The sequence below is a fragment of the Protopterus annectens genome, chromosome 10.part0 (assembly GCF_019279795.1).
Source record: "Protopterus annectens isolate FY-2018-M chromosome 10.part0, PAN1.0, whole genome shotgun sequence".
NCBI lineage: Eukaryota > Metazoa > Chordata > Ceratodontiformes > Protopteridae > Protopterus > Protopterus annectens.
Genome location: NC_056744.1, coordinates 1,456,903,496 through 1,457,047,674, shown reverse-complemented (window position 1 = coordinate 1,457,047,674; position 144,179 = coordinate 1,456,903,496). Strand labels below are relative to the sequence as shown.

At 41.9% G+C, this 144,179-nt stretch overlaps 1 protein-coding gene across 1 annotated transcript in view; it reads left to right on the top strand.

Moving 5' to 3' along the window:
• The window catches only part of TTC39A (tetratricopeptide repeat domain 39A), a 2,407,335-nt gene extending 2,405,990 nt beyond the window's left edge, over positions 1 to 1,345 (top strand). Inside the window, exon 18 of the mRNA XM_044086086.1 lies at positions 1 to 1,345. This exon is cut by the window's left edge and continues 1,797 nt beyond it. The gene's annotated coding sequence lies outside the window, so the exon portion shown is untranslated.
• The last annotated feature ends 142,834 nt before the right edge of the window (positions 1,346 to 144,179 follow it).

The following is a 144,179-nucleotide window of genomic DNA, read 5'->3' as shown; positions in this document are numbered from 1 at the left end:
TAATTAAACTGCTCTTTTACCTTTAAAATAATTAAAAGAAAAAGTGCTTAAGCTTCCTGTTTGGTGATAGCAGTCACTTTCCTGATTAGATGCCATTTAGAAGTCATGAACAGGTATCAAATGGTTGAGTAGAGATAGTTTGGATACCATAATATACCCCTGCATAAAAAAAATGCAATAATAACAATAATTTACATTTTTAAATAAAGGGGGCCATTGTTACCCAAAGACTTGAGATTTTAAAGCCTAAATTTTAAAGGTGTGTGTGTGTGTGTGTGTGTGTGTGTGTGTGTGTGTATGTATGTATGTGTGTGCGTGTACATGTATGATTATATCACCAGTCATCGTTCACCACTTTCATTTGTACATAGCATATCTTAGAACAGAACCTCACTGTGAGCAGCAATTAAGCTAACTAAAATATCTAAAACAGTTAAACAAAAAATGATCAAACAGGTTTGCCAAATGGTTTACATTTTTGATCACAGAACAAAGAAAAATGAACCCACCTGTTAAAAAAGTATTTAAAAAACACACTATAGCTACCCAACATACCTAAAACTGTTTACATACATGACTACAGCACAGTGTTTTACATGGGGGACTTCAGTTTCCAAATCCTTTGCTGTAGGGGCTGTGCCCCCAACCTCCTAACTTATATATGCTTACTCCTGGGTCGCAGAACTGCAACCAAAAGGAAATTACTATATATTATGATGTAGCCAACAATCTGTCACTTGACAGTAGCATAATACAATGAATTTCACCACCAGCACTTTGTGTAAAACACCCCGCATGCAATGAAACAAGTTAGTAACCGCATACATATATATTTTTATGATTATATATTCCAAATTACCAAAACCCATCAAAACTCAACAAACCAAAAAATTGACTATCTTCTGAAATTCCCTATTACCTTTTGCAACAAGCAAAACACAGTAAGACAGCTATTACAGCACACTATACATGCACACAAGCACTCCACATCAAATCAGACAATACCATTAAAATAATTTACAATCTCTGCACACATTTATGCAAACACTTAAAAACCTAAAACAAAAACTCAGTGTTTTTTTTTTTTATGAGGAGCTTTGCCTTTCACATCCCTGATACAGGCAATCTACCCTACTTTTCCTTATTTATTTATTTATTGTAATTCCATGGTTGTATAACAAGAATCCAAACGCAAAATGTCAAGAAAATGCTATAGCCAATCACTCAGGAGTCAGTTGTATCTCCCACCCATTGACAAAATGTGAAGTTGACAGAAGCACTTGCAATCATATGTGAATATCTATCTATCTATTTATATATATCTATATATATATATATATATGTGTGTGTGTGTGTGTGTGTGTGTGTGTGTGTGTACACACACACACACACACACACACAAGATACACACATATTAGACACACAAACACACACACACACACACACACACACACACACATATATAGACATACTCATATACATATAATTTATATAAGATATATGTCTTATCAAACATCAAACACTTCCAAGAATGAGAGCAAATTAATTGGATCTAACAAGTTTTGAAAACAAAACACAATTTTTGTAGGGGGAAAGTCCCAACACACTGTTTCATAATTATCTATACCAACTGCTAGATCAAGCAAAAATGGGGGAAAGGCAAATTCCCAAACACAGGGAACCAAAACAACACCAAGTAAATGCAACCAAATACGTCACAACTGTTCAGCTCTCTCTCAGTCAAATAAGCTATCAGGTTGCAAACAAGGTAAAAAGGGCATTCTATCGTTTGAGTGTTCACAGAATACATATATATGTATATATATATATATATATATATATATATATATATATATATATATATATATTTACACACACATTTACATATATCGTTCAACTCATACACTCTTAAATTAAATTGCATGACATTCAGAAAAATAAAATAATTTTCATTCATTTCAGTATGTATATTTCTGCTGTAGGAATACCAGTAACCAGCAGACATATTTATTATAACACTGACTAGACCTTGGATTTAATTGTGTTGCTATAGTTTATGAAGTAGCATGCTGAAGTTCAGATTGGTATGTCCAGAGCCTTCATAGCTACCTTTAGGGTGATGGTTAGAGACAAGCGAAGTATGTAATACCAAAAAAAAAATGACAGTTTGTGCAAAATCAGTAATTTCAAGTCATTTTGATTAAATAAAGTTTGGTCAAATGTTACAGTGAATGAAGTACCACTCAGCCTGAAGTCATTGGTATATTTAGTATATGTGCAAGTTAGTAATAATATTCTTATAGTTCAGGTTGGGTTTAATGTTCACGTTTAGACTGGAGTTATGCTTAAGTCTAGGGTTAGGATTAAGTTTATAGTTAGGGCTAAGTTTAATTGTAAGGTTCATGATAGGGCTGTATGGTGTTTTGGCCTATATTCACACACAAACACACGCACACATATATATATATATATATATATATATATATATATATATATATATATATATATATATATATATATATATATGGGTGTGGTAGACTTTGCCTCCAACAAAAAATAATGTAAGAAATTATATGCATTACTGTATTCCGTACATTTTCAATTAGTCTGTGTTTTAAGAAGGTGTTTTCTTGATTTTGCAGATTTTTGCCACTCTAGATTTGATAATGTTGTTTTCAGTGGAGCTGACATTGAAGTAATGTCCTAGATCCTTGAAAAATGATAAATTTAACAATTTGGTTTAGATGAAGGAATAGATGTGAAGAAACATTCATGTGTTAGATAGCTATAAAAAGTTGTACAAATATTATATACAGTTTTACTACAAATAAAATATTTGCATCCACATTTAAATAAGTGTAACAAGTTCTATAAATTACATAGCCAGCTATCACGAGTTGTCAGACCACAAATAATTAGATGCAGTTAAGCACTATGAAAAATCTGTTTATGTTCTCAGACTGCAGAGCAACCTATTACAGAACTGCCTTCCAGCTAGCAGAGGGCACTGTGGTGAAGATTCAGAACATTCCCTGTGCAGATTTGCTTCTCTTTTCATCAGTCAGTACTGTCATGCATATCACTGGATGACTCCCAGTAAAAGGGAGACAGATGTTCCACCCCTCATTTCTTTCCCATCGTTGTTAGATAGCCTGGCTTAATATTGAAGTCATAAAAACTGTATAAAGTTTTCTTTTTTCAGCAGTTTCACTCAGTACTTAAACAGATGTGGCCTTTTCTCAGTGTTCTATTTTTTTTCCGTTTTAGAAATTTCATTCTGTTATTAAATTCTGACATTTTACTGTGGTGTCAGGCTTCACGGTGTCAGAAGGGTTGTTACAAAGATGTTGAGAGAAGTAAATGGAAACCATGACATGCATGATTCATGCATGTATTGTTTAGGCATGGTCTATAACTCAAAAGACCGCATGCGCCTCAGATTTTATAATTCTGCAGCTCATTATTGCAGGGCATAGACACCTCATGGAAATCTCTTAGCATTGAAGTGTTCGGTGAAATCCTCCATGGAGCACTCTTGGCATCTATAAAGAGTTGGCATTGTTTTCATCTTCAGTAAAGAAAAAAATAAGAGATTCAGGTACAGTTTGTCGGTGGAGACCTATCACAGATGAAAGGCAAAAATTGTTCATTATTTAAGGTATTGTTGTGGGTCACCTTCTGCAACTTGGTGACTCACTATAGGAGACTTTTCACCTAGATAGGTATCAAGAGGTCTTTTATAGATGATTTTGTTAACAAAGAGGAGTAGAGAGCCATCAGCAGTTTCATTATCTATGGAATGATGAACTTCTGTTTTTAAAGATGAATGGTCTTCCAAGCTTGTTTGAGCAGTTGGTGCCCATCACGTCACTCTAAAGTGTTATTCCTCAAATGCATCAATTACTCCTCAAGAAAATGTGTCAGGGGGTCACCTAGTAAGGGACTGGCTAAAAGGCTGTAGATCTCTCCACTGGCAGGTCCTCCAGGAAGTTCTTGAAAGCCCAATAGGCGTAGTTTCCTACTTGCAGTAGGAAGCTTAGAGGTTCCCCTAAAGTGGTTCTTCTTTGGTGGTTTCTTGTAAAGAATGTTACCTGTCACACACATTATTCTTGGAGATACAGGTGCTGGCCAATGTGACCAAACATTTAGTCTCCAAGTTACGACCATATATTCCACTGATATAAGGAATTGCTTTGACACATTGTCTAGATCTCCTCAGTGAACTGTTTTTGGACTTCATGGGCTCTATGGCAGGCTCTGGAGATTTGGAGAATCTTGAGTTTTTGAAGAAAGATACCTGACCGCCATCATTCCCCCCTTGTCTTCTGGTTCTTCTTCTATGTAGGATATAACATTCCTTCCTTTGTCCCACCTTTGAAGAAAGTTTTCATTAGGTGGGTGAGTAGCTTTGCTTCTACAGTTCCATGCTGAATGAGAGGTTAAGGGAAATGGTACAGCTTGCTAATTTACCAGACGGTGGTTCCGCACCCTATTTCAGTCATCGAGTCTACCACAAAATCTGCATAGAAGACCCCTGATTAGTTGTTACTTATAGCACAGACAAGAAGTGTTCCTTCAATGTGGGATATTTTTTCCTGCCCATATCTCTGCTGTCACCTTTGGAGTGTTGATGGCAACACAGACCTGTCACATACATTAGCAAATTTGCCCTGACAAAGGAAGGAAGAAGAGAGGTATATAGGGCTTCAATGTTTTGCTACACTTTAAGCCATTAACAATCACCTGACTAGAGCAAGAACTCAGAGTCTGTTCCTTATTATGATTTTAAATTTTGTCTTCTTTGTAACCAGAGGACTTTATGCAAACATATCAACAGTCCCCAAGGTTGGCATTTTATATCATGATCTCTGAGGGCAGCCAGAATGTGGTGTTGTTGAGGTGACACAGAGAACTAGTTTCCTAGTGATTCCTTTGCCGGCAATAATTTAATTGACAAGCAGGCTTAAGAAGTCTTAAGGATCTCAGATACAAGGATCAGGAGGTCTTCTTTCTCATTCAGATGTTAAAAATCACAAAGCTTTCACCTGAGGAGTGCAAGAAATAATTCAATAGTAAAACAAAACAGCCATTCCAGACCAATTCATATGCCAGTCCTGCATGCTTTTCCCAGGTAGCTGCAATAAGAGGAAATATCACATTCTTGTCAGTCAAAAAAAAAGAAAACTGATTAAGTTGTTTAAGACTTTCACTAGCTATTGATATTGCATGTTTAGGTTTTTCATTTTCTAGAGCAAGGAATGGTCCCTTCAAACGTTTACATCTCTGCTTCACAGATAATTGGAGCTTTCCTCAAAGTATCCAGAGATGGTCCTTCAGTGTGCTTGCTATACCTCTCAACTGTTCAGACTTTTGCAGAATGTCCAGGCTTTTGCCTCATATTTTTGGCTTATTCCTCATAAAATGTGTGGTTTTCTGACAAATCACTGAGGATTTAAGTCAATAAGTAATAACATACATTTATGTTTCAGACTTCATATCCTTCAGAAAATGTATACTAGCACACATACTGTTATTCTAGCAACTTTCCAATTTATTGCCACCATCCAACCTAATCTTCCTTAGTCCATTCCCCTGGGGTTTTCCCCTCAGGTTCCTAAGACCTCAATAACTCTCCTTCTGCTATGCTCCCATGTAGCATTTTCTAAGCTCTCCCTTCTCCATTAGCTATCAATAACTATCAATTTAATAACAATAGCTATCGATAACCTCAATAACTCTCATTCAGCTATGCTCCCACGAGCATTTTCTTTGCTCTCCTTTCTCTATTAGCTGCTTATTTCTTATGGTTCAGCATTGTAAATATTGTATATAGCTTTCCATTACTAATTTCCTTTCTGAAATTGTGCATGTATAGTGCATCCTCATTTTACTTAAAAGTATGTACATAAAACATCTTCTCGCCTAATATCTGAGTGTGCACACTAAAGAAAATGTATAAACAATAAGTCCACACTCAGTGCTTTTCTGCTTATTATGCATATTTTCAAGGTACTTACTTGTAACTGTTTCCATATTATGCAAGACTGACATCCATGTATTTCTGTAGCTTATCTGTATTATGTATCTTGGAGCTTTTCTTCCCGGGCCTCCACTGAAAATGAGTCACTTTGACCCAGTGGACTTCCCCGGTAATCAAACTGGAAATAAATAAAATAAATAATAATAAGTCAAAATAAACTTTATTGTCACTTTGATTCACACAAGTGCGAACCGAGCAAAATTACGTTTCTTCGGACTCAGTGTGCATACAATACATAGACTACATTTAACGTGACGATAATACACAAACTTCTATAAACACAGACGACAAACACAACAATAATAAATATTTGCTTTATTGCACTGATTTAACAGATTGTCCCTCATTACTAGGTTATTAGCCTATTTTCACTGGAACAATTGCACTTATGCAATTGATTTAAGGCCTACATTTATATTGCACAGTAAGACAGGTCAGTTTGATTACTGCTGACTTTGCTGTCTGGGTGCAGATAAGACCTTGCTACATATTGCACTATAGAGACTTTTCAGTATTGTTGGATTACTGCCTTAATGTCCAGTGTGAAGGGTACTGTACCTAGAGTTCAGTAACCTGATGGCTAGTGGAAAGAACCTGTTTCTGAATCTCATGGTTTTGCAGAGTATGCATCAAAAGTGGCTTCCTTATGTTAAATTTGAGAACAGGTTGTAAGCAGGATGAGTGCTATTCTTGGCTATTTTCCTTGCCCTGCTGAGACATCTGGACATGTGCAGGTCTTGTATGGATGGGAGGGAGTTCCTGATAATCCTCTCAGCCGCTTGCACTACCCTGTGGAGGGACTGGTGCTCAGAAGCAGCTTCCATACCATATTGTAAAGCTGTTTGTCAGTATATTTTCGATGGTGCCACTGTAGAAGGTTGTCAGAGCTGTTGATGGTAGGTTTGCTCTCCTCAACCTTTTCAAGAAGTGAAGCTGTTGTTGCACCTTCATAATGATTGCGTTTGTGTTGGCTGACCACGTCAAGTCTTCCACAATGTCCACCCCCAGAAATGTTGTGCTTTTTACTCTCTCAACTGTTTCATTGATTACAAGTAGAGGGTGATCTCTGTTGTTCTTCCTGTAGTCCACAATTACTTCTTTGGTCTTGTTTACATTTAGTGCAAGATTATTGCTATAACTCCAACCTATGAACTGATTCACCTCCTCTCTGTAGGCTGTCTCGTCATCATTCCTGATGAGGCCCAAAACTGTCATATCATCTGCAGATTTGATGATATGGTTTGAGCTGTGTTCAGCAGTACAGTCATGGGTTAGTATGATGAAAAGCAGGGGGGTTCATAGGTCAGTACTAGGCTAATTGCTCTTGTGAGCCATTTTAAGCCTAGCCGATTATCCCTTGTGAGACTCAAACCCTGTACCTTGTGTTTGTAAGGCAAACAGCTTAACCATTAGGCCACCCTCCCAACACTTAAAACACATCCTTGTGAGATCCCAGTGTTCAAGGTGATGCTCTCCAATGTATTCTTCCCTACACACACTTTCTGGGGTCTATCTAAAATAAAGTCCAGAATCCAGTTGTATAGTGGAGTGCTGATGCCCAGTTGAACCAGCTTTCTGATCATATTTTTCAGAATGACTGTATTTGTAAGCTGAACTGAAGTCAATGAAAAGTAGCCTCACATAGCTATTCTTGTTCTCCAGGTGGTCCCGTGATAAGTGGAGTGCCAAAGAAATAGCATTTCCTGTGGAGTGATTGTGGCTGTATGCAAACTCGAGTGGATATAAGAGCAATATTTAAATTTTGTCTCTATTTTTGGGCCTTTGTTTCCACATTATTTTAGATTTTGTCCCGATTTTTTGCACTAAGAGGTTGAGAGGTATGGTACTTGCCTCAAAGCAGTTTACCCTTTCTTGACCTTCTGTGACAAGAGCTTATTTCCTTGATAGCTAAGATTGCTGTAGAGAGTTTCCCTTTCAAAGAAGGTTTAATTTCATTTTTTAATATGTTTCCTGAAATAACAGGAGCATTCAGGTCATGAGTGGACTTTTGAGGGTCTTGAGCAGATTGTAGTGTTACAAAAAATTCAAAATGTTATGTATTCCTGCCCTCCTGTCTCTTCTGAACAGAGTACACTAGAAATGTGCAATATGTTCCAGTCCATCTGATGCATACAGTGTTTCACATGTTTCTTGTCAGTCTGTAAAACTTTCAGTTCAAAACCTTTCACCTGGTTTCACATCTGCTCCACTTCTCTTAAGCAAATATTTTGCAGCTGACACATATTGCTAGCAGTCTCAGTTAATATGTGCTGTCTTTTAGTATGACAACAGGTTGTTGGCAGCTCCATTAATAGAATATTCAGTCACCATGAGATATGTGCTGCTTGTATTGTTTTTGTATTTTGGGTGGCATGATAAAAACTAACAGAAGTCCCAGTTAAATCCTATCTTGTTTCAGCTTCCAGGGTCTGTTTACAGATGTCATGTAATAGAAGAAGACGCATCCTTCTAGATCTAATTGCAGGCTGAAATGCCGTGTGGGTATTTTCCCACACCTGATGGTCATGTCCAAACACAGGAAGACAACACTACATAGAAATATTACATCATCAGAAGTGGATGTATAATTCCAAGCTTTAGTGTTTGAGACTGCCACCATCTGAAACCAACTGATTGACCAGGGCCTCTCTCCCTTGGTGCAGGGCTTCTCTCCCTTGGTCCAATGCATTCAAGGGTACTGTAGTAATACAACAGGCATGCTTAGAAACTGAGGCAATAGAATGCAACTGGAGCTGTTATGGCCTTTCACTGGGTCTCTTTCAGGAGTGGAGCATTCAAAATGTAGATTTGCTAACACCAAGCATAAATTCAAAATATCAAGTTTAATGCTGTCTAAGACCACATTCTGCCACTCTGTACTTAAGACACATTGCTTTCTTTTGAAGAGATAGGCTCATTTCTGCTTTTCCATGCCTTCTTCTGACCCACAGGATCCTCTTCAAAGCTCAAGAAGATAAGCCATGGGTGGTATTGATAGCTTTATTCTGGTTGGCCTAGGTATAGCCTAACTGCTATACATGGAGGAGACATTCATTCTTTCTCAGATTTTGCCAGAATGCTACCATGACTCCTCATGCCATATATATTGTCCTTTTTGGAGTCAGTGATCACATCTGAAATGTTTTGTCAGCACCTAAACAGTCTATGCAAGAGTAGCCCTCTCTCTTGTGATGGTTACTAAGGGAACATCAAAGACCACTGGCTGATCACATTTGCAGATGATTGCAAATTATGATCAGTCATAGAATCTCCCATGGATGCTAATGTTCTCCCAGGAGGGCTGACACAGACAAATAACTGGTGTCAGAGCCATGGAGTACAAATAAATGCCAAGAAATGCATTAATAGTATCCTTTGGGAAGCCATCCACTCCTGATAACTACTATATTGACAACACACCCTCTAAGTGGTGAGCCAGTAGCCAGGCACTTGGGGACACACATAGCCAGCAGTCTAGCCTTTGACCATCATATGTCTGTAGTATTGAGGAAATCCTTCTATGTTGCCTAACTTATAAAAAAAATTATGGCACCTAGGTACAAGGTCATTGTTGCACCATATTTGGCACTCATCAGACCTATCACTGAGTACAGTGCCCCCTTTGGAATATACCTAACCAGACACAACCAACAACTGGAATATACACAGAGCTTCCATACTAAAAGAATAAAGGGTGTAAATAACTTGTCCTGTGCAGACCACCTCAAGGTCCTATCCCTGTATTCTGTCTTCTACAGGCTGTTGAAGGGAGATCTATTCTTGGCATACAAGGCATCTTCAGGCCCCACTTTGATGGACCTCCAGTCAGTACCAGAATTACCCATTCTAAAGACTTAAACCTTGCCTATGATATAAATGGGACCTGCTGGAGAGACAGGAATGTATCCCAGAGACTACTTCTCTGGAATAGGCTTCCCATCCATAGGAAGCAAAGTTCCTCCTTAACCCAATTTAAGTACAACTTGGACAACTGGATAAGGAACCAGAAATTCACCCCTGCTTTGGCACCTGTATTGCTATTCGACATAAGCAGCCTGTAAACCTCTCACATCCCAGACCCCTGTCTGTAAATGTTTCATTTCCTAAGCCCCTGCTTACACTACCAATGGTACAAGAACATGTCAGAAATTTGGGATGCATGGCTAGTCTTAAAAAGGCCCCAGTGGTCGTTAGCCTAGTACACACCTATGAACCTATAGTTCTTGGTTATTTATTTTTCTTGGTGGATGCTGGCCAATAATTTTCAATGGATGTGGTTCAGCTTTCAATTATTTCTGCCTTTGTGAGCTAGAAGAATGAAGATGCTTAAATCCTTCAGATGTTAACTGACTTTTCGCAGGTGTACTACATTTAAGCCTTCCTATTAAGTCTCTTTTTTGAGAGAGTGATATTGGCTCTTTCTCTGATAGCCCTTACTTCTACCAGGCATATGTTAGAGCTTCAGTCCATGTGGTATGCAGAACTCTTTTCTTATAAGGCAAAGTTTTTTTCTTAAGAGAAATATAAAGTTTTTGCATCAGTGCTTTCAAAGTTTACTTGTAATAGTAGTATATACCAAAATAGTCACACTTAATTTGTGTTTTATGCTGATTTTGGCTGTCATGCATCAGGTTGGAGACAATAAGTCCAATGTTTTTTGTAGTACTTTATTATTTTTAATGTTCAGTAGTCAGATTCTGACATGGCTGGAAAAAGCAGCATCTGATTTGAAGAATGATCTGAAGAATTGGTAACCGAACATGCAGTGCAGTTAGAACGACACACCAGTAATCCTAAATCTGAAAGAATTTTATTGTGATGTTTAATGCTAAAAGTGCTAAACATCACAACAAATTCTTTTGGATTTATGATTATTGAAGTGTCATTCTGTTAGCACTGCAGGTTCGGTTACCAGTTTGTGAATTTTCCTGTGGTGAGCTGAGTTTGTTTATTGAGAATGATCTGAAGAATGTTTTAATTAAGATCATTTAAAAAAAATCCATGGAAAGTGTAATCCTTACGTATTATATATTTGGTACCAAGCTGTTAACCAGCTCATCAGCATTGCTTAATATTGCAGCTCTTGCCTTCTTCAAACCATGGTTATGCACACTTATTTTATTTTAAACTTTAAAGTAGCAAGGTGCAGCAAAATTATGACTGGCCCCTTTAAATTACAAATGTTAAGTTGTCAATCTCGCCTTCATTCTTGCTGGATGGGTTCGGAGCCGATCCTCGGCTCCGACTCGGCACTTGCTTTAGCTCGAGAACTCCTTTTACCAGCTTGAGGCAACCCTATATCCCATGATGCAAGGCGGAACTACCTCAGATCTCGTTTGCCGCTTAGCGAAAGAGGTCTCCTTTGCCAGCTGAGGTAAGTTTTTTCTTGTTAAAGAAGAAAAAGTTCAGTTAGGGTTTATTTTTTCCCTTAGTGTTAGATTAGCCTGTACTTAGTTACAGCCCACCCTATTCCCTTCCTTTTAAACTTTTATAATAGTTTTCAGTTTAAAGTTTTAGTCAGGCCTAGTTCCCCAAGTTATTCCCTTCCTGTGTGTCTGTGTAGGGATTAAGTTGTGTGTTTGTGGGGACTGTTTGTGTCTATCCTTTTAGGATGTCTAGAGAAGGCAAGGTTCAGGCTTCAAGAAGTGTGACCAGTGCTGTCAGAAAATGTCCCTGACAGACGGTCACACTTCTTGTGTGTATTGCCTGGGGCCTTTGCACCTGCAGGACTCCTGTGCGTTGTGTCATGCTTTTAGCCAGAGAGTCCTGCAGGAAAGGAGGAACAAATTAATCCTCCGAGGTTTACTTAAACCTGAAGGTTCTCCTCCTAAGTCAGGGGCAGGAAAACCTCTTAAGCCACCGAAGGTTCAGGCTACAGTGTCCAAGCCTCCTCCGGTGGCTCCGGCCCGCTGGAGCCGATATCGGCCCGTCTGGAGTCGATACTTCTTCTGTTAGAGTAGTGGGTAGGGTGCCGACCGGCCACGATACCCTGAGTACTGTGGCCTTGTGGGCGCCGGGCGGAGCCGACACTTTATGCAGCATCGGAGCCGAGATATCCTCGGCTCCATCTGGGGTTCAAGGGACTTCGGCCCGATGGCTTCGACCGTAGAGATCCCGGTCCCCTTCGATACTAGTATTCACTCGGCCCGGGTCTCCTCTTTGTCGGAGCGGAGCCATCGGAGCCGATCTTCGAGATCTTCCAGGCTGTCTGACCACGATTTGGAGAGGGTGGTAAGCAGGCAGATGAAGTCTCAGGCACTGGCGCAAATGCGCCATAGCCCGTCTCAACAGACTTCGCTATAGCCCCATTCTTGAGATTCCTCCTCCGACTCCACACCAGAGTTCGGAGCCGGAGCTTCTTGGGACAGCGACTGTTTCGATGCCGCAGCCGACACATCCTTCGGCTCTGTCGCCTTCGGCTCCGATCTCCTCCTTGAGACCTTCCTTGGAGGGATCCGGTCGCCGGGTTTCCACTGTCGGCTCCGAGGGGCTAGTGGCATCGGACCCTTGTCCGACCCGCCTCCCTCTCGGGCTTCGCTTTGGTAAGCTCGGCGCCGACATCGCCTCGAGCCTTCTCTCTCCTTGGAGCCGACCATTCCTGCTTCTTCGAGCGGGTGTGTTCAGGTCTCCCGGGAGAGGACCCTTTGACGTGATGTGGAGTGTCCTGGCCTCTGAGCCTGGCCTACGGTCTATCCCACTAGCTCCTCCCTCATCAGCACCTGCAGATGGCTCTTGCCAGCGTCTTGCTCTCAGGCCCAGGGATCCATCGCCCCAGGTATCCGCACTGGGAAATTCCTCCTCTACCGAGGTTTCTCCTGACGCTGCAGGGGAACCCCTCGAAGAGGACGGTAAGAGGAAACACACAAACTCCCTGAGTCTACTACATCTGATACCGACTTAGATGAGTCGGAGGGTTCCCACGGTCCCCTCTGAGGATGTCTCATTTTCAGACATCCTTGAGCTCCTCAAACAGAGGGGAATTGGCCTCCATTGACCCCTCCGAGGATGAGTCGGTATACCTGGAGGCTTTTGGATCCCACCCTCCACCTCCTGGGTGTCTCCGCCTTCGACCCACTCATGCAGGTAGTGGCTCGGAAGGCGTGGCGCTCCAGATTCTGTGGAACCTGTCCCCAGGAGACCATCCAAGTTCATCACGGCCCCTTCGGATAAACAGTTCCTGTCCAAAGGTGTCTCTGTGGATGCTATGGTGGTAGCGGCCACTAAGAAGGAACTGGTGGATCCTTCAGTACCTGTCCATCCTCCTAATAAGGATTCTAGGACCATGGACAGGTATGGAAAGCGGATGTTTTCTTCAGCGACCTTTGCTATGCTCGCTGAATTACCTTTGTCACTTCACCAGGCTTCAACGAGATATTCTCAAGGAACTGGGAGAAGTAGTCCAGGATCCTTCTGCTGCTGGGGCTCAGGAAAAGATTGCCTCACAGCTTGCTATCCTGAATTCCATATCTAACTCCTCCATGCGGCTCATATCTTATGCGGCCGATGGAGCGAGCAGGGCCGCAGGCACAGGTGTTGCTCTTAGACGCCAAGCCTGGATGCGGCTGTGTAATTTTACGGACCCCTTTAAGGCGTCCTTCACCAACACCCCCTTTGACGGTTCGGCTTTGTTCGGACCTCAGGTGAAGGATACTTTGACCAGATGTGAGCAGGACGGTAAAACTCTTTCTGCCGTTGGAGTCCAGTTTTCCACTCCTTCTAGACCATATCCCAAGGGTCAGAAGGGGGGGAAGATGTGGTTCCGTAAAGCCCAAGGAGCTACACCGGACACACGTGGTCAGTTTACCCTCAGAGGCAGAGGGGGTAACAATAATAGACGCCACCCTAGAGGCAGGGGGGGTCCTCAGAACCAGGGCAACAGGGAGCCTCTTCCTGAGAAGCCCTTTCAGCATCCCTGAGGTGTTGCCCGACTGTCCACCCTTGGAGGCAGTCGGGGGAAGAATTTCGCTGTACCCAGTAGCCTGGCAATCCCTATCACAAGAGAAGTGGGTACAGTCGATCATATCCGAGGGTTACAAAATCCCCTTCGAAAGGTTTCCCGTACCTCTACAATCCCTTCCAGACATCTCACCCGGTCAAAGGGATTTGGCAAGACAGGAAGTTTCAAAACTCCTGGAAAAAAGAGCCATCCAAACAGTGCCGGCAGACCAAGTAGGATCCGCTTCTACTCAAGATTCTTTTTGGTCCCCAAAAGGACGGGAGATTGGAGACCAATACTAGACCTAAGCAGACTAAACAAGTCTGTCAAAAAGGCAAGATTCCGGATGGTCACGCTACAATCCATTCGGACCTTTCTGGGCAAGGACAACTGGATGTGCTCTATAGACCTTCAAGATGCGTACTATCACATAAAGATTCACAGACGCTCCAGAAGGTTTCTCCGCTTTCGGCTGGGAGCCAGTCATTACCAATTCAGAGCACTGCCCTTTGGCCTCACTTCAGCCCCCAGAGTGTTCACCAAATGCATGGCAGTGGTCACAGCTCACCTGAGACGTCGAGGATTCCAGGTGTTTCCTTATTTGGACGACTGGCTCCTCTCCGCCACCTCCAAGCATCAGCTTCTTCGGTCCAGAGACTACACCCTACAGCTTTGCAAGAGACTAGGAATTTCGTAAATTTGAAAAATCCTCTCTGCTGCCTTGCCAATCTATTACCTTTATAGGCAGAGTTAAATATCACAAAATGTTAGCCAGGCTAACAGATCAAAGGATTCTGGACATCCAGAAATTTGTTCAGCTTCTGTTACAAAGCAACAAGATCAAAGCCAGGTTTGTCTTGAAAGTTCTAGGCCTAATGGCTGCGGCCATTGTTCTTCTTCCACTGGCTCGCTTCCACATGCCTCCTGCAGTGGATGTTATTCACGCAGTGGTCGTACCACGATCTGCCCATGAGACACGAAATCTTGGTAACACAGTCGCAGGGCTCATCTACGATGGTGGATATCTTCCCTCTTCTTCATCAGGGCCGACCCTTTGTTCCCTCCTCCAGTTGCCACAGTCACCACGGATGCCTCTCTGATCGGGTGGGGGCATTATCAGGGCAGGATGGTCCACGGACGTGGCAACCCATAGAATACCACCTGCACATAAATGTCCTGGAGATGAGAGCAGTGCTTTTAACGTTGCAAGCCCTCGACGACTTTCTTCCCACAGGGACTATTGCAGTACAGACGGACAACATGTCCGTGGTCTGGTACATCAACAAACAGGGCGGAACCAGGTCCTATCCCTTATGTCGAGAAGCTCTCAGACTTTGGCAATGGGCGATCTCTTCTCAGCGGTTTCTGATAGCAACGCACATCCCCGGCAGGTCCAACCTATTGGCGGACAGGCTAAGCAGATCTATTCTGATGCCTCACGAGTGGTCTCTCAATCAATCTGTAGTGGATCAGATTTTTCTGAAGTGGGGCACCCTTGTTGCGATCTTTTCGCTACCCCTCAAAACAGCAAGTGCCCAGATTACTTCACACTATTTCCTCTTCCAGGCCAACCCTTGAGAGACTCTCTAACCCAGGATTGGCCTCGGGGACTTCTTTATGCTTTTCCTCCCTTTCCATTGATTCCACAAGTCATTCAGAAAGCCACCGTTTTGAGAGCCAAATTGATCCTCATTGCTCCATATTGGCCTCGACAAATTTGGTTTCCGTCTCTACATCATCATCTTCTGGTGCAGCCCTGGCATCTGGACCCAGTTCCGGATCTTTTGATCCACCAATCGGGTCAGCAGCACCGGGCCATTCATTCTCTCAACCTCACTGCTTGGTTGCTCCACTTCCTTCCCTAGCCAGGCTACCAATGATTTCTGACTCAGTCAGAGACATTTTAGTGTCTTCTTTAAAGTCGTCCACTAGAACTGTTTATGCTAGCAAGTGGCGACGTTTTTCGATTTGGGCAAACGCCAGAAATATTGATCCTTTTACCGCTCCTGTACATTCTGTTTTGGATTTCCTGGCGGAGGTTTTTCATTCGGGATCTTCGTCATCTACAGTCAAAGTACAACTGGCTGCTATTTCCAAGTATCATGCCTTTTTAAGAGGCGTTTTTCTCCTAAAACCGCCTGTGAAACATCCTCCTCCGCAATGGGATCTAAACTTAATGTTGGCATCCCTAATTCTACCTCCTTTCGAACCGTCTGCTATGTGTTCTTTAAAGTTATTGACATGGAAAACTATATTTTTACTGGCTGTTACTTCTGCAAGAAGAGTTTCTGAGATTCAGGCCCTCTGTATTCGTTCACCTTATCTGGTTTTTCATAAGGATAGGGTTTCGCTCAGAACTAATCCTTCCTTTCTTCCCAAGGTTGTATCTCAAACCAATATTAACCAATCTATTGATCTACCAGTTTTCTTTCCTAACTATTCTGACAGAGCTGAACAGAAGCTGCATTTTTTGGATGTTCATCGTCAGCTCAGGTACTACTTGCATAGGACTAAACAAATTAGAAAATCAGACCAATTGTTTGTCTCCTATGCAGAAAACAGGTTAGGTCTTCCAGTTTCTAAAGTGACCTTATCTAGATGGTTGACTTCCACCATTTCCTATGTGTACTCTCTAAGGGGCAAACAACTATCTTCTAAGCCAAAAGCACATTCGACCAGGAGTCTATCCACTTCTGTAGCCTTTCAGGATAGACTTCCCATTGACACTATTTGTGCAGCAGCTACTTGGGCCACGCCTCATACCTTTGTGTCTCATTACAAGTTGGATTTGGCCTCCAGAGATATGGCCAGTTTTGGTTCCACAGTTCTCAAGAGTCTGTTCCATTGAGCCACCCGGGATACAGGTGCTAGGACGCTGTCCCATCCAGCAAGAATGAAGGCGAGATTGACAACTTAACATTTAGAAGTTATGTACCTCCCATAACGCTCCATGTTAGTTGTCTTCTCGCCTTCTTTCTTAAGGCCCCTCCTCCTTCCCCTGGCCTGAACAGATCTTGAGAGTTCCTATTAGATTGCTTCCTCTGGAGCATTGTTATGAGGACTTCTTTTAGGAACCATGGTTCCTAATTATGTTAGGATAGTCTTTAGCAGGGTCAGTTAGCTGCCAAACGAGATCTGAGGTAGTTCCGCCTTGCATCATGGGATATAGGGTTGCCTCGAGCTGGTAAAAGGAGTTCTCGAGCTAAAGCAAGTGCCGAGTCGGAGCCGAGGATCGGCTCCGAACCCATCCAGCAAGAAAGAAGGCGAGAGAAGACAACTAACATGGAACGTTATGGTAGGTACATAACTTCTAATTTGTTGTAACAGAACCTTATGACCCTGCAGCATAATGACATTATCACATTTACAGTTGCCGCCACCCACAAGTCCGACATTGCATCTGATTTCTTTACTTATACATTATGTACAGGAACGGCCTTACGTCAACTGTTACCCTAGGCAAAAGGGCTGTATGGCTCCCCCCACCACACCAACTGGTGCCCCCATCCTGGTCTACCTACACCAAATAAATACTGGAAAAGTGTCCCTGCTAGAGCGGCGCCCTAGGCGGCTGCCTAGTTGGCCTATGCCTAAGGCCGGCTATGGTTATGTACAAAGTTCAGGTGAGCAGAGGGGGTCAGTCATTGCTTTATAGAACAAACAGTGACACCATGTATGTGACACATTTGCTCTACAACAACCAGTCTGTACAGAAAATTAAGAAATGCATCTGTAGGGGTGAGTGAGGTGCCAGGAGAGTGACAACAGGAAGTGAGTATGTGATTTTTTTTTTTTTTTTTTGTAATTATAGCAGCCTGTATATTAGATAGTTATTTTAATTGTAGACATGAGTTAATATAAGTTGCTGTTTTGGAAAGAGGACTTGATCTTGTTGCTTAAAGAACTAGTTGAAAAAGTTTAGAAGACTAATTAGATGTGAACTGCATAAGCATCAGGACAAAAGAGTAGACAGGGTGAGTGCGAGGGAGCATATGTGTGCATACGTCTATGCCATCCAAATTTTCACTGAATGACGATATTTTTGCCTCATATTTTGGCTTCTTCATAAAATGTGTGTTTTTTTTGGGAAAATAATTTAGGATGGAAGTCACTAAATGATAGATAATTTGTGATTCAAACTTCATATCCTTCAGAAAATGCATTTTGTAACATCAATAATTAAAATATATCCTTATTTATGGGATTTGTGTTCCCATTATGTTTGTTTTTGTCCAGATTTCTTATGCTAAGAGGTTGAGGTGAGTGTGTGTGTGTGTGTGTGTGTGTGTGTGTGTGTGTGTGTGTGTGTGTGTGTGTGTGTGTGTGTGTGTGTGTGTGTGTGTGTGTGTGTGTGTGTCTATACATGCACAAGTGTGTATAGACGGAGAGCGTGCGAGAGAGAGATTAAGCTTTTCAGCTAAACATTTGCAAATTTTTTAAATTGCCTTTGATATTTTGCATTGGCTTAAAATATGATATTGAAGATCTTTGTTTATATTTAGCTGGCAAAATTTGAAGAAATATGTGGAAACAGGCTTATTTATTTATGTATTTATTTATTTATTATTGCATTTGATTACTAGGAAAGTCCAACTGGGCAATAAAAAAATCATTTTCAGCTGAGGCCCTGAAAGAAAAGTTCATTCAAACAGTAGATGATTTCATTTCTCACTAAAACTGTGCAGACTGGAAAATGTTCTGCATAATGTCTATATTTAAGGAGCTCTCTTGTTATCAGTGTGTTGAATTCTTTGATTACAGTCTGCAGTTGTTTCTGAAATGGAGTCTGTAGTACATTTGGTGCTGCTTTCTGTCCTTCACCTTACTCAGTCTTGCACCATGCTTGTTTTTGCTTGTTGTCAGACCACAAGGATAAACAAGGAGAACAGTTCGTGTTCATATTGCTTGCATGTGTATGCTCTCTTGATATGTTGTAGTTGCAAAGCAGTTGTAAGAAGCCTGTACAGACTTAATGCAAGAGCATTTGATGCTTGAGGCTACATACCCACTTCTGGGCTATACGATGTGCACTAGCAAACTTAACCCAAACTCTGCTTCCTTTAGGGCCAGCAAAAGTGTTTTTTTCTGAATATTCATAATGCAGGCTGGAGTGTAGAATTTACTGATCACTATTATTATTATTATTTTGTTGTTGTTGTTGGGGTCTGAGATAGAGCAGGACAGTTTAGTTTTATACAGGTGCAAGCCTTTATAAATGTTCAAATATTAATGTAAATAAACCCTTATTGTTCTGGTTATAGTTTTGTTATTTTTGTGTTTTTTCAGCTTGTGTTTGAATGTTGGCATCCCACCATTCCACTGGAGTGGGTGGAGTCATAGTATTATGCATGCAGATTTTATGTTAATGAACATACAGATTTTTGGCCAGTTGTACCTACTTTTCATGAGCTTTTGTTTAGATTGTTGATGTCTCCAGGTTGATAGGTATGCCAGGGAGTTCCCATGCACCAATCCCTGAGAGACAGTATTGGTCACTTTCTAACTTTATGATGAGACACCAGCCAGTTGCACTGTGTGGTTTCTGACTTTTAGCAAGTTTGCTATTACTTCTTACTGCAAGATGGTAAAGGCATTTAGCTTTCTATGTCAGCATTAGAGTTGCCAGCTTTCTTTGTGACTAAAACCGGACTAAGGTCACGCCCCTCGCATCATCCATAACTCCACCCATTCCCACCCCCTCTCCCATCCATGCTACGCCCATTTTGTGACATCATCATGACATCAGCTGATGGGAACGCCGTCTTTTTCTGTTCGAGTTGCCTGCTTTCAGCCGATTTACTATGCTTTTCTGTAAAAAAGCATAGTAAATCAGCCAGTTTAACAAACACTGATAGTCTGTTTCCTTTTATAAAACAGAATACTGGAGTTTGTACAGTGTTTTCCTGACTACAAGAGAATTGATTTGATTTGTGGATAGTCCAGGAAAAAAATGGATAGGTGGCAACAGGGATGATTTCCAATTTCCCACCTATTGGTCAAAGTTATTGTTAAATAGAGCTAGGGATGGACTCTGCTTCACATGGATGGGAAACTTGTTCCAGTGCATGGGGACCCTCTGAAACACATTTGTGTCTCATCAACATGGCCTATTTATGTCACAAGTAAAATTAAAATCCTTGGATCTAATGGTTATGATACTGTTCATTTTGTGGATGTCCAAAAGGTCCATCAGTGCTGAATCCAAGGGTTTTTTGTATGCCAGACATAGATCATCTGTCAGTAACCTGTAGGAGACCCAGTATAGTGATAGGGCTTTAAGGTGATCTGTATATGACAATGTGTTTAGGCAATGGATTCTTCCAGTAAAGAAGCTTTAAATATGTTCCAGCTATTGTGTGTGTCTGGTCAAGTACATGGTAAAGAGATAGGTGCAGCTCACATCCAGTTATTCTGTCAACTTCTCAGGTTAACATCGCTAATATTTTAAAAAGTGTTCCTTGTACATGAGCAATGTGCTATAAAAAATGTAAATAAGCAACTCAAACATTGGCTTCTTACGAGTTGTTTATTCACATTAATCAGTGTCTAAAGCATCTTCCCAGATTCCACTGGTGGTTAAGTGCCATGTCATAGATTTCTTTTTTTCACTCTCACTCCTTAACTCCTCCTCTTGCTCCCTAGTAACCTCCTCCATCCTTCTACTTCTTCCTCATTGTACCTCCTACTTCCTGCACACAGCTCAGTTTGACGAATTTTCATTCAGAAATTGAACCGTGTTGGGCAAAGACATTTGGCCATTCATAAAATGGCTAGTTGTCCTTCGCAAATTTGTAGGGAAACCTATTCAGAGCTAGTCTTGACAACAAATCCAGTCTCTTTGAACACATTTTTATGGCCATGCATGCATGTATGTGTTCTTTGATCCATCTTCCTGATTGTAGTTATAAAGCACCACCTGTTAGAGTGTGTTTTAAAGTTGTAGTTTTGAACATTTTTCCAGTAAGCAATGAAACAAAGTGTATGACCCAATAATGATGAAACTGCATTTACTGGTCAATCTGACCTCAATGCTACAGTACTGCTACCAAAGGAAATAATTTTGGAATGCCCGTAAATCAGTGGGCATAACATTTAACTCATAAAGAATTCACAATGGGAGGGTGAACATTTCATTCTAGTGAATGCTAATGGAGAAGCTGTCTACAGACTACGATTTATGCAAAATACTTGGTAAAGTATATTGCAGCAGGTTAGCAAACAAATTGCAAAGACAGGGAGTGCTATAGCATAATTTATTATAATTATCTACTCAGAAATTAGTGTACTCCCTGTCTTTGCAATTTGTTTGTTAACCTATATGTGTACGTGTGTGCGTGTGTGTGTGTGTGTGTGTGTGTGTGTGTGTGTGTGTGTGTGTGTGTGTGTGTGTGTGTGTATATATATATATATATATATATATATATATATATATATATATATACACACACACACACACACACACACACACACACACACACACACACACACACATACACACACACGCACATACATACATATATACAGAGGCAGTGACAGAGAGAGAGAGAGATGTACAGATAAACACATGCGCACACCAAGAACTCAAACACTGTCCAAAAACTTCTAAAAAAGTTGTCAGATTTTTATCGACACAAAACACAAATAATAAAGAAGCATTTTTCCAAAGGGGAAAACCCCCCTCTGTCTCCCACACGCTCTTACATAATGATAATTGCATGGGGACATTAACATGGAGAAGGGGCAAAGGTGCTAATAATGATTTTGTATTCCCATGTTCTGTCAGTACCATTCTGTTGCACATTACAATGATTTCAAGCTGAACTGCCCTTAATCATACAAACATACATGTAAACTTCTCCACTGCATCACCTAAAAAAACACCTATCATAAAAGATATACAAATCAGTTTTTAACTGCTTGTAAATCAGTTTAAACAACAGGTATTAAATAACAGTTTGATTTGATGTTGACAAAACTGTTGTCTATGACCTACGTGTTCCAGATATAGAACTGTGTGTGTGTGTGTGTGTGTGTGTGTGTGTGTGTGTGTGTGTGTGTGTGTGTGTGTGTGTGTGTGTGTGTGTGTGTGTGTGTAGTGTGGTTCAATAACAACCTCACTGATGGAATATTCTGTCTTTGTTATTTAGTGTGGTTCAGTAACAACCTCACTGATGGAATATTCTGTCTTTGTTATTTCTGTGCCATCCAGTACACCTACTGTCTACACTGGAGTTCCACAGACCTTAGTAGTGGGGTCCAGTCCAGTGCATCATAAACTTCACCTTATGTATCTATCTCAGGACTTCAAGTCATACTTTTAAGAAGATGATTTGGACCTAATAAATGGCAAGAAATTGCACAAAAATCTAAAAGGCTGTTCAGATGACCATTGACAAAACCAGGTTCACTGGCAGGAATTTCCCCCTTTTTTTCCTGCACTTGCTTATGCTGTTTCACATAACATGTAGGTGTTTCAAATTACTGATGTTAAGTTGTCTATCTCGCCTTTATTCTTGCTGGATGGGTTTTGGCTCCGACTCGGCCACTCTAAAAGCTCGAGAGTTGGTTCCACCGGCTCGAGGCTCCCCTTATATCCCACAATGCTAGGCGAGAGTTACCTCAGATCTCGTTTGCCGCTACAGCGATCGAGGTGTTGGTTTTCTACCGGTTCTTGGTAAGTGACTTTCTTGTAAAGTTAGTTTATTAAAACCCCTTTAATTTTAATATTTATACTTATTTCCCTTAGTTTAGAGGAATTTCTTATCCCCTTTCTTAAAAATTCCTGTTTTTTCCCCACAAGAACTTTAAGTTCTTCCCGGGGCCTACAGGCCCTTTTCTTTCCCTAGTGGAGTGTGTGTGTGTTATTTTTTTCTTAAATTAAAACCTAGATAGTTGTTTTATTTTAAGTTAAACTAGACAGGGTGTAAACAGTGTGTTTGTGACTGTGTGTGTGATTACACCTTTGAGATGTCTAAAGAAGCAAAGGTCTCCGGATTCAAGAAGTGTGATGCCTGCTGTCAGAAAATGTCTCTGACAGACGCTCACACTTCTTGTGTCTACTGTCTGGGACCTTTGCACCTGCAGGACTCCTGTGCTGTTTGCCATGGCTTCAGCCCCAGGGTCCTGCAGGAAAGAAAAATAAGTTAATTTTAAGAGGCTTACTCAAGCCAGAGGATTCCCTAACTGTGTCTTCAGGGAAGCCCTCCAAGGCATCTAGGTCTTCGGCTCCAACAACTGAGCCGAGACCTAAGGCTTCTAAACCTCTGCCTACATCGGCTCCGGCTGGAGCCGATGAGTCTCAGTCCACAGTTTCTGTGGTTCCTCGGCTCGGCTGGAGCCGAGGTATTAAATTCCGTGTCGGCTCCGACCAGACCTTCGGAGCCGACAACTAGGAAGAGGTCCAGGTCACCATCCCTTGGCTCCGTTCATTCGGCTCCAGGATCTCCCCTGCTGTCTGAACGGTGCCAAAGATCTCACTCCTCTAGGTCATCGAGGTTGACGGATCATGACCTTCAGAGGGTAGTGAGTCGACTTCTTAAGTCCGAGGCACTGGCCCAGATGCTTCAGAGCCCGACTCATCAGTCGATGCCTGCCCCTGTCCATCAATATATTCCTCCTTCGACTCTCTTGAGCTCGAGCCGGGTCGTCGGAACCGAGACTGTGATAGCGTCGGAGCCGATACAATTGTCTTCGGCTCCGTCGGCTCCGATTTCTTCCTTGGAAGAATCTCGGCACGGACTTCCCTCGCCGGCTCCGAGGGGTGAGTGGCATCGGACCCTTGTCCGACCCGCTCTTCCTCTCGGAGCTTCGCTGGTGAGTTCGGCTCCGACATCGGCCTCGAGCCATCACTGTCGGTGCCGAGGGGTTCTCAGCTTCTCGGAGCGGGGACCTCTGGCTTTGCCTGACAGGGGTGCTTTCGAGGTCATGTGGAGTGTGTTAGAGCCTGGCTCTACCCCACAGTCGGCGCCGCCGCCCCTCCCTCTACGGTGCCTCAGGTCAAGTCGACTCACTCCCTCATCCCGGACCGCAGAGAGCCAGCTCCTCAGGAACCCCCTGTGGGGATCTCATCCTCTTCCGAGGCCTCTCCTGACTTGGCAGAAGAGCCCCCTCGGAAGAGGAAGTGTAAGAGGAAACACATTGACTCACCTGAGTCAATCACATCTGATACAGATTTAGATGATTCCGAGGGTTCCCCGTTCCCCTTCTGGAGATGTCTCTTTTGCAGACATGCTAGAGATCCTGAAGCAAAGGGGAAATTGGCCAGCCCTTAACCCTTCGGAGGATGAATCTGTATATCTTGAGGCGTTTGGCTCTCACCCTTCCACCTCCTGGGTGTCCCCCTTTGACCCCCTCATGCAGGTGGTTGCTAAAAGGCATGGACGGCTCCTGATTTAGTGGACCGCACTCCGAGGAGACCCTCCAAATTGATAACGGCACCAGCAGACAAGCAGTTCTTGACAAAAGGAGTTTCTGTGGATGCTATGGTGGTAGCTGCTGCCACTAAGAAGGAACTAGCTGATCCTTCAGTACCTGTCCATCCACCTAACAAGGAATCTAGGTCCATGGACAGGTGCGGAAGCGGATGTTTTCGTCAGCGACATTTACTATGCGTTAAGCTGAACTACCTGTGCCATTTCACTCGTCTTCAAAGGGACTTGATTAAAGAAGCGAGTGACATGTTGAAGGATCCTACAGCTGCGGGTTTCAAGATAAAATGAACACTCAGCTGGCTACCCTTAACTCCATAGCCAACTCCTCCATGCCTCCTTTCTTATGCGGCTGATGGAGCGAGTAGGTCGCAGGGACAGGTGTGGCCTTACGTAGGCATGCCTGGATGCGGCTATGCAATTTGGACCCCTTTCAAGACGTCTTTCACTAACTCCCCGTTTGATGGATCATCTCTTTGGTCCTCAAGTGAAAGAAACCTTGACTAGGTGCGAGACTGACGGCAAGACTCTTTCTGCCGCCGGAGTCCGTTTTCTACTCCTTCTAGGCCTTACCCCAAAGGCCAGAAAAGTGGGAAAATGTGGTTCCGTAAACAAAATCAAGGGACTTCGCCTGACGACAAAGTCGTTACCCGCCAGAGGCAGAGGCGGGAATAACAATGGTAGACGCCGCCTCGAGGCAGGGGCTCCAGAACCAGGGCAATCGAGAAGCCTTCTCTGATAAGCCCTTTCAGCATCCCTGAGGTGTTGCACGGCTGCCCACCTTCGAGGCAGTCGGGAAGGTTGTCACTGTACCCAAACGCCTGGCTATCCCTGAGTCAAGACAAATGGGTACAGTCCGTCATTTCCGAAGGCTATTCTATCCCCTTTCTTCGCATTCAAAACAATCAAAAATCCCTTCCAGATGTTCCACCCGCACAAAGGGATCTAGCGGTTTTGGAAATTTCAAAACTGCTTGCAAAAGAGCAATTCAGCCAGTTCTAGCAGAGCAGCAAGGATCCGGAATCTACTCAAGGTTCTTTTTAGTTCCAAAGAAAACAGGGGACTGGAGACCAATTTTGGATCTCAGTATCTTGAACAGATCAGTCAAGAAAACAAGATTTGGATGGTCACGCTGCAGTCCATCCTTCCCCTATTGGGAAAAGGAAACTGGATGTGCTCTATAGACCTTCAGGATGCGTACTATCACATAAAATGAACAGACGCTCCAGAAGATTCCTCCGCTTCAGGCTGGGAACCAGTCATTTTCAATTCAGGGCCCTGCCCTTTGGTCTCACCACTGCCCCGGTGTTTACCAAATGCATGGCAGTGGTAGCTTCTCACCTGAGACGACAAGGATTCCAGGTGTTTCCATATTTGGACGACTGGCTCCTCACAGCTCCCACCAAGCATCTCCTTCTGATGGCCAGAGATTACACTTTTCGCATTTGTCAAAAGTTAGGCATTTCAATAAATTGCGAAAAGTCTGTTTTGTCGCCTTGTCGTACTATTACCTACATAGGCGCAAATCTAGACACAGTAGACATGTCTGCGAGGCTAACAGATCAGAGAATAACAGACATACACTGACTGGTCTCATTCCTTTTCAACAACAACAGAAGCAAAGCCAGGTTAGTTCTGAAAGTGTTGGGAATTATGGCTGCCATACCTCTGCTTCCATTAGCCAGATTCCACATGCGAATCCTTCAATGGATGCTCTTTACACAATGGTCATACCAGCAACTTCCAATGTCCCACACCATTATGATCACGCAGACGGGCAGAAATCATCTCATGTGGTGGATGTCTTCCCTCAGCTCTGGTTGGGAAGACCCTTTGTTCCTCCCCTCCGTTGCTACTCTGATTAACGGACGCCTCCCTGATCGGGCGGGGGCATTATCAGGGCAGGACGGTCCAGGGCACATGGCAACCAGACGAATGCCACTTGCACATAAATGTTCTGGAGATGAGAGCAGTGCTTTTAGCGTTGCAAGCCCTTCAAGACTCTCTCCCCTTGGGAACGATTGCAATCCAGACAGACAATATGTCTGTAGTGTGGTACATCAACAAACAAGGCGGAACCAGGTGCTACCCGCTGTGTCGAGAAGCACGCAGATTGTGGCAATGGGCGATTTCATCTCAGCGTTTCTGATAGCAACGCACATCCCCGGAAGTCCAATCAAATAGCGGACAAATTGAGCAGAGCTTTCCTCATGCCTCACGAGTGGTTTCTGAAAGACTGTGTTGTGAGAGAGATTATTCTCAAGTGGGGTCAGCCTTGCTGCGATCTTTTGCTACTCCCCAAAACAGCAAGTGCAGACATTATTTCACCCTATTCCCTTTACCAGGCCAACCCAGCAGGGTCGCTCTAGTCCAAGTTTGGTCCCCTGGACTTCTGAATGCATTTCCTCCCTTCCCACTAATCTCTCAAGTGATACAGAAAGCTATCGCTCAGAAGGCCTCGTTGATCCTCATTGCTCCTTACTGGCCTCGACAGGTGTGGTTCCCCTTTCTACATCAATTTCTACTGAGCGACCTTGGCATCTGGACCTAGTTCCAGACCTTTTGATCCATCAATCGGGTCAGTTACATCGCTCCCTCCCTCTCTGAACCTCACTGCTTGGTTCCTCCAGTTCCAACCTTAGCCAGGCTTCCTCAATTATCTCACTCTGTTCGAGATATTTTGATAGCTTCCCATAAATCTTCCACTAGGAAGATTTACTTGAGTAAGTGGAAACGTTTCACATTTTGGGCTCAAGGAAGGGACATAGATCCTTTCACTGCTTCCATCCAAATAGTCCTTGATTTTCTAGCTGAACTCTTCCATGCAGGTTCATCCCCTTCTATTCTTAAAGTTCAATTGGCAGCTATCTCTAACTTTCATGTGGGTATTTCTGAGTCTGCCTTAATGTCCCACAAGCTTTGCAAAGCCTTTTTGAAAGGAATTTTTCTTCTCAGACCTCCTATAAGAAATCCTCCTACTCCTTGGGATCTAAATTTAGTTCTTACTTCTTTGATTCTACCCCCTTTCGAACCTGCAGCATCCTGTTCTTTAAAATTGCTATCATGGAAGACTCTCTTTCTGGTAGCTATTACTTCAGCAAGAAGAGTCTCAGAACTTCATGCTCTCAGCTGTCGACCTCATTATCTATTGTTCCATAAGGACAGGGTATCCTTACGAACCAACCCGTCCTTTTTACCTAAGGTAGTCTCCACGTCAAATCTAAATCAAAGCATTGACCTCCCTGTCTTTTTTCCAGAATATTCCAATAGGTCTGAACAAAAATTACACTGGCTAGATGTTCATCGTCAGTTGAGGTACTATTTGGATAGAACAAAACAATTCAGAAAATCTGACCAACTGTTTGTCTCCTATGCAGAAGGCAGAAAGGGACTTTCAGTTTCAAAGGTATCATTATCTAGATGGCTTACATCTCTGATTACCCTTGTTTATGAGATTAGACACCAAAAGCTGCCTAATAAACCTAAGGCCCATTCTACAAGAGCTTTGGCTACTTCCTTAGCCTTCCAAGACAGACTGCCTATTGACACCATTTGTGCAGCGGCTACTTGGGCTACTCCTCACACTTTCATTTCTCATTATAAGTTGGATTTAGCTTCTAGGCATAGAGCTAACTTTGGTTCCACTGTTCTCAGGAGTCTGTTCCGTTAGGCCACCCGGGACAAGGTGCTAGGGACGGTCCCATCCAGCAAGAATGAAGGCGAGATAGACAACTTAACATATAGAAGTTATGTTCTTACCATAACGTTCCATGTTAGTTGTCTTCTTCTCGCCTTCTTCTTAAGGCCCCACCCTCCTTCCCCTGGCCTGGACAGACCTAGAGGAGTTGTGATTGTGACCTCTCTTTCTACCACCTCTTTCTTAGACATATGCTGCTTGCATATCTCCTGAATCAGGATGTAGGTCACCCTTCTTTCTCCCTGTTGTTAGAGGTGGACTCTGTTTAGAGTTATTCTGTAACTATTATAAGCTGGGGTTAGCTTACAAACGAGATCTGAGGTAACTCTCGCCTAGCATTGTGGGATATAAGGGGAGCCTCGAGCCGGTGGAACCAACTCTCGAGTTTTTAGAGTGGCGAGTCGGGCGAGGTCGGCTCCGAACCCATCCAGCAAGAAGAAGGCGAGAAGAAGACAACTAACATGGAACGTTATGGTAAGAACATAACTTCTATTTTTATACAACTATTAAAGGAAACTTAGGAAACATTTTTTGTCCTAAAATCTCAGGACATTTGTGATTTTTAAAGTTTTTTATGTAGGACATATCTGCCCAAAGAGGGACAGGTGCTAACCCTATTTAAAAGGGGGCAAGAGGAATTGAATAATTTATGTAATGCTACTGGGATTACATAACATACACCAACATATGTGAAGCTTAATGTTTGCCAATTTTAACGTAATACAGCTGATTACTTTTATATAAATGCCTATAGTGTCACACGTGATAACTCAATAAAGGCAAACGGCATAGCAATAATCCTCTGATAAACACTGGTTTAAGTGTCTCGTTTCGCTGTCTTTCGGTTACTCTTCTTGCTGTGAAGGTGTCTATAATCTATTTACCTAAATTACCTACTGAAAAAAAAAAATGAAAAATGTATCTGTGGACTCACTGGACTGTGAAGTACTGTTGGTGCTTACTTTTATTCCTTCTACCTCCAAATTGTTCTCTCTGCACAGCTCCAAGGCTCTCGTACGCTGGACAATGACATCTACCTGCCACATAGACTTAGCCCCCTCTTCAGAACTGCTAGCTTAAAATTTGGCGCAACTGCAAATTAGATTTAATTCCACGCTGGTGTTGTAAACATGTAAAGAAGAAGACGGCACTAATACTGCAATCAACAGTACCTGCTGCCTGCAGCTGTAAAAGTGGGAGGGCGGGCAGAGCACAACCCAGACTTCATGTGTCCGGTTTTGAATGATATTTGTAACTGGACAATTTCTCAGAAAAACAGACAGTCCGGTCAAAAAACAGACAGCTGGCAACTCTAGTGCCAGCAAGGGCCATAGTGTAGAAGGCCTTGGCCAGCTCAAAATTTGTAGAATGCATTGTATGGTGAGTGTTTACAGCCTACATAATCCATTCAGCTAAATGCACCATAAAAACGACAGAATATGGGATGGGACTCTGCCCATGTTAATCAAAGGGACAGTGTCAGGGATTTTTTGTTTTGATTCTTGTCTTTTACATTTTCAGTGTGCCTTTCTGAGCATGCTCAGCTTTGTTTGCGGTAGTTGGAGGTGGAGTGCCTTCAGGAAGTTTCAAAATTGTTATCCAGATTCCTTCTCAAATTGCATTTGTACTCAAAACAGCAGCCACTTAAGTATTCGAGTAGATTAGATTAATTTGTGCATTTTATTGTCAGAGAAAAATTTCCTTTCAGGCATTTTATGACCTGACTGCTAAGTCTGCCACCATCCTTGAAAGCATATGACTAAAGCAAGACTTAAACATTAGTGAAAAGAGCTTTTTGTTTCTTTCATTGCATATCTCATTTTGTACTGATTCTGAATGCTGGTTGACTGCAGTGGTTTTATGACATGACTGATGTTAGCGCTGTAGAAAGCTACTGAACAAGGCAAGTTTCAAAGAGCAGTAGAAACAGTCTTTCTCTTTTTCATTCCAGAGAAAGTATGTTTTATTTTGCTATTATTTCTGAATACTGGTTAAGTGTAATGACTTTCTGAAATCACATGCAGTGTGTTTTATTTTGCTCTGATTTCTGAATGCTAGTTAAGTGTAATGACTTTATGATCATATACACATATATAAACACAGACACGCATACACACATACACACAAATACATATATATATATATATATATATATATATATATATATATATATATATATATATATGAATATACAAATATAGATATATACAAACATACCAATATACAATTTTCTGTCTCCCACATTTTTCTGCACTCTTTGTTTTTTTGCCATCCTAGTCCATTTATTTCACACTTTTTCCTGCACTTCTTTCCATTGATGACTTCTTGGACTTCTGCATTTTACTTCCAGCTTTCCTTATGTACCTTTATTTCTATACCTGGCTAAACCACCTATCTGTTCTATAGCCTCACATATGTTATTTTGAGGCACTGCAGTTCTTCTTCAACTCCATGTATTTCATCCTCTTCTTGAGGTTCTAGAGCCCTGAGTAATTAGTTGAACTCCTGTGCTTTCTCTCCAATCAACTACCAGGTCTTCAGCCTTGTCTCTCTTTACCTTAGAGCCTTAGCTGACCAGTGCTTGCAGCTAATTGTGGCAACCAGTGGTTTATGCTGTGGGCTGTTTCACTGGGGATGACTTTGCAGTCTCTGACTCTACCAAAGTGCACTTTTCTTAATAGAAAAAAGTCTATCTAATTGGAATGTTGACCAGTCTTGCTGTGATCTAGTGACTGTCTTTCTTTCTTAACTAAGTGTTGGTCACCATCAAGCCATTTAGCAGACAGAAGTCTAGAATGGCCTCTCCTTCTTTATTCCTGTTACCCCACCCATGTGGACCCTGGCAATCCCTCATATCATGTTCTGTCTCTCTGTCCCAATATGTGCAATCGGTTCACCCATTATTAACACCAGTTCATGTTATCCTGCTTTATATAGTATTAATTAATAGTAAAATCATATATGTGAAGTTGTTCTATCTCGCCGTTCATTCTTACACATGGGTTCGGAGCTGATCCTCCGCTCCAAGTCGGCCTTCTACAAAGCTCGAGGTCTTCAGACAGCTCGAGGCCAAGTCCCTATCCCATGATTCACCTAGAGTTACCTCAGATCTAGTTTGCCACTACAATAGAGCGAAGGTTCCTCGCATAGCTCAGGCCAGTACAAAACTTCTTTTCTTGAAATTTATAATAATACTTAAAATATATATTTTGATATTTCTCTTTAGATACTTAGCTTAGCTCTTATAGCTTATTGTGTAGTTTCCCTTTCCTTGGTGTGCCTTTTTTCTTAATTAGTTGTTAGCTCTCTTGGCCTCGTTTTATTTTAGGCTTTGTTATATCTTTAATAGTAGTTTCTATTGTATTTGTGTGCCTTTGAATAGTGACTTTTACTGTCACAGCTTTGAATATATTTAGTCTTTAGAGTTTTGGATAAATAGTATAGAGAGTGTGTATGTGTGCTGATTAGTATTTTTAGCCCATAGTTTTAAAAGGGCTTGTTTGATATTTTTGGGTGTGTCTAGTTCTTTACAATACCCTCTTGAGATTGTGTGTTTCAGTATTGCTGACCATGATAAAGATAAACACCCTAAATCAGGGTTTAAGAAATGTCCTAAATGTGGACAGAAAATGTCTGTCACTGACAGTCATGTGAATTGTGTATACTGTTTGGGAGCATTGCACCTTCAGGAAAGCTGCTCTGTTTGTCATTCTTTATCTTCTAGGGTTCTCCAGGAGAGAAAGAGAAAGTTTAACCATCTTTTCAAGAAGCTTTGAGTGACCAGGACAGGTCTAGTAAATCCTCAAAGTCTTCTAAGGCTTCTACTTCTTCTAAGGTAAAAAAAAATCTAAAAAACCTTCGACATTGGTTCCACAGCCCTTGGAGCCAACCGTCTTGTCCATTTGGAGCCTGTCCCCAGTTCTGGAACTGGTATCCGAAGTGCCTAAGTCTCCACTCCTGCAATCTGTACCTCCTTCAATCCACTCATCTCAGTCTTCGATGAGCCTTTCCGATTTGGATGTGGATCGTGTGGTGCAGAAGCTTTCCTTTGCTAAATTTTTATCGGCTCTGATCCAAATGGCTAAGGAACTGAAGACCCTTTTACCATCTACTACTTTTCCTCCTCCGAGCCATACCGGTCCTTGGAGCTGGAGGAGTTGGACTTGATGATCGTTGAGCCTTCGGAAACGACGCCTGCTCTAGTGTCCTCAGCTCCATTTACTCTGATGTCCTTGGCTCCAGTCGAGGAATCTAGGAGCCGACACTTGCTGGTCGGGTCCAGGGAGGATAGTCAGATCGACTTGTCAGTTCCAACTCTGCCTCTTGGGGCTTCAGCCTGGATGAGCTTGGTTCCTACCTCTGGCTTGGAGTCCACTGTCCTGGTGCTGGAGGTATCGATGTTTTCCTCGGATCCGTTGGTCCCTTCTCATCAGAGCAGAGGTGCCTTCACAACCATGAGGAGAGTTATGTCTCCTAAGACATCTTCGACTTCAGGTCCGGCTACCTCCTCCCCACGGTCCCCCTCTGAGGATATCTCTTTTGCTGAGATATTAGAAATCCTTAGGCAGAGGGGTGAATGGCAGTCCACCAACCCTACTGAAGATGAGTCGGTTCTCCTGAAGGTTTTCAGATTTCATCCCTCCACCACTTTGGTGTTTCCACCCTTCGATGAGCTTATGCAGCTGAACTCATGAAGGGCATGGGAGTCTCCGGACATCATGGAGCCTGTCCCCAGGAGGCCTAATAAATTTATTTCGCCCCCCAGTACAAATCTGTTCTTACTAAGGGAGTGCCAGTTGATGCCATGATGGTGGGGACAACCACCAAAAAGGAGATTTTGGAAACTTCCTCCTCTATCCATCCTCCTAACATAGATTCTAGGATCATGGATAGATATGGAAAGCGCACATACAGTTCAGCGACTTTTGCACTGCATTCGCTCAACTATCTCACCCATTTTACTAGACTGCAAAGAGATCTCCTAAAAGAGCTCGGAGATACACTTCAGGGTACAGTAGCTGCAGGAGCTTCAGATAAAGTTGCCTCCCAGCTTGCTACCCTCAATTCCATAGTAAATTCGTCCATGTGCCTCATTTCATATGCAGCTGATGGAGCGAGCAGGGCAGCAGGTACAGGAATTGCTCTTAGGAGACACACCTGGATGCACGTGTGTTCCTTCGCAGAGCCCTTTAAGACATCCTTTGTCAACACCCCTATTGATGGCTCATCCCTTTTCGGGCCCAAAGTTAAGGAAATTTTGACCAGGTGTGAGCAGGAAGAAAAGACTCTGTCTGCTGTCGGAGTGCATTTTTCCACCTCTACCAAACCCTACCCCAAGGGTCAAAGGGGAAGAAAGATGTGGCTCCATAAAGCCAAAGGAGTCTTTCAGGACACATGTGGTGAACCCCCCCCCTCCAGGGGCAGAGGAGGGCAATAATGGAAGACGCCACCCTCATGGCTGTGGGGGTCTGCAAAACCAGGGCAACAGAGATCAGTTCTTTGGGAAGCCCTACCAGTGCTCTTGAAAGGAGACCCGACTGTCCTACTCTGGAGGCAGTCGGGGGATGCTTATCTTTGTATCCAGATGCCTGGCTCAAAATAACAAACAACAACTGCATACAAAGTATCATTTACAGAGGATATTTCATCCCTTTCGCCACCCCCCTCCACTGACAGGAAAAATCCCAGACTTTCCACCGAGTTACAGGGAACAGGCAACAACAGAGGTCCAAACATTGCTAAGAAAAACAGTCATCCAGCCAGCCCCAGCAGACCAGATAGGATCTGGAACTTACTCAAGATTTTTAGTTGCAAAATAGACAGGGGACTGGAGACCTGTTTTGGACCTCAGCAGACTAAACAGATCTGTCAAGAAAGAGAAGTTCCGGATGGTCACACTTCAGTCGATACTTCCCTTTTTAGGGAAAGCCAATTGGATGTGCTCGATAGATTGTCAGGATGCGTACTACCACATAAAAATGGCCAGACCATCAAGGGATCATCTGCGCTTCTGGCTGGGAGTCCATCATTACCAGTTTCGAGCCCTGCCCTTTGGTCTCACTACAGCCCCCAGAATGTTCACCAAATGTATGGCAGTGGTCATGGCTCACCTGAGACATTTAGGATTCCAGGTGTTTCCATACCTAGACAATTGACTCCTCACCGCTACCACCAGGCATCAACTCATACAAACCAGGGACACCACTCTTTCACTCTGCAATCATCTGGGCATTACAATAAACTCAGGAAAATCTACCTTGTCACCATCGCAACATACCATTTTTAGCAGAGCAGAATTGGATACCACCACCACCACTTCCACCAGAAAGAGTCTTTATACTCCATCATCAGGTCTACAATGTCATATCCAAAAACAAGGCTCTAGCATCATAAGTACTAAAATTGTTAGGCATCATGGCAGCCACAGTATTAGCCATACCACTGGGTTGCATGAACATGCGGATTCTGCAATGGCTGTTGTTCACTCAATGGTCTTACCAAGAGCTCCCAGTGTCTCATGCAAAAAGGATCTTCAGTGGTGGTTGACCGCTCTTCATGTCACAATAGGTCGTCCTTTTGTTCTACCTCCATCAGCGGCCACAGTGACCATGGAAGCTTCCCTGATAGGGTGGGGGGGGGCACTTTCAGTGAAGAACAGCCCAAGGCACATGGACCGATCAGGAGACACATCTGCATATCAATGTCCTAGAGATGAGAGCAGTACTTTTAGTGTTGCAGTACTTCCAGGACTCTCTTCCTCTGGGTACAGTTGCAATTCAGACAGACAACAAGTCAGTGGTCTGGTACTTGAACAAACAAGGAGGAACCAGGTCATATCCCCTTTGTCACGAGGCCCTAAGAGTATGGCAATGGGCTACATCCACCCAGCACTTTCTGTTAGCAACACACATTCTGGAGTCCCTGAAGAAAGAAATAGCAGACAGGATGTTCCGCAAGTGGTGCCAGCCTTGCTGCGACCTTTTTGCCAACCACATGAACACGAAATGCAGAAGTTACTTTGCCCTGATTCCCCCTCCGGGAGAAGCCCCAAGGGATGCACTCGTACACGATTGGCCTCCAGGTCTCCTCTATGCATTCCCACCAATTCCCTTGATACTCAAAGTACTACAGAAAGAAAAAGCCCTGGGAAGGACCATCATTCTAATAGCCCCTCATTGACCTCATCAGATTTGGTTCCCCTTCCTTCGACTTCATCAATTGGAGGACCCCTGGATTCTAGACCCAGTTCCAGATCTTCTGACACACTCGTCGGGAGAACTTCATCCCTCTCTTCAGTCCCTTAAGCTGACAGCTTGGCTGCTCCAATTCCCATCATAGCCAGGTTCCATAATGTTTCTAATGAGATGCAGCAAATTCTAATATCCTCTCATAAATCCTCTACGAGGACGCTATACCTTAACAAATGGAAAAAAATTTCTATATGGGCCTCTCAAAACACCATTGATCCCTACCTAACCCCTATGGCTTCTGTACTAGAGTTCTTGACCATGATTTTCAACAAAGGAGCTGCAGCAGCAACAGTTTAGGTTCAGCTTGCTGCTATCTCTAATTTTCACCTTGGATTTGAAGGATTGAACATAATGTCACACAAACAATACAAAGCCTTTCTCAAAGGGACTTTTCATCTCAGACCACCTATGATATCCCTGTATACCCCATGGAATCTAAATTTTATGCTTTCTCGCATTATTCTCCCTCCAATCAAACCAGCTTCTTCATGTGATTTGAAATATTTGTCATGGAAGACTTATCTTTTTAGTAGCTATCACTTCTGCCCGCAGAGTGTCAGAGCTTCAAGCCTTGTCCATTAAGCCTCCTTATTTGACTTTTCATGCTGACAGAGTCTCACTAAAAACTAATCCCTCCTTTTTGCCTAAAGTTTGTACTGAAGTTAACCTTAACCAAATTATTGATTTGCCAGTGTTCTTCCCCAATCACTCCAACAACTTAGAGTATATGCTGCACAAGCTTAATGTTCATAGACAGCTCAGATTTTACTTGGATAGGACAAAAGACTTTAGGAAATCAGAACAGCTTTTAGTTTCCTTTTCAGATTCCAGAAAAGGTATGCCAGTGCAAAAACAACTCTGTCTAAGTGGTTATCCGATTGTATCACATTTGTTTATTCTGCTGCTAATATGCCCTTACAACACAAAATTAAGGCTCATTCTACCAGAGCAGTGTCTACATCCTCTGCTTTTTCTGCTAGACTTCCTATAGACAACATTTGTGCAGCAGCCACTTGGTCAAGACCTCATACCTTTACCACTCATTACAAAGTTGACAGGGCATCCTTTGGGTCTACTGTCCTGAAAAACATACTCCCGTGAGCCACCCGAGATAGATGGTGCTTGGGACGCTACCCATCTGTAAGAATGAATGACGAGATAGAACAACTTCACTTAAAGACGTTATGTACTTACCATAACGTTCCATGTGAGTTGTTCATCTTGCCTTCATTCTAACTTCCCACCCTCCTACCCCCTCCAGGGTTTTTCGAAGACCGAGATGCTAGATTCTTCCCTTCTGTGGCTTACTGTTATAGAGTGATAGAATGACATATGGTATTATTATACGCAGCAAACAAGATCTGAGGTAACTCTAGATGAATCATGGGATAGGGACTTGGCCTCGAGCTGTCTGAAAACCTCGAGCTTTGTAGTAGGCCGACTCAGAGCCGAGGATCGGTTCCACACCCATCTGTAAGAATAAAGGCGAGATGAACATCTCACATGGAACGTTATGGTAAGTACATAACTTCTTTATTTCAAGTTGCTGATGTCATATTTATATATAACATATATATCCTAACCCCTTGCACCAAAAGACATATGCCTTCTTCTGTGTACCCTTCAAAAAAAAAAGAACATAGTGTTTTTATTTACTCTTCACCAAAAGATACACAGTTGTAAATGCAACAACTGTTTGAGTTAGGAAAATGAAAAAAAAATGACAATAATGTTTCCAACTTGTTACTTCTATACAGTACGACACTCCTGTACAAGCTGTAATGACCCTCTGTGCACCCCTCTGAAGTTTGTTTAGAAAGTTAAATAAATAATGACAGCATTTTCCCTCACTGTGGTCAATTTATGATTCTGTGCTCTTGAACTAGTAATGAATCTCAAGGTTTGTCTGAAGAGAGATTAGGGACAAAAACAGGGACAGAATTCAAGAATGTATTAGACCTGAATAAGAATACTGTAACCCTTAATATTTTGTAAAGGATGAGACTTCTGAATTTGACAGAAAAATATGTTGTTATGCCAGTGAACCACCCATTCGAGTAAGTCATCAACAACTTTTTTTAACGTGAAATGAGAGGGTTGGCCCCTGAAGTTGCCTCATTGTTTTAGGTGTTGCTGGGTATAAAGATCCCCACATGTGATATACATATGCGGGGGTTGCTTCTTTATGTAGGAAAAAAAATACACACACACACACACACACACACACACACACACACACACACACACACACACACACACACACACACACACACACACACACACACACACACACACACACACACACACACACACACACACACACACACTAGTTGCCTGTTCAGCAAAATAGGTTTGATTGTCTGGGTTTCACTAAAAAGAAATTTGTAAAATAAACTATAAAGAAATATCTGAGAAACATCACATTATCTCATGTTGGAAATAATTCACCAAGGCTGTTAGGCAGAAAGTGGTAAAAAACACCTTATACCATAGCCTTCTATGTTTATACAAGAGCATACTTATCACCCAATCTGAACTAGTTAACTTCATTTGGTCTGCAACCTGTGGGTATCGGATCCGTCCTCGGATCCGAGTCGACAGCTTTACCTAGCTAAAAGATCCAAGCTCCTCCCCCTGCCCATAATCCCCTGCTACACATCCCCCATCCTCAGATTTAGTTTGCCGCGGCTTGTAGCAGCTTCTAGAGATGAGCTCTTAGGCGTGGGTGAGAAATTTCCAGTTTTATTAAAAACCTTTTAAAATCATTTTTTTCTAAATTTCTTTGGTGTGTGTGTTTTGTTTAGCCCCCTTTATCGACTAATATATTTAGCGTATTTTTGTGTGGTAAATTTACTTCAAATTTTGTTTCATTCCCTCCCCCTAGTGCGTGAGTGTGTGGTGTGATGGCTGAAGGGCCTAAAGCCATTTTTTCTAAATGCACTGAGTGTGGTCATAAGCTGTCCCCAGCCGATGGCCATACTCAGTGCGTTATTTGCCTGGGGGTGGCCCATTTATCCACCAGCTGCCAGGTTTGTGCGGCTTTCAACCCCCGGGCTATCAGGGATAAGAGGAACAAGCTAATCCTGGTGGGATTGTTGCCCCCGGATTCTTCTTCCTCCTCTCCCTCTAAGGCACCGGTCACTGCTGCAGCTTCAGTGCCTTCCAATCCCTCTCCCTTGTTGTGGACTCAAACTCCCTCTGCTTCTCAGGGTGAGGGGGACTCTTCTTCCTCTTCTAAAGAAAAAAGAAGAGAGAAGGACCGGCACAAGCATAAAAGGACCACATCCCTCAGCCCCGCCAGCGAAGGTAGCTAGTTCCGCTAAGAGGGCCTCTGGTTCTCCTCATTCTCGGCTCCATTCTCCTTGCTTTTCCCCAGAGCCAGAAAAGGAGTACCGGTCTCCTTTGAGGTCCTCTAGGTGGCCCTCCAGGCCCACCTCTACAACCTCCTCCAGATCCACCAGAAACTTGACCGATGCTGATTTGGACCGGATGATGCGTCGTTTCCTACAGGCTCAAATGCAGATGGGGGTGCTCCAGCCCTCGGCCCCTTTCTTTACCCCAATCGCTCCTTCTCCGACACGGTTTAGGGTTTCGGAGTCTTCGGATCCGTGCCGTTTCAGACCCGGGGAACCATCGGCGCCGACAATCTTGATTACTTCGATGCCGACTGTGCCCTCGAGTGTGTCGGATCCTAGCTCTCGGGGCCAAGAGCCGAGCATCGGATCCGTGGGGGGAACTGTGTCTTCCATGCCGTTTAGGTCGGAGCACACTTCCCTCTTGGGTCCGACCGCTTCAGCTCCGACGCTGATCACTGCATTGCAGCCGAGGGGGCTACTCTCGGAGCCAGGGAAGAGTGGTTTTCCCTCAGTGTTTGATGTAGTGGAGAGGGTGCTGTCGAGGACTTCCAGATCCCTGGTCCGGGCTGCGGATCCATCCATCACCCCTGCGCATGTGGGCCTGTCCTCTGTCATCCGGCCACAGGGACAGCCTGCATCAGCGCTCCAGTTGGTTCCCTTAGAGGAACAAGACCCTGTGGGTGAGTCCTCCTCGGATAGCTCCACCGAGGAGGTTCCTCACAAACGGAAGTGCAAAAGGAGGCACCTGGACTCCCCTGAATTCCTCAAGGAGGACACAGACTTGGAGGAAGGGGAAGGTTCCCCACGGTCACCCCCTGAGGATGTCTCCTTTGGAGACATCATGGAGATGTTATGAATCAGAGGAGGGTGGTCTGCCCAAAAACCTTCCTCGGATGAGTCTGTGTTCCTGGAAGCATTTGATGCAGGCCCGTCTACTTCTTGGGTGTCCCCCCCCCACCCCGGCTGACCCCCTGGTGGATTTAATTACCACCAGGGCTTGGAAGGAGCCGGACACCGTGGAGCCAATTCCTAGAAGGCCAGAAAAGATACTTAGTCCCCCTTCTGATAGGTTGGCATGGTCTAAAGGTTCTCCAGTGGATGCCATGGTGGTGGCGGCTGCCACCAAGAAGGAACTAGCACAGGAGAGTTCCTTGGTCCACCCTCCAGATAAGGAATCTCGGATATTGGACCGCATTGGAAAGCGGATGTTTGCTTCAGCTACCTTCTCTGTATGGGCGCTGAATTATATGGCACAAGTCATCAGACTCCAACAAGACTTGATTAAGGAATACGCTGGAGCCCCCCCGGAGTCCATGGCGGCCGAGGACAAACGCACCTTTGCGGCTCGCATGGCCACTCTGAAATCTATTACTAACACTTCTATGTGGCTATTCTCCCATGCCACAGAGGGAGCGGCTAGAGCCAGTGGAGCAGGTATTGCTCTGCGGCGCCATGCCTGGCTCTGCCTTTGCGTTTTTGCGGAACCCTTCAAGGCGTCCTTCACGAACACGCCCTTTGATGGTTCTATGCTCTTTGGCAAGACCATCCGCGACACGCTGGTCCAAAGCGAGAAAGACGGGAAGACTCTGTGTGCCATCGGAATCCGCTTCTCTAACCCCCAACGGTTCTTCTCGAAGAACCAGAGGAGACAAAAGAAGATGTGGTTCCGGAAATCACAGCAGTCCTGTCCTGCTTCGGACCCCTGATCCTTCAGAGGCAGAGGAGGACAAGGTGGACACCGGCCCAGAGGCAGAGAGGGGGGCCAAGGAATCTCGGGTCTCGAGAGCCTTTCTCGGAGAGGCCCACGCAACAGCCCTGAGGGCTTACCCGACTGTCCCTCTCTGGAGGCAGTCAGGGGGGCGTCTGTCGGAGCACCTCCAAACTTGGGAGTCCATTACTACAGATCGGTGGGTGCTCCGAATTATATCCAGAGGTTATTCCATTCCCTTTCTGCATCTTCCCCTCCTTTGAAATGCCTCCCGGATGTCCCACCCGATCAAAGGGAGGTGGCAGCTTCAGAAATTTCGAAGCTATTAGAAAAAAGAGCCCTCCAGCACGTCCCCCCAGGCCAGTCCGGATTGGGAAATTACTCCAGGTTCTTTTTAGTGCCAAAAAAGATGGGGGACCTGAGGCCTATCCTAGACCTCTCTTCTCTAAACCTGTTCATCCCCAAAGAGAAATTCCAGATGGTCACTCTGCAGTCTATTCTCCCCTTCCTACGGGAGAACGACTGGATGTGCTCCATAGACCTCAAGGATGCATACTACCACATTCTAATGGACAGACGATCCAGGAGGTTCCTCCGCTTTCGGCTGGGAGCCAGTCACTATCAGTTCAAGGCTCTTCCGTTCGGCCTCACCTCAGCCCCCAGCATGTTCACCAAGGTCATGGCAGTGGTCGCAGCCCACCTGAGACTTCAGGGCATTCGGGTCTTTCCATACATGGATGACTGGCTCCTCACCGCCTCCACCAGGCATCAGCTCTGCTCTTCCAGGGATTATACCCTGGCTCTTACTCAGCATCTGGGTATTACTGTAAACCTTCAAAAATCGTTCCTTCATCCTGTGCAGGTTCTGGAATTTACAGGGGCCAAGATAGATACACACCACTCCAAGGCCTTTCTAACAACAGACAGGTTGTGCAGTTTGCCTCTTCATGTTTTGGCAATTCTCCAATCCCCAGCTCCACCTGCAGAATTAGTCCTGAGAGCTTTGGGCTCCATGGTGGCAGCCATCGGTCTGTCGCCCTTTGCGCAACTGCGCATGAGAATTCTTCAGTGGACTCTTCAGGTCCAATGGTCACTTTTACTGCACCCCTTGAACACCCCGATTCCCTTGAGCAGGGTTTGCAAGGACTCCCTTCTCTGGTGGCTTCACTCTCAGGAGCTGCAAGAGGGGAGACCGTTTGTCATGCCTCAGCCCCAAGCCATGTTGACCACGGACGCTTCTCGCCTCGGGTGGGGGGGTCACGCTATGGGCAGAACCGTCCAAGGCACATGGACTCCCTCAGAGACCATTCTGCATATCAATGTTCTGGAGATGAGGGCGGTGCTTCTGGCATTGCAAGCCCTAGCAGACCTTCTTCCTCCGGGAACTATTGCAATTCAGACAGACAACATGGCTGTAGTCTAGTACATCAACAAACAGGCAGGAAACAGATCTTATCCCCTTTGCCGAGAGGCTATGAGAGTTTGGGATTGGGCGATCTCCACCAACCACTTTCTGGTAGCAATGCACATTCTGGGCCGGACCAACATCCTTGCGGACAAGTTAAGTCACTTGATACTCACACCGTACGAGTGGTCTCTAAACCAGTTAGTAGCGAAACAAATTTTCCTCAAATGGGGTCTACCTTGCTGCGATCTTTTTGCTTCTCCGTCAAACACAAAGTGCAGCGAATTTTTAGCTCTAATTCCCCCAATAGGGGAGAGCCCCAGATACGCTCTAGTTCTTGCTTGGCCCCCCGGTCTCCTTTATGCATATCCCCTGCTTCCGCTCATGATGAAGTTCCTGCAGAAAGCCCATCGGTTGGGGAGCAAGATAATCCTCATAGCCCCATTCTGGCCTCGCCAGATCTGGTTCCCTTACCTGCGGTCTCACAGTTTAGTTCCTCCTTGGATCTTAGATCCCATTCCGGATCTAATTTCTCATCCTGCGGGATTACAACCCCCAAGCCTGGGCGACTTCAAGCTCACGGCTTGGTTGATCCAGTTCCGCTGATAGCAAGGACTCCCGGTATCTCGTCACCAGTGAAAGCTATTCTGGTAGCAGCACACAAACCTTCTACCAGAAAAATCTACTGTAGTAAATAGAAAATTTTTCCATCTGGGCCAAAGACAGGGGCTTAGACCCCTTTACTGTCCCTATTCCGACGATTCTTGATTTTCTGTCCCATATCTTTCATCAGGGAGCCAGTGCATCTATGGTTAATGTACAGTTTCAAGCCATCTCTCATTTTCATGTTGGGGATGATGTAGGATCACTGGCTTCCACCAGGATTTGCAAAACTTTTTTAAAAGGCGCCTTTCTGTTAAAACCGCCAGTTAAGTCTGCGGTCCCACCATGGGACTTAACATTGGTCCTACAGGCTTTGACGGGCCCACCTTTCGAACCGGCTGCTTTTGCTCAGTTTAAATTTTTATCTTGGAAAACAGCCTTCCTGATTGCAATAACTTCATCCAGGAGAGTGTCTGAGCTTCAAGCCCTCTGTATGAAACCCCCTTACCTAACATTTCATAAGGACAGAGTTTCTCTCAGGACTAATCCTTCCTTCCTCCCTAAAGTAGCCTCTGAGTCGAATATTAATCAGTCTATTAATCTGCCAGTGTTTTTCCCCAATTTCCAGAACAAAGGGGAATACACATTACACAAATTGGATGTACATAGACAACTGCATTTTTATTTGCACAGGACAGCAACCAACTGCAAATCTGATCAACTGTTTGTGTCCTTTGCCAAGTCTTCTCTAGGTAAACCTATTACCAAAATTACTTTAGCCAACTGGATTTCACAATGCATCATTCAGGCCTATTTAGCTTCAAACAAACTGGTACCTGTGGGAATCCATGCTCATTCAACCAGATCCATAGCTACCTCTGCAGTGTTCTGGTCTAGAGTCCCTATAGACGACATATGTTCAGCAGCTACTTGGTCCTCCTCTCATACATTCATTTCCCATTATAAATTGGATATGATATCCAGGGGTAGGGCTTCCTTTGGCTACATGGTGCTCCAGAATATTCTTCCTTGAGGGCCGTCCAAGGTTTCTAGGTAGCTGGGGACTCTGTCCCACAGGTTGCAGACCAAATGAAGTTAACTACTTCAGATAAAGAAGTTATGTACTCACCATAACCTTCCATCTGAGCAGGTAACTTCATTTGTCTACAACCGACCCCCCCCTCCATTCTCCCTAACCAGTTTCGTGCTTCTTAACCATGGGATAGGATTGCTCATGCTGTTAGGCAGTAGGTTACTGGCCTCTTTCGAGGGTCTTGTGAAGTTTTTATAGGCAAACTCGATCTGAGGATGGGGGATGTGTAGCAGGGGATTATGGGTAGGGGTAGGAGCTAGGAGCTCGGATCTTTTAGCTAGGTAAAGCTGCCGGCTCGGATCTGAGGACGGATCCGATACCCACAGGTTGCAGACAAATGAAGTTACCTACTCAGATGGAACGTTATGGTGAGTACATAACTTCTTTTTTTCAGTTGTCAAAACACACACATCGTGGTGGTGCTGCGGTAGCGTTGTCACCTCACAGTAAGATGTTGTCCTGTTCAATTCTCAGCTAGAGCGTCTTCTGTGTGGAGTCAGGCATGAATGGTCATACCTTCATTGAAGGTTGTGTGTCAGAGCTGGCAACTTGGCACATAAAAGTCTACTGCCAATCATTAGTGGACCGGAATTCTGCTGTGGCGACCCCTAACCAGGAAAAGCCGAAAGACCAAACAACCATAGCCTTCTATGTTTACACAAGAGCATACTTATTACCCATTTTCAGTTGTCAAAACACACACATCTGTTATGTGTACCTCTCAATTTCTTAGATTAAGAAAGCTGAACAAACCAACAAATAATGAGGGGGAGCAAAGGCCCAAAATAGGGATACTTTTTAAATATTGCGCATACAAACTTAGAAAATTGATAGACTAACAGGTTTTGCAGTAGCATGAATTTTCTGAAGGATATGTAGTTTGAAACTCAAATGTCTGCCATTCTTTTCTGACTTCACTCTTCAATGATTTGTCAGTGATTTGCCAGAAACCACAAATGTGTGAGAAACAGGCCAAAAATGTGATACAAGAATATGGACATTCTGAGAAAATTTAGACAGTTGAGAGGTATGATACCCACCAATAGACACACACACACACACACACACACACACTCTAGAATGACACAGTGTAGCTGCTTGGAAGTCATTGCTCTGTGTCTAGCCCACCTAGGGGTAAAGTACCATTGCTTTGCAGTGGTATGGTCTTTGCATAGTAGACAACAAATTTGCTGGAAAGTAAGCATAGGAAAGTCATGACAGATGGTGGTGCCCAGGAAAAGTGGCGATTCCTAGAATGCAGTCTGAGCAAAAACAGGTCATGGTTCATGACCTGCATTCTTATCTCAAAACACAACACCTCCATGTACTTACCACAAAGAACACAACCTAGGAAGCCGAAGTGTGTAGAAACAACTATATCCAGTGAAACACTTCTGTAATGGTTCCCCTAAACTCAATAAAAACATGTACAAGATGAAAAAGTTAGTTTATTGAGCACATTCATCTTTATAAAGACTTCATCAGAATGAAGTACATTGGTCCCTGAGTTGAGGGGAGCCATTATGGAATTGCTTCACTGGTTATACCTCTATGTACTTCCAAATGTCTGCCCTCTCCCACCCTCCAGCAGTGTACAAGTAATGGGAGAGTGAAGCCAGGAGCATCTGGGAAGTGGCTGTGAGACAGTAAGGCTATAAAGAATAGACTTACAGAATTATTATTCCTTGCATTATCATCAGACATACTCAGACTATAGTTATATATATCCACAGTTATGTATGGATAACAGCTTATCTGTGGGGTTCTGCATACAAATTTCACACACAAAAAACACAAATATTTCAGTCTGACATTTATATCTGATGGCCAGAGGCAGCCATTAAATCATGTCCTAGCAAACATACACCCCTTAGAATGGCATCTAAGGCACAGTGACTCATGGTATATATTTGGGTCACATGGCTAGACTTATAAAAGCCCTAATGACCATTAGCCTAGTATACACCTATGAGTCTATGAACCTATGTCTCTACTAGACTGAGGCAGTCTACAAATGCTTGACCACCAATGCCCAAGCCTACATATACACCTTAAAATAACCATAGGGTATCAAAACTTGTCAAACACATTTGGGAATAATGGCTAAGCTTAAAAAAGGCCCCATGAGGTCATTAACCTAATATAACATTGCAGCTAGCCACTGAGAGGTTCCTACTTTAACTCCTAGTTTGTTTACTTACTATGAAAATTCATGATCATTACAAGGAGCTATTCCTCTAATATCGAAGCTAAGTCACTGTTGCACATACACTGTAAAAACAAATATTCAGGACTTGTTTATTTTATACTATTTTTGCCTGTCTTCAGTTCTACTTTTGCATAATCTATAGAATTAAAGAGATGTAATGCTGCTTTGTGCAATGAGTTTGCCAATATTTTACTTGTATGCCTTGTATTTGTAGTCTGTTTGAATTTATCACTTATTTGTCTTTACCTACTTGATTTACATTTACTATCTTCCTAGTGTTTGACTTCATCAGTTATGTGTCTGTATTCCTTAGCCTGAGCCAGGAAATGGTCCAGTGGGTTCATCACTCTATCCTGGTTAACAAATAAAGTAAAATAAAATAGAATAAACTAATAGAACTCAGTACTCCCTCTATATTGGACCTAAAATTGCCATTAACAAATATTTTTTTAATTTTACGTGTTAACATTTCCATGTTTATAATTTAAAACTTTTATAATTTATTAAAATGCTACTTTCTTACTAAATGCAGTACAGAGTTTGTTAAAAATGTTTTAGTGGTTATGTTACTGATTTCTGTACTAAACAATATTACTGATTTTTATTCCAGTAATGGCCCAGATAATGTCTGAAAAGGATATTCAAACTAGTGCATTTATATGGTTATCAAATGTGATATAAAAATAATAAATAAATAAATAAAACATAGCAACTGAAAGTTTAGTAAATACTTTATTCCTGTTTATTTTGTTTTTGTTATGTTCAACCAGAACAACAGCTGAAATCAGTTTAAGTAAAAATCTCTCAAAGATTTTTAAAAAGTACATTTACCCAGCAGTGTCTGGTGCAAACATTTTAGTGTTCCATCAATAATTTTATTCTGCAAAACTGATATATTTTCCAAATGCCCCCTCAAAAATCTACTTAGTATTTACACCAAAAAAAAGGCCATTACCCTAACAGGACCTGTGCGAAGAAGTCACCGTTTCACAACACATTTGCATCCTAATCTGGAAGTAGACTGTCAGCAACATGAAGTATATAAAGTTAATATTGGGAAAAATGAAGAACTTTGCCTAAATAATTAAAAAAAGACTGCACTAAAGTTTTCCTTAGCTTTTCACTTGAGTGTACTCAACTGAGTCAAAATTACTGAAGAAAATGAAAAACATGCCTCTACTCCATACTGAAATGTTCCCCAGTCATCAAAAATATAGAAGAGTGGTCACTGAATATCACTTGTTTCCTTCAAACTTATCTTTTGCAAGTCTCCTAGACCATTGAACTTATAAATACCAACTAAGAAATTGCCATACATTGGAGAAAAGGGAATATTCTGAGAAAAGACAATCCCAAACTTAGTATATGTAGCATATGTTAATCTGGATTTTCATTTAGTTTCCACATTCTTGGGCTTTGCATTACAAGTCCCACAATTCAAATGGATAATCATGTCTCACATCCCACAAAGCCATACCCCAGTGACGATTTCTGCAGTGCTATAAAATTCCTCCATGAAGAAAGTATGATATACAACACAAAACAAAATGTGGTGCCTACTGTCTCATCGGTGTCTGGTTAAGTGACTTGCTCAGAGTCACACAGTTAGGCAATTGAAGCTAAGGGGAATTACACCTTGCACCATAAAAACCACAGGAAACACTGTGTTAACAGCTCCTTAATCTTCTAAGCCAACTGCCAGACAGTTAATATAGTTCATTTCATATTTGTAACAAGAGTCTGTACCATAGATCTCAACATATTAGCACCAAAAATCTGGACAAAGACAAAAATAATGGAAGGACATAGCCTCAAAAATAACTGCAAATTTTAAATATTGTTCTTATACACTTAGAAAGTTGCTAGACTAAAAGGTGTTGTGTTGCCATGCATTTTCTTAAGGATATGAAGGCTGAAACTCAAATGCCTTTCATTATTTATGGAATTCAGTCCTCACTAATTTGACTAAGAAAACCACAAATTTTATGAGGAACAGATCAAAAATATGAGGCAAAAGTAAGGACATTCTCCGAAAATCTGGACAGTTTAGAGGTATGGTCTGGACTGCTCTGCAACAGCAATTTCTGCCTTCTTTATGTAATGTATTGCCATCATGCAGTCATTACCTTCAGAGCTAATTCCGTAATAGAAGAGTCAGTGGTCAGTGGGGTACCAGTTGCATTTGTAGTACCTCAGTTCACTTCTGAACTCTCTCGATTCAGTGTCTGCTTTCTTCAGTACTCATGCCTGACTGTCACAGATCGTCTTTCACACAATCCATCCACCTCTTTGCCGGACGTCCTCACTTTCTCTTACCTTCTTCCTGTCTGTCCCAAATCTTCCTCACCAGATTGTCTTCTGCTTTTCTGCATGTGTGCAAACCACCATAATCTGTTCTCTTTGATCTTTTCTGCAATTGTAGCTACTTTGGCTGCTGCTCTTCTGCCTTCATTTCTTCTTCCATCCCACAGTGTGCATCCTACCACCCTTCTCAGGCACTTCATTTCCATCACCTCTAGCTTCTTAATCTATTCTGCTTTTACTGCCCAGGTTTCTGTAACATACAATAGTACTGGTCGCACCACTGTCTTGTACACCTTACTTTTCAGCTTCTTTGGCTTTCTTCTGTCATAGACTACACCTGACACTCTGTGCCATTTGGCTGCAGCCCTTCTGATTCTAGCTTTGACCTCTTTATCCATACTTCCCTTCTCCTCAACCAACACTCCCAGATACTTGAAGCTGTTTGCTTGTTCCAGTATCTTCCCTTCTGTCTCTATTCTCATCTTCTTCTGATTTCCCCAATTTGCTGCCATTACCACCATCTTATCTGTGCTTAGTTTCATCCCATGTGCCTTCAGTTTTGCATTTCATTCTCCTCTCCTTTGCTGAAGTTCTAGGTCAGAGTCTGCCTGTAATGTCACATTGTCTGCATACAGCAACTTTGTTGATCTGCCCCCTCTGACCTGTTTGCTAATGTAGTCCATCACAAGTATGAACAGCAGTCGGCTCAGAGCTGAACCTTGGTGTACACCAACTCCCACTGGGAACCCCTCTGTGAGGCTGAACACTATTCCTACTTGAGTCATTGGGTCATTGTACATAGCCTGCACTAATTCTACCAATGTTTCTGGGACTTCAAACCACCACAGTACTGCCCAGATCAGCTTTCTTTTTTTATTTTTTTTTTAATGTCATTGTTTAGATATAAAAGAACAGTACAGTTGCCTTGTGCCAATCATGCTTTGCTTTATTTTAATATTTAAAAGAGGGAAAACACTAAAATAAGCATTATTCATCAGCTGATGGTAGGAATGGAGCATCTGGTCTGTGAAAAAAGTTAGTTAATGTGATCGCTTAATACTCATGGTTGAGATAATAGCAACTAATTAAAGCTGTTTTTCTTTTGAATACAGCTCTCATATTCTTCCCTCAAAATCAGGGACAAACAAAAATAACGATCAAGAATGAGTAAAATCAGGGAATATTCTCAAACTAATCAAATCAACGTATACATTCAGTAAAACATGTTTTCCATCAACATATTGTTTTCAGCAGTACGAAACTACAGCAAGATTACTAACAGTAAAAATCAAAAATAAAATAAGTGACATAGGGAGAAAATGAGGTCAAGCACAAGGAACAAGAGCTACAGTGATGAAAAGGCTTGACGTCATGTTCCAGACAGAGTGGAGCAAATACAGTGTAGAATATGGTTACTTGGAGAATCAAAACAACACTGGAAAAATACAGAAAGATCTTAGTTAAAGCGGTTGGGAGTAGAGTGTGAGAAAAGACGGATGATGTCAGCTTGGCGGAGGTATTGTTACAGTAAGGTGAGTACGGGACACCCGGAATATCTAAAGTATTAAAATACAACTAAAATAGATAAAAAACAGTCATATCTATATTCAAGCTGAACTTGGATATATAGATGTGTAGTAAATAATTTACCCCCATACTACTCACTCTACTAGAAATAGACGGGCTGCACCTAAATGCTATATCCCATGCATAGGTCCCCTAAAAATACATATAGTGTGGTGAAATTGTTTTCTCACTAGGGGATGGGTAAGGACAATCAAATACCAAATGGGATTGACTAATTCAATTACCAAAATAAAATCAGCTAGGCACATTATGGCCAGCAAAGGCAGCTATCCTAGAATGAACATATGAACCTGTATTACTGTCATTCAGTTGTAGTTGCATTAACAAGTGTGTTATAACAATATCAGTCTTACCAATAATAAGTATGAAAGTTTTATTTACAAGCAAAAATTAAAAATGTACAACGGAGATGGCAAAAATGTGATGGTAAATCCTGCGCATAATACAAATGCAGGGACAGCTGAAACGTATGACACATCCCACCTAACATGAAACACCATATCGCCATATATATATATATATGCATTACATCTACATACATATATGAACCAGTAGGCAGTGTATGCATTGTGCAGATGTGTTTTTATGGATGTATATATCAATACGTACACACCTATTAAGAGATTTAGATCTAGGTATTTCTGTAGCTATATGTATATTTGGACAGCTAGATAGATTTAGCTCTCTCTCAATATATAGATATTTAACTATATATATATATATATATATATATATATATATATATATATTTTTTTTTTTTTTTCCCGCCATCTCTATGCATGTATGTGTGTATACAATGTGTGTGTGTGTGTGTGTGTGTGTGTGTATATATATATATATATATATATATATATATATATATATATAAATAATAAAATATAATATTTTATATATATATATATATATATATATATATATACATACACACACACACACACACACAAACACACACACACACACACGCATACACACAGACAGACACATACACATAAAAATATGCATTCTGCCTTCAAGTAACAAAATTTCATTAAAACACTAATCTCCGGAATAAATCTGTGGCCAAAGTCCGAGGTGATTAACCGCAACATCACTCGACCTTTATTCGTACAGATAAGCATTCAACTTGCATTCTATACAACAATAATGTGTAGTTAATACTCCGTAAATATGCTAAAGAATTATATACATAAAGCCATATATTTAATCCAGACATAAAAATGCAAGGTTGTTACTGCACTAATTTAGCATTATTTATTTTATAACTACAAGACTGAACAAAGTGCCATTTTGAAAAGGTGGTTAATTTAGCATCTTTGCACAACAGGTAAATGGCAACTAACCAGAATCAATCACAGGACTACAGCATGAACTCTGTTTACACCTCACTGCAGTAATACACGCAGAAAAAATTCTGTAGCAAACTGCAACTAGTTTCAGCATAAACCACTCCTCAGGAAAAGCAATAATCTTGAATCAGGGTTAGTAAAGTAGTTCTGCTCCACAAGCACACATTTTGTATACATAAATATGGATTCACTTTGGAAGACTGAAAGCCCATAACATTGAAATTCAAAACACTGAAACCAAAGTCTTGAAAATTCAAAACACTGGAAACTCAAAACGTTGAATCCCATAACATTGAAAATACATAGGAAACCAACATGTACTATATTCCAGCACTACATACTGAAACAAATAAACAAACCATATTACCCTTCTTCAACTATAAGCAGGGGGTGGGGCGGGCAAGCCCCTCTGCACTGCCCATACCCCCTGCTACTTAAATATATCAGCTCCAAGATGGCACTACGCTACACTAAGATGTGTTATGTTGTAGTATACCAAGTAAGAAGGGAATATGACTGAGGTTACGTATGAAACCCCGGTAAGTATCAGAGAGATATAGAGTACTGTCTAATGTTTTAACAGTGAAGTAGCATTTCTAATAGAAGGCTGAAGATAGTTTTTTACAACTTAACTTAAACATGCACTCATGAAATGCGGAATGGTATGTTTGCCATTTTGTTCTGTGTAGTGCGAGCTGGGAGTTGATATATTTAAGTAGCAGGGGGTGTGGGGGTGCAGGGAGTCGGAAAAGTTTAATATGGTTTGTTTTTTGTTTCTGTATGTAGTTGCACTGGCATATATTAAATGTTGGTTTCCTATGTATTTTCAATGTTATTGGATTCTATGTTTTGAATTTTCGGTGTTTAGAATTTTCAAGATTTTGGTCTCAGTATTTTGAATTTCACTGTTATGGGTTTTCAGTCTTCTAAAGTGAAGATATATATATATATATATATATATATATATATATATATATATATATATATAGTAATACTCAGTGAATGGTTATGTAGACTAAGCAGCCATAGATTCGGGGCATGCATGTAAAATAATAATATTGCAGCACTGTATATTAAAATGAAACAGTGTCTTTTCTGTACCTAACATAGGACAAGGTAAACCGGCAGACCATTTAAACAAATTCTCTGGAAGTACCAGCAGACCGCTAATTAATAATCTTCATTGTAAATATATTTACATGACTATATATATATATATATATATATATATATATATATGGGTCTACTTCATAAGATCGACAGACCATTTGATCGGCATTCATTTGGTCGACAACCAGTATTCAATCACTTAACAGGGATTTGCCCCCCTCCCCAATGTTGTGCGACCCTGGAGTTGATATATATAGTTGGGGGGTGGGGTGCACAGCCCCCCACATTGGGTGGTGTGGGCTGCAAAGCTCCCCACCTATTTCCATTTAAAACATAAAAATACAACAAAAACTACACATTTTAAACAAAATTAGGTGGGGGGCTTTGCCCCACACCCCCCAACTATATATATATATATATATATATATATATATATATATATATATATATACTCCAGGGTCGCACAGCATTGGGGAGGGGGGCAAATCCCAAGTTTTTGCCTTGAATACTGGTTGTCAACCAAATGAGCTTTCGACCAAATGAATGTCGATCAAATGGTCGGTCTGTCGATCTTATGAAGTAGACCCATATATATATATATATATATATATATATATATATATATATATATATATAGATAGATAGAGAGAGAGAAGCAAAAGTAACAAATTTATTATAAACTTAACATGGTCAGCTATTTTCTGCTTAAATGTTTAGCTATTTGATCAAAATACCATGCTTTAACAAGGAAATATGTATGATCTGTAAATTTAGATTATTTAAGTCTGAAACATAGCTGAAGATCACAGAAAACATAACATACTGAATTATATCCAGATTAATCCTTTAGATATTAAAAAAAACTGTGTCATTTCCTTAGGAAGTAATTAACTACAACATTTCAAATGAGGCAGACCACTTTTGTATTGCAGCTCAAACTATAATTGGCAAATTCTTGTGTTGTAATGTAAGGGATCTGGCAATATCATAATTAATCAGAAGCTTTGACAAAAGGGAAAAAAACAAACTTAGGTGTATGATAATACTGTTTTCTAAAGTGCAGGAAAAATTATACCTGCATTTTGAATATAATAGAAGCATGAGCAAGACATCCAAGGAAAAAAGAAAGAAATCTCTGCATGTTTGCATTATTTTATAGTGCAAAATAAGCTCATGGCAAAATATATAAACCCATTGAAATTGTACCAATAAAGCCATAAATCATAACTTTTCATTATTCTTAGCAAACATAGCAATAGCAATATATACCGGAATTGAAGTATCAGCTTTATAAAGAAAGAGTACATTCTATGAGCAAACCTTAGCTTAAAAATGTATGTGCTTTGTGAGATAAAATATTTTAAGGCAGGATTTGCAAAGGGAAATCCAAATATCAACTTAAATGGCAGTCACTAAATTAACATATCATTACTTGCTTTAAAATTTAATAGTATACAAAAGCTAGATTCTATTACATAAAAACAAGATAATTTTAAAGAAGGACCTTATTCTTGTGCCGAAAGGGATCTCTTATAAGTTTAATTTGGATTTATGTGATCTAGTATAAGGAGGTTTTTGGGCAGGTTTACTGTAAAGATGCCTCTTTGGAGAAGGTAAGTTCCTAAGAGAAAAAGAAAAAAAAAGTATAATGAGTCTCTTATTGGATAGTGTTGCTCATATCTCTCAACCCATTAGTGCAAAAAGTCAAGACAAAGCTTGCTAAAATGGAGGGGGGGGGGCAAAAATAGAGACAGGTAGTAAACTTAGAAAGTTGCTAGAGTAACAGGGTTTGTGTTAGCATAGATTTTTAAAGGCATTTGATGTCTGAAAATCAAGTATATGTCAGTATTTGTTGACTTCAATCCCCAGATCATTCCAGTGATTTGCCAAAAAAACACAAATTTTATGAGGAACAGACCAAAAATATGAGGCAAAAATTGGGACATTCAGCGAAGATCTGGACAGTTGGGAGGAATGGTGTTGCTGTATTCCCAGGACGTTAACATTCCTGGTATTTACCACCACCCACAATTGCATCATCCATACTCTGTGTGTTACTACCTTCTGCAACATTTTCACACACTAGCAAGGCATACATTCTTAAAACATTCTGAACATCACTGCCCTGGATATTGCATCAGCAGAGTCATAGGATTAACAGATGCTTTTATGTGCATAGATTTCACTAACCAAATATGTGAAGATATGGGCATCCTTAAATTTGAAATCAGCCACATAATCATTCGGCTCCAACATCTTTTGAAGAGTGGCATTTTGGCAAAATTATATAAGAGTCTCACAATTTTCAGCTCTTACAAGTAGTTTGTGGAAGGTTTACTTCTTTTTCACCAATTTCTCCAATAAACTTCTATCATCTGTTAACAACTTTCATATACAAAGACATCTAAGACAACTTTTTTCTGTTTCCCTATTTCAACAGAAATTTCACTGTCACAATGTAACTGGCCCTCCAAATCACAAAAGAACTGTTTATTTTCTTATTCTGTTATCTTCTCCCCTACAGCATTTCCAGTCTTCTCTTACATTCTTCCACTGCCCCTCTTATATTATTCTCCTCTACCACTGTACTTTACTATTTACTCTTTCTGCTGTCCATCCCCTTTCATTTTTCGTTGAAAAGGCATGATTGGTATACTTTAAACTCACCTAGAAAAATAAGGCAACACGATCAAGAAACAGATGGAGAGCTTTTAAGAATTTAGTGTAATTATTTCCAACAATAAAGGCAGCTCTCTGCAAAGTCTGTAGCAATTCTATGACCCGTTAGCGAAACAGAGACATCCAGCAATAGAAAACTGCAAAATAAGTTCCTGCTTCTAGTGGTGGGCAATTTTATGCTTATAGGAAGGCAGTGTGAAGGGCATGGTTGAATGCAAATGCTTCCAAGGGCATGCATAGTTATACAGTGGGCATTTCCAGGGTGAAAATAGAAGAGAAGGATGTGTTCCTTTGAAATATACGGAAATACTGCAGTCTGAAAGATGGGCAACTTGGAGAATTCATCAAGGGTGAGTGTAAGTTTTTAATAAACATAGTTTGCTGCACCAATAGTTGCTCACTTAGAAAAACAGAAAGAGAGGAGAAAATCTTACTTTTCTGTTAATTACACTTTTGAGTGGTGGGATCATTGGACAGGGGAGGAAAATGTATTTTGGAGAAGAAAGAATGTACTGCTTTCGATTGTTGTCCTTTAATACTCATCCTACAGAAGGCTGCCTTTAACACTGAAAGCCAGAAAAAGAATGTTTAATTTTGCTTCACCTACCATATATCCAAATTCTGAAGGGTAAGTAATTAAGCTGATCAATGAACCTCTCTGTATTCGCCAACTAGTGACCTTTTCTTTTAAGTGTCTTTCTTCATATCCTTCCATTCTTGTCTGTTTTGGGAAAGAAACTTATAACAGAAGGCCCCCATTTTCCTTGTTGTTGCTTTTCTTCTAATGATACTAACAGTAGTATGGACTCCAAAGAAAAGAGAGGTTGATCTGTAGAGAGACTGATAAAAATCTTGGGAGCACCCCATTTGACAATAAGAGAGTTCTAAGAAGACTTCATTGATGACTGATTTGCCTTTAAGCATCTGCAACTTGGTGGGAACTCCCAAAGCGTTTACCAGGGTCCTTGCCATGGAGACGAAGACCTTACAGAACAAGGGTCTACAAGAGTTACCTTATATGGATAACTGGCTACTTTCACATCGGAAAATCCTGTTAGCAGTCATTTTTTATTTCCTTGTATGGCTGCAGGCCCTGAAGGTCATCATGAGCTAGAAGAAATATTCCTTAGTTTCTGTGAAGAGGAGTCTCTTTATTGGGGTGGAGTTGCACATTATTCATTTTCAGTCATTCCTTCCCATAGCTAGAGCCCAAAAAGTCAAGATTTTTAGCATCCTGTCTTAGGATGCTGAAGTAGGTTAAGGCTAGAATTCTTCTGCACCTCTTGTGCTGTATGGCAGCCATGGTCTTCACTGTCTGAGCTGGTCACCTATCTATATGGGGTGCTTTAGCGAATGGAGAAGTTCTAGTGATTATAGAGCCATCATGCTCTCATGGATCTGTTGCTACTTTCAGGCTCCTGTCATAAGGCTGTGGAATGCTGAATGATTTCTACTAATCTTGGCATAGATTTTTCCATTTCTGCTGCTGAACGTTGATTCTGATGATGAAGCTTCATTGGTGGGTGGGGTGCTTGCCTTAGTGTAGGACAGGTGTTCTCCATATAGAGGAGACCACACTTAAACCTGCTAAAGCTGATTCCAGTGCTTCTCACCTTGTACAGTCTGGAAAGGAAATTGAGGTATGAGCCCCTTCTGGCCATGGAGTGGTACTTGAATAAACAGGGTGGCACATACCTGTGCCCTCTCTGCAGAGATAAGACACAGGTGTGGCCATGGGCTTATGACTGGGGCATTGCTTATTCATATTCCTGGGAAGTAGTAGACTCCCTTAGCCAGAGTTACAGCCTTTTTCCTAAAGCTAAGTATAAGGGAGGCCTACATATAGAAAATCTTCAAGTTAGGGCATATCATAGATTGACCTGTTTACCAAAGAAAAGAATGTGGTTCCTCCACTGATGTATTCAGCATGGGGGAGTTGCTAGTGGACACATCAGTGGGGGAACCACTGATGTGTTCAGCATGGGGGGGTTGCTAGTGGACCCCTGTTTAGGTGGTGAGATTCCTTTATGGCTTTTCACCCTTCCACTGACCCAGTACCTATAGCCCCATTCCAATGAGAAACACCCTGTCCTTGCAAATCTCTCCTGGTCAAGGATTTGATTTTGAGTTGTCTGGTACATTTTAGTATAGGAATCCATGTCACTGCAATCCTTCAGGTGGGATGATCTGCTGCTCCCCTTTTGGACCTGGCTGCTGCTATAGATATGTTGGACTCTCTGATAGTAACATCAGAGGTTAGTGAAGTGGCAAGAAAGTCTTCCACTTATCATATGCTCTCTGCTGAATAGAAGAAATTTTCTACCCAGCTAAAGAATAAGTATGCCAGTTAGCACAGAGGATTAAGGCTCTGACTTACCTGTTTATGAGCTGCTTCCTGTATTTAAAAAATATCATTCCTAATTATGGTACCATGATTACAGAGGATTATTACAAACCTTTGACATCTGTTTGACTTTGGTCTTAATTTACTCTCAAGGTACACATTTCTGTCATGTTGGCATATTGTAACACTGCATATAGCTGAGCTGTGACCCAGCATTGATTTATTAAGTCATTCCTTACAAGAATTCTATGCCTTCCATTATTTGAAGAACTTTACTTTTCCTTGAGCTTCATGATTGACAGGCTTGCATGTCCTCCATAAAGGCGAATGGATTTGGTGGATCATAGGTTTACCTCCATTAGGCCACAAATAAAAGATGTGACTGGTCAAATATCTGACTCAAAACATTGGAAACTTCACTTTTGACTGCTGAAAACAGTGAATTTGCTACACAATAAATCCCATAATCCAGAAATATTGAATGTGTTCGAAACACCCAACATTTCCGGATGTATCCAAACACCGTTATGCTGGGGGGCAAGCCTTATTCACATGAGCAAATGCACACTGGCATTCGCTCATTTAAATTCACACTTATGTGTTTTGAAATTTACAAATCTTGCCATTGTACTTTTGCACTTTACGGCGTTGTACAACGGACTTGCGACCTTATGGAGGTAAACTGGATCATATATTTGTCTCTTGAAAGACACTGCTTCTAATGGCTGTAACCCCTGCTGGTAGGCTGACAGAGTTAGTGGCCTTAGTATGTAGGGAAAATTATTTGCTCTTTACATGGTTAGGTTTTCTTGATTGTTTAGGGAAAAATACTTCTTAACCTTTATCTAATAGTGGAATAACAGTTATTTTCTATCTGAAACACCTTAATATGAGGAACCTTATTAACCTGGGCTGATAAGGTTACCATTGCTGGGCCTATGAACAGTGGCCTTTTTCATAATAACTCATTGTGATTAAGGAAATTAAAATTGGATTTTTACTGTATTTTTTCTTCACAACTTGCTTACTTCAGATAGCTGTTCTCCTCAGCATAACTTTCTTATTCCTGTGCATCTAGGACAAGATTTGGAGTGTCAGAGAGCAGGCCACAATCATATTCAGTCCTAGATTCGTAGAGTCATAGATTAGTACTAGGTTAACTGCCCTTGAGGGACATTTTAAGCCTAGACAATTAACCCATGTGAGAATCAAACCCTGCACCTTGTGTTTGTAAGGTAAATATCTTAATCATTATGTCAACCTCCCATCTCTTTACTGGCCATAACACACCAACTCACCAACTTGTGGGTGTCCTTGCATTTGAGCTTGTGATGCTGGTGTAACAAGACTAAGAAAACCTTCACATCCTCCTCCTAATCAGCAAACTGCTCACTGTTGGTCAGTCTTCCATTATTTTAGATTGTCATCTGACTGAAAGACTACTTTTCTATTTTAGTTTGCAAAGATCATGTCAAACTTTAGTTCCTCCATCTCACTTGACTTGCTAAAGGGCATTAATTATTTTGCTCAGTGGACTAAGCAGGCATAACTGCATTCTGTTACGTCTGATCTGTTAACATGTCAGCCCAATATTTGTGACTCTCAAGCGGTAGGAAGGGGCAGAGTTGCTAGAATTTTATAGTAATTGTTGTCGGGTTTGTTCAGAAAACAAAGGTGTAAAGTTAAGAAAAAGAGAAAATATAGGACTTTACTCTTTAATTCCTGTTAAATGCTCAGATTTATGTTTGCATGGATTAACTTAGTTTGAGCTCTATTGCAAGTGTGACCCCTGTTCTTGTTAAATTATTTTGCCGTATCTAATGACTCAGTTTTTAAGGCTGTTGTAGATAGATAGTTGGGAAACAGTAGTTACTTTTTTAAAGGTTCTTTGTCAAGGCAACATATAAAGATCATATCACACCAATTTTTTTTTATTGTACTTCAATTTGAATGTGTTTAAAAAGACAGCCAGACACAGATATCATGCTTTTTTCAGAGTACCACGCAGAAAAAATATTTCTGTCCGTTTCCTAAAGGCACCTGATTGCCTATTCTGTCAGCACACAGTATTGCCTTTCTATGAAATGAAAATGGCCTTATACTGTCTGTCACACCATCAGTCACATAATCAAGGCACTCTGTGATTAAGGCTGTAAGTGAGTTATACACATCTAAGACTCTGGCAGTGTTGTGATAGCACACATAAAGATTATAACTACAAACAGATAAAAATGAAAGTGGAGGGATCATTAGTTTTATTTATTTATGTGAAGTAATAATAATTTAAAAAATATTCCCAAGAATTCCAGATTTGTAAAATGTGAAATTTAATAATAAATTGCCTTTCTTTAATATACTCAGATTACTTCAGCTGAAATTATAGGAGCTAAAGTCCTTTTCCTTAGACAAAGGTTCTTACAAAATAGGAGCTAATCATGACTCCCCAAATAGTAAGGTGACAAAAAATAATAACTCACCAGCAACTCAGCTAAAAACAATTCACTCTGAAAAGATGATACCCATACCATATACCAAATTTTGAGAACACAGAGCACTCTATGGCAAAAACAATCCATTCAGAGTATACATAGCTCACTCTGAAAAGATGATACCCATACCATATACCAAATTTTGAGAACTCAGAGCACTCTATGGCAAAATCAAGACATTCAGAGTATACATAGCAAAAGTTTGATAAATTAATTGTTATTCAGCAACTGATTATTCAAGAACTGAAGCTACTCTTGAATAGACCATCTGTGACTTTATGCAATGCACAGTATATAAAGCTAGTCAGCAATCATCAGTATTCTATCACCGCTTTATAAAGTCCATTTGTATTTTTATGTAAGTATGAAATACCTGAAGCCTCATTGCCAAACCTTTTTTCAAGAGTTTTGAATCTGAACTTTAAACAGTTAATATGCTCTCCATGAATTTGTGTGGGCTTTCAATAGGTGCTTCAGTTTCCTTCCACATTCCAAAGACAAGTCGTAGGTAAATTGTATACTCTAAATTGTCCTAAGTGTGAGTGTGCACATGTGTGATACAAAAGAAAGATCTGGTAACATACTTGAGGTTCCTCATTTCTTTGTAAAGTTTGCAAATAGTGGTGGCTGTCCATGGGATCACCCTAGGAGTCAGCTGCCACTTGTCAGAGAGGGAGCGAGAGGGACAGAGAGAGAGAAAGACAAACACACACACACACACACACACACACACACACACACACACACACGTGTTCCAGAGAAAGAAAGTGAGTCATCCTCTCTCTCTCTCTTGCTCTTTCTGTTTTGTATAAAATCACAGTCACTGCATCCTTTATGAAATATCTTTTGTTAACTTAACTTTGAATGAAATATGATCTGTTAAATTATTGAAGACTTTGAACCTTTCAGAATCATCCTCTCACTTTCTTTTAGGTAGAATCATGGTCACTGTATTTTTTTATGAAAGATTGCTTTCAATTAACTTCTTAACTTTGAATGTATGCTTTCTACTTGAGCTGTCATTGGGAAAAAATTCTGGTTAATTGTATTTAAAATAAAATATTTTGTGGATTTATGTACCATATTTTATAAAATGTTGGAAACTATTGTGTAATGTTTACTATAGTCCATATATATATATATATATATATATATATATATATATATATATAGGTAATGTATTGTTGTCTTGTAAATAAGAATACTTGTTTTTTTCTGGATGTGCAGAAATTCTAGTAAAGTCCTTTTTGGCTAGAAGAAATGAAAATTAAATTGTTTTAGATAACACGCAAAGTCGGGTGTTTCTTCTTTAATTTCTGACTTTTTAGTGTATTTGGAGTATGATGATAAGTGGTGGGTGAAGTGAAATTTTCATTTTATTTTATTTTACAGCTCATAATCACATATCTGAAATCCAGGACTCTCCTTTATGATCCATAATTAGGTTCAAGAACTGTCCCAAGTGCAAGTGATTTAATCCTGTTACTGAAAGGTACAACAGTGAGAAGTTTTGGCTAACCCAGCTATCAGAAGAATGACAACCATCAAGAGTTCCTCACCTCTATGCAGTCCCAGGCATTCAAGCACACTCATAAGGACAAACACAGACAGCAAGTTACAATCTAGGTCTTCAAAATCTAAGCACAGTGTTAAACTGGACCGTATTTTGTGAAGATGCTGAGTTTGTCCTTGGCTAGAAAGAGCTTAAGTCTGCATCCCTCTTCTGCTTTGAATAAGAATTGGAGGAAGAGGACTGGAGGTGGCATTTCCATTTCTCTCAGGTTAAAAAGTGTTGCTTGGAATGTTCTTCATAATGACCAGTGCTGAAGTAACCTTAGCTGTACGGGTTGTATCCTGCCAGCTTCCAAAGTTTCAGGGCACCTTCCACGTGCACAAACTATCAAGCTCAACTAACTAAAAATACAAGTTTGGGCACCAAACTCTTCAGAGTTTTCCTGCTTTCGAAGAGTACACTCCTCTGAGGCTTTCAAGGATGGATGGTTGGCTTGTGCTGCTCCCTTGCTGGGTAGATAAGTTCACTTCAGGCAAAAGACCTTCATTTAAGAAAAAAAAATGTTTGCTTGATAACACTTTCCTGTTCAAGAAAGTTATTGTAAATCTAGGAGTTTGTGTTGTAACAGACTGCCAAGAGAGTGTATTGTACTTTTAAACTGGAACACTCTTTTTTTCCTGTCAGTTTAAAGGTTGTTTAAACTATTTAAAAAAAACATTTGTTTTTCCTGTGGAGAAATTTTGTTTGGTTTACCTTTTGGGACTACCTGTTTTATCTGGGGAAAGTTGACTTTTAAAGACTTTACATTTTTACCAGCTTTTGATACTTGCTTTCCCCAGGAAAGATGCACCATTTTCAGCTTAACGCTGGAATAAACGGTCAGTCCCACAAAGGAAAAAAGTTAAGTAAACAGCCTTTGACATCACATCAGGCTAGCAATTTGCCCCAGCTGTAGGTGGGTGACTCTGCTGTGGCCAGTAGTTTTGTCTCAGACCACTAATCATTTATCCCAGATACCTCTGACATTACACCTACAGCCTCTTTGGACCAGGGGTTATTCACATCCTCTGCATCTGTTGGGCTCCCCTCAGTGGGCAAGGGAGAGCCACTCTTGTTGGTCCTGGAATAGAGAACAGGGAAGGCTTCCCTGTTTTATTAGAATTTTGTGCCCATCCCTGGGGAAGCTGCTGCTGGGATTAATAACATTGTTGGTCCAATTTTCTTCCTGTCAGAAACAGAAATCTAAACATATATCTACCCCTCCAAAAATTTCCTTGGACAGGAGTAATTTATATTGCTCAGGGTTTAATTCTGGCCATTGATCCTTCTTTCAAATAGTTTCTGGTAAAAGAAAGAGGAATACCACTTTTCCTGAAGAGATTCTGAATCTGGACAAAAACATTAAGTGACAGATAAAGGGTTTTCTCCTCAGATTTCTGATTCAGACTCAGTGGAGACCTCAGTTTCATATTCTCCCTGTAGGGTTTCTCTTTCTCTGAAACTATTTCCAGAATGTCCCGGGATTTTTGGTGGGAGTACACTGAGGTTTCTGAGTCCCTCAGAAAATACTATTAGCTGTTACAGAAGGAACTTCCAAAACTTTCACCTATTTCTCTGGTTCATTCAGCTTTGGAGGATGTGTGTGTCAATACCTAGGTTTCCTGTTAGTCAGTCAGCTGCTCCTAAAAAGGCAGATAGGATGTATAGATTTCCTCTTTTAAGTTTTTATACACTCTTCCCAAACCTGACCCACCAGCTGTAGCTTTAGTTAATCCTACTGCTGCTAAACATTTAGTTAAGTCAATCCTACTCTATTTGATAAGGATTGGAAGATCATTGATAATTATGGGGGAAAAGTGTATGCGTCTGCAGCTTTGATTTTTCAGAATTTTGAATTGTCAGGCACATATGTTAAGGTTTGATGTTAAGTTGTCAATCTCGCCTTCATTCTTGCTTGATGGGTTCGGAGCCGATCCTCGGCTCCGACTCGGCACTTTGCTAAGCTCGAGAGTCACTTTTACCAGCTCGAGGCAGCCCCATATCCCATGATGCAAGGCGGTAAGTACCCAGATCGCTGATGAGGTCCTCCTTTTACCAGCTCCTGGTAAGTGATTTATATATTACTGTTTTTGCCCCTTTTTCACCTTAAAACTTTATATTTAACATTTTTAGTTTAGATTTAGACCCTTTCTGACTAGAATATCACTTACTCCTTAATTTTTTTTAGTCAGGCCTTCTCCCTTCCCATCCCCCCCCTTGTTAGGGTGTGTATGTGAAAGGTTAGTTATTTCTTTAAATTTGGAATAACTGTTTCTTGGGACTGTGTTGTGTGTGTGTTTTTTGCAACCATGTCCAAGGAAAGGGTCTCAGGCTTTAAGAAGTGTGACTCGTGCTGTCAGAAGATGTCTCTGACAGACGGTCACACTTCTTGCTTATACTGCCTGGGACCTCTCCACCTGCAGGACTCCTGTGCGATTTGTCATTCCTTTAGCCAGAGAGTCCTGCAGGAAAGGAGAAACAAATTGATTTTGAGGGGCCTACTTAAACCAGAGGGCTCTCCGGCTAAGTCGGCTCCGAATAAGACTCCCAAGTCTTCCAAGGCCCAGGCTTCTGTGTCCAAGCCTGCGGCCTCAGTTCCGACTCTTTCTGAGTCGAGCTGGAGCCGATCCTGGTTCCTTCGCACCGATGGCTATCGGTGCCGATACTGGTTCGTCACATCGGTGTCGGCTCCGATTGGTTCCGACCACCATGTGGCTCGGCGCCGACACCCTTACCTTTATGTCTGTATCGGCTCCGTCCGGAGCCGATGCATCGAGACCTTCTGTCGGTGCCGGCATCCATGGTTTCGTCGGCTCCGATGGTTCCTTCGAGGAAGAGGTCCAGGTCCCCTTCCTTGGAACCGATACTCTCGGCTCCGGCCTCTCCTCTCCTCTCGGAACGGAGCCATCGGAGCCGATCATCTAGGTCATCCAGGCTTTCTGACCATGATTTAGAGAGGGTGGTCAGTAGATTATTAAAATCACAGGCACTGGCCCAAATGTTACATAGTCCGTCTCAACAGACGACTATTAGTCCACACCCCCTTGCTGTTCCTCCTTCGACTCTACCACAGAGTTTGGAGCTGGAGTCTTCGGGAATAGTTTCTGCTATGGCTGAGGGACAGATACCCCCCCCCTTCTGCTCCCTCAGCCTCTACTCTTATCTCCTCTTCGAGACCTTCCTTAGAGGGATTCGGTGGTCGGGCTTCCCTGGTCTCCTCCGAGGGGGTGAGTGGCATCGGACCCTTGTCCACTCTTCCCCTTGGAGCCTGTGAGCTCGGCTCCGACATCTGCCTCGGAGCCTTCCCTTTCAGTGGGCCCTGGAGTGCCTCTTTCTTCGGAACGGGTTCTCTGGGCTCTCCCTTGGAGGGGATGAAGAGTGTGCTGGCCACTGGACTCAGCCAGCAGTCTGTTCCCTTAGCTCCTCCCTCTACGGTGCCTGTCAACATCTCTGCCATCTCTCTTGCTCCCGGATCCAGAGATCCTCCACCTCAGGTTTCCCCACTGGAAGAACCCTCTTCCGAGGATTCTCCTGATCAGTCAGGGGATCCTCCGCCAAGAGGACTTGTAAGAGGAAACACGAGACTCCCACGAGTCTATCACTTCAGATACCGACTTAGATGAGTCGGAGGGATCCCCAAGATCCCCCTCTGAGGATGTCTCCTTTTCAGACATCCTAGAACTCCTTAAACAGAGGGGAAACTGGCCCTCCAATAATCCCTCTGAGGATGAGTCGGTATACCTGGAGGCGTTTGGATCTCGGCCCTCCACCTCCTGGGTGTCTCCTTCGACCCCCTTATGCAGGTTATTGCTGGCTGCTCCTGACTCTGTAGAGCCAGTTCCTAGGAGGCCATCTAAATTTATTACTGCCCCTTCAGACAAGCAATTCCTTACTAAAGGTGTCCCTGCTGATGCCATGGTGGTGGCGGCTGCCACTAAGAAGGAACTTGCAGATCCTTCCTGTTCATCCTCCTAATAAGGACTCTAGGACCATGGATAGGTATGGTAAGCGGATGTTCTCTTCAGCGACCTTTGCTATGCGCTGAACTATTATGTCACTTCACCAGACTCCAAAGGGACATTCTTAAGGAGCTAGGTGAAGTAGTACAGGATCCCACAGCTGCAGGGGCTCAAGAAAAAAGCTAGGAACCCTTAATTTATTGCTAACTCCTGCATGCGACTGATATCATATGCAGCAGATGGAGTAGAGCCGCAGGTACAGGTGTGGCTCTTAGACGCCAAGCCTGGATGCGGCTCTGTAATTTTGCAGATCCCTTTAAGGCGTCCTTCACAAACTCTCCCTTTGATGGGTCAGCTTTGTTTGGCCCTCAAGTGAAGGAAACATTGACCAGGTGTGAGCAGGACGGCAAGACTCTTTGGGTCCGTTTTTCCACCCCTTCTAGACCTTACCCTAAGGGACAGAAGGGTGGCAAAATGTGGTTCCAAAATCCCAAGGAGTCACGCCGATTCACGTGGTCAGTTTACCCCTAGAGGCAGAGGGGTAACAATAACAGATGCCACTCTAGAGGCAGAGGGGTCCACAAAACCAGGGAAGCAGAGAGCCTCTCTCTGACAAGCCCTTTCAGCATCCCTGAGATGTTGCCCGACTGTCCATCCTTGGAGGCAGTCGGGAAGACTATCGCTGTACCCAGAAGCCTGGCTTTCCCTCACTCAAGACAGATGGGTACAGTCGATCATATCCGAGGGTTACAAAATTCCTTCGAGGAAACTCCTTTCTCTCACTCAAATTCCCTTCCAGATGTACCACCGGTCTAAGGGAAATTGCAGAGTTAGAAGTATTAAAACTTCTACAAAAAGAGCCATTCAGCCAGTTACAACAGACCATTCAGAGCCGGAATCTACTCAAGGTTCTTTTGGTCCCCAAAAGACGGGAGACTGGAGACCAATATTGGATCTCAGTAGACTCAACAAGTCTGTCAGAAAGACAAGATTCCGAATGGTCACACTTCAGTCAATTCTGCCCTTCTTACAGAAGGACAACTGGATGTGCTCAATAGATCTTCAGGATGCGTACTATCACATAAAAATTCAAGAAGGTTTCTCCGGCTGGGGTCCAATCATTTCCAATTCAGAGCCCTGCCCTTTGGTCTCACTACAGCCCCCAGAGTGTTCACCAAATGTATGGCAGTGGTCACGGCTCACCTGAGACGTCAAGGATTCCAGGTGTTTCCGTATCTCGATGACTGGCTCCTTTCAGCCATGACCAGGCATCAGCTTCTTCAAGCCAGGGATTATACAATAAATCTTTGCACTCAATTGGGCATCTCGATCAACTACGCAAAATCCTCCTTATTGCCCTGCCAGTCTATTACTTTCATAGGTGCAAACTTAAACACTGTTCGGATGTCAGCTACACTCACAGACGAAAGAATCTCAGATATACAAAGTCACGTGAGAATCATCCTAGCCAGCAAGAAAGTACAAGCCAGAATGGTTCTAAAGGTGTTGGGCCTCATGGCTGCGGCCATTACCCTTCTTCCCCTGGCCCGCTTCTATATGTGCCTTCTTCAGTGGATGCTGTTCACTCAGTGGTCTTACCAACAACACCAAATACTGGTGACACAGATTTGCAAGAATCATCTTTCTTGGTGGATTACTTCTCCCCAGATTCACCAAGGCAGACTTTGTACCCCAGCCCCGTAGCCACTGTCACTACGGACGCCTCCCTGATCGGGTGGGGCATTATCAGGGCAGAATACCACCTGCACATAAATGTTCTAGAGATGAGAGCAGTGCTTTTAACGTTGCAAGCCCTCAACGACTTTCTTCCCTTGGGGACAATTGCAGTCCACACAGACAACATGTCTGTAGTATGGTATATCAACAAACAGGGCGGAACCAAGTCCAGACTTTGGCAATGGGCGATCTCCTCTCATCGGTTTCTGGTAGCATATCCCTGGGAAAACCAACATTTTAGCGGACAGATTGAGCAGAGCTATTCTCATGCCTCACGAGTGTTCTCTCAAACAATCTATAGTGGAGGAGATTTTTCTAGAATGGGGCCACCCATGTTGCGATCTTTTTGCTACTCCCCAAAACAGCAAATGCCCAGACTTCTTCTCTCTTCCCACTGCCAGGCCATTCCCCAGAGACGCTTTGACCCAGGATTGGCCCCAGGGACTTCTTTATGCCTTTCCTCCCTTTCCGCTTATTCCTCAAGTAATCCAGAAAGCCACCGTTTTGAGAGCCAAAATGATTCTCATTGCTCCTTATTGGCCTCGACAAATTTGGTTTCCGTTCCTCCATCGTCACCTTTTGGTGCAGCTGTGGCATCTGGACCCAGTGCCAGACCTTCTGATTCACCAATCGGGTCAGCTGCACCGGTCTATCCTTCTCTCAACCTCACAGCATGGTTGCTCCACTTCCTTCCTTAGCCAGGCTTCCTATGATCTCTAATCCTGTTAGAGACATCATAGTAGCTTCCCTGAAATCCTCCACTAGGAGGATTTATACTAGCAAATGGAAACGCTTTTCTTGTTGGGCAAAAGCTAAAAATATTGATCCCTTTACTGCTCCAGTACAAGCAGTCTTGGATTTCTTAGCGGAAATCTTTCACGCGGGCTCCTCTTCTTCCACGGTCAAAGTTCAGTTGGCTGCTATCTCGAACTTTCATGTCGGGTTCGCAGATCACAACATTATGTCCCACAGGCTTTGTAGAGCCTTCTTAAAAGGAATTTTTCTCCTGAAACCTCCAATCAGGAGTCCTCCTCCCCAGTGGGACCTAAATTTGGTGCTGACATCCTTGATTCTTCCTCCCTTCGAGCCAGCTGTTTCATGTTCCCTGAAATTTCTTTCATGGAAAACTTTATTCCTGGTTGCTATTACATCGGCTAGGAGGGTGTCTGAACTTCATGCTCTGTTCGCCCCCCCTATTTAGTCTTCCACAAAGAAAGAGTATCATTGAGAACTAATCCGACCTTTTTGCCTAAGGTCGCCTCAAAAACTAATTTGAATCAGGCTATTGATCTTCCTGTATTTTTCCCAAACTACTCAAACAGATCGGAACAAAAATTACATTATCTTGATGTTCACCGCCAACTCAGATATTATTTGGATAGAACAAAACAATTCAGGAAATCCGATCAGCTCTTTGTTTCTTATGCTGATAACAAGAAAGGCCTTCCTGTCTCAAAAGTGACCTTATCTAGATGGCTTTCTTCTGTCATCTCTGAAATTTATCAGCTCAGGGAAAACAGCTGTGCTCAAAACCTAAAGCGCATTCAACCAGAAGCTTAGCCACTTCCACAGCTTTTCAAGCTAGACTTCCATTAGACACTATTTGTGCAGCAGCCACTTGGGCCACTCCTCATACCTTTGTTTCCCATTACAAATTGGATTTGGCCTCCAGGGACAGAGCCAGTTTTGGCTCTACAGTTCTCAAGAGTCTGTTCCATTGAGCCACCCAGGATAGAGGTGCTAGGGCGGTCCCAGAGATTGACAACTTAACATTGAGAAGTTATGTACCTACCATAACGTTCCATGTTAGTTGTCTTCTCGCCTTCTTTACCCTCCCTCCTTCCCCCTGGCCTGGACAGACCTTTCTCTCTACAAGGAAGTATGCTTCTGAAGACCATACAGTGCTGGTCCTCCTTCCATCCTTCAGGATTTTTTTCTCCCTTTTTCTTCCTTTGGGAAGTATTTATGCTAGGTGTTATTGCCTATAGTCATCAAACGAGATCTGGTTGCATCATGGGATATGGGGCTGCCTCGAGCTGGTAAAAGTGACTCTCGAGCTTAGCAAACCCATCAAGCAAGAAAGAAGGTGAGAGAAGACAACTAACATGGAACGTTATGGTAGGTACATAACTTCTCATTATGAGTAATTCTGAAAGTATGAGGAATAGTTTGTCTACTGTTTCTTGTAAGGAAAAAATCTGCTTTAAATAACTTGTTTTTTTCTGTTGTGTAAGTCACTAATCATTGTTTACTGTGTGTTTATAATTCAGTTGATACTTCTTCAAGGACTTTGGCCACTGGTGCTGTGGAAGTTTGCCTGGCTGCATTCTGAGAGCCTCCCAGATGATAAAAATGATATTTTAAATTCTCCATTTGATAGAGATTTAGTTTTTGGCCCCTCTGCAGCAGAGGTGATCAAAAAGTGTCATGAGAGATGTAAGTTGATATAGGGAATCTTTACAAAATTTCTGTCTTCCGTTTCCAAATTTAAGAGATTCTTTAAACCATCATCCAATTTTGTTAAAATAAACAAACAAATAAATAATTTCAGCAAAATGCAGGTAAACAGACATTTAGGATGAAATGGCAAGGAGTTTCAAAAAGAATTCAGGAAAGCCTCCAAACCAAGAACAGTACAACAAATCAGAATGGTTGTTTAAGGGGGCTTGTCCCCCCATGCCCTGGCAGTCCATTTTCCTTTCCAGAAAGTCCGAATTTCCACTTTTTCCTTTGGCAATAGATAATTTCAGACAAATGGTTTCTGAAGATCATTCATCAATGTTGCAGATGACAGTGGGACAAAATTCCTCCTTTCCAGGGGGTAACTCCTCATCCACTGAACCAAACTCTTTTATTTCCACCTGTCCTTCATCACGTGCTGTCTCAGGGAGTGATAGAACCACTTCCTCCTCCCAGGTGAGAAGAAGATTTTATTCAAGGAAGATTTTAGTGCCAAAGAAAGAAATGCTTGAAGACAAGTTCTGGGTCTTTATTTTGTAAACCTGTTTTTGATAGTGCCTAGGTTTAGAATGCTCCATTTCCCAACCTGTTGCCTGTCCCCCACTCAGGTATCATTGATAAACTCTCCCAGCTGGTGATTAACTCATACATGGGTAGCAAATTGGCTCACAGACAGAATGCATACTGTCAATGTTGGGGATTCCACTTCAACCAGTAGACCAGTTACCAGTGGTGTACCACAGGGATCTGTGCTGGGCCCTCTACTATTTGTAATCTATTTCTCGGACATCCATGTGAAAGTAGATGGCCTGTGGCTTATTAATTTCACAGATGACTGCAAACTAGGTGCAATTATTGAGTCCCCAACAATGTTAACATATTACAAAAGGGGCTAATGCAGACTAATGATTGATGTCAGAGTCATGGTATAAAACTAAATGTAAAAAGTACAGCATTATCCCCTTTGGCAAAGACATGGCCCCTGCAAATTACATTATAGATAGCACCCCTTAAACTAAAACACAGTGGTGAGATACTTGGGAACAATGGTTGATAACAATTTAAACTTCAATCACCATATCTCTACAGTGGTAAGGAAAGCCTTCTATGTTGTGCATCTCATAAATAAGGGCATCACATCCAAGACTAAGGATGTTATAACTCCTCTATACTTAACCCTCATGAGACCATTAACTGAGTACAGTACTCACTTTTGCATGCATCTCATCAGACACCTGCAACAACTGGAGAGACCACAGAAGTTTCTAACCAAGAAAATTGAAGACCTCCAAAACATGACCTACATGGAAAGACTGAAGGCCCTGTATCTGTACTCTGTATCCTGTAGGCTGCTGAGAGGTGACCTGTGCCTGGCCAACAGAGCAATCTCTGACCCTGCCATAATGGAAATGCTGCATGTTTGTAAAACAAATGGTACAAGAGTCACTCACGCCGGGGATCTCAACCTAGCTTGTGACATAAACAGAACATGTTGGAGAGCCTGATATATCTCCCAGAATTTGCCACTTCTGTGGAACAAACTTCCACTTCATGTGAAGCAGACCTCTTCAATGACCATATTTAAGAGCAACCTTGACAACTGGATTAGAGACCGCAAATTCACCCTGGGGGTGTCACCTGTGTCCCTCATGGACAGGGAAGGTTGGTGCTAATCACTGATTCACTCTGCTACAATGACCATCTAACCATGGTCAGCTAGGGAGTAGGGGTATTATATGGCTAAGCTTGTTAAGCCCCTAGGGTTATTAGCCTAGTAACCTCATATGAACCTATGAGCCTAAGTTTGCTAGTAACTCCAGATTTAAAATATACTTATCATCACACCCCTATTCTTCCAGACTTCAGATGTTTCTTAACGTCTTATGTGTCTGGATCACATTATCAGTTCTCTGCCTTACCCTTTGAACTATCCACTACACCAAGAGAGTTCACAAAGTGTTTTTCTCCATTAATATCTCATTGCAGGCTACAGGGTATTCACATTTTTGCATATTTTGATGAATTGCCTATTTTACAGAATCTTTTTCAAAGTGTCAAGAATGTCTCACTTGGGCGAGAGATCTCTTACACAAGCTGGGATTCCAAGAGAACATTCAGAAGTCTTTTTTTGACTCCTTCACACAGGATTTTGCTCCTGAGGTGTCAGCTAGACACCTCAGTTTGAAAAGCTTTTCTTCCACAGGAAAAATAGATATATATCTACATTTATTTATAAGGTTTTCCACTCAAACTATGGTCACTGTGAGGGAATATCTCAGGAATTTGGGTTTCATGCTAAGTATGATTCTCGTGATTCCCTTGCAAGACTCCACTTAAGAAAGATACAGTAGTATCTGAAGTATCAGTGGTCCTAGCACCAGCATCCTTTGTCCTTTCAAATCCCAGTTTGTCAGAAGGAAAATCATTTGGTGGAGAGCAAATATCCTTAAATCCTAGGTTTCTCCCTTTCCCTCCATGTTCAAAAGCAGTCAGTCACCACAGACACCTTGGGCTTTGCTTGGGGATCAGTCTCAGGAAAGATAAAAGTGCAAGGTGTGTGGGGCACCAAGGACAGACACAAGCAATTAAATATAAGAGATGCTTGCCCTGATAAAGGCACTCTACTCTCTGAATCACATTTGGTCCTTGGGACCTCTTCAAGTTATTACAGACAATACCACAGTCATGTGGTACATCAATAAGCAAGGGGGAATGAGGTCATATACCCTTTGCAGGCTAGCTATGTTAGCTTGGAATATAGCTTCACAGCACAATCTCAGAATATAGCTTCACAGCACAATCTCTACAGTCATCCTACATTCTGTCAGAGCAAGACTGTGTGGCAGACAATGTGAACAGGACAAGGGCAGACCCTAATGAATGGAAACTAGATCAGGGGGTCTTCTAAGATTTGATCCATTTGAGTGGAGTTCCTCAGGTAGACCTATTTGCATTCTCTGTGAACAAACAGCTAGTGAAATTCTGCTCCAGAACTCCATGCAAGGAGACCTGGAAGACAGATGGCTTTTATTTTCCTTGGATAGGAATGTTACTGTATGCTTCCCTCCTTTTCCACTGATATTCAGGATACTCCTGAAGATTCAGAAGGAATCCCCCAAGATCATTGTGGTAACTCCCTTTTAGCCAGGGGCAATTACCACACACTTCCACACAGACTGTATCTACTCACACAGGCGCAGGGGTATTTGATACACCCCAAATCCAATCAACATCAATTGACTGCATGGTTGTTAGGGTCTTAATTTCTTTTAGGCACCTGCATACTGAGAACATGCAGCAGATACTAATGGAGGCAAGAAAGCCTGTTACTAGGAAGTTATGTATTAGCAAACTGAAAAGGTTTTCTAGTTGGTACCAACAACATAACCAGCACTCACCATTCAGGGCTGATTGTTTTCTTATTTTACAATATTTCTGTGAGTTACTATCCATGGCCTGTTTTAGTCCTCCATCAATGTTAATTTATTGGCCATTTCAGCATGTCTACCCATAGATCCTCTTCTTTCAATGCATTCTCGTGTCAAAATTTTGAAAGGGGTTTTGTAAAAGAGGCCTAGAAAAGTGATGGTGCCTCCCTGGAATCTTACGTTTGTGTTAGAGAAGCTTGACCTCGCTTCATTTGAACCAGCCAACTTAGATGACTTGAGTTTCTTAACGTAGAAAACTGCTCTGATCTCTGCAAGATGGGTATCTGAGTAGCAAGCTCTTATGGTGAGTCTACCTTATCTCATTTTCCACAAGGACAGGGTTTCTTTGAGAACTAATCCTTCTTTTATGGATTAAGAGGTATTCAAGTTTACTTTAAGCCAAACTATCCAAATCATTTTCTTTCCAGAACCTACAAAAGGGAGAAAGGATACTCCATACCTTGTATGTCCACAGTCATGTCAGGAACTGTGTTATCAGAACTAAATCTTTCTGAACTTCAGATCAATTGTTCATTTATTGTGAAGGTAAGAAGAAAGGACAACCTGTGTCAAAGCAGAATATTTCCAGATGTTTGTCTAATGCTATTATCTTCTCTTATATTCACCACAACAAATGTTTTACGGGCGACATCATGGCCCACTGGGCATTGGCTTCATCTATCTCTTTTTGGAAATGTTTGGATTCTAGAAGTATAACAGAAGCAGCAACTTGGTCATCTGTACATACTTTTGCAAAGCACTATAAGCTTGATTCCATCTCTAGGTCTAGATTAGACTTTGCTATGACCATTCTGTGAGGGGTCCTGGACTCTTCTCTTTCTACCTTCCAAAATTTGTAAGCTATTATAATCTACCCATATAGCTTCAGGCTATTGCAGCAATGATCAATATGAAGAACATAATATTGTTATGTAAGTAAACTTACTATAATAGTAGATGTTTGAGTGATCTCTGCTGCAGTAGCTGCTCCCTCCCTCTATCCTCCTTGTTTCTGGGTGTGTTATTGTTGCTAGGGTGTGGACTTTTTTTTGTTGTTGCTAGCATCGTTCTTTCAGGGCTAAGCTTCCGTCTCTGTCTCTCTCTTTTTCTGTTGACATGAAAGCAGTCAAGGAATTCGCACACAAACCTGACTTTTTAGTCAGCTCAGGTAGAGATGACTAATGGTTTGGAAAGGTGGAAGGTGCCCTGAAGCTTTTGAAGCTGGCCCGATGTTATATCCTTGTGAGAGAAGAAGTACAGGGACATTATTTCCTGGAGAGTGCTGATCACCAGAAAGCCTAATAACTGCTTTATAGGTAACAGCTTGGAGTCTGTCCTTATATTCTGGTCATAGTGAAAGAAGGAGCAGAGTGCATTGATTCCTGACTGATTCTGGTTGGTGAGGGAGTGTTTGTACTTAATGTTCCTAATTGGTCTGGTTGCTATTCAAGGCATCTACCAGGAAAAGGCTACAAGCCTGCAAAACCTTGCATCATCTGGGACAAGACTGTGGATCTGCAAACAAGCTGTGGCCTGCTTCTCTTCTTGGGGATAGTGCTAACATTTTGCTTCCAGTGAGACAAAAAGCAAAGGAGCATTGTATTCCAACAAAGTGAAGCTGTGGTGAGACCAGCATTAGTAGGAGCCAGGCAGTAGCCATTCATTTGACTCCCCTCTTTTCATCATTCTTGACAAGCTAATTCTTTGTTTTCAGTAAGTACTGCTTGATTTGTTTCTAACTTCGGAATATTTGCCTAAATACTTCATCCTTAAATTTTTCAGGGTCTATGTATTAGTTTCCACTCAAGTGTTTGGCAGTGCTCTGTATAGACTCAGACACCTTGAGTGACATATTTCCTGTAAAAGCTCAATTGAAATTTCTGCAATACCTAGTTGCACACAGGACATCTAGTTTGCAGTGGCAAGCACTGTCCCCATAGTTGCAAACTGGGTGCCCCTGACAGTGATTGATATTCTCACTCCAACTGTCTAATCAATAAGAAAGGGTCTGTTGCCATGGATATGAACTTTCCTACTGGCTTGGTGGATATAAGCATCCTGAGGTAATGTAGAAAGTGCCTTATGTTTACTGATAACCAGTTAATTCTCAAACAAACTGATATGGTATGTGAGATATGTATTTACACAATGTCACTGGAGGCAAAGCTCTCACATAAAAGTACTCCTAATGTCAATAAGGTTGTCAGTAGTACACACACTGCACCCATCACACACAATTAAAAGCAGACATATCGACCCACATATGCTGAGCCACTTAAATGTAACCTTCCTAAACCACAAAGACCTCCTAGACAAAATAAATGTAACAAATACCCGCAGCAGCCCCAAGTGCGCTCTTTCAGAAGAACACCTACATCAATACATAGAGCTACATCTCATGGAGCCTCTACCTCTAGGCCCATAAGGCAAGCCACCACACAATCCAACAGTCTAGTCATTGGAAACTCTATTGTGAGACTCATGGATGTCCCTCTCACCATGCTGAGTAAGGACAAATCCATGATCAGTTGCTTATGAGGGCTAGGTCCACCACATTATGCAGGCACTCAGGTCATTGGACCACAATTATCATTATGACTCAGTCATAGTCTATGTGGGAATAAATGACCTGAGACATACCTCCCCAGACTCTATGAAGAGAGACATCATGGAGCTCTCGGAATATTTATCTCAGGCTGGTATGCACTTAGCATCATTCAGCTGCAACTTTACCCCTCTGTCCTTTTCAGCTTTCCCTCAGGAAACATCATCAAATATAACTCCCCCTACTATTACTAGGGAACAGGTCCTTAATGCTGTCTGTAAGACCAAGAACACTGCGTCAGTGGGCCCAGACACTATCCCGGGGTGCCTTCTAAATAGCATGAGACATGACTTATCAAGGTTTCTGGAATTACTATTTAAATGTAGCCTCCAAGCAAGTTTTGTGCCTCATGAATGGAGAAAGGCAACATTCATCCCTCTGCACAAAGGTGGGGCATCTACAGACCCTAAAAACTACAGACCCATAAGTCTCACTAATCTTATATGTAAAGCCATGGAAAGAATTATCATGGAGTTGATCAACAGATATATAGTAAACCTCCAGACATTGGACCCAACCTAGTTTGGTTTCGTCAAGGGAAGATCATGCCTACTCAAGCTGGTGGACTTCCTTGAGAAGGTCACCAGAGCAATGGATGAGGGCAAAATTATTCACACTGCCAACTCGGGCACTGACAAACTGGAGAGGTTAGGTACAAATGCATATGTCACCTGGTGGGTAGCCAACTGGCTCTCAGACAGGACCCAGGAAGTTAGAATTGGGGAGTCCACCTCTACAAAGAGACCAGTAACAAGTGGAGTCCCTTAGTGATCAGTCCTTGGACCGCTCCTTTTTGGCATTTACTTCTCAGAAGTCAAGGCCAATGTCAGTGGTCACTGGCTGACTAAATTTGCAGATGATTGCAAATTAGGAGCTGTCGTTGAATTTCACTGACACAAATGCTCCCCAGGAGAGTCTGACACAGAGAAACAATTTGCATCAGAGCCATGGACTAAAACTAGATGCCAAGAAATGCATAATAGTATCCTTGGGGAAGTCATCTATCCCTGGTAACTATCATATTGACAACACACCCTTTAGAGATGACCCTGTAATCAGGGACTTAGGGACACACATAGATAGTAATCTAGCCTTTGACCATCATGTGTCTAAAGTGGTGAGGAAATCATTCTGTGTTGTGCAACTTATAAACAAAGGTATGGCATCTAATCCAAGGATGTCATTGTTCCACTGTATTTGGCATTCATCAAACCTATCATTGAGTACAATGCCCCCTTTGGTATGTACCTAACCAGGCATATCAAAAAATTGGAATGTCCACAGAGGTTCCTCACTAAATGAATACAGGGCATAAGTAAAATGTGCTATGCAGACCACCTCAAGACTCTGTCCCTGCATTCTGTCTCCTACAGGCTTTTAAGGGGAGATCTATGCCTGGCATACAGGGCTTTGTCAGACCCCACTTTGATGGACCTCCTCCATATCCACAAAACAAACAGCACCAGAATTACCCATTCTAAAGACTTAAACCTTGCCTGTGATATAAATAGGACCTGCTGGAGAGATAGGTATGTATCCCAGAGACTACCACGTCTATGTAACAGGCTCCCCATCCATGTGAAGCAGAGTTCCTCCCTAACCCAATTCAAGTGCAACTTGGACAATTGGATGGGAAACTGAAAATTCATCCCTGGTTTGGCACCTATGTCTCTAATGGGCACAGGTAACCTATAAATGGTTCATCTCCCAGGCCCATGCTTACACTTATCAAGGGTATCAAAATGTGTCAAAGATTTGGGGTGCATGGCTAGGCTTAAAAAGGCCTTTGTGGTCATTAGCCTAGTAAACACCTATGAACCTATATAACCCATATAGCGTAGGCCACCACAGCACTGATTATTTGAACATCTACTGCTATGGTAAGTTTACTTACACAACTGTACTTTCTTGCACCATGCACCACCTGGTCACCAGTAGATTGATGGAGCCCACAGTTCACCAGCATGGTCATGGATTTGCAAAACTTTGGAATGGAGAATCCCTGCTTGTGACTGCATTTTCTGCCCATTTGAAACAGCATGTACTTTCCAGTTGAGGAGAGTTGTTGGGTCATTTCACTGGGACTTAGATCTCAGAGGATAGGTATTAATAAGTTGCGCCTGACTCCTAAAGTTTGAGCTGTCTCCTCAACTTAGCTTTAAGTGAACAAAAATATCCCTTACCCTCCCTAAAATTATTAGATCACACTTTCAGCTTTTTAAGGTCCATTGCATTGGGATGCCATTCCTAGCATCATTAGAAATAGGATGAAGTGCTCATTATGTGTCTAAATGACAGAAATACTTGCAGGTGTTTTGCAAAGTGCACCTATACTCTTTTAACTAATGTACTGATATAGATTTTGTATCAAAACATGATCTTTCTTATCACAATCTTGTGTTACATATATGTTATACACGTGTATCTATAGTAACCAGCAGGCATTTAATAAATATCTATTCATGTTTCGATATTATTTTATGCACTTTCTCATTTTTGGTCACAGCTGTCAATCAGATAATCATTCAGTGTTAAACAGGAAAATCCCCATAATCTGGAACTCAAGCAACCAGCACTCTTAAGCAAACAGCATTTGATTGGCTCATATGCCGACATACAAGCCTATCAAAAATCGCAAACCATATCTCAAGCAACAGAAACATACACTTAACTGGCATCTACCATTCCCCACAGGTGCCAGTTAAGTGAGACTTTACTGTATTGCATTTGTGCAATTTTTTTAAATGCCAGGAACAGTCCTGCTCCAGTTTTTGTTCTGTTACTTATTTATTGTAATTATTGTTTTCAGTATCAACCACTAGTTAGCTCCTACTTAATTGCACTACCTTTTTAAAGTGCTTGCAACTTTAATTTTAGGTAGTTATTTATGTTTTGTACACTTACATGCTGGCTGTTTGGTAAACACAGCTGTTTACTCATAAAATGCATTTAATTTGGATGTTGCATCACATTTATAATGTTTTTCTTTACATTATCAGATTTGCTCTTTATTCACCAATTTTATTCTCTGCACTTCATACTGGTTAAACTGTACTTATTAGTGTTATTTTCAGTTGCTTGTCTTTCGTGGCAATTCCTTTAATTAGTACTTGGTGGATCAGTACTTTACTCAAATTATCAAACAATAAGTAAGTAAATAAATAAAACAATTAATGAAATAATACTTTCACTATGTTATGGGAACTCATTTTATGGATGCAGGATCAAACCCTTAGAGAATATGATCTGAAGATAATGCTGTCCACAGGAAAGCTACTGTGTAGCATTCTCCAAATTGTGAGATGGGTTATCACAACAGCTTCCTGTCTGCTGATAACTTAGGCTTGTCAGTCATTTTCATTTGTGTAATATCAAGCACAAACTCATCCCCATGAGAAGTTGGAGACACATGACTCCTTCACACTCTTAACTCCTCTGAGAAGTCAATGGATCCTGAGGCCTTGTATCAGAAATTAACAAAGATAATAGGATCATAGGAAGTTACTAGGCTAATGGCCCTGGGGCCTTTACAAGCCTAGTCAAGAGTTTATCCCCAAAAAAGAACCCGGAGGCAGCACCTGTCATCCCTATCAATGAGGGACAAAGATGGAAACCCTGGGACAAATTTGTGGTTTCCCATTAACTCATCAAGGTTGCACTTGAAGAGGGTCAGTGAGATACTGTGTTTGACATGTATGGGAAGTCTATTCCAGAGACGGGGCAGCCTCTGGGAGACAAACCTGTTCTTTCCAGCACGTTTTGTTGATGATGTACATTAGATTTAGGCCTATTGAATGGGTAATGCACAAAGAGTTAGACTTATGGATATCGAGCATCTCTAGTCGAGCAGGGTCCAATAGTGCCTTGTAGGTGAGACACAGATCACCTCTGAGCATTGTAGGTGAGACACAGATCACCTCTGAGCAATCTGTATGATACCAACTAAAGTGATAGTGATTTGAGCCTGTCTACATAGGACAGGTGTTAGAGGCCATGGATTCTCTTTGTGAGGCATTTCTGTTGCCTGTTCAGCTGGTGCAGGTGTTTGGAGCGGTACATACTAAATGGGCGTTATAGATCTAATGAGGGAGGAGTACAGAGAGGTAATAACCTCCTTTTTTCTAGATACAATCTCTTTACTTATGAGATGAACCAAGTAAAAGGCTTTTCTGACCACTGCTGCAACATGATGGTCGGATGTGAGATTGTTGTCAACCTGAGTACCCAGGTCTCTCACCACGGGTTGTGTGTTTAGGGGGTTGCCGTTGATGTGGTAATCAGTAGGGGTCATGGTTTTGCTGAATGGTATGATAATACATTTTTTTGCATTTAACTTAAAGACATGACTTTGGCACCAGTTATTTGTAGCTGTGAGACCCTCTTGCAATATGGTAATATCATTTGGGGAGTCAATGACAGCACCCAACTTGCTGTCATCCGCAAACTTGGTTAACCACAGGCCCTTTGTCTTTGCCTGGACCTCTGAGAAGTAGATGCCAAATAGTAGGGGGTCCCAAAGCATATCCATGGGGAGCACCACTAGTGACACATCTGCTGTTGGAGGTGGTGGCACCTATTTTGACCTTGTGGATCTTATCTGTGAGCCCAGCTGGCCACCCATCTGATGAGATAGGGATTAACACCACATTCTGTTAGCTTTTCGATGATGCCCGAGTGGGGGATTGTGTCAAAACCCTTGGCCAGGTCAAGGTAAGCTGTATGTACTGACTTTCCCTCATCCAGGGTCTTGGTGACAGTCTCAAAGAAGTCAACTTGGTTCAGTAGACAAGATCTGCTTCTAACAAATCTGAATTGGGATTGAATCCATCCCTCAACTCCCCAATGAGTTCCTGTTTCAGAGAAGCCCTTAGTTTAAAAAAAGACAACCTAGACTGACATTGAGCACTTACTCCACTCCCTAAGAAATGTCTTGTGGATTTTCTATGGAAGAGTCTGTGGGAGCCTTTGTTTATCATACCCCCAATATAGCCAGTTATTAAGGCTGCCAACTGACAATGTATCCAGAGTTTAAGACAGGCATTACAAAAAAATCTGCTTGTCTGCTACACTAGGACTTACACCGTCTGTTCTTTGCTGCTGAAAGGCACCTGGATGGTGCTACTGTGCATTAAAGATGGCTTTTGGCACTTACATCTCTAGGAAATATGCAGGAGACTCCTTCAGTTTGGGGTGTGTGTGTGTGTGTGTGTGTGTGTGTGTGTGTGTGTGTGTGTGTGTGTGTGTGTGTGTGTGTGTGTTTTGTCATTTGAAGTTTCCTCACTGCCCATAGTCATCAACAATAATGACAGTGGTGTCCAAACCAATGTCTTCCCTTAAGTAAGTTGGGAGCTGGCTGTTCATAACCCCTTCCAGAGACTCTATAAAAATATCCCTTCAGTAGGCATTCATGTAGTTCCTGTCTCTGAGGGTCTCCATAAATTGGAGAACATCTTATGTTACTCCTCTTCTGAGGATGGCCTTTTTAAGTATTAAAACTATAAATTGTGGTGTGTCAGTTGTTTCTGCCCTGCAAGGGGATCTACAAAGGAGGAAAAAGCCATGGTTTTAACATTTTAAGGATACTGTCTCAAACTTTCCTATGCCTATTGGGCTTTCTGTCTGTTATGATGTTTATGGTGTTGTTTGTATGACTGAGGATACTGTCAATGTAATGGACTGTGAGTGTCTAAGGAAGTTAAGCCATTAAAGTATTCAGGTAACCACTAAATCATGCATCAAGACCTGCAGAGAATTGTCTTTACTACTGGGAAAAGGAGCATGATGTGAATTGCTAGCATAAGTGCCACCATATCAACCCACTCTTCTGAAGCAGTAGGAGGACAAGAGGATCTTGTGATGCCTCATTCATTAAACAATGGCAACAACTGAGAGTGCCCATGGCTTGGATCAATGGGAGTATCTCACAACCATATACCAGTGCACGAACACTGTCAGATGAAAAGGAAATGAACAACAAGAAACCCTCACACCATCTGTGAGGGAAGTCTATCCACTCAAAATCTTTGCAGTCCATATGTATCTCATCCTTACCTTTGACTAGCTAATGATGAAGTTTATACTTTTTTACTGCTTTCTTAAGTAATGAGGGGGCACTGACAGCTGCAATCCCTGAAAATTTGGCATGGCTTCTACATTATAAGCAAAGGCTGAAGTACATAAAACAGTATTCAGTATGTTACAAGTTAATTGGGTATGTGTGATTATGGCATATACATTTTAATAATGAATTATTGGCATCAACAACTGGGGCGTCATTTCTAGGAAATGAGGAATAACAACTCAATTGTTGAAATGCCTGTGTCCCACTCTGAGTTAAAGAAGAATAGTAACTTTTTTGCAGGGCTGACAGAATTTCAGAACTCTGAGCCTATTACAATAGGATGGTAACTAATGTCCACCTTTAAGTTTCATTTGGATAAATGGTCTGTGGATGACATGAATGACTTATGCTGTACTGGATTTAAACTCTCTGGTAGTCTAGCTTAAGGCATGGAGTTTGTAGTACTACTACACAGAACATTAAACCACAGTGGGGGTAAACACTATGGTATTAGCACTGCCTAAGCACTCTTGAGGTCAACATACCGATGGGAAGCAGTCACTCAAGTCCTCTAGCCACCTTAGTGTACTCAGAACTGAGGAGACTTCTCCCAGTTCATCAACCTGGGGAGAGTAGGGTTCAGTGGTCTAGAGTAAGTAAGGTCCATCTGGTCTCAGAGATTAGGCATTCAACCTGCAGTAGTCATTTAACATCTGGTCGAACTTTGTCCCAAGGACTTAGTAACACTATATTAACATGGTCTGATGCCATCATTGGACCCAGTACATACCTCCCATCCCTGCACTGCCTTCAGTGGACATGTCCCCATGTAATGATGGACTGTCACACACCAACTGGTGTTCACTTGTTTAGCACTTAGTTTCATGAACAGTGGTCATGCATGAACTTTTCAGAACTAGAGCTGAGGGAGGAAGAGTTTTTCCTTACACTTCTGGGTACTGGAGAAGGGAAGGAGAGAACTCAGATGTCCTTCTCACTGAGCTATATAAGAAGAAAAAAGGCCTCTCTTACCTTGCGGACTGGCCACTGACTCCTATTTCTTTCAATAGAAGTTTCTGAATAAGTAACCAGGGAAGAAGCAGAAGAAGCTATGAGTCTTCCTTCCTCCCTCCCTATAATGCCTTTGATCAAGAAAAATGCAGTATATATATGTAGCTTGAATTTATGAATACTATTTCCTTAACTCCAAGAAAGACAGAAGACTCTACAAGTCTTTGGATGAGATATTATACCAAAGCTTCATCTGTTTGAGTTGGTGGTAGCTGAAGTGGATTTAAAAGATCCCATGGCATCTATCAAAAAGAGTAGGTGTCTTTTATTAAATACATTATCTACAGTATTTACAACATTTACATACTATGCACTGTTTGCAATTATTTACAATCTTTTGCAACCAATGTTCCATCATTTACTTAACTTTATATATACATTTCTTTCTCTTCATATGCATTCAGTGTATGACACCCATCCCTTTTCCTATAACCAAAATCTTATTTTTTGTAATATTTCTGGCAGTATCCCTTTTCCATTACATTTTAACTCATTCAGTCTTTCATTCCATTTTGTCCATATTATGTAAACATCTGCCCATCATTTTCTTTACACATTCCCTTCTTTTACCTTTATAATATCCATATTTCAACATATCCTTATTTATATTCTGTTTATTTATTTTTTCATGTACTATAGCAGTCAGTGTCACACATTGCTTTTCCTACATACTATTTTATTTTTGGACACTACATCATGTATAGTGAGAGGGACTGTTATTGTCTATAATGTTTTTAACTCTATATAATTGTCTATATATATATATATATATATATATATATATATATATATTGTAACATCTTGTAACATAGTTTGTTCTTTCAACTTATTTTGTATAGTATTTCTAATGTGATTTGTACTGTATTGAATTTTACTGTATTTTTATTGTGCTGTACTGTATATGGAGCTTTTATCCCTGGGCCTCTGCTGAAAATGGGTTTTGTAGACCCAGTCAGACCACCCTGGTAAACAAATATCATATAAATAAATAAATAAATATTCTTCAAGTAATTGTCTTCACGTAGCTTTTCTCATAATTTCTTAACTCTTTTACATCTTAAAAAAACATGTTCAGCTGTTTCAACTTCACCACAATAATTACATATTCTTTCTTCTATTTTTTATATGGCTTTTTCGCTTTTGCAATTTTTTTTTTGATAATCTGCTTAGAAAATCTCTACATTCTGCATAGTTTTTACACCATTCTGTTCTCACTTTTAGCACTTTTATTTTTTTCTTCAAATCTTCCCCATAGATAAACACAATAATACTTATTCATTATGTTCAAATACCATATTTTCCTATCTTCTTTTCTATCCCTTATCTTTATTTTCCACAATATTATTCTTTCTTGATACTTGTTCATTTCCCCATTCGCAGCATCTTTTAAATTAATTTTTTGTATTTGTACTGCGGTGGTGGTGCTGTGGTAGCGTTGTCGCCTCACAGTAAGACGTTGTCCTGTTCGATTCTCAGCTAAAGTGTCTTCTGTGTGGAGACATGCGTGAATGGGCGTACCTTTGTTGAAGGTTGTGCATCAGGGCTGGCAACTTGGTATGTAAAAATCTACTGCCAATCATTAGCGGACCGGAGTTCCACTGTGGCGACCCCTAACCGGGAAAAGCCGAAAGATAAACAACAACATAAACCATATTTTTTGTATTTTTCTTTCCTTATTACACTAATTAATGACCCATTTTCCTCTTTCATCCATCTCAAAATTTTATATAAATTTAGCAATGCTGCATATACCACTGGATTTATCAAACCCAGCTCTCTTTCTTCTTCCTTAATGTATAATATTTTTCTTTTTATTGGCTCTAATCTGGATCCCCATATGAATGAAAACACAATTGTCATTAAGTCTTTTTCACATTTTATAGGAATCATAAAAACGTTTGCTAAGTATCCGCTTTTTCCCCCAATAACATAGGATTTACTAGATACATTTTCTTTTTATGTGACAGCTTATATGTTCCCCAAAATAAACATATATTTCTTAATTTTTTATTGTATCTTCCCATTACAGAATTTTTACTATTTAAATTCCAAATGTTATACGGAATATTTTTATTTCCTTCATGTTAAACTGAATATTCCCTAGAAAATCTCTACATTCTGCATAGTTTTTATACCAGTCTGTCCTCGGTTTTAGCACTTTTATTTTATTTTTCTCAATTCTTTCCCATAGATAAACACAATAATACTTTTTTCATTATGTTCAAATACCATATTTTCCTATCTTCTTTTCTATCGCTTATCTTTATTTTCCACAATATTATTCTTTCGTGATACTCTTTCATTTTCCCATTCACAGCTTCTTTTTATCTTTTAAATTTATCATAAACCATATTTTTTTGTATTTTTCTTTCATTATTACGCTTATTAATGACCCATTTTCCTCTTTTATTCATCTCAACATTTTATATAAATTTAACAATGCTGCATAAAGCACTGGATTTATCAAACCTAGCTCTCCTTCTTCTTCCCTAATGTATATTTCTCATTTTATTGGGTTTAATCTGGATCCCCATACGAATGAAAACACAATTGTCATTAAGTCTTTTTCACATTTTATAGGAATCATAAAAATGTTTGCTAAGTATTTGCTTCCTCCCCAGTAACATAGGATTTACTAGATACATTTTCTTTTTATATGACAGCTTATATTTTTTCCAAAATAAACATATATTTCTTAATTTTTATTGTATCTTCCCATTACAGTATTTCTACTATTTAAATTCCAGATTTTATACCTAATATTTTTATTTCCTTCATGTTAAACTGAATATTCCCTGTCTTGCCTTTTTCTACTTATCCTTTACTGTTATCTCTATTTATCCATATGCCTATGGCTCTCAATTTTTTATTGAGTTGCTTAATAGCTTCTTCCATCCATTCTTTGTTTTTCATCACTAACACTATATCATCTGCATATGAAAACATAATTGGTACTCTAATACCTTCTATAGTCTTATATTCTCTACCTTTAATGATGTATTTATTTTAATAACTACTCCATTCATTGTTAATGACAGTAAAATGCTACTTGCTGGACATTCCTGACTTATACCACTCTTTAAGTCTATTTCTTGGCTTAACCATTCATTCACTAACACTTTTACTTTATTTATTTCATATGCTGTAACAAATATTTTTAGTATCTTCTCACTTGTATTATATTTTTTCATTATGTCACATAAAATGTCACATTGTATCTTGTTGAATGCTTTATTCAAGTCACCTCTCATGATGTTAACTTCTTTTCTTATTCATAAAGTCATCTATAATTTCTCTTATTATCATTAGTAGCTCTTGACTTCTTTTTCCCTTTCTCCCAAATATTGCATCTTCTAATATTTTATTTTCCAGTCTCTTTTTTATTTTCATAAAAATCTTAGCATTATTAAGTGCTGTCAGCGTCCAGTTTGTTGTCTTCGTTTTCCCCTTTTTTCAATATAAATTGTGTAGCTCCAACACATATTTCTTCTTGTCCAAAATCTTCCTCTAACCATTCATTTAGCATTTCCATGAAATACTTCTTCTGCCAAGCTTAACATCTCTCTATACACATGATATTCTATTCCATTAGGTCCTGTTGCTGATTCAACATTTACCAATTTTAACATATTCACTTCTTCCATTGTTATTTTTTCAAATTGTTTATTATCCTGTTTTGTTAGCATGTTTTCAACTTTCCACTTTTTGTTTTATTTTTACCTTATTTTCTTTAAATGTTTTTCTATATATTCATTTACTACATTCATTATTTCCTGTTGACTTCTTACACTTTCTCTTTTCTCGTTTCTTATGTGTCTTATTATCCTTTTGTTTCATTTTATTATACTACTCAAATAAGGTGCCACCTCTTCCTTTTTCCCTTGTAAAAAGTACCTTTGTTTAAACAACTGTTTTTTCATCTTCTGTTGATTCTAAAAGTGTTAGTGAATGAATGCTTAAGCCAAAAAACAAAAACTTTCTTTTTTCTTAGTAAATTTGCAAATGCATAATTACTTCTTTGTATTTTTTCTTCCCCTTTTCTTTTTAAACCCTTCATTTTCCAAATAAAATTTTTATACTTATCTTTGAAAATTATCCACCATAATTATCCATTCTTACATGATCTTTCCACAATTGTCAAATCATTTCCACACCTTCCTTATCTAACTTTTTCCATTTAGTCTCTTAATACCTTTACCTATTTTGATATATCTATTTCTTTTTTGAATCTCTAAAGTGCTAAACTATCTGAAAAACATGTACATTTTGTTCCTTCTTGTATTATTTTCAAACTTTTAGAAATAGTAAAGTAATCTATCTCTGTTCCTATATTACTTCATATATATATATATATATATATATATATATATATATACACACACACACTGTTTATTATCCCAAATATATAACTTTCCACTTTTGATCATTTCTAACATTATTTTTACATCACCATCCCCTTTTTTCCTTTTGCTTAGATCACAATTAAAATCATCCACTAATATCAAAAACATAATCTAGAATTTTCTTGAACATATCCTCTCTTTCTTTCTTTATCACATATGCATATATTACTATAATTTTATAAACCTGACCTTTCCATCTCACATCATTACTCTACCCATTGTAACTAAGGTAAAATCGAAAATTTGTATTGATTTTTTTACATAATATTCCTATGTCTAAACATGTTTTTTTTACTATATTCCAAATAATCTCACCCCCATAATTTTTCTTTTTGTAACTGCTCTTTTGTTAATATTGATGTGTCCTCTAATATAATCATGTAGATCCGTGGTGGTGCAGCGGTCGCTTTGTTGCCTCACAGCAAGAGGTTCTCCTGTTCGATTCTCGGCTGGAGTGTGGGGAGTGCCTTCTGTGTGGAGTCTGCATGTCCTCCCCGCAGGTCGAGTGGCATTCCGAAAGACATGCGTAAATGGGCGTGCCTTCATTGAAGATTGGGCATGAACTGGCAACTTGGCACCATAAAAATCTACTGCCAATCATTAGTGGACCGGAGTTCCACTGTGACGACCCCTAACCGGGAAAAAGCCGAAAGACAAACAACAACAACCTCTAATATAATCATGTCCATATCAAGTGCTGCACACCACTCTAATACCCCTATTCTTTGTTTTACATTCTTTAGGCTATTAACATTTATTGCTACTGTGCTTAGCTCTTCATTTATTTATTTTTCTTGTATTCTTGTTTAATTTCTCCATTTTGTTACCCTTTTCCTTTCTTATTTTCTTTCACACCTAATACAGTGAATTTTCTTTTCCTATCTTTTACCCTTTTCCTAATGGATTTTTTCTTCCTTTCACTACTCTGCAATTCATCTCTTCTTTTTCTGACATTCCTTCATTCCCTTTTTTCTTTTACTATTTCTCCTTCTATTGTCTGTCATTATCTGTTTACCTTGCTCTTGTTCTTATTCTATTTCTTTCTCTTGTTCTATGTTTTGATCAATATCTTGTTCTCTACCTACTTCCTCCTTATCTTCTTCTATGTTTTCCTTACAATCCTTTAGTAAATGATGTTTTTTTCACATTTAGAGCATTTCAGTTCTCATATTTTTACATCATGACTCACCTTGCCACAACAAATATAACATTTCCTTTTATCACAATTATTAATTAAATGATCACTTTTTCCAAAAAAAAAATGCTTTTGTTGTTCCAATATTTCACTGTACCTTTATTTCCATCTACGTTTATCATAATTGGAATGTGCGCAATCTTTTCATTTTCCATTTTAATACAACACTACATTCCCAATCCCCAGTCCACAAATCTCTATTGTCATAAATATTAGTAATCTCCATCACTTCTTTAAACACAGTCTTAAATACTCTTTTACTGTCTCTTTTTCAACTTCAGTTTGAAACTGAATATATATTTTCTTTTTTGTTTCTCTATTAAAATCTTGAAAGACATACAAATTCCATGGATTACAGTTTTTCTTTATCTCATATTGTCCCCAAAACGTCTTCATATACTGTCCTGATTCAAATAAAATATCACAAAAAGTGTCTTTATTAATATGAGTAAATGCTTTTACCTCCTTTGGAGAAGCACTCAATGGTGTTGTTATGGTGTCTCAAATATCATACCTGTCTAGTCCTTTTACTTCTTTACTACTTATTCTAAATACTTATTTTTCCCTATTCTATCTTCTCTACTTATGACTTTTTCTTCTCCTTTACTACTTCCTCTGCTTATTCTTCCTGTATTCTGTCAATTATATTTGCCAACAAAACTGCATTCTGGCTTTCTTGTTCACTTTGCATCATTAAATCCTTTAATTAAACATCCCGCAGCCTTCCTGACTGATGAGTTGTAATAATATATCCTTTGTCAGTCTCACTTTTGCCCTTAAACAACTGCTGCTGAAAAATCATTTTTTGTCTTGCGAAGGTTCAGTTACCTTCACACTTTCAGAAATATCTGCTTCTCTCTTCTCAATGCACATATACACCTTCCCTGAAGGCTCGCTTGCCTTCGTAACTTTCGAGCTGTCTACAAACTCCTCCTCCGAAGACTCACTGCTCACTCCTTCCAACCACTACCTTCTCACATCTTGGTTGTTTTTTCTGTTGAAACAACTCCTCCTTACTGCTACAAATTCCTCTTTCATCTGCAATGATTCTCCCTGCTACTCCAGGCCATCACTGCACTCAGAACAGAAGCAGGAAATGTAATAATGGAATACATCCCCTGCTTGAAAAATGTAGGGGGAGTTCCCTGATGCCCTGCCCAAATTTCTGTTAGTATAAATACCCATCTCAGGTCTCCCCTGAAAAGTGACCACTAGCCTACTTGGACTAACCTAGTTAACAAAGGATAAATAAAACAATAAATAAAAATTCTGAACTGATTGATGTGAGATCCTGGCCAGTAATCCTAGAGCGCACTGCTGCATTATCTCTTCTGTACAACACTGGTCAAGGACACCACAGTATAAAGTTTCTAAAGCCTTTGATGGGGTAGGTGAGAAGGTGTTCTACTCTGCCATTTTAAGATGTAGATCTTTCAAATGTATTTCCAGGCTCTGTATAGACTAGCCCACTCCCTTGTGGAAATGGTGTTAGGAAGCATTTTAGCAATGTTTCAGTCTGAGCTGAAAGAGCTGACTATGACCCTGTCTGCAGCTGCCTTAGTGAGCTACCATGTGATATACTTCAACTCTGAATGTACTGATGCTACAGCAGCAAGCCGGGCCATGTGCCTACACAGGATGGCATGGCTCAGGCTCTTCTCACTCAAGGAACTGCTGCAGCAGACAACCTTGGATACCCTCTGCTGGGTGAATATACCCTTTGTTTGCCATTACAAGACTTAGCCAAGTTCTTAAGAAGATGAAGAAGAAGCTGACTCTCAGTATAGTTAAGGACATCTGTGACCTACTTACTTAACTACTACACTGCAGAATGAGGAAGACCTTAAAGCATCAGACTGCCTTGGCCCCTCCAAACTGCTATGATGCAAATCAATCATGAAGCCAAATCCACTGCCCCAGTGTCTGCAGTTGCAACTACCATCTGTGGTTATCCTAAAGTTGAGTTCACTGCTCTAAATTTTGCCTAGCTCAGAGAACCATCATTGATATGGATCTGCACATTTGCAACCTAGAGCTCTTTAAAGAAGGGCTTCACTCAGAGTCCATGCCATATCTACAGAACGTTTGGGATAGGCCAGTAATCTATCCCACCTGCCAAGCAAGGCTTAGGTTCTACTCGACATCTTCCTAGGTCCAAAAGCAATATAAGCTCTCTGTCCTATTGTAGAGCATAGTAGATTCAATAACCACATCTAATGCATCAAGTGCTGTATGGTGATTTCATATTGCTGCTGCAGGGCAACTTGATAGCATTTCAAAATATCATAGTGTCTTCCGACACAAGAGACTGGGGTCTTCAGAGATGGTTTCTTCAATTCATTGTGTATAGCACCATTGTTAGTACAATGTGTTGCCATTTGGTTTCCATTCTGCACCCATTGTTTAACGTGGTCCTAATCACTGTGCACCCCAAATAAGATTATAGGAAGTTGCTAAACTATTGGCCCTGAGGCCGTTACAAGCCTAGCCAAGAATATAGCCCTAGTTCTGACAAGTCAGCACCCGATGCCACCATCCAGCAGGGAGTCAAGTAGAATCTCAGGGGTGTATTTTCTGTTCCCCATCCATTTATCCAGGATGTGCTTAAAAAGGGTTAATGAGGTACTCTGCTTGATGTGCACCAGGAGTCTATTCCACAGAAGGGGGAATCAGTGGGACACAAATCTGTCCTGCCAACAAGTCCTATTGATGTCACAGACCAAGTTGAGGACATGTGTGTGGGTTACTTGAGTGGAGCTTGACTTGCAGATATGCAGCAGTCCCATCAGGTGGGATCTGAGATTGCTTTGTATGCCAGAGGTCACCTCTGAGGAGTCTGTAGGAGACTGAGTAGAGGGGAAGGACATTTAGCCTATCTGTGTAGGGTAGATGTTTGAGGCCCTGGATTCTCCTAGTGAGAAACCTCTGTGGTCTCTCCAGCTGCTGAATGTGCTTTGTGAGGTTCATGCTGAAAGGGGCATTGTACTCAATAATGGGTCTTATAAGGGAAGAATACAGGGATGTTATGACCACCTTGTCCCTGGATGAGATACCCTTAGTAATAAGGTGGGCCATGTAGAAAGCTTTCTGTCCAACAGAGGCAATGTGGTGGTCAAAAGTCAGTTTGCTGTCAACCTGGATGCCCAAGTCCCTCACGACTGATTGCGTGCTTAGTACCTTGTTATTAATGTGATAATTTGTGTTGTTGTCACTGTCCCCAAAGGGGCTGATGATGCATTTTTTGGCATTCAGTTTGAGGCCATGTTTCCTGCACCATTCATATGTTTGGGGGAGACCTACTTGGAGGATGTCCACATCACTAGGGGGAACTGATGACAGCGCCCAGCTTGCAGTCATCTGCAAACTTGGTGAGCTATAGCCCACTGGTTTTGGCCTACACCTCAGAAGAGTATATCCTAAACAACAAAGGCCCCAAGACCCATCCCTGGGGTACACTACTCATTATGGGTCGACTGCTTGAGGTGGCTACCCCTATTTTGACTAGGTGGGTTCTATCAATAAGCCAGTTTGCTACCTATCTAGTAACATACAGATTGATACCTAGTTGTTTATTTTTATTTATTTATTTAAGTTTGATGACCACAGAAGTACACTGAGACAAAAAGAGCCAGTTTTCAGTGGAGGCCCGGGGAGAAAAGCTCCACAATAATTGCAAATTACATTTCACATGTTACAAAAGGACATAGTTCATACAGCTAATTAAACATTTACAGATAAGCTCTGTGATATTTGCAATTGGTTTGTCACAATGTTACAAAAATGAAAAGACCTAATTCAATACAGAAATTTCAACATTTGCATAAAGTGAATATTTTTGTTATAAACTCAATTGTAGGTTTAACATTTCAAAATATATAGCTACTAGCCATTAGTAGATTAGGAAAATATTATGCATGGAGAGGGTAATAGTATAATTGAGACTGGAGAGTATAGTACAATAGATATTAGAGTGAAAATTAGTTTTTGGTAGGGGATGGATTGTTTTGGGTGGGATGAAGTAATAGTAGAGGTAGTTGGATGAGTCAGTGCAAGGTGGAATGAAGTGGAGTTGAGAGAGTTTATCTATTATACCCAAGTGGGGAATAGTATCAAAGGCTTTAGCCAGGTCAAGGTAGGCAGTGTGCACCATCTTTCTCTCATCCATGGCTTTGGTGACAGTTTGAAGGAAGTCAGCCATATTTAACAGACATGATCTCCCATTGATGAAACCAAACTGTGTGGGATCAAGTGTTTGGAGATTTCCAATTACCTTGTTAATGAGGTCCATGATAATCTGCTCCATGGTCAGGCTAGTTAGGCTGATAGGTCTATAATTTCCTGGATCGGTGGATGCTCCACATTTGTGCAAAGGGATGACAGTGTCTGTCCTCCACTCAGCTGGGATGAAGCTAGTACTCAGGCTTTGGTTGAATAGGGTGCCTAATGGTGCTGGAAGTTCCTGCCTGAGTTCATGTAGGATGCAGCCTGGGATGTTATCAGGTTCCATGGAGGCTGTATATTTAACCTTTGAGAGGGCAGTGATGACTTGTTCCCTAGAGATAAGGGGGCACATGGGGCAGGTGCTGGGGATGTGCATCGCATTACTTGGATATCCCCTAAATGCTGCAAGAAGTGGAAGAAGTCTACAGTCTGTTTATACAATGTTATTATTTAGAAAATGTAATAAATGTTTTTCAAAATAATGTTATTGTATAATAGAAATAATGTATGTGCAGTCACGGATAATTCAAGACTTACCCATGACTGGCTATGTTTGATTGTTTGATCAGTTGGACTTTTTCCTCATGGTCATACAATTTGTATAGTTAGCTGTTGGGTTTTAAAGTTTTGTGATTGCTATTTATGTATTTTAGAGGTTCAGGATGAGTACACTCATCTCTCTTTATGGGCAAGATGTCCTGAAGATTTCTTCACTCTGATTGCTGATTTCTCTCCAGTAGGCTGTCCAATCAGCAGTCAAAGTGAAAGTGTGGGAGGGAGCCAAAGCTTTGTGAATCTGGCCATTTGTTGTATATAATCCAAAATCAAGAACAAAAAAAAAACTCCAGCCGCTGGAAATGCTGAACAGATATGTAGTATTTTATTCAAAAAACAATAAAACCACAAAGCTTTCAGGTTAATGCCCTTCTTCAGTGTGTAAGACCCCCATATAAACTACTGTGAGGGATCTTGTGTCCACACATCTTGAGTAGAGTTGGTTTCTTACTGCTCGAAGCACAGGGCATAAGTTGAGCTTCGGGTCCATCTGCTAAGTCTATATCAAACTTTCACACTACAGAATGTTTTAAAGCCAAAGTCCATGCATATTTAACTAGTTGAATAAACACACCTGCCACTTCCTCAGAAATAAATACACCAAATTCAAAATAAACCTCTTTGGTGGAACCCTAATATAAACAGGGTGTGTAGTAACAATAAATATTGCATGAAAAATAAATCTAACTCTCAAGAAGCCCAAAATAGCTCTTGCTAAACTAAATATTAAACTAAACAAGGAACTCAGGCACCTAATGAAGTCAACCAAAACCAGATATGAGGCAAAATGTGCCACTCAGGCAAATACAACCATAAAGCTTTATTTAACTATGTTAGAAATCTCAGAAACAGTGCCCAACGCTGTGTAGAATTAATAGTAACTGATTTTGGTTTCACTTCAAAATCCTGAAATATCACAATCCTGAATTTCAGAAAACTTCATAATCTGGAAGCCCAAAATCCTGAAAATTCAAAATCCTGAAAACTCAAAATCCTGAATCCCAAAAGACTGAAAACACACAGGATACATACACTGACTATAGAGAACACAAATCAGATTACATTCCACCAAATATAAGCAGGGGGGCAAGCCTCCCTGCAACCCCCATGTGAAAGGCTGCACCCCCTACACCCCCTGCTACTTAAATATAGCAACTCCTAGATTGCACTTCACGTATCATGAGTTATGTTGTAGTATAGCAAGTTAAAAGGGAATGTTACTAAGGTTACAACAGGCAGTCATTTTGCCATTTGTTTCTGTGGAGTGCATTCTTGGAGTTTATATATTTAATTAGCAGGGGGTGGGGTGCTATCCTTTGTCTTGTATGTGTCTCTCTGTGTCCTTGTACTGGAATATTGTTATTCTTTGTGTCCTGTATATTTTCAGTATTTTGTGATTCAGGATTTTGAGTTTTCAGGATTTTGAATTTTCAGGATTTTGGATTCTGGATTATGAAGTTCAGGCTTGTGATATTTCAGGATTCTGAAGTGAAACCCTGATTTCACATACTTAGACCCAGCAGACAGAGCCAATCGACTGAACAAATTCAGCTCAAACTTCACCCCCACCCTTCAATATTCTCAGATCAAATACCTGTGTCTGTAATACTTTCAAATCTCCAAACAATACATCATAAAGTCACTATCTAAGGGAAATAACACTGCATCTATAGAGCCAGGTAACATACCAAGCTGCCTATTGGTTAGTCTGAAACATGATTTGTCAAAATCAATACAGTGGCTAATCAATATTAGCCTCAAAGCAGGTTTTATGCCAGGTGAATGAAGGACAGTTAACCCTTCCATTACCCTTGTACAAAGGTGAGGCTTCAATAGACTCAGGTAATTATAGGCCCATAACCCTGACCACTCTCATCTGGGAACCAATGTCAACAACATGATGTCCTACGATGACCGCATATCCACCATTGTAAGGAAGCCCTTTTTCATTGCACATCTTGTTATCTAAAGGCATGATGTCCAGATCCAGGGACATAATTGTTCCACTGTACTTGGCACTCACTAGGCCAGTCATTAAATATAATGCCCTTTTTGCTATGTTCCCGTCGAAACACTTGTCAGAACTGGAATGACCACAATGCTTTCTCACTAAAAAAATCAAGGGCTTAAATCATAAAAACTATGCAGGCTGTCTCAAAGCCTGGATTGTCTTCTCAGAATCACACAAAGTATTCAGAGGTGACCTCTGCCTCGCATATAAAGTCTCAACAGACCCTGTTCTGTCAAATCTATTACACATTCACAAGTTCAGTCGTGTCATAAGCACCCACTCAGTAGAACATGCTGTAGAGATAGGCATTTATCAAAGAGAATACCAGTTCTATTGAACCATCTCTTATTCCATATAAAGCAATGTACTTTCCTACTGTATTCAAATATAATTTGGACAAATTGATGGGTAACTGCAACTCCATATCTGATTTAGTAGTACTGGCACTCAGGAATAGGGAAATATGTAATTATCACAACATAAACTTGTGTGGGCCATCTTTGAGTATTCATGTTGCAAAATATCAGGGATAATAATTACCATATAAATGCAAGGCTAGACTTCTTAGGATACTCACAAACCAGTAGCCTAACAGGTACTTGGGATTCATTAATCATCATGGTCATGAAATCCTTTTGTCTGGCATAACTGATTGCAAAAGGTATTTCCTGTTGCTCCAAGGAAGTCTTTGTCTGTCTATATTCTGCACTGATCAGGCACCAAAGGCTAGTGACCAAAAAGTTCATTGACCTAAAGGAGCTGAGCTCTCAAGAGAGGCTGAAGGCTTTGTCCTGTATTCAGTGTCCTGCAGACTTCTTAGAGATGATATGTGTCTTGCCTTCTGGGCCATTAGGGATCCAGCAGAGCAAGACCTCTTCTTTATTTGCAAATCAAACAGTCCGCTGAACACTAGAACCAGAGATCTGAACCTGCTTCAGCAAATAAACAAACCACAATAAACAGATTTATTATGCTTCTGTGGAACAAACTTCCTCTACAGATCAAGCACTGTGAGACTATCTTCCTTTAAGAGGGATTTAGACAACTGGATGGGTATTTATAAATTCAGACGTTTTATTATTGGCTTATAACTCCTTGAAAAAAAAGGTAAGTTCTAAGGGTGGGTACTGGCAAGCTGTGAATGGCCACATGGCCCATTTACCTTGTACGCTGTAGGGTTCTAAACTACATGTCTACAGACAGCTTCAAAACTTCCCTGCAAACTTCTGTAATACTTAACTACTAGCAAAAAAATAAGTGCAAGAAATAAACAATGAGTAATCAATTTCTCCCCATACCCACTTCCTTTAATCTGCAGTTCTCCTTTTTAGTCTTCATTTAGTTATTCATAATTCAAGTAAAACTTGATATAACACTGTTGTATGCATTTAGTATAAACACTCTACCTATGACTGCTCTAAGTAGTGGCAACAGGTGAATGTTTGTACACTCACATGCACACATCATTTTCAGACTGGTAGACAAACTGTTAGAGATTGCACAAACTACTAAAACCCATACCTCTCAATCCCTAGGATGAGAATGAGGGACAAACAAAACCAAAAAGTTACGGGAGACTCAGGCCCTACTATTGCTGTTATATACTAACAGAACTGTCCTGCTAACATAAAAGGTTTTTCATTAGCGTATTTGTTTCCCTAGAATATGAAGCGTGATATGCAGATGTCTTATTATTTACTAACTACTGCAGTCTTGAAGAATCTGCCAGAAAATCATGCATTTTATGATGAGCAGACAAAAAAAATGTGTAGCAAACTCTGTGATGTTCAAAAGGGGAAAAATAGTATTGCCAACTTGTAAAAGAAGTCAGACATATGAGTCACCTGGTTATCTTGAATTCTGGTTTAGAAAATTTAGGATCTTTGCTTGGAAGTGTTTGCATAGGTATTTATATAACCCAAGCAGACTCCAAAGAATTTTTCTTCAGGTAGACTGCAAATGTTGGCGGTGTGATGGGGAAGAAAGACATCATTAGGAACATATTTTGTCAAGGACAGATTTTATATAGTTAGAACATTGCTGGAATTGCATGTTTTATAATAGAATGCATTTTCTGAAGCATATGATATCTGAAACTCAAATGTGCCTTATTTAGTGATGGAAATATACAAACTTAAAAAAAACATATCTGAAATGTGAAGCACAAGCAATGACACATCCCTGTGTTTTTTTAAATACTTGTCATTAAAAACTCACTACACTGATTTACTTGCATCATTGCCAATTTGCAAAAAAATAAATAAATAAATAAAAATAAGAACTAACATATGTGACAAAAAGCTATGTGTTTTGCAAGGAAAAGACTCAAAACATGACACCAAATGAAACATATTGGGCAGGATTCACGAAGGCTTACACGGAGTTCAAGAGTAGTGTAAGCCTCCGTGTGAGCCTCCCGATCCAGGAACAGCCCAAACCTCCGTGTAAGAGACAGCTAACACGTCTCTTACACGGACTGGGCGTGGAAATGCTCAATACCTCATTTGCAGCTCAAAGATATGCAAATGAGGTATTTGAGCGATCCAAGAAGTCTAAACCAGTCCATGTAACGGACGTGTTAGCTGCAGAAATGTACTCAGCTGACAACTGAGTACATTTCTGCAAAATTGACAACGGAGCTATGTCAGCTCCAAATAAAGGGTGCATATGTTTCATTTAGCATGCCAATGGCCAAATATGTGGCCATTGGCATTAAAAAGTGTTGCAAAAGCATTTTAAATAACTTTTTTTTTTTTCGTGGGATTTCCATGTGTAACTGCAGCTCACACCCGTGCAAACGGGGTGCGCTGCCTAAAACTGAAAACCGAAGCTTATAAGCCCACAATTGTGGGTTCAATGTATTACATGGAATGACAATGCAGGGACTAGCAGACCGAAAACAATATGGCCTCCGTGTAGTGGTTGCCAAGGGGGGGAAGCTCCGTGTAAGAAATGTAACTAAGCATTACTAGGCAATCCTATGTAAATGAGAGTTACAATACTGAATCACACTGCCACATAGGTAATGAGCACTTTCTGAGTAGTGTAAGAGTTATAGAAGGGAGAGGAACAGAGTAAGAGGTAGGTGACATCACGGGGGGGAATGATAGAAATAAATGTATCAGATTGGAGGGCAATGTAATGTGACAGATGACAGACAGACAGCAGGGAGAGAGGTGTGTCCCAACAGAACACTAGGAAAGTCAAGAAATAGAGGGTGCACACTTTCCCTACACTCAAACTTTCTTGATATACGTGCATGCGTGCGTGTAAGGCAGGTTCAACATGTGGGAGCGTGTTGCAAACCGTATACAATGGTTTGCGCGGTTATGCACGTGTGTAAGGCTGTGTGCGCACGTTTTAACATGAATCAGCTAAGTTCACACCGTGTATGGATGTGTGCGCGCGTGTAACACCGTGTAAGGATGTGTGCGTGCGTTTAAGTCACTGTGAGCATGCTTAAGCTGTTGTGCACATTGCTCCCCCTGAGGAAACAGAGAGGAAAAAGGAAACAACCAGATTACAGGGAAGCTGCCAGAGGATACTGCTGGAGTTAATTGGTGGAAACAATTGGAAGCAGGCAATTACACAGGCAGACTAGAAGCCCAACCCAGCACTTAAAACACTGCAAACAGCAGTGCAGGGTGTTTCTCACAAGAGATACTGCAAGAAAGGAGTAAGCTATCAGAATTGAAAACTGAAAAAAGCTGAACTCAGAGCAGAAATGCTAGGGGCTGCCATAGCTGTCATAATCAGGCATAGGCAAATTGCTGAGGGTGGTGACAATGCAGATGCTGACAGACAACCCAGAGTGAGGAGAAGGAGGAGAGTATACAGGCCCAGGGTCACCTACCATGGGTTACATGAGCTGGAGATAGTAGAGTGCTACAGAGTGGACAGAGACCTTCTGCAGCAAATTGTTGAGCTGTGCAGGCCACGTCTCACACACAGAGCCAACAGAGGGGAACCCATCCCAGTGGAAACCAAGGTATGTGTTGGCCTAAGAATACTAGCAACAGGTACCTTCCAGAGACCAACTGGTGATATGATGGGGATATCACAGGCATCAGCCTCCAGGGTACTGCACCAGTTCCTGGATGCCATGTCAGCACATGTCGGTGATCATGTATATTTCCCCAATGCCCGTGAGGTATTGGCCAGCAATATGCATCTCTTCCAGCAAATAGCGGGATACCCTGAGGTACTGGGTGCAATAGACTGCACGCACATATGCATCAAAGCACCAGCCGGTGAGCAGGGTAGAGCCTATATTAACCGCAAGGGATTCCCCTCCATCAACTGCCAGGTCATGTGTGATGCCCAGGGCTTAATAATGAATGTGTGTGCTGGCTGCCCTGGGAGCTACCACGATTCCCACATCTGGCATCTGACGCAGCTGTACCAATCATTTGCCAGTGGGGACTTCCCACACGGACACCTAGTGGGGGATGCAGGTTATGCACTTGAGCTGTGGCTGATGACACCCATCAGAAATGCACACACACCTGAACAGGAACGCCATAATGAGGCACACGCACAAACACGTAATGTCATAGAGCGTGTGTTTGGGCTGCTCAAGTCACGGTTCCGGTGTCTGGACACATCTGGTGGAGCCTTGCAGTACACACCAACTACATGTACCCAAATGATCATGATATGTGCTATGCTACATAATATGATCCTGGAAACAGCTGCAGCAGGACCAGCATAGGGCTGGGCCAAACATACCCCCACCATTGCCAAGGCCACCACAGGCAGAGGGTGACTCGGAGGAGGAACAACCTGACCTTGCCCCAGTAGGCAGAAGGAGGCATGCCCAGTATGCCCTGGCCTTGGCAAAGAGGCAACGCATAGCACATACACTGGCTCAGTAGGAACACTGGGACTGATACCCCCTCTGACTCACTCATATAGTAACAGGGATGCCTAACATGACACAACCTGCTTCCAAACATGTACAGGGAGTGTAGTATGTGCATCTGACAGAGGCAGCCCTGCAGCACCACCTAAGGCATCAATGCCATGTATTAAGTAATGTAACACCATGTACCATATGCACACCTGAGGACCCTGACTAACATCCACCCTCACCAATCATAAACCACAAAAACACAAACCCACCTTCATAGGTACCACAAGGGATAGGAACCTAGATGTAATGTTACCCAATGCCAGAAGTATAAACAGCAAGATGCATGCAGTGTAAACGCACACAGTATAGAGAATGTAGATATCAGTGCTGTAATAGAAAACTGGGTCAAAGCCCACATCAGCACCCTAACACTACCAGGTCACACCTCATACAGTGATGTACATGTGCAAAAACATGGAACAAGCTACAAAACGAGGGTGACTAGCAATAAATGTCATGGATAACCACACCCCCATGTTGGTACCACAACAAGAAGCAACATGGATTAGCCATGGTCAAATACCAATGGCTAAAACTGTCTACTACTATATAGCTTGCTGCAGACCACTGTCCTAATAGCAGGAACCACACCAGGCCTATGTTCATAGGTTCATAGGTTCATACTAGGCTATCTGCCCTAGGGCATTTATAAGCCTAGCCCAGAGTTTTGTGGCTTCCGCCACCCCTTTAGTTTGAAGGATAATATGCCCATTATTTTGCTGTGCCTCTGTTAAGCAGTGACACTGAGGTTATCCCTGGGGTATACCTGCGATCTCCCATCCATTGGTCAAGATTTCCCTTGAACAAAGCCAGCGAGGTGCTCTGCCCCACATGTACCGGGATGTTGTTCCACAGCATAGGGAGTCTCTGGGTGATGAATCTGTCCCTCCAGCACGTCCTATTAATAGCCGTGTTGAGGTTTAAGTATCTTGCCCCTGTACTTCTGATGGATTTAGAGGTTTTGAGGTGAAGCATGTTCATTAATTCTGGGTTGGACATGGCCTTGTATGTCAGGCACAGGTCACCTCTGAGCAGATGGTAAGCGACTGAATAGAGCTGGAGTTCCTTCAGTCGGGCAGCATAAGACATATTTTTGAGACCCTTTATCCTTCTGGTGAGGAATTTTTGGGGCCTTTCCAATTGCTGCAGGTGTCGGGTCAGATACATTCCGAATGGGGCATTGTACTCAATCATTGGTCTGATGAGTGATGATTACAGGGGAACAATGACCCCCCCTTGATCTAGATGTGAATCCCTGCATGATCAGGTGGGCAATGTAGAAGGTCTTCCTAACTACTTTGGCAACGTGAGTGTCAAACGAAAGGTTACTGTCAACCTGGGTGCCCAGATCCCTGATAACCTCTTCTGTGCTTAGAGGATTGCCACCTATATGGTAACTAGGGGTAACCTTGTTTTCCCGAAGGGTATGACTATGCATTGTTTAGCGTTTAACTTTAGGCCATGGCTCTGGCACCAGTTATCCATTTCTATGAGACCCTTCTGAAGGATGTCTGTGTCAGATGGGTTTTCAACTATGGTTCCCAGTTTGCAGTCATCTGCAAACTTTGTCAGCCATAATCCTCCTGTGTCTGCTTGTACTTCTGAAAGGTAGATGCCGAACAAAAGTGGGCCCAGGACTGAGCCCTGTGGGACACCACTTGTGACAGGCTTGGAATGTGACATGGCGCCAGCAACTCTGACCCTGTGGGTTCTGTCACTTAGCCAGTTTGCAACCCATCTTGTGACGTATGGGTTTACATTTAAGCTGGTGAGTTTTTCAATGATACCCGAGTGGGGTATTGTGTCAAAAGCCTTTGCCAGGTCAAGGTAGGCTGTGTGGACTGCCTTGTCCTCGTCAATGGCCTTGGTGACTGTTTTGAAAAAGTCAACCAAGTTTAAAAGGCATGATCTGCCCTTGACCAAGCCAAACTGGGACGGGTCCAATGTCTGCATGTCCCCTATATCTTTGTTTATGAGCTCCATTATGATCCTCTCCATAGCTTTGCAGACTAGACTTGTTAAGCTTATGGGGCAGTAATTACCAGGGTCCATAGAGGCACCACCTTTGTGCAGATGTGCACAACTGGACCCTAACCAGGCTGTTGTGCACACTATGGAAATGTAAAGCAGTGATAGGACTAAAGCCCAGGATACTGTCCACCACAGTGGAAGTACTGAACCACTACACTAGACAGTACTACAGTGTTAGGTCAGTATGAACAGATGTTGACAATTGTATGCAAAGTATTCCATGCAAAACCTGCAGGCACAGTATAATCCCTGTTGTGTTCACACAAAAAGCAGTTGGACAGTAACTACACAACATGGCACAGAACACACAACCATAAACTGGAGATATTTGTTGAAGGTCACACTCATCCACAAATGTGATGGGCTGCAGAGTTCAACATATGGAAAGCTCACACTGGGCATGCTCACACACTTTGATAAATGAGACATCTTTCACACAACATGCCATGGGAAGGCTGAACTGGGCATGCTCACACACTTAGTCCAAATGTTCCTCTTAGCAACTGGGAAAACACACCACAGGATGCTCATTCTCCTTTCTAAACACTGATGATGTCAGCACCCTATAAGTATATATCAGGAGAAAAGAAATCTCCCAAAAATCTGAATAGCGCGCTCTGCTAATGCATCTGTCTCTAGTGTCATAACATAGTTAGGTAGGGGGTTGAATCCAGCAAGTATGAAGTGGGGTAAGTTTGTGTGTAAATGTGTATGAAAGGAACATCCCTTTTGGCAACTGTGGAAACACACCACAGGATGCTCATTCCCCTTTCTAAACACTGATGATGTCAGCACCCTATAAGTATATCAGGAGAAAAGAAATCTCCCAGTAATCCGAATAGTGTGCTCCGCTAATGTGTCCGTATCTAGTGTTATAACATAGTTAGGTAGGGGTTTGAATCCAGCAAGGGGCAAGTGTGTGTGAAGGAGGATAAGTGTGTGTGTATGAAAGGAGTATCCCTTTTGGCAACTGTGGAAACACACCACAGGATGCTCATTCCCCTTTCTAAACACTGATGATGTCAGCACCCTATAAGTATATCAGGAGAAAAGAAATCCCCCCAGCAATCCGAATAGAGCGCTCTGCTAATGCGTCCGTCTTTAGTGTCATAACATAGTTAGGTAGGGGTTTGAATCCAGCAAGTGTGTGTGTAAGTGTTTATGAAAGGAACATCCCTTTTGGCAACTGTGAAAACACACCACAGGATGCTCATTCCCCTTTCTAAACACTGATGATGTCAGCACCCTATAAGTATATCAGGAGAAAAGAAATCCCCCAGCAATCTGAATAGCACGCTCTGCTAATGCGTCCGTCTCTAGTGTCATAACATAGGTAGGGGCTTGAATCCGCCAAGTGTGTGTGAAGGGGGGTAAGTATGTATGAAAGAAACATCCCTTTTAGCAACTGGGAAAACACACTACAGGATGCACATACCCCTTTCTAAATGATATCACAATTAGTTATGGCTTTTGATTCCAGACATGTCACGTGTGTTTTGCTCACACAGAATGCCCATGTGTGCGGGTTGTTTCTCACAATAATGCATGACATCGATTAAACCAGTTATGGCAATGCACACATGATGTATGTGTATGCCAAATACACATATGTACCTGTGACCTTCAATAGTTACCATGTGTGATGCCTGCCACATGTGAATACATGGTATTTGCACAGGGTAACATTATGACTGTGGTCCTCTGTGCAGGTGCTGCATGTGGGATGTGTATATACAGTGTGAGATGTAGATGCTATCAACCTAGTAGTGAGGGATACACACCTGGTCTGGGGCATATAGTCAACATGTTGTTGATGAACAGGTGCTGCATGTTTTCACCTGTTGTGGGAGTGGTAAGAAGTTGTTCCATAGCAATGCAGTGACCGCATGCTAAGAACCGTTCAGCTAGGGTGTTGTAGCTACAGTAATTCATTACCATTCAGTAATATGTCAGCATTCCTGGTGAGGGTCTGATGCCAACCAAGGTCAGGGTTCTACCAGCCTGTGTCACTTGCTCAGTGAGCCCTTCCATGTTCCCTATCATGTATCCCAGTGAGGGACATCACACATCAGCTGTAGTGGCATGGACAATGACTGAGTCATATGTGTCCATGCATCTGACTGACCTGTATGCTTGTGTTATGTGGTGGACCATAGTGCCCCATGAGCATATCACTATGACCTTCACCTTGTCCAGCCTGGTGAGCATGACCTCACTGTACTGGACAATAAAAGTACCTAACACAACTGCAGCACTAGTGTTGTATAGCTGTACAGACTGTGCTTGTTTGGCACACAGGATTTGTGTGCTATGTGTTATGCGTGCTGTGTTCAGGCCTAACGTATGCCTGTGTGCCAGCTGCAGAGGTGTCTGCCACTCAGGCAGGATGCTATCCTTAGGCTCCACGAATGGCCTGGTGTGTTTCCGTGCTTGTATTGCTGTCAGTGTAGGTCCACATCAGACTGGTATTGCAGTCACTGTAGTATTTCATGCCACCTGACAGGTTATGCCAGTACTGGGTTCAGAGTGCTTAGTCCACAGTTTGGCCATGTGTTTCCATCTCATGCATGTGTTGTACATCCATGGGTAGGGGATAGGGTTGACTGTGTACATGTGGCAGCTGTGACATTACTACATGACTCACATATTCCACAACTGTACCATAGAGGTGACTGACAACTGACCTTTGCACATGCTACCATAGTATTGAGATTGCATTGGTGATTAACAGCACATAGGGCCAATGGTGAACAAGATACATAGGTCCATAGGTTCATACTAGGCTATCTGCCCTAGGGCATTTATACACCTAGCCAGAATGTGTGTGGCTTTCACCATGCATTGTAAATCTATCTTGCTATGCCCTTTTCCAAGGTTAGTATACTGTGCCTCTGTCTAACAGTGACACATAAGTGATACCCAGGGTAAACCTACAATGTCACATCCAGTCATTAATATCCCTCTTGAAGATAGTCACTGAGTGACTCTGCCTAACCTCTATTGGGATATTATTCCAGAGTGAAGGGAGCCTCTGAGTTATGAATGTGTCCCTCCAGCATGTCCTATGTATATCACTCCTGAGGTTCAAGTCTTTCCAGCGTGTAGCCTGATGGGATCTGGATTTTCTGAGGTGCAGCATGGCCATTAAGTCAGGGTTTGACATGGCTTTATATGTCAGGCACAGATTGCCTATGAAGAGGCAGTATGCCACTGAGTAGAGCTGCTGTTTCTTTAACCAGTCAGTATGTGGCATCTGTTTGAGCCCTTTGATCCTCTTGTTGAGGTACTTTTGTGGTCTTTCCAGTTGCTGCAGGTGTCTGGTAAGGTGCATGCCGACAGGGGCATTGTAGTCAATTATGGGCATGATGAGGGATGAGTAAAGAGGCACAATGTCCTCCCCGATCTACATGTGAATCCCTTCATGATGATGTGGCCTATATAGAATGTTTTCCTAACCACTTTGGCCATGTTGTTGTCAAATGAGAGAATGCTATCAACTTGTGTACCCCAAGGTCCATAATTCCTTCGTCTGCACTTAATGGATTAACACATATGTGGTACTTTGTGGTCACTTTGTTTTTGACAAAGGGATGACTATACACTTTTGGCATTCAGCTTGAGGCCATGGCTGTGGCACAAGTCGTGTGTTTCAAGAGGCTCTTTTGGAGGATGCGTGTGTTAGCTGGAGAGTTGATTATGGCGTCCGGTTTGCAGTCATCTGCGACTTGCTCAGCCACAGTACTTCCATGTTGGCCTGTACCTCTGATAAATATATACTGAACAAGACAGATCCCAGGGCTGAGCCTTGTGGGACACCACTTGTAACTGGTTTTGAGGCTGACATGGCTCCAGCAATTCTAACCATGTGTGTTCTGCCCTTGAGCCACTGTGCAATATCTGTAGTGACATAGGGGTTAATATGTACACTGGTGATCTTCCCTAGAATGCACAAGTGGGGTATTGTATCAAAGGCTTATGCAAGGTCCAGGTAGGCTGTGTAGGCCACCTTCCCCTTGACAGTGGCCTTGGTGACTGTTTCAAAGAAATCAAACAGGTTTGAGAGGCAGGATCTGCCATTAACAAAGCCAAACTGTGTATGATGACGTGTCTGTAGGTCCCCAATATCTATATTTATGAGGTTCATGATGATCCTTGCCATAGCTTTGCAGACCAAGCTATTCAGACGTATGGGGTGAATAGTGTCCAGGATCCGTTAAGGCACCACCTGAATGTAGAGGGACCACTGTTGCTGTACACCACTCTTTGGCCACATATCATGTAGTAAGGCTGGGATTGAACAGTAGTGTTATGTCTGGGTGTAGCTCTTCTTGGGTTTCATGTAGGACACAGCCTGGGACACTGTCTGGTCCCATTGCTGCAGTGTTTATTGCTTTGGAGAGTGCAGCTCTTACCTGAGCATCTGAGATGTCAGGGGGGGCAGCACTCTGCTGGGAGAAATATTTGCCCTTTTGGTGTGGAGGGGGGGAGAAGGTAGCAGTGAACCTGTCCACTAGGATGTTGGCAATGTCTGTGTGTTTGGTATTTCGTGTGACATCTTGGACTACCTCTGAGCATATCTGGGTATTACCACCCAGGTTCCTAACATAACTACAGAAAGCCTTGTGATTATCCTCAGTGTCTTGTGGAATCTTCTCTCAAAGATGGCCTTAGACAATCTTATGGGTGCCTGTAGTTGTCTTCTAATACTCATCAGTGATGCCTTCACATTTTGGGAGTTTGTTGTATCATGTAGTAGCTTCATCCTTCTATTGTATAGTTTGTTTATGGCTGGTGTCCAGCACACAGGACGTCTGCCTTTGGAGGATTGGGTCTTGCTTTCATTTGGGATTGCATGATCCATGCATTCCTGAATGTGTCCATAGAATGCCTTTATACAGGTATCTGCAGTCTGGTCCATATTTTCAACAGGCCTGCTTTGAAGGTTTCCACATCATTTATGAGGAGTGTGAACATGCTTGACATGAGTTGTTGACTGTATTCTTCTGTGCAGGGGGTGGCCTTGGGATGTGAATATCCAGTGAGATTAGTTTATGGTCTGATCTTACCAGTGAGGGATACACTTCTGGTCTGGAGCATAGAGTCCCCATGTTGGTGATGATCAGGTTCAGTATGTTTCCCCTCTTGTGTGAGTGGTAACAAGTTGTTCCATAGCATATTGGTATATAAATTCCAGTAATCTGTGGGCTAGGGTGTTGGAGCTACAGTCATGCTCCCAGTCTATGTTTGGGTAGTTTAACCCACCCAATATAATGGTGTATGGACAGACCTACATATTTCCAACTGTTTTCAGGAAGGCCAAGTGCAGTTCTTGTGTTTGTGAGGGTGGTCTGTAGCAGGCTATAACCTGGAAGGCAGTTTTACCCATTGTTACCTGCATATGGATAGTCTCTGATGTTTGGTGCTTTGCCACCAACCTGGAGGTGTGGGTATCTTGGATGAATATCAATACACCCCTCCTTTTGTGGTTTTGTGCAAGTTTTGGGCCTGAAAAGCATGGTATGAGGTATAACTTGGTAGTGCTGGAGTGCTGTTGGTAGCCCTGAATCCGGTATCTGTTACTGCACAGATAGTGATGTTCCCCATGCTGAGGAATGTTTTGAGTGTGTGCATCATCAGGTTTAGAGTCCTGCAGTGGCATATATGACTGCTCATGTGGACAGATGCCAGGTAAGTCATATGCAAAGTGTCACAGGCAACGTACATGTGCACAGGAGAAACAGTGACATTCTGTCAAGTGAGACATGAACATACATATAGTAAGCTATGCAGATGTCACTAGGAGTCCACAGAAGCTGTGTAACTCTGCATGGCAGGTTGGATCAGTATTCCAGGGTAACTGCAAGGAAACATGCATGCAAACATAGCTACTGTAAGCAGGGCTGCATGTAGTCCATTGTACAACAAACAAGCTGTACCACTATCACTAGGTAACACTGCAAATGCTCACCAGCTGACATATGAATACCTATGTCACCAAAGGTGATACTTACCAGACCACGGACAGAAATGACATGGCCAGACATGCTGCATCCCACATGAACACATATCTCAAGCAACACAGACCTCACAATGTCAGTGTTCATAACAGGCACAGCCCATAAGGCCAAACACAATGTGTGACACACCTATAATAGGTGATGCCATAGTCAGACACACTGACGTCCTGCCCTCCAGACTGAGCAAGGTGAGGGTCACATTTAGCTACCTGTCGGGTGATAGAATGTGCCACATAACACAAGCACTCAGGTCACTCCACAGCAAGTACAAGTATGAGGCAGTCATTGTCCATGCTGGTGTGAACAACCTGAGATGTACCTCCCTGGACCACATGGAAAGAGACACAGAGGAGCTCTTACATCACCCTCTCAAACTCAGGAATCCCACACAGCCTTCATGATGACACAGGAGAGTATAGATTTCTCTGCAAACACCATCATACTGGGTGACGTCAACTACCCAAACATAGACTGTGAACATTACTCAAGCCACAATACCCAAGCTCTAGGGTTCCCATAGTTCAGAAACTCTTTAGCTATGGAACAGGTAGTCAACATTCCCACAAGAGGGGAAAATATACTAGACCTGATCATCACAAACATGAGTACAAAATGCTCACCACTTGAAGTATATCCCTCATTGTTGCAATCAAACCATATACTAATCACACTGGAGTACTGGATCCCCCACATATGCAAACCTCAAACACATTGATGTGTATGTGGGAAATGCCCCTATTAGCAACTATGACAGTACACTACAGGATGCAGATTCCCCTTTTGAAACACTGATGATGTCAGCACTCTATAACTATATTACCTGAATTAAAGTTCTCCAGTAATTTGTATAGCGCGCTCTGCTAATGCGTCTTTCTCCAGTGTCATAACATAGTTAGGTAGGGGTTTGAATCCTGCAAAGGGAATGTATGTGTGTTAGTATGAGTTGGGTTTGTGTGTGTGCATAATGCTGTGAGGGAAAAGTGCCTTTTGCCAACTGGGAGAACACACTACAGGGTGCACATCCCTCTTCCTAAACACAGATGATGTCAGCACCCTCTAAGTACAGCATTAGAAAGGATTTCTCCCACTAATGCAAATAGCACACTCTGCTAATGTGTCTGTCTCTAGTGTCATAACACAGTTAGGTAGGGGTTTGAATCTTGCAAATGGAAAGTATGTGTTTTAATGTGAGTGGGGTTAGTGTGTGTGCACAATGCTGGGGTTGGGATGTGGCTTTTGCCAAATGGGGCTATGCACTGCAGGGTGCACATTTCCCTTAACAAACAGTGATGTTGACAGCACCCTATACAAACAACATGACAACAGACAACTGCCAGTACTCAGTATAGTGCTACATGCTACTGTAACATGCACATGTACCAGAATATACCTAGATAGTGTTTTGAAACCTGAATGTGGCAAGTGTGTGGATTTGGGATGTTTCTGTGTGTGCATTTCCATATGGAAAACATGTTTGATGTGGCAATCAGGGTACCACAGTACCTGATGCACATTACACTTTTAAACTAATGAGGTTGCCTGCACCCTGTGAGTACAGGTAGAGAAGAGGAAATCTGTAGTAATCCACATAGTGCACTTTTCAAATGTGTACCTGTCATGTATTGACAGCTACTCATGTAGGGTAATAAATAATGGAAACGGCAGGTGAGCATGTGCATGTGTGGGGGTAGCAGGGTGTGTGTAAATGCATGTGTGACAGAACAGATACATAGCAAGGCTCATAAGGCAAACCCACATCCATACATATCACAAAGGATGAGGAACTAAGAGTAATGCTACTCAACACCAGAAGTCTAGACCTCAAGATACACGCACTCAAAACTCTACTTAGCATTATGGACATCGATATCTGTGCAGTAACAGAAACCTGTTTCAGGTTTCCCGGGAGCACACCAGCACTACCAAGTTATACCTGTTACCATTCTTGTCGGCCCCAACACTTGGACCAAACAACAAAAGGAGGGGGAGTATCAATATTCATCAAAGATTCCCACACCTCCACATTGGTGGCAAAGTACCACATAGGTGTTAAGCCATTAAGTACAGAAGAAGTAATTGGGGACCTGGGGAACACACTTGATAGCAACCTGTCAGTTGTCAACCACGTGGCCAAAGTGGATTGAAAGACATGTTGTATAGCCCAGCTAATCATGAAGGGATTCACATGTACAGCAGGGGAGGTCATCGTGCCTCATTACTCATCCATCATCAGAACTATAATTGAGTACAATGCCCCTTATAGGATGTACCTAACCAGACACCTAAAGCAACTGGAAAAACCCCAACAGTACCTCATCAAGAGGATCAAAGGGCTCAAACAGATGCCATATGCTACCCAGTTAAAGAAAAGCCAGCTGGACTCAGTGGCATACTGCCTGTTCAGAGGCAATCTGTGCCTGCCATATACAGCCATGTCCAACCCAGAAGTAATGGACATGCTGCACCTCAGGAAATCAAACTCCCATACAGCCACACGCTCAGGAGACCTGAACCTTAGCACTGACATAAAAAGGACATGCTGGAGGGACATATTCCTAACCCAGAGGCTCCCTTCACTCTGTAATGAACTCACAGTACAGGTTAGGCAGAGTCCCTCATTGACTCTCTTCCATAGGAATCTGGATGAGTGGATGGAGATCATAGTTGTACCCCGGGTATCACTTCTATGTCACTGATAGACAGAGGCACAGTATACTAACCTTGGAAAAGGGCATAGCAACATAAATGTTAATTGGGTGGCAAAAGACAAACACATTCTACTAGGCTTATCAATGCCCTTGGGCAAATAGCCTAGTATGAACCTATGAACCTATGTGTACTGCTATAGTACTTCTGCCATATGTTGCATGTGTGTGTGTTGTGGGGGATGTGCAGGTAATGGCCAGATATTTCTGCACAGGCAACACATCTGAAACACTCTGGGTGTTCATCCCTACATACTGTATGTGTGTTGCCATCCAACCCTGTGATGTGGACACACATTACTCAGCCTGGATATACATATCCCAACAACACCACAAGCACAGTACACTACCTTGCTATGTATGTATGTACTTACACAGTTATTCACTAGTTAGGACTGTGATGCTATCCATGCAGCCCACTGGGACAGTGGAAGCCACAACACACACTGCTGGCCCCTTTGCAAAAGCTTACCACAGACATCCCACATAGTGCATGTAATGTGCACACATATCTAACCCAGACCGTATGCACACCACTTATTTATCCTGTCCAGTGGACTACAGATACAGGCACATTGTATAACAACAATAGCAGGAGGCTACTGCAGCACAGGGCAGATTCACATGAAGGCAAGGCATCTGTGGTCAGCAGTGGTAAGATGCTTCACATTCACCAAATGCACAGATATTGGCAACATTGTTGCAGACAGTTTAGGTGCAGGTATCCCCCCCCCCCCATTCTCCTACACAAGTGGAATTAGTTATCACAGATGACTGTAACCTCCCTATCATCTCACATGTCCAGGTGAGGGCCACCCTCAACATTGCAGAACACACAGCATCACTGTTACAAAATGGTATCCCTGGATGTGTGATACTTTCACCCCTAGAGGACATAGCACCACATTACAGACTGATATTAAACCCTGGCCATACTACAGGATATGTACCTGAACAGTGCCATACATACACAGTGGTCCCACACCAATGAGGAGGAACCTCTACTGACCCTGGGAACTACTGCATCATATGCATAACTGGCCTTGTGTTCTAAGCTATGGAAGTTTTAAGTATGGACGACATGTACAGCAATATTACATATGTATATATATCAGGACTATGTACACACAACCTATCTCATGGACATACCTATAGATAGTGAACTATGATACATTTGGAGGTTTCACAGTAAACACAGTATTAACCTGCTACTTTGCATTACCTGTGTTTGTGTCAGCTGTTGCTGTGTCAGTGGTGCTACTTGCTGTTTGCTGCTGCTGCTGGTTTTGTTGCTGGCTGTCTTTATTTCTTTTTTTCTCTCTCTGTCTCTCTCTCTTTCTCTGTCGGTTTTGTGCAATGAATGTATTGCATGTGTGGAGTGTGAGTACTGGATGCTTTTGTAGGTATCTGCATAGGTCCATGTGATGGCCTCTGCACCAATTGTAAGGCAGCATTTGCTAATTGCATGCAGCCAGTTGTGTACTGATTGCATGTCTCACTGTGATTTCAGGACAGTGCTATAAAAGGGTATGTGAGATAGGCGTTGCCCTTTCAGATTGTAAGGGCGTGGACCATGCTGGTATGCTGTCGACAGTGTTCTGTGAGTGTGAAGGTTTGTACGTCTCTCATGCTTCATGCTGTGTTGTAAATTCAGGTTGCTGCATTTCTCTCACCTGTTCCCTGTAGTGAGTGTGTATGCATACTGACACCTACAACTATATTTCATATGTATTGATATATATATATATATATATATATATATATATATATATATATATATGTGTGTACATATACATACTTTCATATATGTACATTAGCTGACATTATTGGGTACAAGCTAACAATTAGCAGGGCTGTTTCTGTTAACACTAAACTAGTATGGGAATCCAGTAATTGGGACAGTAAAAGTCTGCCTGACATGCTTTGGGTAGTACACATCCTATATTGCCTTTATTTTCATTCCTACTATTACATGTTCTACTTATTTTAGCACTATATTCCTGTATGAGATTCATGGCTTACTGGCAGGTCATACAGACTAGTGTTACAATGGTCTTGTGGTAGGGCCTACTAGTATGCTTTTATTTTGCTTTCAAATTGAGTACAGGGCCTATCAATCAAAGTGCTGGAGGCACCTTTAGGTAGTTAAAGGATTTAGTAGGTCTCACAGGAGTCAGGCTGTGTTGCAGATTCTAGTTGCTGCATTTATCTTCACTGTTTCATATACATACCTTCATATATGTACATTACCTTACATTATTATGTACAAGCTAACAATTAGCAGGGCTGTTTCTGTTAACACTAAACTAGTATGGGAATCCAGTAATTCTGGCATTAAAAATCTACCTGACATGCTTTGGGTAGTACACATCATATATTGCCTTTATATTGATTCCTACTATTACATGTTATATTTATTTTAGCACTATATTCTTGTATGAGAGTCATGGCTTAGTGGTAGGTCATACAGACTAGTGTTATAGAGGTCCTGGGTTCGAGACTGACAGTGGGAATTTATTTTTCTTTCGGAATGAGTACAGGACCTGTCAATCAAAAGTGCCAAAGGCACTTTTAAGCACTTAAAACCAGGTCTGCGCTCGTTTGCGCGGAGCTCACGCATGCGCACTAGCGGTGAGCTCCGCTCACACAAGCACACACCTGTGCTATTTTCTTTGAAAGAAAAGAAAAAGGGGTGACAGGAAAGTGGTGAAAAAGGGGTCACAAAGAGGGTAAAACAGTAGGGAAACAAGCTTGTTATTTGCAGGAAGGATGTAGATGAGGCCCATAGCTGCCCATGTCTTTCTCAGCAACAGCTGTGCATTTGTATGTAATTTGGTGTGACATTTGAAACCTTCCACCTCTGAGAGAGGTGTCAGGACAACATTAATACCTGTTGTACAGCCAATTGTAATTAACAGTTTCAATGTCCAGCGGACATGTGTGCAACATGGACAGCTATGTATGGGGCGTAATTTTTTTGTGGGTACAGAGTGCCCTTTTTTTTTTTTTTTTTCAGGTGAGAGTGGTATGTCAGGTGAAGGTAGTCAGTATAGCTGGGGAGGTAGGTTGGGTAGGTTAACAGACAAGACAGACAAGACGCATACAGGGGCGGTGTATGACACATGTGGGGGGGTTACACAATTGATGGGGACGGAGGTTGGGATATCCAGGGCACATGAGCCCACAGATAGCAACAGTGGAACTGATATCCACACCCATAGGCAGTTGCCACTGTTCCTTCACAGCCCAGGATGGGGCTGTACTGGGGGCTGTGCAGGCGGGACAATGGGCATGCCCGTAAGCTGTGCCACCCGGGTCTCAAGCTGGCATAGGGGCCCAAGAACAGAGTCTTGGATCTCCCTTCGCACCACAGACCGGACACCTTGGAGGGTGAGTGGACGAGCTCCTCCGGCCACGCTTGCAGAGGGGGGATGGGCCCCATCCCCTGCAGCGCTTCCACCCGAAGGTGGCACAGGGCCCAAGCATTCTAGGTTTGTGAGTATGTTATGTTAGTTTGGGTTAGTGGCATATTATTCCATTCAAATTAGTTGTAACAGCATGCATTGGTATTCCCATTAAACAAACACCCAGATATTAACACCATTGAACAGCGGGCATATCAATATCACATGCATTATTTGAACGGAAATACACAATCAAACAACATGCAGGGTTGATTAATGGCAACAGGCCATGAGGTTTGCAGGTATGAACAGGGCACATGCAACAACAGACATGCTTATATTTTTGAAACAGGACAAATGTCCATGGTTAATGAAATGTTCACATACCAATATTTAGTGAGTGTTTTAATTTGCAATTATAGGGTGGGTGGAGAAAGAAAATGATGACACATTCATAAATTATACATTGATATACATTTGTAATAGAAACACAATTAACTTGTGGGTGATAGTTTCAAAATGATTTTTAATTGACTGTCATGCTAGACCTGTTACAGATACATCACTATCCTAGTTATTTTGAATTTGATCAGATACATCATCCTGCTACACTTTGATGACAGAGCAGGGGACAACTATGGATGTTTAGTATGTCAGACAATCATTCATTCTATCTGCAAATTGTTGACTGTCATCACCATATACAGATTTTGGCCTGAACATTCAAGATTCAGACACACTGAAATCAGTTTGGGATGTTAAGTTTTAATTCCCACATGCATTTAGTTCTGTAGAACCACACTGAAGCCTATATATTCAGGAGTTATTACTACTTTATTCATTGATACATGACCCTTTCTGTCATTCTCACACATCCTGCAATTTCACAGTTCAGGTTGGTAGTTCTAGGCTTTGTTCACATATTAGACCTGTGGTGATTCCAACACTTTCCAGCAGCCTCACTTCTGTCATGATTCAGCATTTCAACAGGGGATATATCTCACATGTGATTACCTCAGATTCTGAAGCTGTACTCTTGAGACTACTGCAGGTTATACTACATTTAATTAATGGTGGGACATCTGTATTACAGCACTATTTATTTCTATCAATTATATTTCCAGTTACACTTGCATACTGATGAACTTGTTGCAGCCATACCTGCAGACTTTCACTTGTTGCTTGCACATTATATTACTTTTAATCAATACACTGCAGTGTTCTGCTACATGCTACACTATAATATTTATTTACAAGTACTAGGTGGGGTTACTAACCTGCATGGTGGCGCAGCCGCGCCAGCCTGCGGTCATATGCCCATCGATTCATAGAGCGGACACCTGCAGCTGTTATACAAAACAAGTAATATTGGACTACACATCTCCATGGTATCAGCTAGTTGAATTCCTTACATACATAAGTAAAATGTAACTTACTCAGTAGTGGGGCATTGGGCATATCCCGGGCCTCCTGGATCCATTGGGTCAACTGGTCTTCTTTACGTCGCTTCAGGTCCGCATGGTGGTGGCGGACCTGCTCACCAGTACGTGGAATCCCAGTAGCACTAGTGAGATCATGAGCCAACTGGTCCCATGCCTCCACCCTGTACGCTCCCCATGAGACCTGGCCCTGCATGAGTTGGGCCTCATGATGGTGAACTAGGAGCCAGACCATGTATCTGGACTCCTCAATGCCCCACCGCTGTGCTCAAAAGCAACGTCCCTCACCTACTCCACTCATTCTGCCTGCAGGTGTATTCTACAATCGTTTATGCTGTGTATTCCCACCTATGGGGCTTATATATGCCGATTTTCCCACACATTGCTCTGATTGGCCGTTTTGGAATTGTATCTACTTCACAGAAACTGCTTTCTCATGCTCCATTTTGGATTATATCCTATATATATGCTATTTCTGCATTTCTAAGTACTGCTGTCATGGCTTAGTGGTTTAGTACCTTGACTCTAGTGCATGGTATCCTGGGTTTGAATCTGACCACTGATTTTTAATTTTCATGACTGTCTAGAAATGAGTTGAGGACCTGTCAATCAAACATGCCAAAAGCACTTTTAAGCACTTAAAACCAGGTCTGCACTCGTTTGCGCGGAGCTAACGCATGCGCACCGGCGGTTAGCTTGTGGGCGCGGCGCGCACCTCCGCGCAAACGGTGTGCGCTGGGTTAAACCTTAATTGGCTAGTAACACACATGTTCAGCTAAGCACACCTAGTTGCACACAGTTTGAGTCTGTTAAACCGGTCCTTAGCTACGGGCAAGCAATTTGCAGCCTTTGAAACACTACTCAGCTACGGGCACTCTGTCTCACAGCAGCTTAGCTATCACTACATTTCTAAATAATTTTATTATTGTATTACTTGAAATATATGCTCCATTTCATTCCATTTTACAAAAGGAAATACTTTTACATTTGTACAATACTGTCAGGGGCCTTTTTAGTGCTTATTTACAAAAAAAAAAAAAGGTTGTTGTGTGGGCTCGAACCTTGCCTGCCTGCTCTTCAGCCGACAACTCTACCGCTACGCTATTACTTCTTGGCTTACTTTGCATATTTAGTTCTTATATCCTTTTCCACTGATTGCTAACTGCAGTTGCGCTAGTAGCACACCCGCGCACACGAGCGCACACAGTAGCAAACATTTACGGGGTTTAAAAAAAATAAAACAGTTTTTATTTTCATTTTATAACATCTGTTCACTTTTTACATTGCTGGTCTGTGGGGCATGTGTTGTGTAGTGTGTTTATTCACATTTCCATGGCCTCTCTCGTGGCTATTTACTTTCAGCCATTCTAGACTTCCGGGGGCGTGTCCGCTTGCAGGGCTTAGCCTACGGACACGCCCCCTACTGTCTTACATGGACCGTGTAAGAGTTACGGTGTGATTCAGCATGCCTCATGCACCTCATGCATATGCATGACATGCTGACATCACACCGTTTAACTGCAGCCTCCGTGTAAGAGTTATAACTCTTACACGGAGGCTTCCTGAATCTGGCCCATTGACATATTATTTGCTCGCTTTGTCAACTTTTAAAAGTGACTATATACAGCTGGGTCACTTAGTCCTAACCACTAATCTGAAACAAAAAAAGTCTTTCTGGCTGATTTGGCAAGACATATCCCTATGTTTTTTTTTTTTTTACTTAAGTACTTGTCATTGGTAAGTTTCATGTTATGGGTCCTCATAAAAATATATAACTTTTACAGTTACATATCACTTAGCTTTGGTGCATCTTCCTGGTTCACTGTTGTTACATGGATTAAAGAACTGACTAAAGGCAGTCCTTATAACAAAGAAAACATTTGTTTTTGTTAGTTTATATATATATATATATATATATATATATATATATATATATATATATATATATATATAAAATATCAAGAAACAGCAGACAGGTCACAATACAAGCAGATGACCTGCAGCAGAAAAATTAAGAACAGAAATAATTAAAAGAGAAGACTCCAGAAAAAAAAATATCCCAAATAATAAATAAATTAATTAAAAATGTCTTGTGAGGAATGCAGCATCATGAGCCAGTAAAAAGTGTAGCAAATATATTAATTCTGCAAATGCTGCTGGTGCTAAGGCATATTTAAAGTCTTGCAGAAAAAAATGCATTTAAATCTCCGTCACCCGCACAACTGCAGTTGCTGATGTCACTGACACACCTCCTTCACTCCCAAGCACAACACCGGCAAAGGAATGAAAGGAAAGCCGCATCTAAGAACTATGAAGTTGGATCACTTTCACACATCTTTCCCCTGTCTTCTGATCTGTGATAATTGGGCAATTATCATCCATTTACTAAAAAAAAAAAATGACAAACATGCAAATGCCAGATGAGCTGCAAATTGCTATGCAGTCTCAATCAAGGTATTTGCATGCACTAAGTTATTTTATTTTCCTGACTTTTAGATTTTACCCCTGGGTCTTAGTGCTTGCCAAATTCTACCCACAAAAAAAACTGTACTGAAGCACATATAGTGAGTATGCCAACCAATGTTCTTGCTATGGGGGACATTGCAAAGTAGAAGAAAAATTAGGTATGTTCTCAAAAATAAAGCCATAGAAACAAACGATTTTCTTTCATATTTTGCATTGCCCTACCATAAAACTCGCCAGACTCTCTTACCTCCTAACTGTCCAGATCTTCACAGAATATTCAGATCTTTGCCTCATAAAACAGCAACGGACATTCTCCTTCATCCGTTGCTTCTCTTTAACTTAAAAAAAAAAAAAACAGGAGAGAAATGTATTTGTAATGAATGGAGTGCCACGATTATGTTCTGTAATCAGGAAAAAGATAATCTTGCAATGTGAAGTTGTTCGATCTCGTCGTTTGTTCTTACACATGGGTTCGGAGCCGATCCCTCGGCTCCGAGTCGGCCACATTCCTAGCTCTGCGTCTAAGAGAAGCCCGAGGTACAGTCCCTATCCCATGATCCCCTGCTGCTAACCCTCAGATCTAATTTGCCACGGCAACAGGTCTCGTCGAGTGAGAGCTCGGGCCAGTATCTTTTTTTTCATACCTATATATATATATATATATATATATATATATATATATATATATATATATATATATATATATATATATATATATATATATATCTTACTAAAATAGTTAGAATTGCTGAGTTTTATTATTAGCATTACATAGTACTACTATTAGTGTAGTTTTAGGTGTGTGTCTTGTTTTAAATTAGTGTTAGATTGTTGTGGGAGTGGCTGCTCCTAGGCCTTAGGCCATTTTTCCTTTTCTGTAAGGGCTCTGTCAGAATTTCTTTACTGGTAATTCCTTTTCTTTTCACAGTTAACTAAAAGTTATTATAGTGTGTGTTAGTGGTAGTTTTTGGATACTTTATACACATAGCTGTATTTGCTATTTTGGGCTTAAAAATGTCGGAAAAAGCCAAATCTGGCTTTAAACATTGCCAGTGTGGACAGAAAATGTCCATAAATGATAACCATGTTTCCTGCATTTACTGTCTGGGCCCTCTCCATCTTCAGGAGGATTGCTCCATCTGCCACTCTTTTAGTGGCAGAGTGATGATGGAGAGACGCAGGAAAGTGGTAGAGAGAGGTCTCCTGAAGCCGGAGTTTCAGGAGGCATTTGAAAAGGTGGACCAGTCATCAAAGTCTTCGAAGGGGTCGAAGTCTTTGAAGGTTTCGAAGCCCAGGTCATCGGCTCTGAGTACCTCTTCTAAGATTCTGTTGCTGGCTCCACAGACCTTGGAGCTGAGCACCAAGATGCTGCCTCGAGTTGAGGTCCAGGACTTGGAGCCAGTGTCAGAGGTACTCCCTTCAATGATCCTTCGCTCGGTGACCTCTTCGGCCCCTTCAACCCGTTCCTCCAGACTGTCTGACACTGATGTGGATCGAGTGGTGCAGAAACTGATGGAGAATACAGCCTTATCCAAACTGATTGCGGTTTCGTCCCAGTTGGTTTCGAGGCTTGAGGCCCTTCCTGTCCCATCTGTTGATCCTCCTTCGAGACCCAACGAGTCATCGGAGCCGGGAGTCGAGGATCTGATGATCATTGATCCCCTGGGGCCGAAGCCATCTTTAGTGCTTTCGGCTCCACTGACCTCGACACCCTCGGTACCCAACGAGGGGTCTAGGAGCCAACAATCTCTCCTTGGTTCTGGGGTGGAGACTCAAACGGAAGTCTTCGAACTCTTCCCCTCGGTGCCTCAGCGCAGATTAGTTCAGCTCCGTCCTCTGGATCGGAGACCATGGTTCTGGGCCCGGGGAGACTACCGTCTTCTTCGGAACTGGTGGAACCCTTGGCCCGGGGCTCCGGTGCCTTCAAAGCCATGAAGAAGGTCTTGTCTCTTAGAACTTTGACATCATCAGATTCTTCTTCTCCTTCCCCGAAAGGTCCATGTTCTGTCTCTGTACCACTGGTTCCCACCAAGCATAGAGACCCAAAGCCTCAGTCAACCCCAGAGGGTGAACCCTGCTCCTTGGAAGCTTCACCAGATGTCCCCTCTGATGATGTCCCGAGGAAGAGGTTGTGCAAGAGGAGGCACATTGATTCCCCACAGGAATCGTTGATATCGGATACTGACTTGCATGAGTCAGAGGGATCCCCACGGTCCTCCTCGGAGGATGTCTCATTCGCCGACATCCTTGAAATTCTCAAACAGAGGGGTGAGTGGCAGTCCCTTGCCCCTACTGAGGACGAATCAGTGTTACTGAAGGCTTTTAGGGCTCAACCCTCCACCTCCTGGGTAACTCCGCCCTTCGACGTGTTAATGGATTTAATAGCTCGAAGGGCGTGAGAGTCTCCTGACACATTGGAACCAGTCCCTCGGAGGCCCAATAAGTACATCACTGCCCCCCAGGATAAGGCGTACCTCACCAAGGGAGTCCCAGTTGATGCTATGGTGGTGGCGGCGGCCACCAAGAAAGAAATGTCTGAGGCATCTTCCTCTGTTCATCCTCCTAACAAGGACTCCAGGACGATGGACAGGTACGGGAAGCGCATTTTTAGTTCAGCAACTTTTTCCATGCGATCGCTGAACTACCTCACTCATTTTACCCGTCTTCAGAGAGATCTCCTCAAAGAATTGGGAGATACTCTACAGGGTACCACAGATGCTGCTGTCTCAGACAAGGTGACAGCACAGCTCAATACCCTAAACTCTATTGTTAACTCATCCATGCGGCTCATTTCATATGCAGCCGAAGGATTGAGTAGGGCTGCAGCTTCAGCGATTGCTCTGAGGAGACAATCCTGGATGCACCTATGCTCCTTTGTGGAAGCCTTTAAGTCTTCCTTTACTAATGCCCCCTTTGATGACTCCTCCTTGTTTGGGCCCAAAGTGAAGGAGATGCTCACTAGGTGTGAGTAGGAAGGAAAGACCCTGTCTGCCGTAGGGGTCCATTTTTCCACCCCTTCTAGACCATACCCCAAAGGGCAAAGAGGTGGAAAAATGTGGCTCTGGAAGACTCAGGGAGCTTTCAATCCACACCTAGTGAAACCCCCTCCAGAGGCAGAGGAGGGGCTAGGAATGGAAGACGCCACCCAGGTGGCAGAGGAGGTCTGCAGAACCAGGGCAACAGAGATAGCATCCCTGGTAAGCCCTTCCAGCACTCCTGAGTGGAGGCCCGGCTGTCCTGCTCTGGAGGCAGTTGGGGGTCGCTTGGCTTTATACCCAGAGGCCTGGCTAAAACTCACTTCAGATTCCTGGGTAAAAAGCATAATAACCAGAGGATACAACATCCCCTTCTTAAACAATCCTCCCATCATAAAAAGATTCCCAGATGTTCCACCCAATCTGAGGGATCAGGCAGCCATAGAAATACAAAGGCTGTTAGAAAAAAGAGTTATCCAGCCAGTCCCGGCGGACCAAATAGGATCCGGAACTTACTCAAGGTTCTTTTTAGTTCCAAAGAAAACAGGGGACTGGAGGCCAATACTGGACCTCAGCAAACTCAATACCTTCGTGAAGAAGGAAAAATTCCAGATGGTCACGCTACAATCGATCCTTCCATTTCTTCAAACGAATGATTGGATGTGCTCTATAGATCTCAAGGATGCGTGCTACCACATAAAAATGGCCAGGCCATCCAGAGATCACCTGTGCTTCCAGCTGGGAGCCAGTCATTTTCAGTTTCGAGCTCTGCCCTTTGGCCTCACCTCAGCCCCCAGGGTGTTCACCAAGTGCATGGCAGTAGTGGCGTCCCACCTGAGACAACTATGATTCCGGGTGTTTCCATACTTAGACGACTGGCTCCTAACCGCCACCACCAGGCATCACCTATTGCAATACAATCAATCTCTGTTCCCATTTAGGCATAACTCTGAACTTTGAAAAATCTGTCTTATCTCCCTCACAGCATATATCTTTCATAGGAGTGGAATTAGACACTACCTTATCCCTGATCAGACTTCCCCAATCAAGAGTTTCAGCCCTGAGAGAACAGATTTCTATTCTCCTAGAAAACAAAAGAGTCCCAGCCGCACAGGTCTTGAAAGTTTTAGGCATGATGGCAGCAGCCCTTATCGTGGTCCCCCTAGGGAGAATGCACATGAGGATCCTCCAGTGGCTACTCTTCGCACAGTGGTCTTACCAACAGCTACCATTGTCACACAACATCCTACTCACAGAATCTTGCCAACAGAATCTTCAATGGTGGATGAACAGTCACGAACTTACGATAGGCCGCCCGTTTGTTCTTCCTCCCCCCATAGCCACAGTGACCACGGACGCTTCCCTGATAGGGTGGGGGGGGCTTTTTCAGGGGAGAACAGTTCAAGGTGAGTGGTCAGAAATGGAGTACAAGCTGCACATCAATGTCCTAGAGTTAAGAGCGGTGTTCCTAGCGTTGCAACACTTTCATGACTACTTACCTCCGGGAACAGTTGCAATTCAGACAGACAACATGTCAGTAGTATGGTACATAAACAAGCAAGGAGGAAACAGGTCTTACCCCTTATGCAGAGAGGCCCTGAGGATCTGGCAATGGGCTGTGTCCACCGGACGCTTTCTCATAGCAACGCACATTCTGGGGACGTCCAAAGTAATAGCGGACAGGTTGAGCAGAGCCATCCTGCTGCCTCACGAGTGGTCTCGCAAAAATCAAGTAGCGGAAAGGATTTTCCGCAGATGGGGCCAGCCTTGCTGCGACCTTTTTGCATCCCCCTTGAATGCCAAATGCAGAAGCTATTTTGCCCTATTTCCCCCTCCAGGAGCGCCCCCAGGGACGCACTTGTATATGATTGGCCCCCAGGTCTCCTATATGCCTTCCCTCCTGTTCCACTAATCCCAAAATTTTTACAGAAAGCCAAAGGTCTGGAAAGGACAATCATCTTGATAGCACCATTCTGGCCTCGACAAATCTGGTTCCCCTTCCTCCAAGCTCACCAAATAGAGGAACCTTGGACTCTGGACCCAGTGCCAGACCTGCTGACCCACTCATCAGGAGTTCTTCACCCCCCTCTCTCTCATCCATCAAATTGACAGCATGGCTGCTCCACTTCCCAGCTTAGCCAGGTCATATCTTTTGTCTCCAGCAGTACAACATATTCTGATTTCTTCCCACAAATCCTCCATTAGAAAATTGTATAAGAGCAAGTGGAAACGTTTCGCGTGTTGGGCCTCCAAACAAGGTTTAGATCCCTTGGTTGCGCCTGTTCACAAGATTCTAGAATTTCTATCTACTCTCTTTCACCAGGGGGCTTCAACATCCACCATAAGGGTACAGCTGACTGCCATATCTTTTTTTGTGGTGGGTGGGAGAGGGTACAATTATGTCGCACAGACTTTGCAGGGCTTTCTTGAAGGGAAATTATCATCTCTGACCACCTATTCAGAGCCCAGTTTTTCCTTGGAATTTAAACCTAATGCTATCCCAACTCATGCTATCGCCATTTGAGCCAGCTTCATCATGCCCGCTGAAATATCTTTCTTGGAAAACCCTATTTCTGGTGGCAATCACTTCGGCCCGTAGAGTTTCAGAGCTACAGGCACTGTCAATGAGACCACCATATCTGATATTTCATCCAGACAGGGTCATCTTACATACTAATCCATCCTTTCTACCAAAAGTCTGCTCAGAATTGAATCTTAATCAGTCCATAGAACTCCCCACTTTTTCAGGAACCATACCAATAAGATGGAATACATGCTTCACAAATTGGACGTACATAGACAACTGAGATTTTACCTGGACAGAACAAAAGAGTTCAGAAAATCGGACCAACTATTGTGTCTCATGTAGATAGTAAGAAAGGACTTGCAGTTACAAAAATCACGCTATCCAAATGGCTTTCAGACTGCATAAACTTTGTTTATTCATCTTCAAATCAGCCTACTCCCCTCAAAGTTAAAGCTCATTCTACTAGGGCTGTTTCTACTTCTCTGGCACATGCGGCTCGTTTACCTATAGATACCATTTGTGCTGCGGCTACCTGGGCCAAACCTCATACCTTTATTACTCATTACAAAGTGGACAGGGCCTCCAAGGACAGGGCTTCCTTTGGTTCCACTGTTCTCAGGAATGTTCTCCCGTGAGCCACCTGGCGTTTAGGGTGCTGGGGATGCTACCCATGTGTAAGAACAAACGGCGAGATCGAACAACTTCACATAAAGAAGTTATATTCTTACCATAACGTTCCATGTGAGTTGTTCATCTCGCCTTTGTTCTTACACTCCCGCCCTCCTTCCCCCTCCGGGTTTTGGAGGAACAGGTACGACTCGTGGCTGGTTGTCTTTCTCATGGTTCTCTGTGACTATCTGTGCCTATGTATGCGTGCGTAGTCAGTCAGGTATAACATATTTGCCTGTATCTATCATTACCTTTTAGGTATATACGTGTATAGGTAATTTTGGTGCATATGCATGTGTAGGCAGGTATAATTTGTTATATATATACAACCAAAAAATAAAAAAGAAGAAGAATCCAAATAGTACGACCAGGTGAAAGATCCAACACTATTTATTACACTCTCTCTAGCGCCTCGGCTCACGAAGGTATAATTTGTTGTCTGTTTTCTTTGCAAACTAGATCTGAGGGTTAGCAGCAGGGGATCATGGGATAGGGACCATGCTTCGAGCTTCTCTTAGATGTAGAGCTTGGAATGTGGCCGACTCGGAGCCGAGGGATCGGCTCCGAACCTGTGTGTAAGAACAAAGGCGAGATGAACAACTCACATGGAACGTTATGGTAAGAACATAACTTCTTTTTATAGGTTGGGAGGGTGGCCTAATGGTTAAGGTGTTTGACTTACATACACAAGGGGCAGGGTTTGAGTCTCACAAGGGATAATTGGCTAGCTTTAAAATGGCTCGCCAGGGCAGTTAGCTTAGTACTAATCTATGAAATCAGACAGTGAGGCTGGATAACATGGAATCAGGAAGTACTTGGAGAAGGCGCTTAACACACACTAAACAGAAATACCAGTGTATTAAACTTAGCATGATTGTCACAGATACAAGGTCAAGAGATTTGATTTGCGTTATTGGCTAGACTTCTGATAACCTAGTATTTACCTATGAACCTATAACTATAGGTCCACTGAAGTAACTAAAGTTATGAGTATGCATTTTAGAATAAGAAAGGCCACTTTACAAGATGAGGGCATAATTAACAAAAATAAATGGTAAAAAAAAACTTTGCACTTGAGCTTTGATAAAGTATTTTATTGATTTATGTGAATTGTTTCTCAGGTTAATAGGAGAATGACACCATTTGGAGAGAGGATCTGTTTCTAAGGAAAATAAAGAGAATTGTTTAGAATTCTACATTTTATAAAGATATACTTTTTCCATAGACAGGGAAGATGAAATACTAAGACATTAGTTGAGGATTTCATGTTGAATATATATAGCCAACAGTGGAACAGGTGTAAGAATACAGTTTATGTTAAAAATCAGTTCACATACAGTATTGTAGATACCAAACTGATAAAATTTATTTATTTATATTTGTTGACTGGGAGTGTCCGACTGGACGTAGGTCCATTTTCAGCGGAGGCCCGGGGAGAAAAGCTCCACAGTTAAAATAAACAGACAGTAGTTACATTGGATTACATAGCGATTAACAATTTACATAGCAATTACTTACAACATATTTACAGATGAAGAACATAGTACATCAGTAGACAACTAGAATCTTTATCTGTGAAGTACATAACAGACATTAACAAATGTTAAAATAAGAAGTTCCTGCTGTATAAATACTAGGCTTATGAGCATCTGAGCTTGCTATAATCAAGGTAGTTAGTGGAGTGGAAAGAAAGGTAGTGGTTGGATGGGGTGGGTGATATTAGAGTGGGAGTTGCAAGGGCATAGCCAGCATGTTTTTAGGTGCGCTTTTAGTAAAGTTTTGAAGTGGGTGCATGATGGTACAGAGGTAATTGTGGGTGGGAGGGAGTTCCATAATTTGGCTATGGTGCAAGAGAATAGTGCTTCACCAGCAGAGTTATTGGCTTTAGTGATCTGCAAGTGATTTTTGTTGCTGGATCTTAGTGGTCTGGTGGTGCGATAGGGTTGGAGTAGATTCTGGAGGGATGGGACATTTAGTAGATGGTTTACTAGTTTGTGAGCGAGTGAGACTTGATACCATTGAAGGAGGTGAGGGAGTTCAAGCCAGCCCAGTTCAGCAAGTGAGAGACAGTGGTGACTATGGTAGGATGCCCCTGTGGCGAATTTGGAAATTTTGTTGTAGCAGGTCTCTAGCTTGTTTAGATCGCATTACCTTAGTTTGGTATATATTGGAGAGGAATAAAGTAGGGTGGAGATAAGGTGGGAATTTGCTACTGAAATCTTTGCTGCTTTGGTGAGAAGATGCTTATTTCTGTATAACGTTCCTATTTTTTTGTGGACTTTTTTTATGGTCATGCATATGTGAATGTCAAATTTTAGTTTATTGTCTATTTCCACTCCTAGCAATATGGTGTGTTCAGTTGGGTATATAGTGGTGTTTTCTTTTGCTGTGATGTTAAAGTGAGAGTTGTTTTGAGTATGTTTGGTGGGTTGGAAGATGAGTAGTTTAGTTTTGTTTGGGTTGAGTATTAATTGGGATCGGATAACCAAGTTTCAACAGAGGAAAAGACTTCCTGTGTGACTTTTTGCAGTTTGGGTAGGGACTGGGCTGAGCAGATGATGGTCAAGTCATCTGCATATTGTATGAGTGTGCCATGTGTGGTGGCAGAGGCTAGATTATTTGTGAAAACAGAGAAGAGTAGGGGTCCAAGGATGGATCCTTGAGGAGCCCCTATGGAGACAGGTAGTTGGGGAGATATGTAATTCTGCCATACAACGGATTGTTGGCGGTCAGACAGGTAACTCTGAAACCAGTTGGTGACTGATTGTGAGAAGGATAGGTTATTATGGATAGAGATAAGTTGTTTGTGTGGGACCATGTCAAATGCTTTAGATAGGTCTAGGAAAGTAGCAGAGGAGAGACAGCCATTGTTTTTATGCTGAAGGATAGTGTTAGTAAAGGAGAGTAAGACAGTGGTGGTGCTATGGTTTGGCCGGAAACCATGCTGGGTATTGGAAAGGAGGTTGTTAGTAAGAAGGTAGTCTGAGACCTGAGAGTGTATGCATCTCTCTAGTATTTTGGAGAGTGGAGAGAGAATAGCTATGGGGCGGTAATTGGTTAGTTCTGTGGAGGGTCTGGCTTTGTGGAGGGGAATTATATGTGATACTTTCCACAGTGTGGGAACATAACTTTCTGACAGAGATCGGTTAATCAAGATGGATACTAGGTAGGCCAGAGCATCAGCTGCGATTTGTAGGTATTCACTTGGGAGGTTGTCTGCTGCTAATTTGGTGGGTTTAAGTTTAGTTAAGAGTTTTTTTATATTGGAGGTAGGTACAGGAGAAAAAGAGAAGGCAGTGGGGAGATTAGTAGTTGGAGGTGTGGGTTGGAGGGGAGTGGGGTTGTGTTGTTTAGCTAGTGATAGTATGGTTTGTGTGAAGTGTGTGTTGAATGAGGTAGCAATATTTTCTGAGGAGTGAGGGATGTTAGGAGGAGGGGTACTGACTTTACCTGGGTGGAGGATGGAGTTTATGGAGGACCAGAATTGTTTGGGGCTGTGTTCGGAGGAGTCTAGGGCAGACTGGTAGTATTGGAATTTGTCCTGTTTTATTAGCTTTTTGACTGTATTGCGTAGTTCTAGGAATTTCTGTCTAGTTGAGGGGGTCTTGGTTTTGCGCCAGTGCTCCCAGGCTTTATCCCTGTTTTTCATTTCTGACTTAGTGGGTTTCTGTAGCTACGGGGAGGGTTGTGCTTTGATTTTGGCAAGTCTTATGGGGGCATGGTAATTAAGGATGCTCAGGAAGGTAGTATTAAAAAATTCAACTGCGTCATCAAGACTGAGGTACTTTAGAGGATGCCAGTTACATTCTTTGAGGGATGAGATGAATGTGAGTGGGTTAAAGTTTTTTTTTACGTATCTGACAGTAGACGACAGGTTTAGCTTAGAATAGGTATTTTTTCAGTAGGAATGTTGAGAAGTGACCACTGAGGCTATCTGATAAGCAGCCTCATATATATGACTGGGGGCTCTTACTGACTAGTATCCAATCCAGGGTAGTGTGCTTGCTGGAGTTTTTATTTATCCTGGTTGGCGACTGGAGTAGTTGGGTGAAGCCATGAAGGTTTACATGATGGGTTGGATGGCTGCCAGAACAGGATTGCCAGTCAATATTGAAATTACCTAAAATTATAGTTTCTTGGAGGAGTTGGTGGGTAGACCAGCTGAGGAGGTTTTCTAGTGGAGGGATGTTTTGGCCAGGTGGGAAGTAGCATCCAATTATGTTGATGGTTTTGTTTTGGTTTATTTTGAGGTTGGTATATATTATTTCTTCATTGCCTATTTGTGGAGCTGATGATTTTAAGATCTGGATGCTTAGATGCTGTTTAAATATTATAGCTACACCACCTCCTTTTTTGTTTAGCCGGTCTACTCTTAGTATGCCATAACCTGTAGGGAGTATTTGCTCACTGGTAATGTGAGGTTTTAGCCAGGTTTCTGTCAGGATGACTATATCTGGGGAGTACAAGTCTATGGTGGCATGGAGTTCATGGACTTTGTTGGATATACTTCTAATATTTAAGCTTAGTAGAAGGAAGTCATTTGGCTTTCTATTGTCTGTAATATGGGAGAAGTTGTGGTTTCTAGTCTGATTATGAGGACTGGGGTTGGAGACGGTAGGGCCAGGGTTGGGGTGGATATCTCCACTTAGGGCTAGTTTTGATACGCATGAGGTTATTAGTTTTCGAATGTGTTTGTTTATAAGGGAAACTTTATGATTGTGCTCTTTGGGTAATAGGTATGGTGGGAGGGTTACTATGTTAAGTTGTAGGGATGCTTTATGTTTGAGTAATATAGTTGGTAGAATATGTGGGGGGTGCATATGGATGGTTCTTGAGTTGGTGGGAGGGGAGCTGAGTGAGGGTGAGACATGAGTGGTGGTGTGAGTAGTAGTACAGTGGTAGTGGTTGAGTGTGGGAATGATAGAGCTTTGGTAGGATGTAAGATATGCAAGGAGAGTGCATGCAGTGAGCATAGGTAAGGTATGCTTGCACATGTTAGTTGAGGAGGTGTGATAGTAGTGGGAAGATGGAGGAGGTAGTGTTGGGTTAGCGCTGTGGTTGACTACTGGAAAGATGGGAGGGGTTTGTGAGTGTAATAAAGGTGGGACCACTGGGGGCGGGAGGGAATGGGGGCAGGGTGGGGAGCGAAGGGGGTAGAGACCCTGTTAGTTGCTCTTATGAGGGGGCTGGAAACAATCAGGTAACAGAGTTAATTGATGAATGAACATATGATAGTGACAAGGGTGATTGTAGTTTTAAAAATGGTGCCTGCCACAGGTAATATTTATTAACTTTGGGATTGTCTTAAGGTAATAAACAGGGAAGGGGGAGGGAAGAACAAGGGTGTGAGCAGGCAGTTCTTTGTACTGCTGCTAATGAGCCAAAGCAAAGATAAGTTAGTGTTTGAGAAACAATCACAATTGACCAAGGACTGCTCTGAAACTGTAAGTCATTTATAGGTTCATAGGTTCATACTAGGCTATCTGCCCTAGGGCATTTATAAGCCTAGCCAGAATGTGTTTTGCTTTCGCCACCCATTTTAAATTTATTTTGCTATGCCCTTTTTCGAGGTTAGTATACTGTGCCTCTGTCTAACAGTGACACAGAAGTGATACCCAGGGTAAACCTACGATCTCCCATCCACTCATCAAGATTCCTCTTGAAGAGAGTCAATGAGGGACTCTGCCTAACCTGGACTGGGATTTTATTCCAGAGTGAAGGGAGCCTCTGGGTTATGAATCTGTCCCTCCAGCATGTCCTATTTATTTCAGTGCTGAGGTTTAAGTCTCGAGCGTAGCTTGATGGGATTTGGATTTTCTGAGGTGCAGCATGTCCATTAATTCGGGTTGGACATGGCTTTATCGTCAGGCACAGATCGCCTCTGAACAGGCGGTATGCCACTGAGTAGAGCTGGAGTTTCTTTAACCGGGCAGCATATGGCATCTGTTTGAGCCCTTTGATCCTCTTGGTGAGGTACTTTTGGGGTCTTTCCAGTTGCTGCAGGTGTCTGGTAAGGTACATCCCAAAAGGGGCATTGTACTCAATTATGGGCCTGATGAGGGATGAGTAAAGAGGCACGATGACCTCCCCTGATCTAGATGTGAATCCCTTCATGATTAGGTGGGCTATATAAAATGTTTTTCTAACCACTCTGGCCACATGGTTGTCAAATGAGAGATTGCTATCAACATGGGTCCCCAGGTCCCTAATTACTTCTTCTGTACTTAATGGATTACCACCTATGTGGTAATTTGTGGGCACTTTGTTTTGCCAAAGGGATGACTATACACTGTTTGGCATTTAGCTTGAGGCCATGGCTCTGGCACCAGTTGTCTGTTTCTATGAGGCCCTTTTGGAGGATGCTTGTGTCGGCTGGAGAGTTGATTATGGTGCCCAGTTTGCAGTCATCTGCGAACTTGGTCAGCCACAGTCCTTCCGTGTTGGCCTGTACCTCCAAGAAATATATACCGAACAAAAGAGGTCCCAGGACTGAGCCTTGTGGGACACCACTTGTAACTGGTTTGGAGTCTGACATGGCTCCAGCAATTCTAACCATGTGGGTTCTGTCCTTGAGCCAGTTTGCAATCCATCTAGTGACATAGGGGTTTATATTTAAGCTGGTGAGCTTATCTATAATGCCAGAGTGGGGTATTGTATCGAAGGCTTTTGCGAGGTCCAGGTAGGCTGTGTGGACCACCTTCCCCTCGTCAATGGCCTTGGTGACTGTTTCAAAGAAATCAACCAGGTTTAAGAGGCAGGATCTGCCCTTAACAAAGCCGAACTGGGTAGGATCCAGTGTTTGTAGGTCCCCAATATCTTTATCTATGAGGTCCATGATGATCCTTTCCATAGCTTTGCAGACCAAGCTAGTCAGGCTTATGGGGCGATAGTTTCCAGGATCCATTGAGGCACCACCTTTATGGAGAGGGACCACTGTTGCTGTACGCCACTCTTTGGGCACATATCCTGTAGTAAGGCAGAGATTGAACAGTAGTTTTATGTTTGGGTTTAGCTCTTCTTGGAATTCATGTAGGGCAGCCGGGACACCATCTGGTCCCATTGATGCTGTGTTTTTGCTTTGGAGAGGGCGGCTCTTACCTGAGCATCTGAGATGTCAGGGGCAGCACTCTGCTGGGATCGATATTTGCCCTTTTGGTTGGGGGGGGAGAAGTTTGCGCTGAACCTGTCAGCTAGGATGTTGGCAACGTCTGTGGGTTCGGTGTATTTTTGTCATTTTGGACTAATTCTGAGCATATCTGGGAATTACCACCCAGGTTCCTAACATAACTAAAGAAAGCCTTGTGATTATCCTTAGTGTCCTGTGCAATTTTTCTCTCAAAGCTGGCCTTAGACAATTTTATGTGTGCCCGTAGTTTTTTGCTAATACTGATCAGTGATGCCTTCCCTTTTTGGGATTTTGCTCTATCATTTAGTAGCTTCCTCCTTCTATTGTATAGTTTGTTTATGACTGGGGTCCACCAGACAGGACGTCTGCCTTTGGAGGATTGGGTCTTGGTTTTATTTGGGATCGCATGATGCATACATTCCTGAAGGTGTTCATAGAATGCGTTTATAAAGGATTCTGTGGTCTGGGCCATATTTTCCACAGGCCCGGGGGCTTTGAAGGATTCCACCTCAGTTTTGAGGAGTGTGAAATTTGCTTTAGAGAAGTTTTTCACTGTGGTTTTCTGGGCAGGGGGTGGGGTCGGGATGTGAATATCCAGTGAGATTAGTTTATGGTCTGATCTTACCAGTGAGGGATACACTTCTGGTCTGGAGCATAGAGTCCCCATGTTGGTGATGATCAGGTCCAGTATGTTTACCCTCTTGTGGGAGTGGTAACAAGTTGTTCCATAGCATTTGAGTTTATAAATTCTAGGAACCTTTGGGCTAGGGTGTTGGAGCTAGAGTAATGCTCCCAGTCTATGTTTGGGTAGTTGAAGTCGCCCAATATAATGGTGTTTGGAGAGACCTTCATATTTTCCAGTGTTCTCAGGAAGGTTGAGTGGGGTTCCTGGGTTTGGGAGGGTGGTCTGTAGCAGGCTATAAACTGGAAGGCAGTTTTACCCACTGTTAGTTGCACATGGATAGTCTCTGATGCTTCGTGCTTTGCCACCAACCTGGAGATGTGGGTATCTTTGATGAATATCGATACTCCCCCTCCTTTTGTGGTTTGGTCCAAGTTTTGGGGCCGAAAAGCATGGTATGATGTATAACCTGGTAGTGCTGGGGTGCTCTCGGGAGCCCTGAACCAGGTTTCTGTTACTGCACAGATATCGATGTTCTCCATGTTAAGGAGAGTTTCGAGTGTGTGCATCTTGAGGTTTAGTAGCATTACTCTTAGTTTCTTATCCCTTGTGATACCTATGGAGGTGGGTTTGTCTTTTGAGCCTTGCCTAAAAAAGGCACTATGGGGGTAGCAAGAGCCTTTGCCAATATCCGAAAGCCCAGGGGTGACAGGTGCAAGCCGTCCCTAGCGAAGCATCGTGGCTTGTCGAGCATATCATCCCAAGCTGACAGGCATTGGATCCCCTTTGAATGACACCAGTACTTAAGCCAGTTGTTGAAATTGATCATCTTGTCTTCATATTGTGGCATCATTCTTGGTGAGGGTAAGATGCTACTCAAGGTCAGGGTCATACCGGCCTGGGCTACATGCTCAGAGAGCTCCTTTATGTCTCTTTTCATGTAGTCCAGGGAGGTACATCTCAGGTCATTCACACCAGCATGGACAATGACTGAGTCATATTTGTACTTGCCTTGGAGTGACCTGAGTGCTTGTGTTATGTGGCGGATCCTAGCGCCCGACAGGCTGCTCACCGTGACCTCTCCTTGTTCAGCCTGGTGAGCGGGATGTCAGTGTGCCTGACGATAGAGTCACCTATTACAAGTGTATCAGGTGTGTTGTTTAGTCTTAAGGGCTGTGACTGTTTTGCACACTGGCTTTGTGAGATATGTGTTGCACGTGTTTTGTTTTGGGGTAGCGGCTGCCTGGGTGTCTGCTTTGGAGGTCTCTGCTGCTTCGGTAGATCTTTATTTAGAGCCTCAGTATGTTTTGTGTGATTATGTGTTTGGTTTGCTGTCGTGGTAGGTCTATGTGAGACTGGAATTGTAGTGAGTGTGGTTTCCTTCTCCTCCTGACTGTTTATGCCAGTACTGAGTTGAGAGAGCTTAGCCTCCAGTTTGGCTATATGGTTGCATCTCTCACATGTGTTGGAATTTGTTGGGAGGAGGAGAGGGTTGTCTGTTTACATGAGGCAGTTGTAACATTGCCTCAAGATTCCCAGATTCACCAGCTGGACCAGAGGAGATTGACAACTGACCTTTGGACATGCTAGAATAATATTGGGAATTCCTTAATAATTGAAAACCAGGGCCAGTGGGGAGTGAGGGTGTAGTGCTTTTAATTTTTAGTGCTGACTTATATAATTGCTTTAGTGAGCAAGTGCCAGGTAACTTAAGTGCAATGTGTTACAGGTAACTTAAATGCAAAATGACAAACAGTAACTTTCTTTCAAGTGAAACAAGGAAATAAGTACAGTAAGCAATGCAGATATCACTAGTGATCCACAGAAGCTGAGAAGACGCGTATTACGTGGAATTAGCGTTCCAGGGAAATAACAAGCAAACAAACAACAAGCATATAAACAAAGCTAGATTCAGCAGGCCTGGATCTAGTCTATGCTACAGCAAACAAGGTGTACCAATTTCAGTAAGATACAGTTCAAATATTCAGGCACTATAAACCTTTAACCAGAAATTCCCAGCTCAGAAGGGCAGAGTCCAGCCTCGTCTCCCACAAGAGTGCAGACCACAAACCTTCTTAATGTAAAATAACTGGCCTGAAGCCCAAGTGCTTAAACCAGAACTAATACACTTTAAGAATAACAGGCACTGGGCTCTCAATCAGCAGTTCCCAACTTAGAAGGATGAAAGCTACCTGTCCTGCCACCACAGTGCATGCCACAAACCTTCCTAATGTAAAACAACTGTTCTGAAGCCCAAGTGCTTAATCCAAAAGACTTAGAATGATAGCTACACTTTAATCAAGTTACTACCAAGCAGTAATAAATACAACTGAATACTTTAGAGAATGCCTGGATTAGTGCTCAAGTTACACAAACAAAGCTAGATCCAGCAGGCCCGAATCCAGTCTATGCCACAGCAAACAAGGCACCAACTTCAGCAAGAAGCAGTTCAGATATGCATGCACTATAAGCCTTCAACCAGAAATTCCCAGCTCAGAAGGGCAGAGTCCAGCCTCTCCTCCCACAAGAGTGCAGACCACGAACCCTCTTAATGTAAAATAACTGGCCTGAAAGCCCAAGTGCTTAAACCAGAATTAATACACTTTTAGAATAACAGACACTGAGCCCTCAATCAGCAGTTCCCAACCTAGAAGGATGTAAGCTACCTGTTCTGCCACTACAGTGCAGACCACAAACCCTCTCAGTGCAAAACAACTGGTCCGAAGCCCAAGTGTTTAAACCAAAAGGCTTAGAATGAGTTACACCAAGCAGTAATAAATACAATTGAATACTTTTAAGATGATGCAAAAGTAAAAAAGTAGGTAGAAACACAAGTACAGTAAAAGCAGATGAATTTTTTTTTTTTTTTTTTTTTTTCTGAACAAGAACAAGTGCTGAGATCAAAGAAACAGATTTGAGTGCTGAAACTAGAAAACTGGCTAGTTATAAGAAAAAAAACTAAGCTAGAAGGCTTCCCTCCAACACAGAAGGGCTTGGGGGCTCAGAAGCCTACAAATTCTTAACCATTTTCAGGTGGAAAAACAGGATAACCTTGTATCAGTAGGCCACTGTGGTCTCAGTTTAAATTAACAAACACACAGTATTAATCAGATTATGGATACTATCTGCTAACAGAAGGGAATAAGAGAGAAAGTGGAAGATGACTGTGTGTGTGTGTGTGTGTGGGGGGGGGGGGCTGCTTACAAGCCAAAGCAGAGTGCTCTCCAGGGGAAAATGAATATTGGCTCAAACAGGTAGACACATACTCAAAGTTAACTTTAGTTGTTTGCAGACAGTTCAGACCCGGACTGCGCTTTTCTTATAAGAATGATAAAGGTGGTACCACAGTTGAATACTTAAGAGTGGTGTTAGGTTCAAAGTTAACTTTAGTTGTTTGCAGACAGTTCAGACCTGGACTGGACTTTTCTTATAAGAATGATAAAGGTGGTACCGCAGTTGAATACTTAAGAGTGGTGTTAGGTTCAAAGTTAACTTTAGTTGTTTGCAGACGGTTCAGACCTGGACTGCACTTTTCTTATAAGAATGATAAAGGTGGTACCGCCGTTGAATACTTAAGAGTGGTGTTAGGTTCAAAGTTAACTTTAGTTGTTTGCAGACAGTTCAGACCCAGACTTCGCTTTTCGTATAAGAATGATAAAGGTGGTACCGCAGTTGAATACTTAAGAGTGGTGTTAGGTTCAAAGTTAACTTTAGTTGTTTGCAAACAGTTCAGACACGGACTGCGCTTTTCTTATAAGAATGATAAAGGTGGTACCGCAGTTGAATACTTAAGAGTGGTGTTAGGTTCAAAGTTAACTTTAGTTGTTTGCAGACAGTTCAGACACGGACTGTGCTTTTCTTATAAGAATGATAAAGGTGGTACCGAAGTTGAATACTTAAGAGTGGTGTCACTTACTAGCCATTAATTGAAATTTACCCAAAAATACAAATTCGCTGACTCTCTTTTCTGAGTTTCTCTTTTCACAAGGATAGAGCTGAAATGAAACTCGTACACAATGTGCAACCATTTTGAAAGTCCCCTGTAAGGAAGTTTTATTTATAAGAAATAATCAAATCTAATATTGATAATTTAGATAAAAAATAGTTGTACTTGCATGTTTCTTGCTTGTTGCCTAATATTAGTTTTTAATCCTTGTGATAACACCAGCCTACAGATTTTATGTAAGGGGCTGACTGTAGCAATAAATCATTAGGCCCCTCAGATTTCAAGTATAGCTCTTTAGTTTTATCTTTATTTATTTTGTATCCTATTTAAGGTCTTAACCCTGCCAAAAAAAAAAAGAAAGTGGTATTAATAAAGTTTAGACCTTCAGGACTAGTAACAGTGTATCATCAGCAATTATAAACTATTTTATAGAGTGCTTATTTGTAGGAATTGAATTATTACATCTTCATCTTGAGTAGAAAATGGGCCAAAGGCCAGGATAAACAAGTTGGGTGAGAATGAGCACTTTTGCCTTACTTGTGTTGGTTGTGTACTTATATTAGTCAGTTTTTGTTAATTTTTATGGAGCATACAATTAGAGTTCTTATAATACTTTAATATTTTCAGGGATTCCTATTTTTTATTTCCTTTTAGCTTATGCAACTCTTGTCATTATATATGTAGCTACATTCTGTAAAAAAGATCTGCTGTACTGTCATTCAACTATTGTACACAAACTATGATTGTAAATTGTCAATAAATACAGTGATTGTAAATAAATTATTGTTACTGTTTTTGGAGTTTTTCTCCCAAGGCCTCTACTGAAAAAGGATTTTTTTTTGCTCAAGTCAAACTCTCATAGTAAACAAAAGCAACTGTGTAAATAAACAAATACTTTTATTTAATAAAATAAATATAGTCTAATTTGTCAGATGCTTTGTGTGTGTCTTTTGAAATGAAATCAGTTTCATCTGAATATTTTTATATTTTCTCAATGTATAATAATATAGATGGAAGAATATGATTAGCCAAAATCATATTTTTAGTCAAAAATCAAGATTCCAGATTGATAGGGTCTGTGATACTGGGCAATTATCCTAAGAGATAATTATTTGCCACTGAAGCACAAAACTTGTAGTCTGCATTCAGAAGTGGTACAGGATGATAATTGTTTTTTCTTCTGGGGATCTTGGGGATGTTTGAGTGACAATTATAGTAGCATAAGTAAAATGTGGGTCTGGAGAACCCTCCACAATAAAAGACTGAAATACTTGACCACCTTGTTTCCTGTTGCCTTTTCCCACCATTCCCAAATCTTCTTCACCAGATTGTCTTCTGCTTTCCTGCACATTTGCATGAACCACTGTGATCAGTTCTCTTTAACCTTTTTTTGCAAGTGGCAGTATTATGGCTTCTGCTCTAATGTTCTAATTTCTTCATTTTTTCCACAGTGTGCACCCTCTCAGGCACTTCACCTCCATCACCTACTCTGCCTTCACTGCCCTGGTTTTTATACCATTTAGTAGCACTGATCAACCCCCTGTTTTTCACACCTTACCTTTCAGCTTCTTTGGCATTCTTCTGGCATTGGTACCCCTGATACTGTGCTAGTTCACTGCAGCCACTCTGATTCTAGCTTTGACCTCCTCATTCAGACTTCACTTCTCCTCAACCATCTCTCCCAGATACTTAAAGATGTTAACCTGTTCCACTGTTTTCCCTTCTAGCTCAATTTTAAGCTTCTTCTATTTTCCTATATTTGTTGCCATTATAACAGTTCCATGCCATGTGCATTTATTTTTATATTTCTTTGATTACAATGTGTTATTTCTTATATGTGTCTTAATTTCTTGAAATGTTTTAGTTTCTTGTAATGTTTTTTATTTTGGAGCTTTTCTCCCTGGGCCTTCACTGAAAACGGGCCATTGGCCCAGCCAGACTTCCCCCGATAAACAAATGTAAAATAATTGTAAAATAAATAAAATAAAATAAATAAAAAATCCCCCTATCATTTGCTGAAATTCATGCTCAGAATCTGCTTGCAATGCCTTATCATCTACATACAGTAACTTTGTTGATCCTTCCCCTCTGACCTGTTTGCTAATGTAGTCCATCATCAGTATGAACAGCAATGGGCTTAGAGCTGAAGCCTGATGGACACCCACACCCACTGAGAACCCCTATCTGAGTCAGAACAGTGTTCATATGTGGGTCATTTGGTCCTTGTATGTAGCCTGCAGTATTCTACCAATGTTTCTGAGACTTCAAACCATTGCTGGACTGCCTAAATGAACTTTCTTGCAACTTTGTCATGTGCTTTCTTCTGGTCTTGAAATGCCCATTTCCTCATCTGTAACTTCTTCTCAGCTGTATGCTTCACAGCAACTATGACTCCATTGTGTTGCGTTCTGATCTGAATCTGAACTGCTTTCTATTATTCTGTGTATAGATTTATCAGTCACCCTCTCCAACATTTTCATGTAGTGTGGCAGGAGTTTGATACCACTATACTGCCCAAAGTTGTGAATGTTCCCTTTGTTCTTGGACAGTGGTAATAGATAGCTTATTCTCAATTAATCTGGGATATGCCTTTTTAGCTGTACTGCTAGGAGTACCCCCAGAGTTATTTTTTCCTAATCTAACCCAGCATCTTGATCATATCCGCCATGACCTCATCTGCGTCTGCTGCTTTCCCTGATTTAATTTTCCTTAATGCTGTCCTTACTGTTTTAGGATCCTGTCTGTCCTCTTTCATTGTAGGCTGTGTCTGGGGCAGTAAAACTTTTGTGGGGAGTTTTTCATTCAGAATGTGCTGGCCTCCATCCATCTTCCTTTGATGTCCTGTAGACTGGTGAGTAGGTTGTTGCTGGCATTCCTTATGAACAGTGTCTGGTGGCTTTCTTCATTATCTTTCTGTCTTTGCCTTGTGACCTGATAAAGTGTTTTGTGTCATCTGCTGAGTTACTTTTCAGAAGTTGGTACAGTGCCTCTGATGCCTCTATTGCAACTGCTTTCTTAGTCTCCTTGCTAGCCAACTAGTATTTTTTCTTAGCCTGGTTTGTCTTTCCCATCACTCACTTGTTCCTGCACTCTTACTTTCTTTTGAAACCGTCCTGAACTTTTGCTTTCTACCACCAACTTTCCTTATGTAGTTTATTTTCATACCTGGGTCATTTGCAAACCTGTTTTATAGTCCTCACATATGTTCTTTTGAGATGCTGACATTTTTCATCATTTCCACCTATTTTCTCCTGTTCTTGAGGTGCCAGAGCTCTGATACTTCTCAACTTCTTAGATCAAAAAATCTGGACAAACGCTAAAATGATGGGGGGACAAATATTGCATTAGCATGGATTTTCTGAAGGATGTAGAGGCTTAAACTCTAATGTTTGTCATTATTTAATGACTTCAGTCCTCAACTATTTGCCAGGAACATACAGATTTTAGGAGGAACACACCAAAAATATGAGGCAAAAATCTGGACATTCTGCTAAAATCTGTACAGTTGAGAGGTATGGGATATTTTCTTGAACTCTTGTGCTTTATTGCAGTCATCTTGCAGGTCTTCAGCCTAGCCTCTGTCTACCTTAGGGCCTTCTCTACCCACTACTTGCAGCTGAATTTTGACAACAGTGGTTAATGGTGTGGGCTGACTGTTTCACTGAGGATGACTTTACAGTCTCTAATGCTGGCCTAATGCCCTTTCCTTGCTAGGAGGAATTCTACCCGAGTTGTATGTTCGCCTCTCTCATATGTGATCTTGTGACTGTCTGTCTTGATGAACCATGTTTTGGCCAACATCAGACTACATGCTATACAGAAGTCTAGGATGGCCTCTCCTTCTTTATTCCTCTTCCCACACCCATATGGAGCCAGGCAGTCCACATATCCTATTGTCTGTCATGATATGAGCATTCTTGTCCCCTATTATCAACATAAACTCATAAAACCTCAGTAAAAATTCTTGAATTCTTGAACTTGAGTTCAGTTTGTGACTGTTCTAAAAAGTCTGGCCATTTTGCTCAATAGAATTATAGCTTATTTCCTTAGCTAAAAAGGATACACAAACTTGCTGTCTCTATTAATTGTAAAATAATAAGTCTGTTTATACTAACAGCAATAACAACTGGCTTGTAAATCCTGATGGGAATTGAACTATTTTAAGGGGCTGGGAGTTTATGAGATCATATAAGCTGTAACACAAGTAGGTCTGAAGACCCTGCACCATACCTCTGAACTGTACAGATTTTCGCAGAATGTCCAGATTTTTGCCCCTTATTTTTGGTGTATTCCTCCTAAAATCTGTACTTTTCTGTTAAATAGCTGAGGATTGAAGTCATTAAATAATGACAAACATTTGAGTTTAAGACTCCACATCCTTCAGAAAATTCATACTAATGCAAAACCTATTATTTTATCAACTTTCTAAGTTTGTAAGAGCAATATTTAAAATCTGTCCCTATTTGTCCCCCCATCATTTTAGGCTTTGTCCAGATGTTTTGCTCTAAGAGGTTGAGAGGTATGCAGCCTGCACATGTTGCAAAATACCACTATCAAAACACAACCCCCCACTTCCAGGAGGGCAAAACATGTCAGACTAGGTATGAATTTGTGGGTATTCATTCAGTCATCAAGGTTAGTCTTGACGGAAGTAAGGATGTTGCTCTGCTTAAGATGTAAGGGCAATTTGTTCCAGAGCTGAGACAACAATTTGGTAATGAATGGCCTAATGGTTAAGTTGTTTGCCTTGCAAACACAAGGTGCAGAGTTTAAGTCTCACAAGGGATAATTGGCTAAGCTTGCAAGGGCAATTACAATTAGCTTAGTACTAACCTATGAACCAATGTGTTTTATTGATTTGTTGGTTGAGGTTCATTTCCCTAATTCAGGTTAGTATGAAGACGGTCATGCTGTTAAGGTATATGAGATCCTTTAGGGTGTGGACTTTGATTATATGGGATGTCAGGCATAGACTTCCATGTAGGAGTTTGTACAAGACAAAGCGTTGGTCTCCTAGTCTGCCTTGGCAGCTAAGGGTTTTTAGGCCAATAATCTTTTTCATCAGTATTTATTTTTATTCATTTAATTATTTATCCTTTATTGATCAAGTTAGTCCTACTAGGCTAGTAGCGTATTTTCAGGGGACACCTGAAATTTCATCAACAACTTTTGGAACCTTTGTAGCTGCCATGACATATATGGGTAAGTATGTGCTGAAGAGGCAGTGTACTCACTAATTGGTCTAATTAAGACAGAATACAAATCATTTTACATAGATGGGATATCTTTGGACATTGGTCATGTTATATAGAAAGATTTCTTAACTGTTGTTGCAATATGGTGGTCAAATGTGAGAGAACTGTTGGCCTAGGTACCACGATTTCTGACCACTGTGTCAGTCTAGAGTGAGATATTGACTATGTTGTAAGTTTGTCAAAGGTGAGAATGCTACACTTTTTGCATTTAGTTTGAACTTTTTCTGTTTAAACAGTTCTTGCTAAAGCACTTATTTTTCAGTGGGGGAATGTAGGGTGACATCCAGCTTGCAGTCATCAGAGAATTTCATTGGCAATAAGTCAGAGTTTGTAGTATGGAAGTCAGAAAGGTATACACAGAAAATAAGATGCCCTACTAGTGAACCTTGTGGTACTCCATTGGTCACTTTCTTCATGATTTTTAGGCCAACAATCTTTTTCATCAGTATTTTTATTTATTTGTTTGTTTATTCATTCTACCTATTTCCTCTTCTTCCTAAGTTAGTATCTGTCACCATGATTGCCTGGGTTCTATCAGTCAGCCAGTTTGTAATCCATCTTAATTACATAAGAGTCTTCCTTTAGATGTTCATAAATGAATCACCATTGCATAGCCTAAGCTGTGCAGGTTTATCATCTTCTGCACTGGACAACTTCTCAAAGTTTTGAGTGCCTTTTTTGTGCTCCACTTGACAGAAGCAAGAAGGGAGCTCCATATAAAAGGCAGCGAGGACTAAAAGCTTAACAGTTTTTCTGCTGCCAAAAATGAGTGCTTCTTCATCAGTTCTTATTGTTCTGTCAGTCAGCTATGATCTTCAAGGTGGGCAGATAAGTCCCCACCAGGGAAGCATTCCTTTTAAAATGTTAATGTTTTGTGGAAAAACTTGTATTTATTGATTAGAATTCTGTTCCACTGTTTGGGAAACAGAGAGTGAACAGACATTTATCTGTATAGATATGTATTGCTACTGTGTCTGTGAACTTTTTGTGAGGAAAACATTTGTTTTGTGACTAAAACCCTTATTTATTTTATGTGTAGTGTGTTGTATACTGCAAAATGACATTGTGCATGATGGCATTTGTAGCGGTGTACTTACCCATGGTCCACTGGTTTGATGTCCTGTAGCCTTACCGGCTGTCCTTACTTATGATATCTGCCTTTCTAAACCTCATTCTCAACTTAACAATTGAGCAGGTGTTGTTCTCCACACTATTACCTTCCTCAACACATAAAAAAAAGAAATGTTTAAATGGGTCTTCTATGATTTGTCCAGCACTTTCTTTGTCTCAGATGCTGGTGGATTACTGTGCTGTGGCCATTTGTTGTTCCTCAGAGCACCCATCATCTTCCCCAGTCTTCTTAGTGTAGCAGTTGCAACCACCAGTTTGGGTCAGGGAGAACCACTTTTGTCAATGGCTGAAGAAGGGGTTGGTGAAGGGTCTTCACTTTACTGAAAGGGGACTAGGGAAGCCGGGACTACTGTACCTAAGTTATAAGCTTTTCTGGGGGACATTGTGCTTGGTGAAAAAAAAAAGCATTCAATAACCTATCTCGGTATCTGCATCTATAGACAGGGCTGATTTACTGGTCTTTGGTGAGGAGCTGATTTCTGCCTTCTCCATACCAGGCCAAGCCACAGGCAAGGAAAGAAAAAAGATTCCCTCCCATTTTGATAGGAATTTCCAGTCACAGGAACAGTTTTGGCAGGGGGAGGGGTGTATCTCAGAAAATTCGACTCAGAACTTTCAGATTCTGAAGAAAGCATAGCTTCTGATTTCCCTACTGAAGAAATCTGTTTCACAGAGATTTTATGTAATATGAGTGAGTTTTCTTTTAGTAGGAGCAGAGTAAAGCCTCTATTACACAAAAATGTATTATGAGTTCATACAATTACTGATGCTTAAAGCTACACATATGTCTAATATTTTGCCTAACTTAGACAATGTTTTTCTTACTATAGCAAATATACCTGATGCAAAACCTTCAACTTCCATGAGGTATGATACATTATATAAGGTTACCCAGTCACACAAGTACCTATTTATTTTATCCTAGGATAGAACAAGCAGTCTTGATCTCTGTCAAGAGGAGAAGGAAAATACTTGCAATACACCACCAGTCTCACATAGACCTACTAAACCAACACCGGCAAATACACATGAATACACGAAAACATACTCAGAGGCGCTAAATAAAAATCTGCAAAAGCAACAGAGACCTCCAAAGCAGACACCCAAGCAACCTCCACACCCCATCACAAACCATGAAACACATACTTCACATAATCAGTGTGCCATGCAATCACAGGCCTTAAGGCAAAATAACATACCCAACACACTAGTAATAGGCGACTCTATAGTCAGGCACACTGATGTCCTACTAACTAGGCTGGACAAGGAGAAGGCTACAGTTAGCTGCCTGTCGGGCACCAGGATCCACCACATAACAGAAGCACTCAGGTCACTCCAGAACAAGTACAAATACGACTCTGTCATTGTCCATGTTGGTGTGAATGACCTGAGATGTACCTCCCTGGACTACATGAAAAGAGACATGGAAGAGCTCTCTGATCACGTAGCCCAGGCTGGTGACCCTGACCCTGAGTAGCATCCTGTCCTCACCAAGAATGATGCCACAGTATAAAGAAAAAATGATAAATTTCAACAATTGGCTAAGTTTCTGGTGTCATTCAAAGGGGATCCAGTATCTGTCCACCTGGGATGACATGCCTGATAAGCCACGTTGCTTTGCAAGAGATGGCTTGCATCTGTCACCCTTAGGCTTTTGAATACTGGCCAAGGCTTTTGCTGCCCCCCATAGTGCCTTTTTTAGGCAAGGCTCAAAAGACAAACCCACCACTGTAAATAGCACAAGTAACCAAAAACTAAGGGTAATGCTACTCAACGCCAGAAGTCTAAACTTCAGAATGCATGCACTCGAGGCACTTCTTGGTATAGAGAAAATCAATATCTGTGCAGTAACAGAAACCTGGTTTAAGGGTCCAGAGAGCACCCCAGCACTACCAGGCTATAACTCATACCATAATTTTCAGCCACAGAATCCAGACCGAAACACAAAAGGTGGGGGTGTATCCATATTCATCAAGGATACCCACACCTCCAGGTTAGTGGCACAGCACAATGCCTCAGAGATCATCCATGTGCAACTAACAATGGGCAAAACTGCAATTCAAATTGTAGCTTGCTACAGATCACCCACCATGACCCAGGACCCCCATTCCGC